The 144,179-nt window shown below is 38.9% G+C and overlaps 1 protein-coding gene and 1 long non-coding RNA gene across 13 annotated transcripts in view; both read right to left on the reverse strand.

Moving 5' to 3' along the window:
• Positions 1-27,657: 27,657 nt before the first annotated feature.
• SNX13 (sorting nexin 13) lies at positions 27,658-97,678 on the reverse strand. Of its 5 annotated transcripts, none has more exons than XM_074574801.1 (27): positions 97,423-97,678; positions 74,508-74,620; positions 68,444-68,546; positions 63,534-63,623; positions 63,120-63,241; positions 60,596-60,717; positions 60,333-60,434; positions 59,634-59,722; positions 59,119-59,202; positions 56,531-56,669; positions 55,930-56,018; positions 54,984-55,083; positions 53,811-54,004; positions 49,770-49,874; positions 48,094-48,226; positions 47,340-47,377; positions 42,717-42,786; positions 39,866-40,005; positions 37,793-37,900; positions 36,746-36,856; positions 35,261-35,422; positions 33,975-34,046; positions 31,747-31,892; positions 29,923-29,991; positions 28,711-28,823; positions 27,951-28,194; positions 27,658-27,847 (listed from the first exon to the last, which is right to left on the reverse strand). In XM_074574801.1, the coding sequence occupies exons 1-27, from the start codon at positions 97,432-97,434 to the stop codon at positions 27,808-27,810; spliced, it is 2,910 nt and encodes a 969-aa protein (XP_074430902.1). In that variant the 5' UTR covers positions 97,435-97,678; the 3' UTR covers positions 27,658-27,807. The 5 variants fall into 5 exon arrangements, with proteins under 5 accessions (XP_074430902.1, XP_074430901.1, XP_074430905.1 ...); XM_074574800.1 differs by having other exon boundaries at positions 39,866-40,038; XM_074574804.1 differs by lacking the exon at positions 35,261-35,422.
• A 25,636-nt stretch (positions 97,679-123,314) lies between these two features.
• The window catches only part of LOC141738815 (uncharacterized), a 30,125-nt gene continuing 9,260 nt past the window's right edge, over positions 123,315-144,179 (reverse strand). For 2 of the 8 annotated variants that reach the window (XR_012585480.1, XR_012585477.1), the window contains exons 4-8: positions 139,946-140,131; positions 134,576-139,477; positions 133,850-133,962; positions 128,931-129,036; positions 123,315-127,488 (exon numbers count right to left, since the gene is read on the reverse strand). This is a non-coding gene — a long non-coding RNA (uncharacterized LOC141738815). Of the gene's footprint in view, positions 127,489-128,930; positions 129,037-133,849; positions 133,963-134,575; positions 139,478-139,928; positions 140,132-144,179 lie in introns of all 8 variants that reach the window. The other 6 variants (XR_012585481.1, XR_012585475.1, XR_012585482.1 and 3 more) reach the window with 5 other exon arrangements.

Raw genomic sequence — 144,179 nt, forward strand, 5'->3', positions numbered from 1 at the left:
CCTCTTAAGCTGCCAATAGCACCAAAAATAGCAAAACTGGCAAAACACACTAGCGTATTTCAAACGTATTAACTGCTAACTTTATTTATTACTTATTTATTTCGGTATGAAGTGGTTTTTTGCAGAGGCGGTGTTAAAAGCCAACCTGGAACAAGTCCTGGTGAGTGAACTTGCTCCTTCAGGATGGACCCAGGCCACCAAGCAGGGAAGAAGAGCCACTGCTCTGGGTGGAGGAATCACGGAGAGGCTGGTAGTGTCCAAATGAGGTCTTCTCTATGCAGCCACGCATAGAGAAGGCATACGCAGCTGCTCAAATCTGCGTTTCTTGACTGTTGGTAGGTTGGGAATGTATAAGACACAAGAATGGGAGCACAGGAGGGGTGTTTAAGACAGGGATGTGACACAAAAGATTGCCTCCGCAGCCCCAGAAAACTATCATTAACTCGACAACACCTGGAAAGTCAGTGGTTTGCCTCACAAATGGGCAAGTAAACGTCTTTTATCTGACCATGCAACCAAACAAATAGAGCCTTTCTGAGTCTCTGAGTTGTGTGATCCCATGCCAAGACCTGTGCTGGCTCTCAGGAAGAACAGTTTTGAAAGGGATCTATCTCCATCCCCTTGGAGCTGCCTGTTCTCTGCTGTGCTTGTAAATGGTGGGTGCCAAAACCTTACCCCAGCCCCGGTTCCTCACCATTTTCTACTTTGCTTTTTGCTGGCATTGTCTGGGGAGAATAATAATTCACTAAAGCATTGTTAAAATATTAAAGGAAAATGCTACATTCATTTTGAAACTCTGAATAAATCTTAAGACTTTCTAGCCCATTGTCTTCCCATTACACCCTAAACACACGTGTTGAAGGGGAAAAATTGTATGAGAAGCATACCTGCAAAATATATTAGTAGGTCAGACTAGGCAGTGTTAACACGATCGTGTCATGAAAGATCCTGCTATCAAAACAAATGCACATTATTCACAAGGAAGTATGATTAAGGTAACAACAAGCCACCTGAACTTATTTCTATCTGAAATTTAACCTAATAGCGGTACGATTTAGTGCATTAAACAGAACAGCCTCTTGGAAAAAAATGTCTGCCAGCGTATTTGCTGTTGCACTGACACAAAATCTCTCTCCCTATTCTTGGCACGTCCAGAGTGCACATGCTCTTTCACCCGCAGCCCAGTATGGATAAAGATAAAAGATCCGAGACACTTTTTAAGGCTTTAGAATTTGTTTCTACTTTGAATGGGTTAGTTATCAGGGCTACAATATAATTCAGAGGCAGTTTTCTGATGAGGCTGAAATGGCCACTCTCCTGGGCTGGGAAAGGATGTTACTTAAAGGGTTCCATTAGTCACCAAAGCGTTTTTCTCTTATATGTGCAAGTTTTTGACCTTGGAGGTCAGCAATGGACTGTGCATCTGTTGTTGGTTGGTTTTCCTGAAGACTCTTGTCTAAGCACTTGGGCTGATGTTTCCCTAATTGCACTTCCTTTCTACAACAATTTGCCATGGCCCCGTTCAAGAAGGGGTTCATCCAGCCTGGAAGTGCTTTTTGAGGCACTGGAGACAAAGTCTGCTCCATTATTTCTGGCTGAGAAAGACCTGCCAAGCAGAGCAATAACAGACCTTCATGCCTCAGTAAAACTAACCAAAGGGATCCATTCAGAGCAGGGGTGGTACAAAAAAGAACTATGATAATATACAACTAAATCAGAGCCACCCCACAACAGGGTCCAGTCAGCATCTACCGGGCCACAAGGGAGCGTTTATTTGCACTCAACTACAGGCAGGGTCCTCCTAGCATATGAACAACGGTATAAGAAGCGAATAACAGCAATGACTACCAAAATCAACAAAAAATGCAAGAAAGAAATGAAGAAAGTTATTTCCTAAATCATTCAAACAGAGTACAACTACAAAGAAAAAATTCTTCTTTAAGAATCTCTCTCTCCTTGCAAAAGACAAATACATCAAAGCAGGAAGCAAGCAGTGTGACGCATCAAGGTTATTGATGGTAAGTGTTCTTGTTTCCAGTAACTATTTTGATCTCAAATGTGTGTTTCAGATGGCTTAAACAGAAGAAAGAAAAAAACAAAAATACAAGAAACACTTCATCTAAATACAGAGAGGCAATCTTTTTTTTTTTTCCCTTGTTTTTCCTCCATGTTACTTGATTCACTCTCTTTTTTTTTGCCTCCATATTTTAAAGCAAATACCTTCAGAAACCTGTTTCCATTCACCCGGGTTGTGATATACAAGAAAGGCAAAACACTGAGTATCCTCTATGTATCTTCTGCAGGGGTGTAAGACCTAAAGCTTTACAGTGCACATCTCTGTGCAAAGTCATATTATCAGGGTACAGCGGAGAAACTCAGTTTCTGCTTACCCCACCAGCTGAGCATGTCACTAGTAGTCAAGATAGTGCCTGAAATCACTCAGGATTTCATCATCTTAACAACAGTCCCTCAAGGAAGATAAAGCAGTCCCCCAGATCACCTTGGAGATGATAGATACAACATAGGGATTAATACTTCCAATCAAAATCTGAGTTTTCAAAGTTCCTTTTCCTTAACAAAAAGAGAAAAAAAAAATCCAGCTGCACTTCATTTCCTGTTGTCATATCCTTAAACCCTGCCAGTGAAAATGTCATTCAGGAACAGCATTAAATGCACATGCTAACCCTGTGTGCATGCTTGAGCATAAAACAAGTTTATACAGAGACACAGGATGGGAAACTTTTCAAAGAGGTCACAAAAAATAACTCACACTGGCTGTATGAGAAATTGCGTATCTGAAAAAAAACAAGGTCCGTGATGTAATATCTATCACCTTGTGGCAATACTTTGCCAAGTAGCCAAGCCTTTCACGGTAGCATAAATACAGTCTGCTATTTAAAGTCCAAGAATTTCAGACTTGAAATCCAAGGAAAATATATTTACTTCTTAAAGCTACTCTTTTACACTTTATGATATAATTGTAGGTGCTGTAAATTCATCTAGTAGAGGATTGTACAAACTGGCTAATTCTTCCTTGTTCACAAGGTGGCACTATTAGTCCATCAGTACCACGCTAATAAATTTAGAGCTCATCGGCACTTTCTCCTATGGTTGTTGTAGCTGTTTGTCTGAAAAGCAAAGTTATGTTTTTAAGCTTTAAGAGCTCTTCTGGGTTTTAACTTGGCATGTTTTGTCATCTTAAGCAGGAGAGCAATTTTTGAAAAACGGCTGCAGAAATTAAAGCCACAAAATGCAGCTCATACATACATCGCTTTATATTTGCCATGCTCTGAACGGTGATATGACCACATAAAATGAAAGATCCAGCATGGTGGGGGTAGAGGAACAACTAACGTGTGTCTGAAGCTTCACTTGAAGTGTTTATACTTTGCACAAGTTTCCTGTGAAGAAAATACTGAAGGGGGGGGGAGATTTCAGAGGCAGCAGAAAATTTTATCCACTTCTAAACATTCAGTTGTGGAGCTTGAGCTGTAATAATAACACAAGATACTTACTTTGTTTGTAAGCATTTTGTTATTGACTACTAAAACTTAAAGCAATAGCCCACATAGTAGAAGTTTGCGCATCTTTATTGAGAAAACGGTGTGAAAATGGGGGGAACTGAAGGTAGACCCTGACTTTTCTTAATCTGAAGAGCTAATAACGTGGGACGCAATGCCTAGAGCTTTCCACCAAGGACCATACGCTAACAGGGAGGGCAGATGTGCCAGCTCAAGGGTTTCTCACTAAAGAGTGCAGTAAGATGCTCTGAAACCCAGTTGGAGCTCTAACATTGGTTTGGTCGGTAAGTCAACAATTCACAAGGCTGATTAGAAAGAGAAAGACAGAAAGGAAAAGCTGGCTTTGCTGTGATGGCAAAGGAAAGCACAGCCCCTGCTGTATGCCTGTGCTCCAGACCACTTGGTGGATTACTCTTCCTGGAGACTCCTGCAGCTTGTCCACAGGCTGCGGACACGGTGGATGCAGCCAGGAGCCGGCACGGTTGGTCCCCAGAATCAACCCACAGAGAAGAAAGAGGCAAAGGAAAGGCAAAATAAGAAATAGCTGGGGCATTGCTCAGTCCAAGTGAAGACTCAACGGTTGCCCGTGAAAGACCGGTGCCTGCTCCCCATGGGAGTCTTCTTGATGTAAACATCACAGGTTCTGCTATAAAGCTTCTTTCCACTTCCACAGGAGAAAGGGCCTGTATGTGCAAGGAACAGTTTTTTAGAGGTCTGTGGTCTAGCTACGAAATAGAGCTAATGCCAGAGGCTGCTGTAGGGGAGATCTGACGAGGAGAGCCCATAGTGCCAGGGCAGGTCTGACAGCCACCCAGCATCTAGGGAGGAGGTGCACGAGCTCTTGCAAGTGCTTATGAAGGTCATGATTCATGTCTAATCGGTGCATCACAGAAAAGAAAGGTCCATTCACGCATGTGTCCCAGACTTCCCACAGGACAAACTCCAGCCTTGCTTAGAGACTAAATCATGCACCAGGTTTCCGAATGACCAAGAGGCCTTCAGGATTACGTTTTCAAAGGCACTTATTGGTCTGGCTACTTCTGAAAATCTGGATCTTAGGTGATGAAATAGGAGATGGGATAAATCTGACTCTTAGAAGGTGTCAGAATCATAAATATTAGAGATGAAAATCCCTGTTAAATCATCCCTTCTGTATTAAACATAGTTCCAGTGTTTCCATGCAGGGCCTTTTTTTAAAAGCACGTATTAATATTCAGGGGAATGGGCGCTTCTGAGTAGTTCCTGAGGTCCTTTAAAAGTATTTATTTGAATGTTTTTCTTCCTCCAGTTTGTCACTTGCTCACATATCAGAAGTTTAGAAAAAGGCACAGAGCACCACTGTGCTCACAAGCAGCTCCCTGAATAGTCCCTCTGCAGCTGTAACTCAGCAGGAGGGCTAAGCTGCTTGCATGTGTTAATTAGTTGGCAGCTCTCCGCAAATTTTCAGCAGTAACTCTTAGTGCCATAGGTCTGTCTCCAGGCGTACACTTTCATTTTGCTGTTTCACCCAGCAAATCCTGTAAAAGGAAGAAGGAGCGCTGGGTTTAATAGGAGTTAATGCATTACTTTACAAGCTCTTCATGGTTGGGAGTCTGAAGTCTTCCTTTCAGTGACGTAACTGAGACAGCTGCAAAACGCTAGTAATGACCTCCCCTAAACGAGTCAGTCGGTTCAGTCCAACTCCCAGCAGACAAATATCAGCAGATATATCTACCCGTCAGCTATTTGACTCAGCTTTGGGAAGGAAGCGCCGTATGTGAGCCTTGTCCTGATGTAGCTCCACACAACCAGCTGTACCCGAGTGAGCAAGCGCGAGGTTAACCCCACGACTGCGACCTTGCAGCCGCAGCATGACTCGATGTCCCTGTCACACTAACCACCGGAGAGCCTTAACAGCCTCCGACATGGCATCAGTTCATTAAACGTGGAACCTGGGCAACTTTCTGTTCTGTTTCGTGCTGCGTCAGCAGCTCATTGCATCGCCTCAGCCAAACACATGATCACCCAAAAGTGTAAGAAAGATGGGGGTTTTTATTATTTAAATTCAAAGCAGTATCTGCAATGAACAGTTAGCTCAACTGGTTCTTTTTCAAAGCAAGATTTTTAAAAGTGCTTATTTTATACATTACTGCGTTAGTTTAAACACATTTTAGAGTATCATGCTCGATCTCCTCAACCCTGAGCGAGCACTTTCAGACAGGGCATTATCCAGCACCTTCCACATGTTATGTGCACTGCAGGAGGCTATCTCAGTTTTCAAAAACAACGTTAGGCAAAACCAGTCACCTCTGAGCACTGGACAGGTCCAGTTTCCAAAATCTTGGGAATTTTCTTTTTCTCTGTTTCATCAATAAGCAGCAAGTAATTAGCGCTCTCAAGATTACTTTTACCTCCCTTTCTTGGATGTCCTTACCAAAGCACACGCTGAAAAGGTTTCTTTCATGAGTAAGTTTTCTTCTGCAGCTTTTCCTTATTGCAAGATAACATCATAAGAGGACTTCAGTCAGTTGTATGTACTAGATGTGAGTTCAGTTCACTTGAAGTGACATATTGTAACCATCAATCATATCTAATTATTTGTACCGGTGCAAAATAAATACATGGGGTAAAAATAAAATACAACACACTAACATATTCAGAGGTCAGTTAAAGTAAATGGAGTTTTCCTAGGTTTTTTGGATGATACAGCATTTAGCCACTTCCCACACCTGTTGGATAAGCATGTTTATCCTTAGTTTGGATGTGTGGCTAGACAACTCCCATGCAGTCTGTCTGCTCTTCCCTTACAGTTGAAAAAAAATCAATGAAGCAACTTCAGCCGTCATCAACAATTCTGCATTATGATGGTATAGCAAAAGCGCCATTTCAAGTGGCATTTGAACAGCAGAAAAAAGCTGCCAATAAGCTTGGCCCTTCCAGATAACAGGTCAGGAAGATTAATTTATGTGTTTACTCAAACTGTGCAAAAAGTGCAAAGAGCCAAACACGTTGCTTATCTCTGTTATTAGCGTCCCAGGGGAGACATCAGTCACAGCGAGAACCAGTAGCCAAGAAACAGCACAAATGTAATTCAGCAAGCAGGGAGAGGACCAGCCAGTGTCACCCGTACACGTGGCCAAGGCAAAGGCACCCACCAAGGCAGAGGACCCACAGCGGGGCTCTCCATGCATAGCAGAGCCAGGCAGCATTGAAAAATACTCCCTTTAAAAGTATTAGGGCTATACTTTGTTTATGAAATACTGTGTCACAAGGTCTGTAGCCTCACTTGCCTCAAACTGACTCATGCCAACAATTAAATACATGGCTTTAAAAAGAGTATCTGCCGTAGGAGAGCAAATGTGGCTTTGCTTGCTCCACTGGAAAAATACTGGACTCCCTGATCAGTGAAGTGATTCAGTTCTGATATTGCAGTTTCTGCTTTTTAAGGAAGTGTCCTTTGGTTTGGAGCGGAATAGGACTGCAAGTGTTTACCCATACAGCTATACATGGGGCATTGAGATATTATCACAATACTAAAAGCAATATTTGCTAGAGTCATTTCCAGGTATTAACCTGGGGAATTAAAAAGAAATTCTGAAAACAAAGCCTTACTGATAGACAGCCACATTGCTCACCATTGGATTTTCCAAGAGATAGATAGTTTAAAGAGATCAAACATGAAATATCTGTCCTTTCTTATCCCCACAGGAATATTCGAGGCACTACAATTATTTTTCAATTTTTAAAACAGCAAAGACAGCTTTAACTGGTTGCACTTCCCACACCTATAATTACTTAATATCTTTAAATTGTTTATTACGTATGCCCCCACATATTCTACGGCTTTCTAGGGAGCTTAGATCTGGCTAAAGGTGATGAACGCCCTCCCTGTGATTGCAGCACCTTCCCTGCACGTCTCTCCCTGGGGTATCATGGACTCATCACAGTGGGGGAACTCAGGCTTTGACCAGCCATACAGTTAGCCCATAGCTGGAAAAGAAGGTATTAATATTTACTGTCATCATAGGTCCGTTTAAAAGAAAAATAATATCCCGAATTGCAACGCATTCCATTCAGCTCAGTTTCCAGGGTCCTTCCAGGAGGTGGCAATCTTGTTCCATATTTGTGCCACTGCCAGCCAGCCTCCTGCAGCAGGACTGTGACCTGTGTGCCTGCAGAATAAAGAAAAAACAACTCAATTTCAAACTGGCAGCTACAGGCTTATCATAGGCACAAAACCAAAAGAAAAGGAAAAAAAAAAAACCCTCATCCCTAGAGATAAAGATATTATAAAGTTGAGCGTTTTGACTGAAAACAGTATAATTTTAAAAAGTTTTTCTTGGTAGGCAGAATTATTTCGGAACTGTCCTCTTATTTATAATTACTTTTCAGGACTGAGAAACTGATCATAGGCCTATTTTTATAGGCAGAACTTTTTAAGTGGAAGTACGTGGAAAGGAAAGCTTTTGTGCCTTTACTGCAGGTGCAATTTGTCTCCCCCAGAAAACGAGCACAGAGGAGCTCTGCACAGGGAAGATGGTTTTGCTTCCTGGAAGAACCTGGAATAATACAAAAGTAATACATGTCTGAACACACAAAAAAGTTATTTGCATAGTTATTTTGAAAAAAAATGAACACACCAAATCAGTTCAGCCCTGGTTTGCAGAGAAAATGAGAATAATTTCCCATGAATAAAGGGGAAGGAGTTACTTCTTGCGCAGGGCCCAATCCGACCTGCAACACGTTACTCAGTGAAGGAAATGGGAGATTTACCACAGCAAAGTCTGCAATCCCCGGTGAACTGGAGGAAACACGAGTCCAGGATGATTTTTCACTCCTCAGGTCTACTCCTGTCCCACAGCTTTTCTGTGTGTGTTGGGATAATTTGGCCATTCTGCCCTTCTGAGGTCCTGGATGCAGACAGAGACACTAAAGTGTATCACAGAAAAGAATTTTACTGGGAACTTTTACAGGCATCACAGCCACTGGCCTGGTTATAACTTTTGCCAGTGTGTGCACTCTCTGGAGGGATTACTGTAACACAGGCAATACTTCACATAATTTGGTATTTTGCACCCCGGAAATGTTCTCCAGACTGAGGACCTCTTGAAAAAGAGCTCCCTCTTGCAAGCTGTGTGTAAAACCCAGAGACTGGTCTCTACAGAGGTCTAATCATTAGTAATAAACCATTTCTGATGTTAAAGATTTCAAACTGTTTAATGTTTAACGTTAAAGCTTGTCCACAAACAGCACCAGACACTGAGGTTTCTCAGGAGCATCCCATTATGTGCCCAGTGTCAGGATTTCCCATCGCTGTACTTTGGACATGCGCCAAATTGGGCTTTTGGTGCCTTGATGCACTTCTGCAACTGTAGAGGTGGCAGCTGAAGTGGGTTGTGTTTTCTCCGAGACTCAGCTGCGCCTTGCAGAAATGCTTTTTCATCGTCATGTAAATTTTTTCAAAGATTCTCCCTCATACTTTAAGCAGTCACATTTTAAAGGAAATAAGAGCACACAAAAGTAAAAGAAAAGTATTTCTGGTTCTTTGAGGCATCATCCATTCAAGCCATGCTGGGGCTGCTGAACCGCAGGGGTCCTCATCTCCTGGCTCAGAGAATACTGCGTTAATGGTTGACACGCAGAGGACGTGTTTGTGCTAGTGTCTGTAAGAGCATCAATCTCTCGACCCTCGGCAAGTGGCTGTTGTTCTGGGCAGCAGTAAAGCACAGTAACTGTAAAGGACAGAAACAAGAATTGGGGCAATAAATTATATGTTCCAAAGCACAAAAATCATTATGCTGTGCACAGACATTTGCATTTAGTGTAATGAAGTGAGAGTGAAGGCCCCAAGACCAAAGGTTGTGGAAACCTTCAATCCGCAGCCATGTTATTGCAGCAACCACCCAACTCAGCATAAGGCCGAAATAAATCACTAAGATAAGAGAAGATTTCTCCAGGAGACTGAAAAACACTGGAACATCTGGAAAGGAAAAAAAAAAAAAAAAAGATTTAGTTGAATGTGTGTTTTGGATGCTTTGTAGGAAAAATATCTGCAAGAGACTGTCTTGTCTTTAAGCACTGAACATTGAGACCCAGGACATTTCCTGGGGATTAATAACTACCTAGAAGAGTTAATGACGCAGAGAAAAGCTAAGGGTCATTAAAACCAGTCAGTCATCAGCTCATCGGGAAATGCCCTCTGCTGAAGTTTGTTACGGTTGCTGCTATCACCCCTCCTTCTCAGTAAATAGAAGAAAAGAAAAAAAAGTAGCAGCAGACTTCTGTCTGCACAGCCAGAAAGCCCTGCAGCCATGCTTCTGCAAGGGGAAATATTGGGGGGGCACCACCATCGCGCTAGGCTTTCCAAAAAAGACGATAAATATTCTCCCCTTGAATTTAGACTACACCATATAGGCACTTAAATAAAATAGCACTTTTAAAAAGCATTCAGCTAACAAGGTACCGATGAGGTATCGAGAGGAGAATGTCAGTAACTGGGCAGCACGTTAACGTGTGACAGAAGTGGTCTCTCTCCTCGCTGTTAGAAGAGCCCCAGGGGCTACAGGAAAAGGATGGAGAAAAACCTCTGCCACTTCTCTATGTGTCCCCAAAAGTGAAGACAGCACAATTTAAATTACAGAGGAGTTGGAACTGGACCACAAAAACATTTCTAGGCCTGAGAACATTTTCTCCTTCCCTTACTTTTGCCCAGCAGGCCCCTGCCCCTCTCCCGCTGCAAAGCCCTCCCTGCGCTGAGCTCTGCTGGCCATCAGCCCACACATGGGGGATCAAAGGGACACCCCAGAATCCGGGACAGCCCAGAGTCCAGGTCAGCCCCGGTGGCTCCGTCTCACCCTGGGATTACGGCACCTGTGTGAAACAGAGACCTGCCATGGCACAGCGGGCACAGCTCGGGCTGGGGCAGCGCCAGTAACGCACCCAGCCCCCAGCCGAGCCTTACGAAAAACAGTGAGAAGGAAGAGTAAAAGCATGACCTAGAATATACAGTGGCAGTGTACATTTCTTGCAAAATTTTGTGTAACCATCGCTTTCTTCTCAGTTCCCTTAAACTCCAGAGTGTGGAGATGCACGAGATGTTACATTCTGAAAGAGATTGGATACACCAAGTCAGGCAACCATGCAAATCTTTGCAAATCAAGTATTTCTTCCATGAAATGAGGTGTGTACGATTTTTAAGGAATTTTACTACTTTTTAGTTTGCGATACATACAGTATCTGCACATTTCAAACACGAAAAGTGGTATTGTTCAGTGCCCTTAGATTAGGTATAGTCACACCTGGAAAGTCTTGGATGTCTTTCAGTAAATGCTAAATATCCATTAGTTTAAGTATTACTTATTTAAGAGGTTCTTTACATAAAATATTAACTTTATTAATAAGTGCACTTAGAGTTATTAATAGCACTTTTAGCTGTACAAGGACAGAACAGACTTCTGTCTTAAGGCACCCAAATATTATCAGTTATTTGTACTCTCCGATTTGGCAATGAACATTAGGAGAAATGTGCTTATCTGAACATTTCATTTATCTGAGAGTTTGCCAGTAACAAGGGCAAGTACAAGATAGGCAACAGCTATGGTCACATATTTCCTACCTTAGTTATATTCCATGATATTGTTGCAGGAGCCAGCAGCCAAAAGCAAAGTCACAATTGCTCTAGAAAAGACATTCTTCCAGGGAAATCTGTGTGTGTGTTTAAGTTAAGGTAGTCAGACATAAAAACTTGAGGCAGAAAAGTTTCCTTTAATGAGTAGATATCTAATCTAAAAATGCATTTTTACAAAATCTGAACTGTAAGAGGCGAGGGGGGGTGCGTTTAACAAAGATAGCTTGAACAAATAGCGGGTATCAGTTACGGCCATCAAAAGAACTTAAACATCAATTTTAATTCTCAGCCATGCAGAAAGATCCAAGCAGGCATAGATGGTTGAGGCAGTGAAAAAACCACAGGCACTACATGACCGGGGTCCTCCATATTGTCCTTAAGGCAAGAACAACCAAGGACTGCCCAAGCCATCTCCTTCAGCAGCAGAGGCTTCAGATAATTTTCATAGAATCATTTAGGTTGGAAAAGACCTTTAAGACCATCAAGTCCAATCATTAACCTATTACTCCTTAGTCCACCACTAAACAATGTCCCTAAGCACCACGTCTACCTATCTTTTAAATACTTGCAGGGATGGTGACTCAACCACTTCAGTGGGCAGCCTGTTCCAAGGCTTGACAACCCCTCCAGTGAAGAAATTTTTCCTAATATCCAATCTAAGCCTCCCCTGACGCAACTTTCCTCTCATCCTATCACTTGTTACTTGGGAGAAGAGACTGATCCCCACCTTGGCACAACCTCCTTTCAGGTAGCTGTAGAGAGCGATAAGGTCTCCCCTCAGACTCCTTTTCTCCAGGCTGAACAACCCCTGTTCCCTCAGCTGCTCCTCGTTAGACTTGTGCTCTAGACCCTTCACCAGCTTTGTTGCTCTTCTTTTGCTGCATGGTAAAAGGTCTACTGGGTTCTTCCCCCTCCATGCTGGGGTGGGCAGTGGAGCTCTGTATGAGCAATTTAAGAAACACAGGGCAGGAGTTGTTCATCTCAGACAGAAACATTCATTATAGACACTGCAGTATCTATGCAGTAGTGACGTTCTGTAACAGAGAGGCAATTCATTTGGAAGTCTCATTTTATTGATTTATTTGGGTAAATTATTCAGAGCCGATAAAATAAATCTCTGTATTTTCTTCTGTACAAAATCTTGCTGCACTTTCAACTGGGAAGCTTCCTTGCCTCAACTTTTGGCTCCTCTCAAGAAAAGTGTTCCACCAAATTTCTCTTCCTCTCCATCCCTCACAGGAAAAGGATGCACCACTTCTCCTTACAGACTTTGTTTAGATGTTTCTCCTCATCACTTTTCAAGATGTGCTGGGGCTGAAATACTCAGGATAGCAACTTCTCTCTTACTGCAGGAAAGGGAGAATACTTATTTTTAAATGGTCCTACTTTTGAGCCAAGCACCTTAATCTTTGTTTTTAACTACAGAATTTCTCTGCACTTAGAAAAATAAAAGCTCGTCAGGAGACAGAATGATCTTAGGAAGTTCAATCCAGCCCACTCTCACCAGTACTAATTAGGCAAATGTATTTCCCCAGTGCTTACTTCCCTTCCAAGCTTCACTTTTATTTTCGCTCTCTCAGTGTGACAGTCTTCAGCAGATGCAGCAGCATCCTTCCTCAGAGAGAGTGGAAGAGAAAGTCAGCAGCCTTCACAGATTAACCCACTCATGATGGAGTTTTACCAGTCATTTCTGTCATCAGCAATAGGCACACAAGTAAAACTATTTGCAGTCTCAGTCCTGTGATACCTTTTGAAGGGGTAGGGTTCAATTTAATGCTTGAAATAAACATGGAAAATTGAGGCGAGAGGGAAGACTGCCAACAAGTCAGAAATCTCTTCCAACATTTTATACAAACCTTTCGCTTTCCGAGTTTAGCTGGAAATCTGTCAAAATAGGGCCTTACGATCTGCACATTTTTGACTCAAAAACAAAAGTAAATACAGGTAAACAAACCAAAAAAAAATAGTTCATCTAATAGTTCTATTATGGCAAACCTGCAAGACTTGGAGAGAGGAAAAAGACTATATGGAAATTCGAAACATAGATGCAAAACATAGAGAAGCCTCCAATGTCACTGGCATAATATTCTCAAATATCATGGAGGGTGAATGTCAGCCAAATGAATCTTTGTCGCTCGGAAGATGGATCTCACGCCTCACAGAGGGGCGATCAGGAAGGCAATGTCATGGGCAGACCCAGGTCTCCTTCCAGCTGCAGCAGCAGCCGCCGGGCTTCACCTGGGCACCAGACTCTTTGCACCGTGTTTGCTTGAAGAAACGTTTGCCGTACACAGAAAGTAGGTCTAAGAGGAGTATAAAGCAGTACAGCTGGTACAATTTCTTGGGGGGAAGAAAAAAAGAAAGTCTACTGCAAATCAAAAGGGAGAGGGGTAACATCACATTGCCGAAACCGGCAAAGAGGAATTTGCAGACTTTGTTATGGGATCTCTCTGCAGCTCAATTTTTTCCTGTTGCAGTTACTGCTTCTACAGGTTCTGGGGGACTAAAAAGACTCTGAAAGCAGCTACAGCAGGAAAGCAGAAAATGATAATAGCCTCAGTTAAAAATATGGTCTTCGTGACAGCACTCTGGAGAAGTAAGATTGCACTTGCCAAGGCCAGGGAAAAACGCAAGCTACAATAACCTGTGTGATGATAGCCTTGACACGCGTTAAGTTTCAAGCTTCAAGCAGTCACCGGCTGTGACAAGAGTGACTTTTCTAAAAATTCCTCTTTAGTCATCATGTGCAAGCAGAGACTAACTAAAAATCAAAACCTTGAAGACTAAAGATTGTTTCTTCTCAAATATCAGCCCTCCATCCATGAAACACGCGCAGAATGAGGGTAACGTTTTAATAGATACCAGTTCTCTTGCCCCCCCAGGAGTTTTTACAGCCACATGGAGGCAAGAAAACGATAGAGAAGGGCAAGAGAGAACAACCTGCTGAAACGAAGTAGGATATTGGGCCGTCCTTAATACAAACAAGGCAATTGTTTTGGGGTTGGGAAAAACAAGAAAGGGTTCCTCAAGCTTGCTTACAGAGTCCCTGCGAGCTGACAGGGCTGACAGCGCAGCCACAGCTTCCATCCAGGTCTTTGCCCTTTCCACCTACAAGATCATGTGCGTGATGCCTGCTCTGCCAACACCATCTGCATCCACAGACTGCACTGACCAAAAGTGCTTCGAAATTAAATGCTTTTCAAGTTTTTCCCATGAAGCCACACACACACAGAAAAAAAAAAAAAAAAAAAACAACTTCATGCAGCTTCTCAGTTTAGGACCCATTTTCAGAAATATGTTTTCAATCTGACTTATTATTCAAAGACAACTGTTACCATGTTCACTCTGAAATAACTTACGGAGAGGAAAAGGAGCAGTGTCATTCAGCACAGGGAATGTACTACTATACAGGGCTTTTCCCAAATTAAAATGGCAAAACTTGGTAACAGCAGCCATATTGTTGCAACAATAATAACAAACTAGTAATGGTGATGATGAGTTTTGTAAGACAATGAATTTATCGGGATGTAAATATGCCGAGCTAACAGGTTTCAGTGGTAGTCAGAGCTGGTGACTTAGATTGGCTTCCGTAGAGCAAATTAACAGCCTGTTTAAGAATATGCGCCACCACACGCAAACACCGTAATTTTCAGAAATTCACGGAGCTGACTGAAGACAAGAAACATTTGCTCAGGGATAACAGGGCTGGGCAATTTTTTTTCTTTCTTGACCTGGAACACTGAGATCCTCTACAAAGGGAAGCTCCGGAGATAACACTGGCTTCTGTATCTTGCAAATTCATCATCTTTCAGTCTGTCTGTTAATTTTGCCAGACAGCCGTGCATCTTATTTTTGAAGATAGCTGTTCTAGAGAGGAAGGATTAAGCTATCATAGCCTGAGGTCCAAGAAATTAAATTTGCTACTTCTCTGAACGTCACTTGGGGACTGCCTTAAACTTTTCTGGGGCACGGGGGTGAGATGTTGGATTTCTCCAGCCCTGCTGCTTTTTGTGTGCTTGCACATGGGAGGGAAGGAGAATGCAGCCCTTACACGTGACACGCAGCACAACAGCCAGGCAGCCTACCCTTCTGCAAATACCATTAGGAACTTTTCTGTTCAAAAAAACAAACTTAAATCAACATTAGCACCGTAATCATTGCAAAGCTGCTGAATGGGCCACTCTGTTACCTAAAGTCCGTTTTAATCCCAAAACAACATAGTTAGGATGGGAAAGACTTTTTAAAGCTATTCGAAATATGCATACTCCGTTTCAGGCCCAGGGAATCGAATTACCAGCCTGTAAGTGAGATAAGGCAGCGAGAGAGCGCGGAGACCCCGGGCGGCCGCGGGACTCGGGTAATTTGCTCAGCTCAGTCCTTGGTCCCAGCAAAGCCCCCAGTAACACCAGCTGGAACGTGTGCGCTGCAGTCCCGGACAGCTGGGAGGAGAAAAGGCCAGTCACAAATTAAATTAAGAGGTGTAATATGGTGTGAGAAGAAAAACAAATTGAGATCGTGAAAACAGGTGCCAACTGACATTTACTCAATACTCAGTCACACTTTCCTTTCTCTCTATGTGATTAGCAGCTAAGCCGAATTAGGATAGATTTCATGCTTCGGTGACCTTCGAGAACCCCCCTACGGAAAAAGAAAAACACCTGTAGCTAGAAGGGTTTTTTTCCAAAAGGGTAAAAGTGCCCAACTACTGTGGAGCTGGGTTGGCCAGACTCATACACTAAGACAAAAAAATATGTGTATATTACACAACTGCAATCAGATGAATTTATTTTTTTTTTTAATTAGTCCAGTAAGTAGCACTAAACACAGGGCTTTAAAGTAGCACCAGGTTGGCAAACTAATGGATTTAGTTATCTGCATCATTCAAAGCTGTCTTAATAGTTGTTTGGAGAACAGAGACTGGTGCTGTTTCTGTGCCTCTGCAAGCAAGACTGTGATTTTGTATCACCCGATTTGGGCCTCCGTGAAAGAGAGGGTTTAGCTGGGAGGGTGCAGGAGATCACCCTGATACCACTGCAGCTGAACACCACTCCTCCACCGGAGCTATAGCTGGTCACACCGCACGGTGGGAAACCAAACTCTTCTCCCACTGCCTGGGCAGCTTTTCCACTTAACCATGGAGGCTCCCATGGGCTCCGCACTGAGCCCGGCTGCTCTCGGATGGAGGGCTCACTGGAGGTCTCTCAAGGCTTCTCCTGCTCAATGCAAGCTCCACACAACCAGGTCCTACTCTGAGCTTCTCTCCTAGCAGGGAAGCTACTGCAGATTTTCGGCAAATCGAGCTGCAAACACACCAGTCATTTCTCTTGAGCCAATTCCGATGACAAGGAGGTCCCTGCCACAAACGAAACCTGCTGGTAGGGTAACATTAAGTAAAAGATGTGCCAGGTCTAACTGCTAAATCCAGGACAACCTCCTCGGACACTCCCAGCCTCGGTAATTTCAGAAAAGTCTCCTTTGAAACAAAAGGATTTACAGATCTGGTAAGCAGGGTCTGTAGCCACAGAGCAACTTTCAAAGCGGACATTTCCCTCTTTCCCAAAAATGCCAGAGTTATCAGAACAAATTATTTTGGTGGAGCTTACCAACTGGCTACATAAGGATATACCCATCCTGATCATGCTTGGAACAAATATTCAGCCCCGTCCTGTGGGGCTCAAACTCTCTCACTCCTGCGCCCCCAAACCTAACTGTGAAACACGAACCACCCCCAAACAAGCTACGATGCACAGACCCCAAGTGCTTTGGGGGAAAATAATTCAAGCGACACCTTCCGCTCATTTTTAAGCTGACTGAATTTATGTGATAACGTGAAGTTTTGGGGCTCTGTTAAACACAGCAGCGTTGAATTAACATTTTTTTTCCCCCAACTCTCCACAGCTGAACAGATGATGGCAAGCGCGTACCGTAAGACCACTTGACGAAAATGTCAGGGGCTTTAGAAATAGCTCACATTCTCTGGCCTTCAGTTTCATGATCATTATCATAATAAAATGTTTTTGCTTATTCCTTGCACACCTGCTGTGTGTCAGTTTTCCCCCATCGCGGGTCCCTTACCGCACGCGCTGCTCATACCGACGTGTACAGGCATTTTCTTTATGCCAAGCAGGTCTTAGGCGCTATTGGCCCATCACACACTGATAAAAAGGACAGCACATAAAACGCTTTGTAAAGAGAGAGGAATGCAGACTGGGAACACGGTTCAGGGTTAGACTAAATGAGAACAGAGGTCTGGAACTTGCTGTCATGAAGTTTTGGATCAAAATTCGTAAATACTTCTGAAGTATTTGTTTTCATCTCATATGACCAACTATTCTTGTGAAACGTCAGCATCAAATCAAGCCAAGAGACAGACTCCTTGAATTTTGAAGCCATAAACCATAACCAAAACACTCTGCAGGGAGCGGGAAGGATGGATGGAAGGGGTCTAGATCCAAGAACTCCACCGCCTGACTTCTTTTTAACCTCTACAATTCAAGGGGGGGTTACATTTGGAGTTTCAGCTCCTTTAACCCACTTCTTCCTAATTGCTCTCAGTAACTTCATTGCCTGTCCGTGAGTAGCTTATCACACGCGTCATTCAATGTGCACTTGCAGTACGCAATCTCCTCCAAAATAAATTTACTTTTAGAAGCACAATATCCTGGTTGCAACTAAACCAAACCAATCCGAGGCATTAAAAAATGGTTAAATATTGACTATATCATTGAAACAGAACACGCTTTAAATAGTGTTTTATCTGGTTTAAATGTATTTGGAACTGTTTTAAATTTTTGTAAGCTTAGTTAGTTTAACAAAAACCAGTCTCTCATACATATTCCTACACTAAGTAAATAGCTGCTGCAGCAAAACCTACTAAGCTCAAACAAGACTAGAAATGTCTGGTTTGCTTCAAACATGATTTAAAAAAAAAAGAAAATCAATAGAAGATTTTTTTTTTTTTTTTTTAACTTCACATGTTACACTAAGCAAATGCCAAAAATCTCAGGTAATTATCCTTGCAAGATTTTCCTCTTAGGTCCCATGAATTGAAATTGCCTAAAAGATGCAGTAGGCTATTAGCATTCAGCAATGGAATTTATCTCATGTGTGGGACTGTTAAAGAGAATATTCACTGAAACGAAGTTCTTCCAGGCCCATAAGAGATAGGCCCAGAAACAGAAGTCTAAATGTGATTTCTTTCTCAATTAACTTAAGGAACTGCTGCCACATAAAAGGCAAAAGCATACATGGTTGAATCAGGCCCAACGACAGCAACTCATGAACGCAGGATTTGCATTACTATTTTGTAATCAGCTTCTGTTAGCCAAGATTTCCCTTGGTGTCCTTCCCTGCATTTACACTGAAAAAGCATTTTTTAACAACTCGGGTATTCCCATGCTCTGAACATCTGTGATTCCCACAAAATGCCATTCTTTGCCCACATGTTCCTTACAGACACAACCCCTCTACCTTTAGGCCAGTCCAGTGCTGTTTGAGCAACGCAGGGATCCATGGCACCACCCACTGTAAAGGTGTTTACTCTGTCCATATTCCAAAACCAACTTCTTGGAAAACATTCTAAGTATCAGAAAACACTCAATATAACTGAAAAAGATATGCAAACGTATGCCAGTCTTTTTTAGCCACTTCTAATATAAGCGTTAGTTGCAAATATAGAAGTACTATGATGAGACTTAAAAAACTCAGGAAAAACAGTCAACCCAAAAGAAGTCTTCAAAGCAGACGCTAACGTTGTCATGTTTTTTATTTTTAAACAAAAAAAACCCCAAAAGCATAATTCTTTGTTTCCCCATGTTCAATTTAAAAATTGTGAAGTTCCTCAAAAGATTGACAGAAGGATCCATTTGTACTTAATACTTTGCATTGCAACATATACATAAAAAAATTTTATATGAAGTATAAAAACCCTAATGTTATAAAACATAGTAAGGGTGTATATTTTAGAACTCCTTGTTTTGCTTTTCCTTGGAAAAAAGGAACATGGGATTTGCTGAGTGGAAAAAAAAATAATCAGAGAAAAACTGTACATTACCTCTGGCAATTCCCAGTGGTGCTACTTAACCGTCTTCATCTTGTAACAAAAGGACGAACATTTTCTAGCTAAACTGACTAGCCAGCAGAGATTTAACTCATTTTTTGTGGTCAACAAAAGCAGTTTACAAAGACTACACAGTTTCTTTGGAGAGTAACTCTCAATCTACAGTAAAACCTACACGTAGTTTATGGGAAAGGAAACAGGAGCATTTCTTGTGAAATAGTATTTCTCTCATGTGGAATCTTAATGCAAAATGTTTGTCTCAGAACCACACGTGCACACAATATTAGAGATGCACAAAAAAATTAATAGACCAGTAAAGAAACTGCCATTCACAACCTGCAAAGTTCAATTATTTACAGTGTAAATTGGCATAAGCGATATGAAAGCTTAAAAGTGTTAGGGTGGGAAGGGAGGTTGGTGGGGTTTTTTTATTTCATTTACGCTTCCAAAATAATTCTGAAGTTGAAGGATATTTCTGACCCATCTCAATTTTTCTTCTGCAGTGCTTTCTTTTCAATTTATTCAACTCCCTAAATTAATGGAAGCAGTGAGAATATTGTACTTTACATGCTGCCTCTAGATGGGTACAAAGTTTTACTGTTTGTTTTCTGAAGAAACTGGTTAACAGACCTCTTACAAGAGCACATCTCTGTCAGTTCAGTAAACCATCATTTGACTCAGCATAAATCATCAGTACAATAGTTTTCAGTTAAAATAATTTTTAAAATTAAAATGTAGCTGCTTATGGATTCTTATTAATTCTAGTCCACAATACTAAAAGAAAAATGTTATGGTAGACATAAAAGTGCACAATTTCACAACTGAAAATCAGGTTAAGGATTTTTCTTTTCAACTTGGATAGCTGTAGTTGTGACTATCATTTTATTTACATATGAATAGCAATCCAGTTTTCTTAACTATGGAGTTAGTAGATGGTCTTGCATATAGGATATCACCCCATCACATTTTCTTACGCCATTTACAGTGAAGGGTGTAACTATCGTCTTCTCTTTTTGCATAGAAGACATCCCCAGAAAGGATGGAGAATGCCTGGGCAGAGCAAGGTGTGGTAAGAGGAGGACTGTGTGTTCACTAACACCACTTCATCTTCTCTCACACAAGTTTGCAAGAGCTACTCCGGTTCTTCTGTCTCCCCTCAAACAGGTCACTGTGCAGAGAGCGGTACTCTAGCTCTGGATTAGAAGCTAAAAACCAATGCTGATATGATTCTGGGGTGCATCAAGAAAGTGATGCGGCAAGATGGTGTGGCCAGCAGATCGAGGGAGATTATCCTCCCCCTCTACTCTGCCTTGGTGAGGCCACACCTGGAGTCCTGTGTCCAGTTCTGGGCTCCCCAGTTCAAGAAGGACAGGGAACTGCTGGAGAGGTTGCAGCAAAGGGCTACAAAGATGATTAGGGGACTGGAGCACCTCTCTTATGAAGAAAGGCTGAGGGATTTGGGTCTCTTCAGCCTGGAAGAAAGATGGCTGAGGGGGGACCTTATCAACACTTATACTTAAAGGGTGGGTGTCAGGAGGATGGGGCCAGGCTCTTTTCAGGGGCGCCCAGTGACAGGACAAGAGGTAATGGGCACAAGCTTGAACATAGGAAGTTCCATCTAAACATGAGGAGGAACTTCTTTACTTTGAGGGTGGCAGAGCACTGGAACAGGCTGCCCAAGGAGGTGGTGGAGTCTCCATCTCTGGAGACATTCAAACCCACCTGGACGCGTTCCTGTGCAGCCTGCTCTCGGTGACCCTGCTCTGGCAGGGGGGTTGGACTAGGTGATCTCCAGAGGTCCCTTCCAACCCCTACCATTCTGTAATTCTGTGACTTAGCCAGCTGAATTCAGCCATGTTTCTATTTTATTTCCTCTCCAGAAATATTGTAGTGAATTAGAAATGTGTCCCCCTAGTATTATCAAGAAGTGACAGAAATGACACTACTTAAGTCAAATGGACATGCATGCAGTACAACTGATACTGATGTCGTTGTTGAGAACTGTTCAAGATCAATCCTACTGTTTTAAAGATTAGAGTAGGCAAAATCAAAATAAAGCAATCCCTCCTCCCTCACCTTTTGAGACTGCAGTAACCCCCCTACAATTTACACAGGCTCTATTTGTGTTACAACATCCCTCATTATCCAGTGTTCTCAATTCAATATGCTTCGTAGAGTGGAGAGAAAATGACATGGCCCATCCCAGAGACTTCAGATTACACAAATCCCAGAGACACAAGGAATCAGTCAAACTAGTCATATGTATAAGACCTCACTTTGGTATCTGCTCATATTGATTCCTTCAAATTCTTCCCTTATCTTGATTAGAAGAAACTCAATTATAAAGAAAATTGCTGAGAGGAGTTTTATGTATGAATTCTACAAATTGTAGTGAATTCCATTTTAAACATTAAATAGTTTGCTATTAATCTTCTACCCAGCAAGTAAATAACGAATCATTTCAACCAGTGCTCAATCAATAGTGGCAGCAATAGCACAGAGAAAAAAAAACCCACAACTTTTAATACAAGTTTAAAGAGTCAGATGCTTGAGAGTGGCATCTCTTTACATAATACTTTAATCAGGTTTTCTTTTGGTTTCTTTTGGGTTTTTTTATTTATTTTTGGTGGGCTGGATAAAAATGCTGAAGTTTCCCTCTCCCATCACACACACAAAAAATTTGACAAATGCTTTCCTGTCTGGTACCCACCTGCACTCTAGTCCATACCACCTAGTGATAATCTGTTACGATAACCAGCTGTGATTACCATGCGATTGATTCTAGTGCTTGAATTGCAGTACAGCCTTTGCCACAATAAAAATCTTGCCACAATACCAAAAGTTTAAATGAAGAAATCAAATGACTGCTCCAGTAATTCTGTTTATGTATTCTTACTTCAATAAATTATTCCGTATTTGGAACGAATACTATTTGATATCCTCTTATAGCATCATCCATGTATTTTACGGCTGTCCCCAATACTGTCAAGCCAAAAGAGTCCACCTACACAAAGAGCTGCCTAGTGAGTTACTACTACACTTATGGCTGAAGACTACACACTCTCTAGAGACTATATTCTTGGTAATATCAGTACTATTGAAAAAAAATAAAATAGGATGGATTCTATAGCAAGTGAAACAGCACAAATGTTTATCTGTGGAATCACTTGGAATCGCTCAGGTACTGCAAGGAAGTTCTTTCACTGGTGAGAGCCCATGCCTTGGTTCTAAAGAACCCTCATCAATAAAACCCACGCTCCTGCAGGCTGCATTTACCTTATTAGCAGAATGGTTGTGCCATCACACGTTCCAAGACATTTTGCACAACTGTTAACTGGAAGCCTCAGCACCACTTAAAACCTATTGGTTTTAATTGGTATATTGGTTTATTGGACATATTGGACATATAAGAAAAATAGTTTTCTTTTCATACATATGATATACATGAGAACCTTGGGCCGATGTTCCCTTTACACAGCACTGCAGAGTCAGCAAAACTGGTGAATTCCAAACGGCAGGACATTTCAGTTCCACTTTGCATGGATACAATTACCCACCACAGCAGAATATTGAATGAAACTCCTATCCTGTTCTGTCCAAAATACCTCTTGTGTTTTTACATTAGGTATAAGCACGCCTTGTCTGTTTTACAAGAACGATGTTAAGGATTACTGGCAAGCCACTGATTTAAATTAAATTAACCTAGATAATAGAAAACTGAGCGGGTAAGATGTGAAAGCAATTTTTTAAACATAAAGGAATGTTTTGTATGAAGTCGTGAAAACAAAAAGGAAAACACTGTCTTTGATAATCAAATTCGAACTTCACTTTCAAACTGAAAAATATGAAACCCATAGTTTGAGGTGACTTTGCAAAGAAAGTTTTGTACCTACCCCAGTACTGACTGGCTATTTTAAGAAAGAGAACAAAAAAAGTTGCTTTCAAATTCTGACTATTCTGTTCATGGATAACCAGGTAACTTGCACAGTCATCTTGCACATGTTCTAAACAAACAAGAGTTTTACCAATTCTCATAATTTTATCAGAATCTCTTAGCTAGTAAGTTGGTAACAGAAAATTCCATCGCTATCTCTCGACTGAATTCAGAATTAGCACATTTTTAGACCCAACCTGAGAGAATTCAGAACACAAAGATTCAAAAGACTAACTACTTGGTACTCGCTTTTAACACTCTTATGGTAAGAAAGAGCAAGTCCGTTTTTGAAAGCTACATTCCTTACTCCCAACAAATACCTCTTGATTGCCAGCAAATTCAATAGTCTAGTTCTCTACTCAACCCCAACCTCAGAATTAATTTATGTACTATTCCAATTCTAAAATGTCAAAGGAGAATTCCAGTTAGCCCTTGCTGAACTAGATATCAAATAATTTAACTGACCCGTGCAGATTATCTCAACCCCAACATGTCATAGTAATTCAAAGGGACACGGCATGGGAAACAATTATTGGACATATTTGAATACGAAAGTATTCAAACATATTTCGGGGGGGGGGGGAGGGGAGTGCAGTGGCATAGATGTTTCCAGTGTTTCATGAAAATAAAGCTTGATTTCTTTTGAAATACATAAAAGCGAACACGTTGTTTTCATTATATGATTTCCTTTCTTCCAAGAGATAAGTCATGAAATTTGTAGTTAAAACAATGCAGAGTGATGCTAATTACTAACTTTACAAAAACTTCAGTAAATTTCACACAATCACTAGACATCAAAACAAATATAAACCAGATAATGGGATAGACTGGACAGTTAAGTAAGCCAGAAGCATATTACCCTCACTTAGCAAACTGCAGGTATTTTTAGGACTCTTAAAGGAAGTTTACAATGGAGTGAATTTCTTGCCATTAAGTTTTCCTAGGATAATGGCTTCAACAAATAAGACTTTGCAATCAGCTAGTGAAATTCCTGAGACGTGTCTATATCCTGTGGCAGAAGTGCCTAAGTTAGTGAAAATGGTAAACACTTTACCCTAGGGTCAAAGCACTAACATCTCTGTAGCTCAGGACATCTTTTTGATGAATGTGAGACAGCTGGAATAAATATATCAAGGGTAACAATTGTGCTCCCATGGTAGATCCAGCTGCTGCAAAAATAAACCCAGGGGGAAAAAGCCAAAGAGTAAGAAAACCCAACAGTATAAAAAAACCTCCTACACCATACAACCCCACTGTTTTTGTATATGTCCTTTTAAAATACAAGACACTCTAAAAACAGTGGTTGAAAATGAATGTAGAGATTAATTTCTTAAATGCAAAACCAGTTTATAAACTTTTTAAAAAAGTAATCAAGGAATGACTGTTTTATTTAAACAGCACTTAACAGCAGTATTTTTTTACCTTTAGTGATTTTTTTTTTCCAGACTTGAGGAGCATTCGTACCTGCTAGAAAGAAAGTTATTTTAAAAATAAGCAGAGACTCATAATAATCCTGTTAATACTTTATTAGTGTAATTTTTTAGCTTTCTATTGGACAAAACATAAATGCAAACTCCAAAAAAAAATTCAGAGTCCTCTGCCATTGAGTAGAATTGACCATGGCAGCCTGTTTCATGTTCATTCTTTGTTACGGAAACGAGAGGAGGGGGAAGGGAGGGAAAAAGCATCAATAGAACAATTAGGCACACAGCTGACACTTACTGTACAATGATATGCACAAGTAATTTATAACAGCTATATTCATGAGATGTGCTCTTCAGATTTTTCCCTTGTAATATATGAGCTTTGCTCAAATGAGCAAAGATCATTGAGAACAAGGGAATTAACAAAGGAGTAACAAATAAGACTTTTAAAACAAGTCCTTAAATAAACTAACGCAACAACAGAATGCAAAATTGTTCAGCTGAGAAGACATTTTTAACCTAGACTTCAAAATATTAAAAATTCATTTATTTTACAGTTATTCAAATACACATGCATTAAATGAAAATATTGCACAAAATTAAAATTTAGATTGTGGAATTCATATATTTTTATTTTGGTACATGTTCTGGTAGCACTTAAAATTTACTGTTTAATTCTAGCAAACACCAGCAGCACAAGCTTGAGGATGAACCAAATGAAAAATTCAATTGCTCCTTTTCTCTTAAAAATAATTAAGGCTAAAACAAGTGCATTTGTTGACAATGGCACAATTTTCAGCGGCCAGTCGCAGCACCCAAAGGCCAGAAGATACACCCAGACACTTAAGTGCTGCATATTAAACATTCAGTTTTGGACATTTTCTAGGATAATAGGCTGCATGGGTTGACAGGGCAGGGATTTTAAATCATCAACATGAAAACCATTTAAATAAAGATACGTACAAACTCTTTTTAACAAAAACTATTCATTTCTGATGATTCTTGCCAGCCAACAGGTACCACTGAATTAGGAAGCCACATTCTGTACTTAAATACAGAAGACAAAACTTCAATACATATATACATATGCACACACACGTATATAAATGTGTGTATAGGTATATATATGTAATAAATTCATTAAGTAAAATGACTAATAAACATGGCATATTATGTTCATTCACATTCCTAGAGATATTATTTTATTTTTGTACAGAAATGTACCAGATAATTAAAAAAAAGATCCCAAATTTGTACATGATCACTGTTCCCTTGAAATTTTTCATTGGTACCTACAGATAGATAAGAGGTTCCACAGATTTGACGGAACAGCATTTGAACTTCCCACTTTCATACTGCATAACAAATTCAGTGATTTAGAAAGACATAAATTAGATTTGGTAGGATCAATGATATATTTACTATATCGCCAAGAACAATTGATGAACGATCTTTCATCAGTCAGATGTCAGGTAGGCCTGAGCACCCTGACAACGGAGGAAGATACAGGCATGTAAACAATAGGAGCTGGCTATGTTGATTACTTCACACAGAACTCAATAATTTTGTTAAATTCAACAGCACTTAATCAACACGCTTCTACAGAACCTGCAGAGAGGAAGGGGGAAGGGTTCTTACATATTTACCAACTTGTCTTCCTAGAGATTATAAAAGAAAGGGATTTCATTTACAGTATTTAGTTCTGCAATAAAGAAAAAGAAAAACCAAGTGCACTTGAGCCCATGCATACTGTATGAGAATGTTAACAGTACAATATGATCATCATTAAGTAGTATGATAAAAGGCTACATTGCATTAATAGAGTCCATGAGAAAAAATGATCTATATAGAGGCTTCAGTCAAATTAACTAGGTCCTTTGAGAGCCTTCTATCTTCTCTTAGAACGCTTTCATAAAAGGTCTGTGTTCCTCCCTCACATAAAAGAATCATTTGTTCCCATAAAGACACAAATTACTGTAAGAATCCTTGATCAATAGCTGTATCTTACCCTGCGTTTAGCGTTCAGGAAAAAAAACGGACTCTATAGGATTACTTTCTATTCACCCGGATAGTGGTGCTCAAACAGTAGGGGACTACGAAAAAGAAAACACAAACTGAGATATGCTGTGGCCAAACAGGATTAATCAGTTGTTACTTTATTTTTAATTAGTCAGAAATTCTTCAATGAAACTAAAACAGATGGATGTGGGGGCCTTGATGTCAAATTTTTATTAAAATTTTACACTATGCAAAAAATAAAAAAATTATTTAAAAAAATATTGTAGTTTTATCTCCTTTTTATTTTCATATATACACTGAGATGCATTCAGGAATTTCCAAGTGTTTGTATATGACTAATGAAATCCTTTACCTGTGAGGAACCAACTAATTCTATTATTTTTCCATATGAAGCTTACACACTAAAAGGTAAGGAATCTTTCAATTAAGTAGGACATGGTCTTTTACACCCAAAAAAAGTTTCAAATTTTAATGGGGAGTTGTGTGTAAACTGTGTCTTAGTGCAATTTCCTCATCTTCTAACACGATGTCTATCCTCTTTGAAATATGCACCCCCTTCCTTCTACAACCATCAACTTGATATATGTTCAAATACAGCAATTGAACATAAATATGATGCCCCTCCTCCACTGAAGTTACATGCAAAAATGTATGTCAGGTGCTATAAGAGCAAAATATGGCCCTTAATGCTACAGAATAACCAGAATAAAGGGTTTATTTCTACTGCACCTCTGCCTTTACTAAACCCCGCATTAGATCTAACGTTAGTTTATTTTTCAAAACATGAAAGGTGAAGTAAATGTAGCATAAAAGCTACATTATCTCAACTTTTCTTCAATAAATGTACTTTTATGATGGGGCTATAACTGCTTCTCCCCTCTCCTATGAACCTGCTATTCCAGAGACTGCTTTTCCTTTTAGCTTGGCCTTTACAGGAATGTTAAGAGAGCCTCAACAGCCACAACATTGAACAATTCCACCTGATTCTCACACATTGCACTATCTCCCAGTGCCAAAACACCCTTTTCTTCCATTGTATCACCATGGTTGTGCTTTACTTGGAACAGTCTGGCACTTTTCATTGCTGGCAAAACATCGACTCAGGAACGGAAGGAATCAGCGTTCTTATATATTGGGCCAGTATTCTTCTCAATGTTGCATGAAGACGCACCAAATCATTTAAGACACACAAACCCTTCTGGTAGTGGTTGAATTACAAGTGAAGATGAGAAGATCCACAGGTCTTACAGATGCATTAATAATCTAATATGTGACACTAGAAGACTGGTGCAGAAATAACAGCATGTGAGTTTGAAGCCCCAGAGAATCTGCCCAAGAAATTAGTCCTGGACAAACATACACCAGCTTAATAGGTTTGAAGTGTCACCTTTTCTGCAAGGAAGGCGCTTGAGTAGAATGTAGTCTCTGCTTATACCTCTGCATCTGCTTTGACCGTGAATGCAGTTTGTTGAAGAGCTCATGGAACTTATTTTGCGGAAATAAGGTTTCTAAGAATCTCTCCAGAAACACGTACACCATTCTCTTGTTCAGTTGAGCATGCTGGAACATTTCAAAGACCCGAAGAATGCCTTTCCGTGTTGTCTCAGCACCTATGATGTGCTTCAGTTCATCTACAAAAATGAAAGTTACACAGAAGTTTAAGCTAAATTCTGTTTCTGTGTTAAAAATAAACTTAAACTGAATATTGTCTTTCAAATTATGTAGCTTGAAATTTTAGGTAACAGTGCCTCTATTATACGTAACACAATTAACCTAGGAGTTCTCTTACACCAGAAAGGATTTCTGAAAATTACTTCACTTTTACACTATATATGTGGAATTGTGTTATTTTACATGAAATCATGCTGTATTGGAATATAGGTATTTCATGCACTGAACTTAAATCCTCAAGTGAAACAAAATACCGGTTTGGCTCTAAGAGAATTAGTTACGTTTGTGAATTCCAAGAGAATTCACAATACGTGTGAAAATGTTCAGCGCGTAATAATTAAAAACCTTTTTATTTAAATACACTTCATACGCCAACATTTCTTTTCAACATTTCAACAATCAACAAGAATACTGACATTAATTCCAGTAACAATATATGGTAAGAACTATTAGGCGTCACTCCCAGACTCACTTACCTGGCATTACCTCCAGTAGTTTGGTTTTCCCTGCCACTCTTGTTCTCATTCTAATAGCTTTGTCCCTCCGTGGAACAGTCTCTGCTAGAATGCCGTTGGGCCAAAAAGCATCTCTGCAACAAAAGCAAGTCTGTCAAAATACATTAAAATTTTATCAAGTGAAAGGCTCTTTTTAATCCCTCAAAGCTTTCTCATAAAATAAACTCAAGAAAGTAATTTGCACACAATTTAACACACACTTCAAATATTAGGAAAGGGGGGGGGAAAAAGGGCAAAAAGAGAAATCAAAAGCAAGAAGCACAATACACTCAATCTACTAGTAGTTACCATATACATTTTTGGCACAAGAATCAGATGAAAGAAAATTTTAAGAAAATATTACACACCAAAAACATTCAAATACCACACCGTTATTACGTAAAATATACCTAAGATTTGCTTTTACCTATCAGTCTCTATTGCCAGTGAGAGACTCTAGGTTTAGGTCTTTTAATTGCTTCATTAGATCTCTGACAGTCGTTAAACTATCAACAAGCTAAAGCTGAGATGAAGTAGTTTCAGTGTAGTATAAAGCCCAATGCAAAAGACTAAAAAAGTATTTTGCCTCAGTGAATGACATTCTTTTTCGGAGTAAGAAGCACACATTCTTACTCAGTTTTATTAAAGAATAACACAATATCCGTAGCGTATGACCCTGTGGCTCTTGTATGACCGGGGGTGGCTCTTGCCCAACAATACTGCAGAATCCATTAACAGTTTTAGGCAATGGAATGGACAGAACCTTCAATACTTTCAAACTCGGACTTCATTTCTGTTGTATCTGCCTACATGCAAAACATGTTAGTTTAGACCTAGGGGTTTTTTTAGTAAAAACTGTTTGCCTTTTAAGGCAAGGCATGCACATACCTTCAAGGTAAATAAGACACTTCACGCAGTAAAATGATTAAATTCATAAGTATACCCGTACTCTAGCTCTTCTAGACTGGTTAACAAAAGAACTGTTTAAGGAAGAGGTGAAAATTCAAAAATATGCCTCTTGATGTGACAATTACTTTTTCCTCACTTTACCCATGTAAAAAACAGCATATGGTCCCTCTGGAATTCTGTACAGTAGTAATAATTTCCTCACATAAAAACAATAGGAAGGATACAAAGATTTTCGACATCAACTGGCAAGTACTTCGTATTTAACATCTATGATAAAAGACATACCTGAAGCGTTTCACTGCATCGGCTACTTGCTCAGGAGATGTCATCCAATCAACATGATCAACTATTTTTCTAAAAAAATCAAAGCAACAAATCTATCTCATTTAATTTTTAAAACAGAAAACAAATAAGTATAGCATTTTAAAGAGCACTCTAGGGCAAACAAAGTATAACTTCAGCTTTCTCCAACTCCACAAGTGGATTCTATAAAACTGCACACTAGGAAGGCAAACGCCGATTCTCAAGATAAAAATCTAAGCTCACTGATCACTCCTTTTTATTTTTGAGTAAATGTATGATGACTAAGCAGGCTGGAAAACTGATGTTGCATCTCCCGTCAGCGTTAGATAAATGTTCTGCTTATAGAGTGCTCCTCTTCATGGAGCACTCTTCAAGTTCTGTTTCTGTAAGCAAAGAATCTACTTAAAATCTCAAATTACCATACTTATGTAAGCAATTACTCCATAATCTTTAACAGGGGATACAGACTAATCACAAACTTTGACCTTCATTCATCAACACATACACACAGATCAATATCCAAATCTAGGATGTTTACAGAAATGATACAGACGTATGTGTATCACCATAATGCCCAGGATTCTTTCCTTAAATATAATTTGAATTTAGTTTTCTAAGAAACAGGAAAGCACAGTTTTGATGCAGAATGCCATTAAACCCCAAGAATCTGCTAGGACAAGGTATGATTGCTGAACTAGAGGAAGCTGTGAGTATCTGCAAAAGCCCTAAATGCAGAAGCAAAATACTTCTGCACACATCTCTGCAGTAAGAAAGCAGCAGCCTGTGTGCAAACTCATCTAGTTATACTACAATCTGAAAACAGAGTTGTTGAAGAGGGCAGCATGTTTCTGGAAGCACAGGTTCTCAAGATAACTGTCACCCGGCCACAAGGAGTTATTTCAAAAACAACTAGTGCTATTATTAATACATGGCTGCACCACTTGTGCAACAAGTCTTGTACAACAAGACCTGCCTATAAGTTTAACAGTGCTGATGAAAACATCAAAAATACACTTGTGAAGGGTAAAAAAAAGTAATGATACAGTGAGGAATGTCCTGAAAAAATAATAGGAAATTACTTCCCACCTGCCAGAAATTAAGTTTTTGATTCATTGGAATTTAGTGCCCATCCTCTTTCTAGAAATTTTTTTGGTTTATATTTCTCTTTTCATTTCAGGAACAAATTATTAGAAGGGAAAGCCTGGAATCAGTAGATTTCTAAGCTGAGGACAAGAAACATTACTTATTTAGCACTACAAATTGGCTTTGCATTTGCATGAAAAACGGTGTATGTGAATTACAGAGAACATGGGGGGCAGAACAGACCCCATAACAGTCCTTCCCCCCCGCCCCAATCTTTTAAAGTGTGAGAGCAAAAACCTAACATGGCAACTCAGTACAGTTCACGTAATTTGACAGTGCCAGTGTAATGTTTGTGGCATCAGAGAGATGTGAACAGAAATAGCACAGGAAGTAATAAACAGTATTAACAACAAAAAGTACAATGTAAAACAGGGCAAAAAGCATAGACACCACCAACACTAAGTTACATTCACAGAAATGTGAACTTTTGTTGCTATATGAAAACTCCTTTGGAAGTTCTCTGGCATGTAAGAGTTACTAAAATTTGTCTTTCAGCAATGTTTTGTTGTTTGTGTCCGTTTTACACCACATTTGTACTTGGTTCTCTTCAAAGGGGAATGCATGCAGATCTATACCACAACAATTTAGTAAAACCAAAAAGGATTTATAGACACAGTCTACATAGTATCACTCACACAATCGCTCCACATAAAAAAGCAGTACCTATTAATTGTGTCACCATATGTTGCTCTAATAAGTTGCTGAAGCAGATTTTTTATATTTCTTCTTAACCACTGATTTCTTTCCTTTAAATCAAAGACTTCATCCATAAGGAGGAGCATTACTCTCAGTGGAATATTGTCGTCCACCTGATCAAGTGAGTAAAAGTATAATCAGTAAACTTTTATTTTGGTTCAAGAAAGCTACAGGTTTAGTAGCTACTTCACAGGTCAAATGTTTCAGTACAAGCAGAACAATGTCAGGAACACTTTGCTCTGTATTTTACTGTAAGGTGAAATCTTCCCTAAATCCTCTATGACACCACAAATAGCAAAGAAAGACTGAAAATTAAACTAGGTTTAAATCCACTGAACTTTTAAAATAAGACAAAAAGAAAACAGTTATTTCAACACAGCTGAACACAGTCAATACAACTAAATATGTCCTAAAGAGAGATCATGTCCCTGACTCTTACTTGGGTGGCTGTGCTTCCAACTGCCTAACGTGAATGCTCTGGAAGGCACTGTTCTTTGGCATCTTTTCCTTACGGATGCACTGCACCAAATTCAGAACCTCCTAAGAACAATGACACTTCACTGCAGTGAACTACCTTTTATTTAGATATCGTTCCAATCTGCATGGCTATTAAGTGCTTTTATGCTTGTAGGTTAAGAAAAGCATCATTTTACTATTTAATAGAAGATGTTACACAGATTAGCTTACAAAAAACAACTTTTACGGAAATCCTAAACCAGAGCATTCAGTAACTATGTAAAAGTTTTTAAAGATGGATCGCGTAGGCTTGCAGTAACTGTCCACATCTTTTCAAATATGAAAATTTGAGGGAGAGTTTACTAAATTCTGTAGAATGAAGGTATTAGATTTTCATCTTAGTTTTTATTAATGTTTCCCTTACAGAAATAACAGCAGCTTCGCATGGCCTGCTTATATGCCAGAATATGAGCCAACATATTGTTATGTTGTGGCATAAAAAGACAGCATTTGGAGTCACAGCTGTATTGCACAAGAGACCACAAATATTTATCTCAAATACAACAAATTAATTTGATTTTTTGACTATTTTTTGTCTGATTGAATGACTGTAGTTTGTGAATAATGCATCTTAAAAAAAGCAATTGAGAGCTGAAAGGTTTTAAAATATTTGAAATCTGCCTTTCAGAAACACTTGGTATGTTAACTTAGAAGCTATCAAGAATGGTAGCTCCTATTCATTTTACAGAAGATTAGTGAAATATTTGCAGAGACGCTGCTCATATACTTGAATGATATTATTTTGTTTTGCCTGTGCAAAACAGAAGCCTCAGAAGTATCAAAGATATACATTTGTAATTACAAATTTACAGATGCAGTCTGATATAGTGAAAAATAATGAGGAAAAAGAAAACCCAGAAGAACTCAAGGCTATGATATTTGAGCAAAAATACATCTACCAAGCCATCACAGCAGTTATGTACAGGAAGACAAACTGGAATGCTTTGATGTGACCAAAAAACCTGAAACGTGAAGGGCAGAACAGGTGCAGATTTATGACCATAGCAAATTGCATTTAATCACTGCTAATCTTATGGCCTTTCTGTCCTACTTAGAGATAAAAGTTTTCTTCCAATTGTTTCCACATATATGATCAACGTTTCAATCACAACAATAGCAAAATACCATAGCTTATGACAACATCAAGAGCTTGAATTTCACTTTCACGTTTCTAATATTACTACTTTAGACATTTTAGGTATCCACACACTAAAAGGTTATTATTTAGGAAAACATTCTGAAGGGTTTTTTCCATAAAAACATAGCAAACACTACTTCTGATCCATTAAAACAAATTCCCGCTGAAAGGTCACATCAGAAATCAGAATCCATAAAATGCCAACGGAAATGATGCTAACAGTCTGGTATCATACTATCTTTGAAGAGACAGAAATTGGAGAGAGGAGGGAAAAAACCCCCAACCAAAAACCCCCACCCACAAAACACATAAGTAGCACGTGCACTCTAAGTTACTCCACTGTTGTGCAAAACATTTTAGTACTAACAAAGATGTTAATTTTAGAAGGAAGCATATGAATTTTTTTTAAAAGTTAAAAACTGGTTTTAAGTATAATGGCATAATACCAGAAAACAATAAATACGTAGTTTAACATAAAATTAGTAGCTCATTAATTTGGTTGTAGAGGAGCCCAATTTGAAAGGGCAAATGTCAGACTCACATTGTCATCAATTGGTGCTGCAACACGGCAATGGTCAGGATCTGAATAGGTTTTCTGGATCAAAGGAGGCACCTACAATGAAAAAATGTAATGTTTATGAAGTAAAACTTACTTTAGAACAACAATAAATCAGATCAGTTTTCATAATCACTTTGGTTATGAAAATTAAAACCAAACGTTTGGTCAAAAGACAGTTGCATACTACCGCAGATAAATATACAGTAATCCTTTCATCTTCCAACAAATCAAGCCTGTAGGGACTCTCCTATAGCTATCAAAGTTATCAACATCTTTAAGACAATCCACATATACTTCCTCAAGTGCCTAACGCTTCAACTGAAAAACACCTAGAAATTCATATGGGACTGATATTTCTTCTGGTATTTCCTTAAGTCATGCCTAGTTACAGACTTCCCAGTCAGTATAACTGCAGATATATTTTTTGTCATACATCAGGGAAGTTACCAGCAATGAGAAAGTCCAGAGCCAATCATTTTATCTCCTAAGTAATGAGAAAAACCAAACAAACAAAACCACCCACCACAAAAAACCCCATACACCATAGGTTTATTATTCCCTTTCATGGCTTAAAGCTTAGTTGACCTTGGTTGCTGTTCTACATCTGCCACATGTAACTGTTTTGGTAACAGAAAATGGAACAATCCCTGATGACAGACCTTACAGCTACACACAGAAAGAGGAGGGCAAGGGAAAGGAAGGTAAGATGGACATGTTAGGAAGATTACTACTTTCATAGGACTTCTAGATAGCAGGCCATGCTACCATTCCCTACCTCTAAGGTATTACATTTTAGGAGTATAGGATGAGGAAAGATGGCAGAAGAGACAGCAAGAAAATTTAATTAAAAACAGAATTCAGCAAGGAATAAGCAGAAAAGAAGTTATCTCCTTATTCTAAGTTTCATAATATATGGGTTTTTTTCTAATGAAACCAGCAGATGCAGCAAACTAGCTTTATGAGAATGGGTGGTAAAAAACTAAGAAAATCAGTGACTCTCATTCTTGCCAAGTGGCTGCATTGAATTAAGTGAAGAAGGATTGCTGTAACAGTCTGTAGATGCCAACTTAAAATGCATTACTTAATAGAAAAGAGAACTCCATGTTTGTAATATAATGACTGCTGAACCTTATTAAAAGGGTATAGGTATAAAACAAGATTGCTTTCCTGTCTAACGACTTGACTCTTCATTACAGTATACAATGTGAGTCGATAGCTAATCTCCTATTAATTCACTAGTATGTATTAACTACCAAATATTTTCTTACCTTGAAAAATGATTGCTTTATGTCTTGTCCCAATCTCTCTGACATTTTACCCATGTTGTCTGACATTTTAGTCATTCCCTCTGCCAGGCTGTCAGGGAGAGACTTGACTGCATTTGATACATTTCTCATAGAGTTACGCAGTGGGTTTACAAATGTGTCCATCTGAAGGGGAAGATGTTTAACCAGAACTGTATAATCTATGAGGACACCAGTATATCAATACACTATGAGTGTATTAATACACACTGTTCCAGAGAACAATAATATAAAGCACAACTCAAATTGCTTAACTTCATCACAGAATGCAGAATAAAGTTTTAGCTTCACTTTCATTTATTTTCTCGTTCCTTACAGCCCTACTATAACTATTCACATCTTTCAGCAGATCTTTTTCCTGAGTCATTTCCATTTCTCATCCCTCAGCTTTTTTTAGCTTGAATTTATTTTCCTTTTCTTCTTCATTCAATGCCATTTCTCCCTTCCAAGCTTCCTACTTCCATATGTTTCACTTCTGCTTTCAACTCTTCATCTTTGAAACATGCCTCTTAAACAGCACTGGAGTAATATCCTTTAATATCATGACAAGTATAATTAAAAACATAAAGTAGTTCCATAGAAACTGTTACAATTTCTCTTTCAGTATATAATCTAAATCCAGTCTAGAGGCACAAATACTACTGTGATGCCCTTACAAATTAAGTTTATGAAGAACCTGATAAACTGGAAAGCAAGTCTCACTCAGTCATTACATAAACCTTGATAAATATTTAACTGTTTCACTGTTCAATATTTAAGGAATATAGGCAGAACAACAACTTGAAGTGACAATACAGTTGCAAATGCTTTTTATACCAAAATCACTAGAAGTTTAGAAATAGCTATATTTGCAAAGCAGATGCCCACACAAACTGGTCAACTGAACAAAAAAAAAAAAAAAAATCACTTGTCTGAAGAGAGTTCTGGTGGCTTAACAGAAAGGATGCACAGCTCAGAGCTCCGAATTTGACCAATGACTCTGCATGGTTACAACAGCTAAATACGTAACAGCTGCTTTTGAAGGGAAATGCATTTCATCTTTTGGGCTGAAGAGTGGAGAGCACGGTAACAGTAGCAAATACAGAGTAAAGAACTGAAAAAAGAAATTAGAAGGAACGAGACTACGAAAAAAAATAAATCACAGATGTCTGACAGAAAGTAACTTGCAATGAACACGCTTTTAGAGTAGTCTTGGTGCAATACACTGTCTGATTTGAAAATTTTATTTCCTTGTCATACAAATAAATTTACCTGTTATAAAACCAGTAAATTTTTCGTTCCGTATGTTCTCAGATACTTTGCCACTCATATAGTATTAAAGCAACTCACTTGCAAGTTGTTTTGAAAGTGCTTTATAGCTGTTTACTATCAGTTCAACATCTTCATTTAATGCAATCATTGCACTAATGAATGCTCTGAAGTTCCCCTGACAGTGCAAAACATTCTTACCTTCCGTGCAAAATCCCCCTTCCCTTTGCTGTAGGCTTTATTCTCCAGGAAGTCATACACATAATGGGCTAAAGCTGGAGAAGCCTTCATCATTTCAGGATTTAACAAGAGCTGAGTGAAATAATTTTTAAAAGGTGTTTTTTAATAAATAATGAAAAAGGCCATACCATCCAGTTTAGTAAAAGTTTATCACGCACAAAGACATTGCATCTTGCAATGTATTTTCTCATTCATTCTCTAAATTTTATTGCAATATTACACTATTCTCAAGATGGAAACAACATGCCATAATTTTAACTAGTATGTTAATTATAGCATCTCATAGAAAACCACACACCTTTATGACCACTCATACTACTTCTAAAACTCCATGAAAAAAAAAAAAAGTAACATCTGTGATGGAAAAAAATAATGCTATTAAAAATGGGACATATATCTCAAAGGAAAAAATATTAGCACTCTAAACAGAACAATCAGATTTCACAATGTTTTATTCACTTTCATTATTTATTGTTAGCATGTCCCTTGAGTTGGTCAACATATTTTAGTGCTAAATGACCAGAAAGTCCCTATGAAGTAGGACAACTGAATTTCTTTAGTTGGGCCGATACAGGCCTTATCTGAATGGAGAAACTGTGTGGTTGCACTACACCACCGCAGCGGGTGCCATGCCAATCCTTACGCAACAGCACAAGAGAAAGTAACCACAAACATGAGTGTAATGGAAAAAAGCGAAGTGGGATAGAGTGCAAAACCAGCACAGCTGGAACCTTACCAGCTCAGAAGAGCTGGGACAGAACTGGTTGAGAATAAACCAAAACAGCAAAAAAAAAAAAGCAAACTTATTAGAATATACAAAGTTCTTATGGTATACTATTTAGGATTGCATACAGCCTACAACACAGTTTTGGTTTTGTTTTTTTGGTGTTTTTTTTGGTGTGTTTTTTTTTTTTTTTTTTAAAAAAAAGCATGCTAACAAATTTTCTACCTCAGAAAAAAAAAATTCCAACCTAAAACACAATCAAAAAAAACCCCATAACAGCTTACCTGCAAATATGCATTTAAATCTTTTTTCCTCTTCTCCAAAAATTCTCTGTCCATATTGTTAAATGTCTTTTTGCCAGGAAGTTTCAGTATATTTGCAAGGTTTTCAAACTATAAAAAAGAGAAGATTTTTTTGTTCTGTTCTCAAAAGAGTTTCAAATCATCATATAAGCTCAGAAATGACAGGGGTCATTACATTCACCTATTCTTACCTACCATATAACATCTACCATATCACACCTGACAAATAATTTACGAATCAAGCCCAGAATTCAGATTCCTTGGAGAAGTAAAAATGAAAGATAGGCCATCAAGAACAATTGCACAAAAATTTTCAGGAGACTGTCAAGGGTAAAATTTAATTTCTGAACACAGATGCGATACTCACTTTTGAAATACAGACTAGCAAAATGTGCAAATTATTCCTGTCATCACACCTGCTCAAAAAGATTTAGGCTGAATATTTATCATTATTATTTGTGCAAAAGTCAGTACGGTTATGAGACTACATCAAGAGAACGTGCACATCTTTCTAAAACATCTTCCCCTTCCTCTCTTCATCAAACCTACTAAGGAAATAATTAACTTGTCGTCCCTGGCGTGGATAGTAGCACCCAGTTTACACACAGGTTATCATACCAGGCCATCACCTCTGCCTTTTCTCCAGGTAATGGCACAGTTTTGACATGTCTTCCACTGTTCCAGTTTTACAGAAAGAACTAGTGTTCCAAGGAAGCAACAGGGAAAGAAGAGTCCCTAACACTTAAGAAGGCTGAACATATCTGCTACAATGCACAAAAATAAGAAAGCGACAAGAATAAAACTCGAAGAATCAGGATTATCCACATATAGAATCCAGACTTTCTGTAAATAATGAATAATATTCTAAATGGGGTAAAGAAAGAAAGGTGTAGTATCTAGGCTTTAAGAAACAACCTGGAAATATTTAATATTTTGAAAAGTTTTTACGTATTTTTTTTTTCCTAGTCATTTACCAGTAAGTCAGTTTTAATGACTGCCGCATATCAGCACAACATTAACTCACTATAAGGTCAGTGACCACACACCTGTTTCAACAGGTTATAGATTCTTCAAAACAGTGAATTAATTTTAAAAATAAAATAAAAAATCAATTTGAAGAGAGTACAAAAATTGGTATTTCAAATTTATTGACAGCACACTAAGATAATCAGAAATTCAAAGGGAAGTCAGACTTTGTTTATGATTAATACAAATATTCAACACAATGTTTGCTTTTTTAATAAAGCCTTTTCCATTTTTCCTCCTGCTGGGACTTTACAATGCTAACCTACCTGCACAGAATTTGTTCTCTGTGCCTCGCTATTAATAACAGAGTTAAGGGATGTAATCCAAGACTTCTGACTAGTTCAAAGGTTATGCAGTCAAATCTGACTTCTCCAAGGGCTTGGTTTAAAAGCGTTTCACCCTCCTCTTTTAAAAGCACTGCATTTTCAACACTTTTTCATGTCAGCAGGTTCTACTGTGTACCAGCTGGTGAATTACAAGTCTCTATTTTTTCTTCTTTCATTTTAGGAAGGTTAAGAGTCTGAGAATACAAGTACAGCAATAAAAGGCAGATTGTATAGCAGTACACTGACCTGCCAACAGCTGTCCCTTTTGAGACCCCACCGATCCTTAACATTTCACTTAAAACTTGAATATCTATTTCCCAAACTCAGTTTTTATTTCTTAATCTCTGTGACAAATATAACAAATGAAATATGCCACTGTTTGAGACCAATAGCACTTCTATACAAACATTCTGAAGTAAAATTAAGCAAACGTGGGGTAAAAGCTTTCTAAGTTCCATTTCCTTTTGTTAGTGCAATTATATAGCCATCAGGTATTAAACTATATAAACGTGCACCTGTAAACTGCTCAGTGCCAATAATGTATAATATAAATGGTAAAAAAGTACACTTTAATGGAAAGAAACCTAAATGCTGTAACTCCACATCTTAAGTCACTTTGAGAAAGCCAATACTCATGCCATACCATCACACAGAAAAAGCACCTTTCAAAGAAACCTTAGAAGATTTCTATGAGATTAATTACCTGCTCAGTGATCCTCATGTGAAAGTCATGGAAGTCACTGTAGCGTCGGTATGTCTTCCATGTCTCTTCGCTGTTTGGATTTCGCCGATGGACTGTGATAGCATACAGTGCATATGTCTTGCCGTGATCATTACACACTCCTGCCACAGCATATGGGTCATAGTCAGCATAGACTAGTAGTTTAAAAACAAAAATAAAAAAGGAACAAACAGAAAGAAGGAAGACGAAAGGACACAAACATGAAGTGAAGAAATGTCTGGAATGACAGACTTGAGAGACAAAAATGGACATGCAAGCAGAAGAGTAAGCCATCCCTTTATCCAAAACACCGTATAAGTGATGCCCTCCAGAAACTTATTACGCAAACTGAAATATAGAGATTAAGCAGCCTTAGAGTTAGACAAGTTTCACTGACATGCAAAATATAAAAAAGAATAGAAAAGATTTCTACTGTTAAGAATAGCGAATAGATCTTTTAAAAAAATAATTTTAGCCTAAAGAACTCAAGAATGAAAGACAACTGTGAAACCAGAAGAAATTCCAGTCTGCAAAGTACTCTAATCATATTGCAAAAGTTTATCCATCAAAGAAACCGTAAATACAAAAGACAGTGCCAGAAAGCTTTAAGCATGTGGTTTTGTTATTAACATCAGCAGTTTATTATTAATACAAAAAATACTACCCACACTATTTAAGCCAACAGAAACACTACATACACACACATATATGTATGTATCCTGTACGTGTGTGTACATATGATATATTCTGTGTGTGTACACACACACACATTTTATGGAGAAGTCAATCTACAAGTGGAAAGAACACCACAGATAGTCATCTTAAATAGAAGCAAACAACTTTTTGTTTTACACTGAATATTTAAGTTCTCCTGGACATTCCTCCACCACAGAATTCCTCCCAGTACCAAGTTTATTTCAAAAACTTCAATTTAATCTACAGAATAAGCTAGGACCAATATTGTTTACACTGCACACTGTTTAAATCGGTAACATGTTGGATCTCTATGTATTGAGCCAATACCCAGTAACCACAATTTTCCAGTGGCTAGATGAAAATACTTTTTAATCAAATTCTGTTAATTTCTCAATATACCCAGATTGCATAAAATACACTTTTCCTGACAAATCATCAGCTGCAACTTCTGTTGCGCTTCCAGCCTTGACTTCTCTCAAGTATAATGCTGAGGTCTAAGCAGCCAGGGAGCACCTCTAAGATAGGGGCAGCTGCTGACAATGTAAGAGTTACACACTAGCAAGGTGCACCATGGGCATGGAGCATCTTTTCTTTGCCATCTACCTCCTAGAAGAACAATGTTAAATGCTGAACCCCGAGATAAAAGAGCAAGCTGCCAAAATACTGTCCAGAGAATGGAGCTGGGAAACCCCACCCCAAAGATGCTCAGCAAGGCCTATTCTCTAAACTCACGTTGATCTACCATGCAGCCACCAGACCACATCTCAGGGGGCTGCTAAGTTGCACCTTTAGGAGTACCACTTAAGGACGGGAGCAGCAGCAGAAGAAAGAAGTTGTCTCTGCCACCTCTTATGTCACAGCTTCTTAATCAGCATTTATTTTGCAACAAGGCAAGGTGAATCCTCAAAGACTATAGAGGAGATCTTGTATACATCCCACAAGCACAGTAAAGGGTAGTAATCGGCAGGGGAAAGGAGCCTGTACACAGATGTAAGATGCACCTACTGCCTGTAGCATCCAGAAAGCAGAGACTTCTTTTTTTCTAGTTCAAACATGAGGTGAAGAGAAGAATGTCCAGTTTAATCCTTTCTTACAATATGAACGCGTACATATCCCCTGGTTCAACCGGAGTATTATGGATTCACAGGGTCAAGCTGATAGTTATCAATAAACACTGCCATTAAGATTATTAATTTAACATAATTTGTGTGGTTCGAAGTTTACCTTTTTCTTAGATTAAAACAATGAAACTTCTAAGTTTAATTCAGAAAAAAGAATCAAGTGGCATTTTAATTAAAAAGCAAAATCGTGATTCTTAACTTTTAAATGATTTTTTCCCCTCTCTGAAGAGTGACTACACTAGACTTGGGATTGCACCATGCTCTCACACTGTGTTGGAGTAACAGAAATTAATTAAAATATCAAGTAGTTGAATTCTTGCCCACAGCTCATATGTCTGCTATATAAAGGCATAGACTTCAGAGTCTATTACACAGTAAAGTCTACCCCAAAAAAGTATCTGAGGATTCATTCACAATTTAATTACCTAATGCAATCTCATCTAACTGGACTATCTGTCAATACTATTTGAGAAGTTTTTGTTATTTACTCTCAGGTGACATTTTTTTATTACTAGGCAAATTATTTCAAAAGATAACCAAAAACGCCACCACTGTAAAGACTGAAGCCATTACTTTAAATTAAGCTAAGTCAGTAAGGAAGCAGAAAAAAAATAGGGGAGAATATTATAGTAAGAGAAGTAATCAGTCAGGAATTAGAACTGTGTTACTCGAAAAAAAAAAAAGAAATGGCTTTTAGAATTTGTTCTTTAAATACTTTTAAAGATAAATGCTACTCAATATTAAGTTTAGTGAATGATTCTCCTGAGACAGGAAAAATAGTAATACCAAAACCAACAAAAATTAAATCACATTTTAAGTACAGATATATAGCCTACAACCTACGGCACCAATTCTGTAAGGATTTCCATTATAAGGACTTCATGGGAAATATGAATTCAAATGTTTTATGAGGTTAAAAGAGTGAAAGGATTAGGATTTCAAGGGCCTGTAACATCAAAAAACTCAAACTAAATGGTGTAAAACAAGTAAGCAGCCATCATAACAGATTCACTTACCAGTATCTGAGATGTATGCATGGAGTTGAACTGTCTCATCAGAAGGGACATTTGAAAGGTCATCTAAGGACTGCGGGGCAGGGGAGAGAGGGGAGAAAGAAGAAATGGGCGAGAGAGAATAAGATCATAGATACACTTTATTTGAGAGATGCTTTTGGATTAATCTATTTCATTTTCAAACTTTCAATTCTCTACACTAATAGAATAGCTTAATGCACTGTAACGGTGCAAGTGTTGGTATTACCTGATTACTAAAGCCTTGCTTTTACAGAGTGTAGGGTCCTTCATTTCCCCTACCAGTTTCCCATAGCTCTGTGATCACTTTAACTTATTTGCCACTTTCATTTGATATCTCAGTTCTAACAGAAGTACAGCTACAAATAGTCTTTTACTGAGTATAAAAGAAAAAAAAAAAATCCAAGAAATTCCTAACTGTGGAGATACAGATGTTGTGTAACAGATCTTTTGGTTTTACCTTCATACCACTCTGTTTTCTTTCAACTGACTTAAAGCACTATGCACAAGTTACAGCGCAGTAAAAGTTGAATAATTTCTCTGCTGTATGTAAAAAACTGCAAACACTTTTCTCAGAAATGTTTTCCCTCGTAAAAAAACAAGGGGGTACATCCTCAGCTGGCTAGTGGCCTGTCTCCCCATTTAGTAATTATTGCGATCAAACGAAGCCTCATGGGTCTTTTAGAGAAGCTTTGCTGTTACTTAAAATTAATACATCTGACTACTAAGATTTAACATAATAAAGGTCTGCAAGACTGTGGAGTGAAAAACTTGGATACACAACTGAAAAATGGAGGATGGGCCACTACACGCGTGATCCTAATCTTAAATTATCAGGTTTAAAAAAAAAAAGATAACAGCTATTTAAGTAGAATTCACAGGCACTGGGATCCTAGCTACTTTATATATTTTACCCCAAAATTCTGAAGTTCTTCAAAGATACACATTCAGAATAAATATGCACCGATCAGCTACCTTTTATAATTTAACCAAGCCGGTTTCATAGTGAGTTGCCACAAATAGTTACCAAGAAGGGGATCTACTGGGTAGCAGTGCCATACCTGTGTCAAAATAAAATCTCAATACGTGTCAATCAAGTTTCTGAACTCCTCCGTTTCCTTAAATATAAACCAATCTTATGTGATTACAATCAAAACACAGGTTGGACTTGAAAACTTAAATTATTTAAAGACTGCTCTTGCCCCTTCTTCATCTGAATCTTTATTATCTCCATGATATTTCAACATAATACTCCACTCCTGCCTTCCCAAGCTCTCTAGAAAGAACAGCTTTCCTCTGCCTCAACCATCCCTATCACTGCCTCGCTCCAACCAACCCACTGCCTAAATATCCACCATGGAAGGTGAAGGAATGTCTAGATACTGAATAAATGGCATCGTTAAAAAGGTCTGAACACACTAACTATGCTTAAACATGTATTTAACACGTATTAACATTTAGGAGTCTCCTAAATATCTTACAACACAGCTTGTAGACTTAGAGTACAGAAGTCCCAGCTTGAAAAGAGGCAGAAGAAAGAGAAGCCCATTTGGGAAATCTGTTTTGCCACAGCATGCTATAGTGCTAAAAGTTTATGTTTGTTCAGTGGTAGAACAGATGAATTAATGCAAAAATATTTTGAGAGCAGACATCATCTTTACCTCAAGAATTCCCAAATCTGCAAGTTACTGAATGCTGGAGAGAATTCTGGTAAAGTATCACCGGAAGTGGACTATTCCTATAACCTTCATTAGACACTTGCTTTTGGTCATTGTTGGATATAGGGCTAGACTTTCGCTGACCTAGTCCATTCTTAAGCAAGTCACCCTTGGAGAGCAATAAGCCTGAAAGGTGTTTATACTGCAGTGTCCAAATTTAAGAGTAGAATATCACCCGAGACAGATGAACTGCAGGAATTTATGGGAACCTGGAAAAGCATTTGATACTCTGAGAGCTCTAGAATTTGGTTATCCGTAAGATGGAAGGGATGTTATTAAAGGAGACAAGTAACAAGTCAACTGCTCTAGTATTTTGCTTGCTATGAAACACTTTAAGCTACCGCCACATTTTTTAAAAGGCACCAATATTTCTCATTTTCCTGCCTCCCTTCATTGCCACCCTGAGAGTTCAGCTTTCTTCTTGATAACTGAATGGGGTTCAAGCTGACATATACTAATGACTTCCAGAAGTTCAACCCAGCCATTTCTGCTGCCATTCAAGGTCATAGATAAGTAAAACCTGTGTAACTCCTACTTACTCAACGCAAAAGCAATATGTAAAGCTCACATTATGGATCCATTTTGATGAAATCTGCAAGAGTCTATAAATATTCTAAAATTGTTTTATAACCCCAAAATATGCCCGACTGGTTTAATATAGACGATTAATGTGTCAAATTAAAAGGCAGAAATTAAGAAGATATTTTTGTAAAGTAATTTTTCCTCAAAATAGTTTTGAGTCTCTCTTCCAAATAATCTTAAAATACATTCTTACAGTGAAAGTATAAACCGCAGGAGATGTATTTTATAATGGAAACTTTAGGAAGCACTCAACTGCTGTGGCAAGGCACTACACAGCAACAATTAATACAAGTAAATTAAATGGTTAAAACTTGAATAGATAACCAACAGACAGTTTGTATTTAATATGATCTAATATCTTTGACATTAGGTGTATTCACAGGAAGACAAGTTAATTAAAAAGCAAAAATATCACACCACAACCCGATCTTATTTAATGCATTGTCATTAGCTGAAAGTACAGAAATTCCCTGACCTTCAAAGTAACCTTTCCAAGGTCTATTTTTCTTCATGTAACTGACTAACACAAGGGAGCTAAACCATGTGTACTCTTGACATGGAATTCAGCCAGGAAAAACTAATCTACCAATATTCAAACACCTGTAAAAGCACTGACAACCCTGAATAATATGGACTACAGAAAGCGAAAGTTCTTCTGCATAAACAGAGCTTTATTACACGTTCCTGCAAGAATGTTCTTCATTCTGTGAAGATATTAAATGTACTATTCTGCAAATATACTTTTCACAACAACAAAAAAATCAAGACTTTGAAGTATCCCATGCAAATAACTGTTTGTATTGCAGCGGTGCTTGATAAAGGCTGTACGACTTTCTACCTCAGTTTAAAAAGGCCACATGAAACTAAGCAGCAGATAACTGCTAGCCAGATGAGCCACTGCAATGACAAATCCCCATCTGTAAAATATGACTTTGATATGTGAAAACATTCTTAGAAAAAGTACTTGAGACACTTGAAAAATCTTTTTAAGAGATTAGTCAATTAAAAGAATCTCTTGTGAAGTGTTACCAGAATTGTATGTAAGTTTATAAAAATATGGCTAAATTAAGTTTTCCTTCTGCATCTAACAGGAGCTTGTGTAAATTGTATCAGCTGACCACCTCCTTTTTTCTTCCTATTTTAAAATGTAAACAAGAGGAAAACAATAGGGGAAAAAAATTCCCACCTTCAAAAAAAAAAAATAAACCAACCCCACAAACAAACAAACAACCCCCACATGGAAACACATTTATATTTATTTTAAATGTGTTCCTTTACAAAATAAACCCTCTTCCTCTGCATGCAAGCATGATCTAACCAATGAGCTGGAACTCCTAAGGAGCTACAGCATCTTCCAAAAATGAATTAGAAGGGCCTATGAATCCCATAAGCCAGGAAATTGCATGCAGATTGCAAACATTTCTAAAACTAAAAGATTTGGAAAAAATATTCTCATATGCACAATTGAACCTTGCATATCTTTTGCTTCGCTACATATAGTCTGAAGAAACAAGTTAAGAGGGAGGGGAGGAAATACATCAGAATTTTTTATGATTTTTCCTTTTTAAATACCTCTGATTTGATTTTCAGTTTAAAACATTTTAAACCTAATAAGATCTATACAGAACAGATTATTTGGAAAGAGTCTGGTAGAAGTATACAGTTCTCTTCCTATGTATGCAGAAACACATTTCAAATATCTAGGTACATTCATGTAACAAAGAAAAGGTCCTGATAAACTGACGCAGTCAAGATCTGCTTAAAGAAAAATACCAAAAATCGCTTGAAATTGGTCAGACAAGAAAACAAAGATTCATATTTTGTATAGATAAACTCAAGATACTTTTATCTTTCCAAATCAAGTCCTAACTAAAAAAAATAAAAAAAATCAACCTATAAAAATCTAATTAAATGTTTCATTTTACCCTCTACTTGAATTTTATCCTTTGTGATTTCAAAGGATTTGCTTTCACCTATCATTACCTAACTCTAAATTTATTCCTATTTAAAAAAACATGCAGGGATAAGAAAGTATGCTTTGCATAAATTAACTATAGATTATTACTTTTCTGTGAGAAACAATGCAAAATTCCATTAAACATAGCGGAAAGTACAAAAGGGACAGTTTTATCTTACAGACTGATTGATACCGTCTGTGTGTTTCAATTTGATTATAGAACTTTTTTCAGAAATTAAGCTGCAGTGAGGTAAAACCTCTAGTTTACATTATTTAAACTATTTTATAAAACTCTCCCTATGGCTGAAGGAAAAAATTAATAATAATTAAAAAAAAAATACAAGCACTTACCAGATTAATGCTGCCAGTAGGAGACCCATTAAAAGATTCTGGGAGCAGTGAGGAAGGGAAAAGGAAAAAACAGGTCAGAAGATTTTCTTGAACACAGGGCCACACACAAGAAATTAAAAATGCAGAGACAAACCGCTATGGAAAATAACGCACAACTGTGGCATTGGGCAAAATGTTGCACCCAACATGTAAGTACTCCAAGTTTCCAATAAAGACACCTGAAGGAAAACATTTGTAAGTTTATACACCTATAGATATGAATTAAATACACCTGAGATCATTCCTTTTTAAGCTTCATGAAATCACTTCAATAAGGAATCAGTTTAATATTTAAATAATTTGTACTTCAGCTAATAAGAATGCTTTAGTTGCTTTGAAAAGCCGTTATCTCCAATGTACTTTCTCTTTCCAGATGAAGAATAGTTATGTACTAGAACAACCCAACAGGTTGAAGAACCACAAATATTTTTGAATAAAAAATGAGAATGAAAGTGTTACATGCTTATTTTAGCGACACATTTGTTACCAAGACTTGACAAAAAATTTACTTGAGATTAATCAAGTTACTACAGAAAAAAATGACTCCCAACACAATTTACAAAAAAAGCACAAGGAGGAAACATTAACTTAGAAACTGGAGGTACTACAGGAACTTTTTGATTTCTCAAAACCAGTGTGAATAATTTTCTTATTTTTATTTTAAAGCAGAAAAAGAATGGTCCCAGGAAATCACCCTTACAGATAAAGAGCTCACCTCCTTCACCATCATCTGATCCTCTGAAACTAGGATCCTTCAGCATATCCAGCTCAGCTAACATACGCACATACAACACATTCTGCTTGAATGAAGGGTAGAATCGTTCATCTCGTAGCATCAATTCATACACCTTATTGAAATATAAACGGCAAATTTAGAAGTACTTACTACATTTTTTTAATTAATCAGACAAGCTTTCATAAATTCTACTTGACCAACATGTAGCTGTGCATTCAATTATGTAGCTCTGGGTTTCCTTTAAAATCCTAACGCAAGTTCATGAAATTTCAATTCAGGCTTACTCTTAACAGAAAGGTTATGAGAACTAATTGTGCTAGAAATATAACACGGTCTCAGAAAACACCTTTCTAACTAGTGAGACATGGACGTATAGGAAGGAAAGTAGCATGTTCGCTGAAAATGTTTCCTTCCTCTCCTCATAACCCTTCCAATTGCTCTATAAACATATTTGGTCTTCACCTATTTCACAACAGATTCTCTCTGAGAGTCCTTGTTTGCTGATAAACTATAAATGCAGACCTGCAAACACTTAGAGGGAGAGGCGAGAAGAAGGAAAGGAAGGGAGGGAAGACACTGCATACTACTTTCCTGAAAATTTCCACTTCAGCCAATACAGTATAAGCCTACGTCATAAAGATTCAACCGCACCACCTCAAAAAGTTATCTATATAGCCTATGCAGTGGCAGTATATATACATATACACACGTGCATCTACATGTAGTGGGAATTAATTCGTAATATGTTTGGATATTCATGTCAACTCTAGAATATTTTAACTATTTTTTTTTCATGGAACGCTTTGTACAAGTGCTATCACCTGGTATGAATAGAAAAAAAATCATGCAGGTCTGAGGAAACCAATTTATTTATAACACATGAGAAATTTATGCTCTTCAGCAGAAATCACATGCAAGACCCCTGTAACCTACTTCAAGCAATACAGACTTCACAAGGTGTTTTCATTAGTCTTACATGTGGGCCTCAAGTACAACGGAGTGATTTTAAGTTCATATCACTAATTTTTAGCAAGAATAAGAACATTAAGTTAATGACCTAAAATAAAACCTCTCAGACTGGGTATATAATTTAGTGCCAGAGTATTAATCATTCACTTTTTTTTTTTTTAACATATATATTAGACTTCACTGATAAAGTCTATGTATGCAGGTAGTAAAAAGTCTGTTTTATTTTCAGTACTTGCTGCTTCTGAGTACCACACTGTGCAGACTTGAAGAAACAGAACAGTCAAATTAACTTCCAGAAAGAGACACAGAATTTAACATGGGAACATGCTTACATCCACCTTTGAAAAAAAAAAAAAAAAAAAGAGCTAAAACCGGACCAAAACTGCACCACTTAGTTATTTCCACACAGGCACATTTTCTTAAATTGGTGCATAAACACAAATAAGAATCCCATAATTCTAAATTTTGCTTCATAATTAATTTCATACAGGACACCTACTCTTCCTGTCTTTGGCTAAACAGAAGTTGGCAATTTAGAGTATGATTTTTGTAGAATAGAAAAATGGTAAAACCGGTTTTAGGTTTCAGATATTTGAGTTCCTTCCTCCTTTATCAATGGCTGTAGTGAAGTTTAGTACTCCATAGCATTAACAGTTCTTATGAAATACAGGATGAATAGAGTATACCTTTCTCTGAATGTCATCAAAGATTTCAGGTGTTGGATCCTCATGGTTCAGTGTTTCTGCCAGTTTTGCTACTAAGTTGTCATCAATATTAACTCTGGGAGATGCCTGTCATAGAGATCTAAGTCAACTTTTGCAGTATAAAAGAAAGCTTCTATTTTCACAAATAAAATCCAATACAATTCTAAGTAAACTAAATTCCTTCTTAATTAGTGTCTCTAAAACTGTCTAGAGCACAACAAAGTCAGACCCTCTCCCCACCAAATTAAGTTCAGAGTTCATATTAAAACTCAGAAGTTTCAGGATTAAATACCAAAAATCACCTCAAAAACAATTTATGCACAATATTTTGAAGCAATATCTAAGGCAGATTCACTCAGACTTAAAAATAGATTTTATTTATTTATGAATAGAAAGACCTAGATTTGGTAATGAAGATTAAGTAAAAAGACTAAATGGATGAAGTCCTGAAGCATCTGAGGAAAGGCTAACAGTCGGCAAACTCTGCCAGTTTCTAGACCGATTACCAGTAGCTGTAATCGTGGTAGCTTTTTATGCAGACTCTATTACAGCTACCAGCATACTAACTATATCAGCCATCAGATTCCCAGTCATCCTATTACAGCTACCAGCATACTAACTATATCAGCCATCAGATTCCCAGTCATCCCTTGGTATGACATATTGCAAACCACAGCTTATTAAGCATTCCTGTAGATAGGCCCAAGTTCACACACTTTCCCCTTTTTCAGTAACAGAGAGCCAGCGCTGCACCAGATCCAACATAGCTCACAATCTATTAAGTACAGTTGAGGCTGAATTTATCAGCTTTGGAATAGCTCTGGTGTTAGATGGCTTCCGACTTCAAACTGGTGAGCATTTTGTCAGCCCAAGAACCCATCAGAGCAAGCCTTGCACAGTTTAAAGACGACTATGTCGATAGATTATTGAGGTGAAAAACCAAAGTGAAAGAAAAGATGCAAAAAGAGAAGCATCCTGTAGGCAATCTAGGAGACTTCTGGAATGCACTGAGGATAACTTCTTAAGCCAGGTAATAGACAGCCCTACCACAGGGGATGCAATTCTGGACCTGTTGGTCACAAATGCAAGTAAGCTGTCAGTGAGGTCAAGGCTGGAGGCAGCTTGGGCTGCAGTGATCATACACTGGTGGAGTTCACAGTCCTAAGGGTCACGTGAAGAGTAAAGTCAGGACTCTCAATTTTAGGAAAGCAAAATTCCATCTGTTCAAGGAGTTAGTCAATAGGAACCCCAGAAAACCGTCCTCATGGACAAGGAAGCAGAAAAGAACTGGCAGGTCTTTAAGGGCACTTTCCACACAGTGCAAGAGCTCTCGATCCCCAGGCAAGAAAGGATCGCAAGAGACCTGCACAGCTGAGTCAAGGCCTGCTAGCCAAACTAAAAGGTAAGAAGGAAATGCACAGGCAGTGGAAGCAGGGACAGGTATCCTGGGAAGAGTATAAGGACACTGTCTGGTTGCGTAGGGATGAGGTCAGGAAGGCCAAGGTGCAGCTGGAGCTGAACTTGGCAAAAGATGCAAAGAATAAAAAGAAGGGCTTCTACAGGTACATCAGCCAGAAAAGGAAGGTCAAGAAAGAAAGCAAGCGTATCCCCCTGCTAAAAAAGAACGGCAAACTGGTAGCAACAGACAAGGAGAAGGCTGAGGTACTCAACAACACTTTTGCTTCAGTCTTCGCTAGCAAGCTCTCTTTCCACACCTCTCAAGTGGATGGACCACAACACAGGGACTGGGGGAGCAAAATCCCTTCCACTGTAAGAGAAGATCAAGTTCATGACCGCCTGAGGAACCTGAACATACATAAGTCTACGGGACTTGACGAGATGCATCCCAGAGACCTGAGGGAATTGGCTAATGCAGTTGCCAACCCACTCTCTGTGATATTTGAAAAGTCATGGCAATCAGGTGAATGACTGGAAAAAGGGAAACATTGCACCCATTTTTAAAGAGGGTAGAAAGGAGAACCTTGGTAACTACTGACCTGTCAGCCCCACCTCTGTGCTTGGGAAGATCGTGGAACAGATCCTCTTAGAAGCTATGCTAGGTCACATGGTGATTCAAGACAGCCAGCATTGCTTCACCAAAAGAAGGCCTGCCTGACCAACCTACTTGCCTCCTATCATGGAGTGACTACATCAGTGGAAGAGGGAAGAGCTACAGATGTCATCTGGGCTTCTGTAAGGCCTTTGACAGTCCCCCACAATATCCTCTTCCCTAAATTGGGGAGATATGGATTTGATGGGTGGACTGTTTGGTGGATGAGGAATTAATTGGTCACATCCAGCGGGTAGTGGTGAATGGCTCAATGTCCAGAAGGAGATCAGTGATGAATGGCGTCCCTCAGGGGTTCAGTATTGGGACCAGTACTGTTCAATGTCTTCATCAATGACATAGACAGTGGGATGGAGTGCATCCTCAGCAAGTTTGCAGACAACACCAAGCTGAGTGGTGCAGCTGACACACCTGAGGGACAGGATACCATCCAGAGGGACCTGGGCAGGCTCATGAAGTGAGTCCGTGTGAACCTCATAAGGTTCAACAACGTCAAGTGCAGGGCCCTGCACATGGGTCGTGGCAATCCCTGGTATCAGTACAGGCTGGGGGACAAAGGGATTGAGAGCAGCCCTGCTGAGAAGGACTTGGGGGTACTGGTGGATGAAAAGTCAGACATGAGCTGGCAATCTGTGCGCACAGCCCAGAAAGCCAACCATATCCTGGGCTGCATCAAAAGAATTGTGGCCACCAGGCCAAGGGAGGTGATTCTGCCCCTCTACTCCACTCTGGTGAGACCGCACCTGGAGTACTACACCCAGCTCTGGAGTCCTCAGTGTAGGAAAGACATGTGCCTGCTGGAGCAGGTCCAGAGGAGGGCCACAAAGACGAGCAGAGGGCTGGAGCACCTCTGCTATGAGGACAGGCTGAGAGAGTTGGGGTTGTTCAGCCTGAAGTGAAACCTTATTGTGGTCTTTCAGTACTTAAAGGGGGCCTACAGGAAAGAGGGGAACAAACTTTTTAGCAGGGCCTGTTGTGATAGGACAAGGCATAATGGCTTTAAACTAAAAGAGGGAAGATTTAGACTTGATATAAGGAAGACGTTTTTTACAATGAGGGTGGTGAAACACTGGCACAGGTTGCCCAGAGAGGTAGCAGATGTGCCATCCCTGGAAACATTCAAGGTCAGGTTGGACACGGCTCTGTACAACCTGATCTAGTTGAAGATGTCCCTGCCCATTGCCAGGGGTTGGACTAGATGACCTTTAAAGGTCCCTTCCAACCCAAACTATTGTATGATTACAAGAGATTTGAGGGATAAGTTGTTAAGGGAAGCTTTTCAGTGACGTCAAAAGGGGATTTTTATGCATACACAAATTCAGAACAAAGATGTTAACACAAATTGACAAGTGTTTTCTGCCACAGAAGACACTGTTATTACAAGACCATTGGAAGCATTCAAGCTTAGCCTATTGAAAGATACCCAATGGTGATATTTGAGCAATTTATACAGACAATTGTAGAGAGGCACGGGAGGTTATTTCATTTGAAAACCCAGTCTTGGTTCCAAGTTTGTACAAATATTGCATTGCATCTTTTTGAAAACATTTCTTTCAGGGAACAGGTGGAAGGCAGGGTGAGAGGAAAAGAAAGGGGAAAGGACAGCATATTGAGGGACCAAATTTCTTATTCTGTCTTCATATTTTCTCTAGTTTTTCTCTATTCTAGAAAGTCAGCTTCTGAGGGACACATGAAGTGCATTTGACAGGATAGTTAGTGCCAGTATGAGCCATTTTAAACGGAGAGAAAAAAAACAAAAAAAAAAACACAGAGGAAAACATTTTCTTACTGCTTCACATAAGGAGAGAGAAGATACACAAGTAATAGGTTAAGTGTCAACTTATAGACCACTTGTGCTACATCACATCCATTTCATATTAATGTAGCCATAACTACCAAAGAAACATCTGTACAAAGAATAAATTCCAAACAATGCAGAAATAAGTTATGTCTACCTTTTCTGATAAATATTGCTCATAAACTCCAAATGCAGCTGCTCTTAATAGACCCTTGGTTTGATTAGTCTGATGTTTTCCATCTTTCTGCCGGCTTTGAAGTACCTCCAGCTGTTGCTGTGCCGTAACCCTGTATCCTTCTACTGTCATCCAGAAAAACAGATGTGCTTGGCCACCAGTCTGCTGCATGTAATCTACAGAAAACAGCCACCACACAACCACAGTTATTGTTGTGCATCTCAGAGTAAGAATTCTCTATGATGTTAACCACATGGAACTCCAGGATCTGGTTATACATCTGGAATACTTGTCATCTAAACTCAAAAAATAAGAAGTACTGTATACATATCAGTGATAATCGGTAAACAGAATTGGAAGCAAAGTCTAGGAACTAAGCACCAAATCCTAAAACGCACATGTAAAAAGTGAATCCATCATTACTGTCTGGATGTAACGGGTTTGTACAGCATGATAAAAGTTGAGAGGAAGTTCAAATTGGAATTCTAACAAATCATGTGCATCTACAGCATCAAAAGGACTATCATCACCACCAAGACTGATCAATATTCTTAATAATGACCATCAGCAGCCCAATTAATTCACAGAATACAATCAAGCATTAGAAAGTATTAAAAATCAGTTATACAACTGTAATCCATCTCTCAATGTCTTGATTATATGATAAGCCTAAAATAGTACACGAATTACTGCTGTATTTTAGCTTCTCAAATAGACAACCTTCAGTACCCTTGTAATTCCCTAAACTTCAATCTAACATCTATAGTCATTAGTTCCACAAGCTTCAGTGAGACCGGCAAAAGACTAACAATTGCAAGAAGTTTCAGAGTCATTCCAATTATAAACCTCTAAGCAATTCTTGCAATGTTTCTGTTCTAAACAGAACAAACCTGTTACGTGACAGACCAAGACACATTGCAAGGAGAGTCTTAGAGTATTGAAACAAGCTTAATACAAGTTTTTGGAAGTACTGAGTATGGTGTTCTGAACAGTTAATTATGGACTGATTTGCAAAAAAGTTTTGGTTCCCTCTGGGAAGGGGCCTATACACACTTAGCTCTCAATAGACACCTATATTCAGTGTTTTCAAGTGTACAATCCTGTGAGTTAGCATATTCTTTATAAATAAAAAAGATCAGATAAATTAACACTTACCCATAAAAAATTGTAGTGCAACATTGTCTACCAGAATATGGTCCAGAGGGACTGTGCAAAGTTTTCCAAAGTTTGCTGCCAGTTTCACAGTATCTATTTCCTGTAAGACACAGTGCAGTGTGTTCACAGGTGTTATTTTTTTAAATCACCTTTTAAAACTTCTGCTTACCACAAAGCAGACGTAATAAAAAAATATTTTACATTCTAGATAATAAAGAAGCCTCTCAATGGTTAGTTATTTTCACAATCACTAATAAGTGAAGATCTAGATCATAAGGTCATGGTCGCATAACTGTTTGTCTTCAACATAGATGATTTCTGCTGCATGGGAAGCTGGCTTTTAACACTGCTGTTCATGTAATACTATACAGGTCAAATTAATCCCAAATGCCTCACCAACTGTGATAGTAGCATGAAAATGAATTATAAGGATGAATGAATTTCAGAATTTGATGGGGTGCAGATCACCACAACTTAAATTCATCTCTGCCCAACTTTCTTCTGTTAATATGACATTTCTTGGTACCTTTATCAACAAGAAAAGAGATCTCTGACAAAGAATAAGCTTGAGGCACACCAGGTATGCAGCGGAGCAGCAAAACAGAACTGAATCTAGGTGTATAAATACAAAGATGCTTTGCATTTGTGTAACATTTTGGTTTAACTTGTGTATTGAGAAGGTAATAATAGTTTTAAGATGTACTGACATATCTGAAGTGCTAAAGACAGAATTGAAAAAACTCCAAACATCTGAACCTTTAGAAATTCTTTCCACACTTAAACCAACAAATATAAGACTGACTTCACTTGTATATGTATTCCTCTAACTGCATACTTCAAGTTGTGTTTCAAAATGCAAGAATTAAAAAGCTAGACCAAACTAGTTAGCCGTTTGCAACTTCACTCTTTTGGAACTTAAAAAAAAAAATAATTCTAAAACACTTACTTTTCCTGACTGCAACCTCTGAATTCTTGAATCACATACTTTAATAACATATAATAAACTGTTTATTTGATTTTTAATAGTGTTGATATCTGAAAGCAAAAACAAAGAGGATTAAGCAATGCAGATAAGCAAATAAACTCTTCTTCTGAAATGTTCTAAAAGTATCATTCAAAAAGGGACATACCACATACAAAACACATCAGCTTTGTACAGGAGGGTTTTTTTCCCCCCCATTTAAATACCTTACTGACAGAAGTGAACAGGAAAAAAAATATTTTTCTCTTTCCTTTTTCAGATTAACTGTTAATTGACCACCCATTAATACCTAAAGTATTACTGAAATTCAGAACCACCAGCCAGGCAAGTTTCAATTCAGTAGAAGTATACATACCTAACCAATTAGTCTATATTTTTTTTTAAAAAAACACACATATGAAGACTACAGTTTTAACACATCACTTATAAATTATTTATTTTTAAAATAACAAAAGACTTCATACCATGCTGCATCAGAATTTTTATTTTCTAAAGTTTTGGAATATTCTTTGGAGATCACGCTGGTAAATGCATTTCATATTTTGTAAAACAACACAGCACTAACCATCTCCCGCTGTATCTAGAGATCGAAGATACTGCAGTTCTTCACTTGCTTTATCTTTCACTGCTTCCAACTCTCCAATATTATCACTTAATTTAATAATATTCATAAAGGCCTCATAGTTACAGTTGGAATCACGAATCTGAAACAGAAAGTTTTACAGTGTGACTAATGCAAAACAGGTAAAAGCACATGACCTGATTTTTCACAAATGAATTATTTGTGCAACATTTTGGAAACACTTTGATGTTTCTAAACCTTCCTTTCAATACCAAAATTTTACATGGACCAAGAAAGAGGATCCATGAACACCGTCAAAACCTATTTCAGACTGACATTTTCTGTTTTCAAGAAGTATAAAGACACATGGGAAGTGTGTCAACCTCCTTAATGAAGACCTTATCCAAAAGCCAATCAAACTCCTGCTATTACCCATCTCCTTAGCTAAGTAGGCAGAAACTGGTGAGACCACTGAACTGGTTTCAGCTTTGCCAAGGTCTCCTGCAAGCATACATTCTTCCAATGTAATGGCTTCTCAAGATACAGAATCACTAAAAGAATTAAAGCATTCTCCAATGTAACCATAACCTACTGGGCGAAAAAAAAAAAATAGGAAGTGACTGAATTAATTTCCTCTCTGAAAACCTAATTCAGATACCCTTGTAAATACAATTAAGCTATTTCAATATATACTCTTTTCCCAGTATTGGCACAGGGTGAACCTGCTCTAGAGACTCAAAGGAATTTGTGAAAGTGACAAAAGCCTGCTGTGCTGCTGAGATCACTGGAAACTGTGTTGTGAACCCAGCACAGAGATCAGGGGAAGGTTGGCAGCTTTACAGCATGTGCACGCAGGTGAAGTGGGTTGAGTTCTAGCGATGGCCGTCTTTACCATCTCAAACCAAAAAAGTCACTTCACCCACATCCTTCATAAACGCTCGCTTTCAGATGGAAATGTAATACTTGGTCTGTACCGCAGAAGTGCACTGACATGAGCTGCATGAGCAAAGACAACGAGAAAAGTGTAAACCTCTGACCAAAGTTAATAGAAAATCTTCCTACAAATCTGCTTTTAAAAAAGTAATAGTAGCAGCAACACTTGAACTTCAAACATTTTGTAAATATGTGAATTTCACAGTGAGGAGACAAGTTTGAAATAACTTATAATTTTATATTGAAGCTTTACATTTTATTGCAAGAGAATTACTATCAAACTAAGGCGTGCCTAGGAACATGGAATTAAGCTTCTCATTTTCAGAAATCAAGCTTTTTTCTTCAAATCTGATTTTATGTCAAAGGTTCCAAAAGGAACCAGAATTTGAGTCATCTCTACTTCTGTCTCTAATTTCTGCAACAATTCTCATTTCATAAGACTTGTATTAAGTTTTTGAAAGCGTTTGTTCTTCCTTATCTTTCCCCCAGCACATTTACTTCCTCATCTCAGAAAGCAATTACGAAGATTAATATTTGGGACATCACCATCATAACAGAAAGCTTTATAAAAACCACAGAATGCTATCTTTGGATGCAGCCGGGGGCAGTGCTCAGTAAATAAAGAATGAGGCCAAGTTACAAATAAAGAACATGCGTAGGAGGAAAGGGGAAACAAAAATTGAAACGCTTGGTCCATATGAGCAGCAGTATTTTTCATGTTAAAGTTAGGTCCTGTAAGAAAAGCAGCGTGCAAACTTTTACAGAAGTGGAAATGGCTGGAGTAAAGGAAATACTGTACATGTACACTCGAATTTATTCCGTATGTAAGAATTTTTACTGTGAACTCTGAGGGTGTTTTCAACGTAGTACTTGAATGCACACTCTAAGACTAAAATATATGGATAAATGTAGAGAGAACATGGGGAAAGAAAAATTAAAACTTGACTCATGACCTACAAACAATAATAAACCATAAGTTTCAACTTGCATTGCAAAAAAAATACAAGTAAAATTAATTAAAGTGTGAATATTCTATTTATTTTAGTTTTACTATACGTATTTGTTTAAAGGTTTGTTGGGGTTTTTTGCAGGTGCATTAGAGAGATATGGAAGTAAAGATTCTGTTTCTTCCCATTCAGTTAAATTATTAAGGGTTACAGCAAATATCCCTAAAAACCCCCACCCTGAAATTCCTTAGCAGAGGCAAAAAAAAAAAAAAAAAAAAAAAAAAAAAAAAAAGTCTTATTACTTGTCATTCTGGAGGCCTCTTAAGCTTTAAAGGACACACTGAAAAAAGAGAGTCAATGAAAAGTCTTCCAAGGTTACTGCCATACTTCCTGAACAGCTAAGTAAAACAGTCAGAGGACTCAACTTTACACTTTGCCATACATCTGTCAGTCAGCCTACTTTTGCCAAACCGCAACGCAGAGCACATATAATACAGATAGAATATGTGTGTGTGTGTGTTTATGTATGTGTGTGTGTGTATATACATAAAAAATTTAGTATAGCAGCCGTAAGTTTACTATCTCTGGCAATATGTCCACCGGTAACTTTTCTACCAGGTATCTGTCTGCTATGATTACAGGAAACACAAGTAAAGCTTTATATGAACATATTCAGGAATTATCTCTCATTTTAAACATTATAAATCTTACCATCCATATGACATACTGATTAATATAATCAGGATCACTGAGCTGGTTTATTAATGGAAGAAGAATTCCTCGGGAGAGGATTTCCTGCAAAAAAATATAATAAATCATTTTTATATGTTTATTCATAAAGCTAATATAATTGCAACAATTTAGAAATCATTGTTTAGAGGCTAAACAAAAAAATGTTTAACTACAGGAGGGAAGAAAAAAAAAAAAAATCAACAGGCACTAGCACATTCCCTTCCCAATTAACGTTAGAAGATGTTAATATCTCAAGAAAAACAACACCCATTTTATCAGGCTTTTCTCATGTTGCTAGAGCAAAAAGAAACTTCAAAAATGTTTCACACAAACTGTTCTCTGCTATTAAATACTTTTCAAGATTGTAGTGCATTTAAAATAACCTAATATTAAATTAGATCAATTTCACAAAATAAAATAAGAGCAGCTCAGATCTGAAATTTATGATGGCATTAAAACAAAGAATTGGGATGGCCTTTAGAGTCTGTACTTACCCTGACGAAGTATCGCATGATCTTGTTCTGGAAGTCTCCAGGAGGTAGCAATATATACAGTAAAACCTCACATAGATCCCTTAGGAATCCTAGGGAGGAGAAAAAACAAAAACAAAAAAAACGCTTAGCACAATTTTATATTACTTCCCATTTTACCTGATGTCATAAAAACTAACAGATAAATCCAAAAAATGAAATTCAAATATATATTCTTATAGTCCAAACATCACTGTAACACCTTTCAGACCAAAAATACGCAGCACTGACGTAAACCTGAGACAGATCTAGAGTCTCAAAACCAAGAAAAAAGAAAGCCAAATTCCAAGAACCAAAAAAACTAATTCCAACGTATTTTCCTTATTTAACACATACAGGGCTTTCTTCCCCTCCTTCACACTTTGTCCAAAAAGATAAAACTGATTTTTTTTAATGAAGGCTATGGAGTAGTGGTAAGAAAGGCAGATCTAACAAAAGAATCAGTAAAAATTTGCAAAGCCATCCCCTGGCTCCCAGAAAACATATTTCTACTTTAAAATTCTTGCAATGAAAAGAGGAATAACTAAATACGTACATAGTTATAGTATAGCTTTGAAAATCACGTGCTAAGATTTCAGTATATTTCATATTGTTAACACAATTGTTAGTATTTTAATTTAGACTGCTATACTAAAATCACTTCAGAAGATAATACTGACAGACCTTCTTCATCTTTGGGAGAAGTGCAGACTAGATCACGACAGACTTCTTTTTCCATTTCAACTTCAACCTCAAAGAATGTATCTACAAGGTCCTCAGCTTGGTCTATACAAAAGAAAATAAAAAGAAACATACTTTTTTTGTAAAGATCAGAACCTTGAGAGTAAATTTGAATTATAAAATAAAGATAACTATATTTCACATATCTAGATACCTGCCCACTCAAATCCAAAAAAACCCCAACCTTATTTAAATCATTATGTTACCTTTCATCTGATCACCTTTCTCTGCTATTCTTTGCTGAGCTTTTCTGAAAACTCGAAGATGAGTGCCAAAGTCATCAACAAGTCGTGTAGTGAAATAAGGCTGCCAGTCTGTTTCCTTTGACCTACCAGAAAAGAACCGCCATGAAAAGTAATTATTTTATCCTAAATACAAAGAGCAATAATAAATTTCTACTTCTTCATCCCTGCCAATAGCCATACTGATAGTAAACATTGAAAAGCAAAGAAATAAGTCTCCTAATCACCTATTCACTGAAAACAAATAAAATGTTGAAAAAACACCACTGTAACAACACATTAATATTTATGCTTTATAGACTTTAAGGTCAACACTAATATCTGGAAATAGTGTTCCGATTCATGATATTGACAAATATCTGTGAAAAACACTGATATAAACAGCCTATGAACACCTACAACCTAAAACTAAAATACACTCCAGATCTTTTCCAGCCATACTTTCTATCATTTCAGAAGGCTCCAAACCAAAACAATTTTCTTCTGAATTTGTAGTATAAGCATGAATGAGAAAACGCACATTTCATTTGAAACTACAGCAACATAATATCATCAACAACTGATTTCACAGCTTGTATGAGAAGTAGATAGTGCGACTCTCCAGTAGCGTACGTAGATTTGCATCAGAAAACTGTCACTGTTAGATTTGCATAAAACCATTTCATTAGTGGCATGAAACAGATGCAGAGAGATTCTTGTGATGGCCTTACTAGCAAAACTGAAAAGGCACTTCTGAGTTATAGGTTTAACAAGCTAGATGTTAGTGATGGCTTTTACTCTGCATTAAGTACTCCACTACCTGAATTCTGTCAGATATCTACTTTGTTATAGCAGAATCCTTCTACAACACTTCCTTTTCTGTGTTTATTCTCTCACCTGCTCTTTCTTCCCTCAAAATGGGAGAAAGAGATAAGGAACTCTGGAAGAGGGGGAAGCCTACTGCAAGATCTAGATGTGGAAATAAGAAGTAGAGCTGTCTCAAAAGGCAGTCAACCAAAACCATCAACCAAAACTATCAATAATCCAGATCCACCATCGGCACAGTCAGCAAATCATACAAAAAACACTAGGTGGCAGCCCTACATCAGTCTTCCAAACGTGCAGCTCTCAAGGAAAAAAAAAATAGCTCACTGTACTCATTCTCTCCAGAAGCTCACAGGATATATGAAATTAGAGATCACGGTACTAATCTAAGACTTCTACAGCTATATCCAGCTACATTCATGATAAATACACTAGATCATTTAATAATAACAAACAACCGCAGCTCCCTGTGAAACTGATTTGATTTGTACAGAAGAACACAACTGCACAAGAGTGGTAGCTATTTTTGAAGAGCCGGAGTACTGTAGGAAAAAAATAAATTTGCTATAACTTGGCTTGCTTTGACACAAACTCAGTGCTTGATATTGTTTAATGAAGTAATTTTGCCAAATAGACAAAAACACTGAAGTTGGGTAGCCAGGTCCATTTCACATAAGCACAGGATTGCTTGCTGTAACATACAGCTATATTTAGCCTAGTGTTCACTATTTCCAACGCCGTTTCCTAGGATTTCCATTATTTCACACTCAATAAGATTTTATTGTAATGAATTTTTCCTAGCATTAAACCTAGCCCTCCATCTTTGGTGTTTCTTGCCAGCAAAGCACGCTGGCCTACATTTTCAAGTCAACAGAGGGAGGAGATAACACCACCTCAAAATTGCTAAGTTTTGTATTGTATTTAGGTGACCCACAACCCCTTCTGAAGAGAAAACAGGTAACAGTCAGCACAGTGGGATGAATACCTGAAATCATTACTTAACAAAGAAGCAGATGGATATAAAGGCGTGCGGTAGCTGGGATGAGAAATAAGATGATCCCTAATTTCCCAAATTCCCTGACTTACTCCTACTTGATTAGCCAACAGCAGAAAAGACATAGGACAATCAGCAAACTAGCCATTTGTTCTGAATCAAACCTATTTTTAAAAAAGATTTACACATGTGTCACATTATTTCATTCCCCAGATAACCATTCCTTAAAAAAAAAAAAACCCTCACTGTTCTTACATATTGAAGAGCAATACCACTTTTAAAAATTATCTGAGCTGATACAGATATTTGAATTAAAAGCTTTCAAATTGACTCACCTTGGAAACAGCCCTACTGCTTATATGAAAACAAACCTGCATATAAAAAGGTGATGATTTATGCAACTCAATGCTTAAGTTGCAGAAAAAAAAATATAAAATCTATTCGGCAACATTAGACGTTAATCTGAATTTTGAAGAGGCCATTTTGCAAAAGACCATGACTACAAACGTTAACTCCACTCATTCCTTAAGAGATCAGCAAAGGCTGTAGTTCTTAGATTATTCTTTCTGTAAACATGCACTGAACTATGCCAACAGATAAACTTAATCATTTATCTACTACCACACAACCCACAAAGGTATTTGTCCACTTGCTTAGGCAGTGTATTGATGTAAATACAAATAATCTTACCTGGCAGAAAACTGAACAAGTGCATACTGAAGAGCCTGCCTGATTTCCAGAAGAAATGATTCATCATCACTTAGCGTGTAATACCAATACTGCACATAGTCTCTCAGGGAAAACTGGATTACCTGAAATTGGAAAGTAAAAAATAAAGATAAACTAATGAATGAAACACAGCAAAATATAAAATAGCTTTTTGTGGATGATAATGCAACAGCAGTTATCTTAAAAGGTTAACATAATGAACCATACTCCCCTACCATTATGCAATATCCTGGCCCACCCTCGGTGTTTTTTCACTTACCACTCTCAAATACGATAAAATTTCTCAACCTCTATTTGTCTCTTAAGTCCTTAGATATTACATAGTCAACACATGCAAAAATAAAAGTAGGTTAAATAGTCCTGGTTAGAACTTACCTGTTGCAAAGGCTCATCAATTATATTCGCACCTGTCAGTCTTCTGTCAATCTTAATAGGTCTGGCTTCACGTTTCATTTCTTCTATGCACTTGAAAGAGATTAGGAAATGTAACTTTGTAGGTTTTAACTATAATTAAAAATCAGCTCCACTGTTTATAATATATGTATCCTTCCAGTAACAACTTTATACAACATTTCCCCTATTATTATGATTTATAGAGTAGATAAGATATAATCATAGAATCACAGAATGGTTTGGGTTGGAAGGGAGCACTAAAGGTCATCTAGTCCAACCCACTCTACAATGGGCTGGGTATCTTCAACTACATCAGGTTGCTCAGAGCCCTGTCCAGCCTGAACTTGAACGTTTCCAGGGATGGGACATACAGAACCTCTCTGGGCAACAATAATATCTGTATTTTTCATTATATAGTAAATAGTGGTGAGGAATTAATCTGAAAACCTACTTCTTGCTTACTGTAAAGGAGCAGGTTTGCTAAAATACTTGATCAGAAGGAAGTAAACAGTTATAAAAGGAGGGAGGGGGGACACACGACAGCAGCACAAGATAGTTTGCGGGTAAGACCCCAGTTCCACACTTGATTATGAATTTCCTATGCGACCTCAGGCAGGTAACTATTGTGGTTTTTTTTTCCTCTACGCTTCTTTATCCATCTTAGTTTATTCTATATGTCAGAAGAGAAATTACTTTTTGTACCATCACTACTTGACAGATGAATCTTTAAAAAGTAATTGATAAGGGGGTAAAAAAATATTTTATAGAAGGACTCGCAGCTCAGAGCAGTTAACTCCAACGATGACTTCATCAGAGCTGACTTTTGGCCAATGACATACTGAAAAAGAACACCCGTTACCAGTGCTTCTCCGAGTGAACTAATACAGTGTCTTTGTACAAACTTAACTTGAAATCTGCAATAAACCTCTTTATTTTCACATAAATAACAATCCAACAACCTACACCACTGTTCAAAAAAATCAGGTTATTTTATTCTTCGATCAAGAAAGTGATGACTGTATTGTAAAGATAGAAGAACTAACAAAAACCATGAATGAAAACAATTATAACCGCGTGGTCCAGTGTTTCTATTCTACGTGGCTCTCCCTAAGTATCTCTCATTCAAACCAGTTAACAGTGAATGGCAGGGAAATACCCGATGCCAGAAAACAATTCTCCTCCTACTTAAACAACTCTGTAACACAACAAAAAGGTATTTTGTTGCAAAATTCTGTATACTTTTTAACTTTCAAGACAAGGGAACAGTTCAATGCTACTTGAATACGAATAAAATTGATTTACATTCAAACAATACTACAGCTACATAGGAATGAATTTGCAAAATATTTTTTGTCTCGACGGTGTCAAAAATACAAAAAAAAATACAGAATGGAATGATTAAATATTTTTACTAAGCACAGCACAATTCAAATTGCCAAACAAAATTGTTAAAAGAGAGTTTTGAAGTTTGAGGACTACATGCATAAAACCACATTTGGAAAACAGAGAAGAAAAAGCAGCAGCAAAAAAAGCAGCAGACAGAAGAAGCAGAAAGGGATACAGAGAGAATATGCAAGGTTATGTGGTAAAAATCTGAATGTTCATCGGCTCATAGGTTTCAGGTTTGGGTCTGGACTTCAGGAAGTCATCCTGTCCAACCTCCTGCTCAAAGCAGAGCCAACTATGGGGTTAGACCATTCTTTCATATTTTTTTCCCTAGTGAAATATTTATGTACATGCAGTGACTGAGTAGACTTCATACTTTTTCTTCGCTGCACTAACAGATGTTTTTGAAGTCCTTTTTTGAAACTACGCTAGTTAACTTAAAGATGAAAAACGCCTTATTTGGACTGTGCTGCTATTTCCCAAATCACATATTTGCGGTCACAGGCTTTCATGAATGGACAAGACACGGGATTTACAAATCTGCATCTAATCCATAACATAGTATATGACGAACTGACTCAAAATAAAGACTCAGGGACAAGTCAGGGATCAAATATGCAACTAGCACTTAGAACAGTGATAACAACTTACAGTAATTTGACAATATTGTATCCAGCCTACAGAAACTCCCTGTCTTTTGCATGAAGCATGAGACGTCAATCATGATAACAACTGGACATTCCACATTTCTGGTAAAATTGGACAGAATCTATAATTTTTATGGAAAGTGGCATTCCAGTTCACAGTTCAGAAGGCTCTAAACTTGCCTTTTACTCAACATTATTTTAATACAAACCTGCAGGCAATTGTGTATCTTACAGAGACAGTACATTATGACATCAAGTACATTCCTGAGTTATATAGAAGGCTTGCAAAATAATAATCTTTATGTATGTAAACAAAAAAATATAGCAGAAAGGTAAATAATTTTCCAAACTTACATATATTTCTCCCTAATATTGAAGCATTCATCATATATTTGCTAATAAGTATAGTAAGTGACAACTAAGGAAACTGATCTGCACTAAATCCTTTGTTGGAGCTGGTACATTCTACACATTATTTCCACCCACAATCTTGGTGCCCTGAATTATAACTTATTTTTTTAAAATCAAGCATTTGAATATTCATCTTTAGCCTAAAAAAAAAATAATCCACAAACAAACAAAAAGCCCTCAAAACAATCAATAACACTCTGACTGCCCTTGGGGAAAAGAGTTTCTTAAACAGAACATATTCTCAAAATACAGTATCACAAATTCAATTTATACTTGGTTCACAAAAGAAGCATAACCCATGCACTTGCCACTTGAACGAATACTAATTGTTCAAGACCACTTAGGGCCACAATGGTTTTAAACATGAAAACAATTTCGAGTTAAAAACATTACTTTCCAATAAGGATAAGTCAGCAGAAATTTAATACAGAAATTGCAAATAGGAATCCCAAGCAAACCACACATTTGGTTTTGGTTAGGACTCGTCTCTTCTTGCACTGCTACTGAAAAGCTCAGCTAAACTAGCTAATGCTCTTTTAATACAGTGGCAAAAAAGAAATACAAAACACTATTGTAGAAGGCAAACAGATTTTAGTTGATGAACAACTTCAAACAACATTTGGTAAGCCAGCTAAAAATAAACACTTTCATACTCAAAACTTAAATCCAGAGGTTAGTCTAAGACAGGTCAGTTGAGAAAAGTAATGTGTCAATAATCCACACTCAAACCAGAAGTCAAACTATGGAATTTTTAAGGGTTACACAATAAAAACCCCCAACACTTTATTCTTTTATAAGGCAACCAGAGCATACATATGCACTGAGCTCAAAGAAGTAACATGAATGTAGAAGTTTCAGCAATGTAGAGGAAATTTAAAAGACAGAAAAACTTCTTGTAAATATGCTCTCAAAACATGAGACATAAGCAACACTCCACAATCCATATCATACAGAATCACAGAACGGTAGGGGTTGGAAGGGACCTCTGGAGATCACATAGTCCAACCCCCCTGCCAGAGCAGGGTCACCGAGAGCAGGCTGCACAGGAACGCGTCCAGGTGGGTTTGAATGTCTCCAGAGACAGAGACTCCACCACCTCCTTGGGCGGCCTGTTCCAGTGCTCTGCCACCCTCAAAGTAAAGAAGTTCATATAAGCACTAAAGTCTGCATAGCACTAAGAACTTTAGTCTCCTAAAATGAGGTTTCATTAACAGAACAGAATCATTAGTTCATTGCTGATTTGCCCTTTTTCAACCTTAAACTTTGTATTTTTCATTTGGTCCAATGACGTTACTTTATGGTTTACAATATACTGAAGTTCCTGCTTTATCTCAACAGATTCAAAGACTTAAGGGAAAAGGTCACTTACGAGTCACAAAAAAAAGTTTTGTGATTAGAAAACATACCGCTGAATCACGAAATATGTTTATTTCTATATGCTGCTGATAAGAAAGTTGAACCACTCTCCCTGCTTTCACAGATAACATGAAGTGTGACCTTACAGCTAAGAAAGGACAGGATGTTTCAGTCAAAACAGCTGTAAGATTAAATATAACATAACTAGTAATCTTTGGGTTAAAGTGTTTTCTCTATTCTGATGAGTGCAAACTGATTAGGCCAAGATATTTCTAAACTTCTGAGCTGCCAAAATGTATCAGTTCATAAACCAGAAATTCCTATAAATTCTACCTCTTGGCTATTAAGAATTTATTCTGTACTAAACAGATGCAGACTTATCCAATTAGGAATCCTGAATTTAGGTCCATCAACCAAAATGATGTGTCTGTTAACAATTAAGAAAAAAAAAAAAAAAAAAAAGAAGAGCACTGAAAAGGGGATCCCACTGCTGCTCCATATTTCTATATACATTTCCAAGATTTTCACTTGGTCTTAAAGACAATCAAAGACAGCAACTTCTACATCCCTGAAGTACTGTAAATCTAGACTTCATAACAGCTCAATCTTAATTAGGCAAGCAACTTTCTGACCACAATCAAAAGAATCACAACTGGAGAGACCAGTGAAGGAGACTGGAGATCCAGTGAAGGAAGAATCCTAAATAGTTGTGACAATTGTGCAAGAAAAAGCATGAAGGAGCTACCATTCCCCCCCAAAAAAAACCCCAATACACATAAGCAGTGTAGAAAGGAACGGTTTAGTAAGTCCCTCACAGACAGTATTAGCCAGTTATATCCTACTCATTTCTTATAATGAAGCCAGAAACAATACTTGAAACAAACTTTCCATAAATGCTTAAAAAGCTTGTATTTCAAAAAGGAAGTGTCTTGCACTTCACTTGCACATTGCAGCTGACTAAAAATATAAAAGCGGGCTTTTTTACTTTGGGAAAAGGGACAATTCTTAGATTAAAAGTGATTATTAGTGTTACTCTAATTTTCAAAGTTATAAAATATGATCTAGAAGTTGAGACCAGTAAACTCTCCTTACCTTAGGGATCCCAACTGATGTACAAGGAAGAAACGAATGATCACACTGCTCAAGGTATTTTTCTGAGTTGCTTTTTCCAAATAAAAGAGTAACCACAAACCCCCTAAAATAGAAAAAGAAAGACCAGCTAGAACAAGTCATCTTTTTCCCCCCCGCTCTAGAAAATATTTTACAAGTTATAAAAATGACAATATATGAAAGTTCTCACTGTTTACTCTTGTGGTGCTCTTTCAGAGTGTAGCACGCTGCTCAAGATAACTGACACAGTAGTAAGTATAAAATTTCACAGTCTTGTATTATAAGTCTTGATACACTCTTATCACATAGCAGACCTATATAGCAGAGTCTATACTACACAGCCCTGCTGCATGAGGTGAACCTGTGTCAGTATGTTATCTATGACCACAAATATCAGTACATGGAAAGAGGGGACATAAGCTGCTCTGGTTGTATTTATATAAACATTCTTTTACTTCAACACTATGAAGAAATAGATACATTTAGACCATTGCATTGTGGCATAAGACACAAAAACACAGACCAAGAAGAAACTGATGTGTATTAAGTGTAGTAAGCAACTACTGACTATACATTTAAACAAGCAGTAAGAAAATTTTCAACTGGGACCTTATTTTAAGCTGTAAAAGAAAAAAAAATAAATAAATAAACCAACAAAAAAAGAAACCCCAAACAAAACCCCAAAACCAAAAAAACCCAAAAAAAAACCCACAAAAAACCAAACCAGCAGTCCTGCCAGGCTGCATAAGAACAGAGTCGAGAAAAAAAACTCAACACTAGGTGTTTGGTTTTGGGGTGCTGTGAGGTTTTTGGGTTTTTTTTTTTGCTTTGTGTTTTGTTTTTAATTAATTCATCATGTAAAATCTAAATAAATGCACTCCTGGACCATTTAGAATGTTAGATCACAAATTCATTACCTTCTTCCCTCACAATTCTACAATGACACTTAAATTATGACTTATAGTTAAGCAGGACAGGAGTTAATTTTATTATTGTTTTCTTTATGATATAATGAAGGCATAAGGGGAAAAAGCAACCATTACAAAAACTTCAACCTTGCTACAACAGCAGTAATTTATTTACAGCTTATGACACTAGGGCACAAAAACACATAAACATAAAGCTGGTTTTACTAAGAAAAAAATGAAAACCTAGAGGCTGTGCCAATTATAGCATAACCAAAGTATGTAGTCTTTGAAAAGTCAAGCATAAAAAAAATAAATGAGCATATGAAGTTACTGCTGTTCAGACTAGCCTTGGAATGGCTAAACACGCATAGTTTCTAACCCAAATTTCAAACCGTTCAGTTTAAAGGCCAGGTGACCAACATTTGTGACCAGAGGAACTCACAAAGTTATTGCAGGCTTGAAACGTGCTGAAATAATACATTCTATTAATATAGATTGCTGTTGACATGTGATATTCTTACTTATAGGATCAGAATAAAATTCCTAACCAAGGTAAAATACGCCATTTGAAGGTTTTAATTCCCGAACTGTGAACCTTTCTTTTTAAGTACTCTAGAGGCTCAGTAACTCAAAAGCAGGGAGGTGGTTATTATCAGTAGCGTGATAATGCATAAGAAAGTTTCACTTGATACTCTGATTCTCTTACAGTTATCTGTCTGCCAAACACGTGTACTTTCTACATCTGAGGACAAAAAATAAAAGCAGGTCTAATTGCTCTTCTGCTCCAGATATTTCCAGACAGCTTTAAAATCATAATACCAATGGTGCTAGTATCATTATAATTCAGTTCAAGGACAAAAACTTGCTTAGAAAAATCTCAATATTAGTTTAATATGCTTAAAATAATATGCTTAAAAGTTAACTGATGTTTTGGTTTGGGGAAGGGGGGGGTATTTTGTTGGGGGTGTTTATTTATTATAAGGTTCGGATTTTCTTTTTATTATCTACCACTTTTCTATTAGAAACCCCAGTCATCTTTTAAAGAAAGCAGCATACTCAAAATGCCTTTTTATTGGACAAAAATCAGTTTTAACTTCAAGCATGTATGAGCAACCTGGGGGGAGATGGGGTAAGGAGGACAGAGATCCTTCTTTTTTTTATTCAAAAGGATTGAAGCCTTGGAAATAACTACCTATGTATTATATATCTGTTGTCTCTCAAATGTTACGACATTTCTAAAGTTAATGATTTATTAAAAAAAATAATAATCATAGATTCATAGAATGGTTCGGGTTGGAAGGGACCTTAAAGATCATCTAGTTCCAACCCCCTGCCCTGGGCAGGGACACCTCCCACTAGACCAGGCTGCTCAGAGCCCCATCCAGCCTGGCCTTGAACACTTCCAGGGATGGGGCATCCACAACTTCCCTGGGCAACCTGTTCCAGTGTCTCACTGCCCACAGAGTAAAGAATTTTTTTCTAATATCTTATCTGAATCTACCCTCTTTCAGTTTAAAACTGTTACCTCTCGTCCTATCGCTCCACTCCCTCTTAAAGAGTCCCTCCCCATCCTTCCTGTGGGCCCCCTTTAGGTACTGGAAGGCTGCTATAAGGTCTCCCCAGAGCCTTCTCTGCTCCAGGCTGAGCAACCCCAGCTCTCTCAGCCTGTCTTCATAGGACAGGTGCTCCAGCCCTCTGATCATCTTCATGGCCCTCCTCTGGACTTGCTCCAATAGATCCATGTTTTTCTTACAGTAAGGGGCCCAGAGCTAGACGCAAGACTACTATGCTACCAAAATAGTTTAAGTATATGCTCATTTTCTTAGATACCTCTAAGTACTTTCATTTTGAAGCTAGAAATGTTAGGAGCTTCTGCCTCTATAGCAGAAATTAACATATTTTATTCCCTAATTTAAAATCTTGTGTGCATTAGAGAGGTATACGTAGCCTGACCATTCAGCACAAATGCTCCTCTAATTCAGAATATTTAATGCAGTAAATGAGAAATCATTTTAGTCTTTTGTCTATATGAATAGAACAGAAAAAGGAAAAGATTGTATTTTGCTTAAATTTTTGTTGCTAAATTTTCCCAAAGATTATTGGGAGACCAGTTTTTCACAGGGAGAGATTAACAACAGAACAAAGGTGACAGAAGGAAAAATAAAGTCCACAGATTTATCTTTTTCCCCAATCAAGTCTGAAAAACAACAGCCTCAACTGAATGCTTTGTGAAAGTCAAAAAGCAGCTTCAGAACCATTCCTGATTTGGTTAGCAGTTAGAATCATCGGTGTAGGCAGCCAGTCACATATATATGGATGTGACTAAGTATCAATGATTATGTTTTTTGACGACAGAGCAAATTCCTTTAAATGGCAAAGCAATTGAAGGTCCAAGAAATTTCAATTCTCATAACATCAGAACTATAATGATGTTGGCAGAGCCACAATTGACATTATTTTTATTTTACTTCCTTAGGATTGAAAGGGGGAAGGTGAGAAAGTAAGGTAAGAAATGTACATGGTACAAAGGAAAGGCAGACAGTAAGACAGGCGCAGCACTCAGGTTAAAGGTTTTGCACCGATACTTGAAGCAAAAAATATTTCATGAAAATTAACACTTTCTCTTGGCTACACAGGTTAAAGAAACAACATCTATCTTTTGCCTCCTGCTTTTGCTGGAAAGAGCTCAGTTCCCTAACTGATGAGTTACCAGATCCTGAATTGAAGAGGGATGTACTACAAAACAAAAAAAAGCTAACATTTTATAAATCAGTCTTGAAACAAAACAAAATTAAACAGAGACAACTTTTGATTTAAAGTTTTATTAATACACACAAATGGTTTCAGTATCCTTCCATGAACACAACAATACACTTACTACAAGCTATCTGTGTAAGAGGAAACTCACAGTTAAGAGCAAATCAAAAAGAAATAATTAGATAGCACATAACAGAAGTGAAATTGTACAAACAGATTAATTATGTTGATACAGCTATGGCATCAACATTGTTTTCCTTCACAACTCACTGGCCTATACTTTACTAGGGGTGCAACCAGCTATGAGTCAACATTTTATTTTGTAGAACTGCAAAAGGCGACAGAAGTGAACTCTCAGCTACTGGAAGTCAGAAACTATTGATACAGGCCACTGGTTTTTGAGCAAGTATAAAAAGTTAGAAAACTGCATGCCAAACTTGATAAGAACTCCAAGTTTCAACATGAAGTTCTACCACAAAAATCCATGTCCAAAATTGTTATTTTGCTCCAGATAAGGGTACAGTAAGTATTAAGGAAACTACTATAATCATGAACCAAAATAATTTTTTTTCTTAATTTATATAAATGATGTTAGGATATATAATTGCTAATCTAAAGTGAAGCAGCTACTTCATAACATTAATTTCTGTTGGTTTCCAAGAGAAAAGGACCAAGTATTTTGCGTAACTTCACAGGAATAAATTCAAAAAGAAAAAGCAGGCAAGAATAATTTACACATAAATCTATTTGACCTAGTTAGCACTCACAGATCTGTATGCTGAATGTTAAAATTAAAGTAGGTGTGTCACTGAAAAAGATTAACAGTGTAAAAAAGGGCCAGATCACAGCCTTAGCCAAGAAGACGTGTATATTAAAGTAATGAAATAATGACATTCTACTGGAAGGGCTGAGACTTCGTATCTATCTCCATAAGTAAACACATAATAGGAAGATGGGATACAAATTCTGCTTTAACAGATACACCACCACAAGATTAATTTATTCTTAAGATCAACGTTCACTGACTACCTATGAAAATGAAACAAAGCAGCAAAAGAATCACAGCAAAGAGATATCAGAGCTGACTTGAGCGTGAGTGAGCGTGGCAAACCGTGGCTGACTTCAGACGTGCCCCATGAGAGACTGCTTTGACTGACAGCTTTGAAAAGCCAAACAACTGAAACTGAGCAAGAAGAAAGGATAAGCTTCTAAGAAATTATTATACCTCACATTATTTTTCATACTGCAAATACTAAGGAAGTGTTAATACAAAACAGTAAGTGGATGAACTCTTGCCCTTTGGACGACCTTTTCGCCTTCTGCCCTGAACAAACAGACAGCAAAATATGCCATTTAAACATGTATCGAGACTCAGCACGACAAAAGCACTTACTTAAAAGTTAGTTTTACTTCAACTAAATCCTTGCTCTAATAGACTGACTGATTCCTCAGAGATGGAATTCCAAGTTTAATACAGCTGAAGCCCGAGCACATCAGCTCTAATTCTAGCCACTAAACTCTTGTTACTTTTTTTTTTTTTTTTGAGACTTACAGGAATATACATACTGTACTGTATCCAATAAGAAGGTTAAAAGTGTGTTTCAAAAGAAGGGAAAAAATTAAATAATATTAAAGATAGCCGAACCACCCCATTATAAGTCAAGCACATCTTGGAGAGTTTAGAAATGTTACTGTCCTGCAGGTTAGTCTTATGAGTGAGAGGAAGGAGGAATATCCCACTAATAAATTTACACTTGGCATTAAAAATAAAAGTTGTAATGGCTACAAGGCAGACATCATAATATACAATGTAATAATGGTGCTAAAGACTACAAAAACCATCATCTGTTTGCTCCCTTCCTGTCTATAGATAAAATATGAAATGCATGCAACTGCCGAACTGATCTACTCGTTCAAGATGTAGCATCATTTCCACACACCTCATGAATGAAGTACCTTAGGCAGGGAAATGAGACAGTGATAAAGAAAGGGGACATAATTACTTATAAAGAAGTACCTGGGAAAAGAACTTACATTGTAATAGGAAGTATGAACTGCAGTTAACATTGGTTTTGTGTGAGTATTCATCCTCCAAAACCTGTTATAAATAGCTACTTTTTTTTTTTTTTTAGTATCAGAAATCTTTTTCTTTTGCCTGGGCAAAAGTAGTATAAGGACCATTCAACACCCAAAAAAAAATTACTTTTGATAAAACTAAGATTTCAAGAAAAAAAAACTGGGCTTATAAAGAGCTGCTCAAATGTGGAAATATGCACTACACAGAAGTCACTTCAGATTTTCAGAGCAAACTATTTGCTAATATACACATTAAAATTTTACTTGCATAGTAAATTATACAAAACACAAAGTAGTATACTTACCCACCCACAAAGCAGAGGATATAAAATGCAAAGTAAAATATAGCGAAGGGTCCAAAAGTTACTAGAAAAAGCACAACGCCAAGACTTCCCCATCCCCATATGGAAAGACTGGTCTGTAAACAAGAACACATGGAAGAGGGATAATTAATATGACATCCGTACAACTTTAAGTCTCTAAAGCAATATTTGTAGTTTCTACAAAGCTTGGTATATTTTAACTAGATAAGAAATAAGCTTTGCTTGATGAAATAAAAGTTATCTTTATTTTTTAAAAGCCTATTGCTATCAAGTTATATTGCGGGCTGGTAGTCCAGTTTAACTAATATTAGAGCACTTTTCTTTCAAATATTGTTAGTCATCTCCCACTTCAGATACAACTATAACCCTCTGAAGTATCATTTCTTTTTCTTCTCTATTCTCATTTTGTTGTTTCTTGAGATCCCCTTTTCCCCCCCGGCCGTGAAATTCTCCACTACTTCCAAGAAAAATGCAGGCTTTGTAACAGAAGAGGGAGAGGTGAATACAAGCTCATTTTACACAACTGAACATATAATTCTCCACAGCCAACCACCACTATGTGTCCTTTTCTCCAGGCAAGTCACACATGGGTCAGCAAGTACACCAAATATTTGGTACAAGTTTACCATTACTCTTTCCTTAAAATAAAAGAAAGGGAAACTTAAGGAACCAGTTACTGTATCTAACAATTTTTATCACAGAAATCAAGAGCATTCAAACAGTTGTCCAATATACCTAAATACAATTCTGTTTTAAAAATCAGGAAATTTAATATATATTTAATAAAAAAAAAAAAGAGGGAGAGATCACAGATGAGCATTTTGTCCACGCAGGCATTATCGCATTCCTAGAAGAGACCTGGCTTAGCAGGCAGGACGGACACTTCGGCAGTGGGGGGAGACAAAGATTGTTTGGGAAGCCCACAGTGCAGCTGAAGTCAGCCACAAGAGCATCATCAGTGGGGCTGGTGGGATTTTGGGGCCGATTGCTCACCTAACACAGCAGGCAGAACTAACTGCACCTGCGCTAGCAGATTCACCAGGAGTACAAAAAGAGCAGCTAGATTCAGGTTATTATGTCAATGTAAGTTACAGTATAAATGCATTCATATACACATACACACTTGACCTAGCTCTCTAGATAGATGTGTGTATGTACGTATATATACATATATGCGGGATGATCTAAAAAGCAAGGCAGTGAAAACCTATCTGAACTGAGCTACAATAGTTTTGGACCTTCACAATACTGCAATGCGGTCAACGAAGACGATACAAACTTAATTCAATCTAGTCTCTAGTTCAATATGGAAAATATGTTTCAGTCAAGTCCCAAGAGTGTGAAACCGATGATGACAAGTATTTATAGGCCACCAAAACTGTTCCAGCTCTAAGGTTATCAACTTTGCTTTTTTTGTTGTCTAATTTACACCTTTCCTGCCAGTGATCAAATGACACCCTGATGGGAACTCAGACAACTGCTATGTCAACAAGTAACACTAAGAAAGTATTTAAATAAACCCGTCTTGCAGTTTGACATTTAGAAAACAAGCAGAGATTGAACACCATATTTGCAAAGAGCCCTTTTTTAGCTTTTAATATGGAGGACAGGAGAAGCTTGCTTACAGCTCCTATTTCTCTACAAGGACTATTTAGATTTGATCTTTCCACCTTAGGCATGGGATTCATAAAAATCAACTTCTTGGCAAAGAAGCTTTTAAAATCCTATAAAACATGAAAAATAATATAAAACAAGGCTCCTACATAAAGCAGCTTCATTTCTTTTCTGAGAGCAAGACATCAGACTGCCCAAAAGCAAAATCATAGCTCTAAGGAGAGACTGTTTCATAGACGTAAATTGTAATCATCAGAATAATTTAATTCTTCCTAATTTATTATAAGTTTAATGGAACATTGAAATGAAATTCTATTTTCTTCCTCGTTAAAGTTTCATAGCAAGAGACGGAGAAGCTATACTGGCTTTTTTCATGGTGTTTGAGGCTGGAAAAAATTACACTCTTCTGCATATTTATATGTTCAATTAAAGTGCTGCAATTCAAAAACTGGATTGCAAGTGATTCAATTCTCTTTAAGCTGAAAGAGTGCTTTATTAGATGATATGAACCATACGATCCACACATCTAAAATGCTGAAGATCAGTGCCACAATAAATAAATAAAAATTTGTCCACAGCTGAGTGTGATTTTGTTGACTCATAATAAGTAAATACAGTAGATAAACTGTCTGGGGGGGTGGGGATGAGAGAGAAGGACAGGGACACCAATCTTAAAAAAACTGGCAAATATAACAATTAACTAAAAAAGACATGAGCTCTCATTATACGTTTACATTTCAATACACAAAGAAGATTCCTCGTACTCACCCTCAGAAATACATTTTATCACTTCTGCAGGGCACTACAAGCAACAGGAAGATATGTATGCAGAAGATAACATTTAATCGTGGGGGGTTTTTGTCAGAAAAATCAGTACGCTTAATGGCATTATTCAAAAAAGTTTAAGTTCTAAATATGGGATAAGCAGTCCAAATGACTTAACAAAACTTAATTAAACTAGATAGCAGGATGCGTATTCAGAGTTGGATGAATGCATAATTAACAAAGAAAGTTCTATAACTCCAATAGATAGAACAGCGACCTTTTGTCCTATGCTCTAGTTTTGCAATTTAGCATATGGCTAGAGAGATTCAAATCTCATTTGGTATTTTAATAGGATTTCTTAAAACTCGCACAACTTGGTACACTGCAGTAAGTACAACAGATACTGGCCCAATTCTTGTACACTTTAGATGGGTGGTTTATAGTCTTATGGATTTTGAGACATTCAAAGGGATCTAATCATCAGCATGGTTCCATTTAGGCTGACTGCAAATAAAATTTCCCGGAACTTCACACTTCTTAAAAGGACTTCAGCAGTATGACTCCCAGACAAAACCATAAACTTTGTTTATAAAGTTCCTTTACCGTGTCAAAAATCAATTATTAAAAGGAAAAAAAAAAAGTCCAACTGTTACATAAGTTTAAGGCTATGCAGCTGGTCAGTACTGTGGAACTAGCTTAAGTACTTAAATCTGAACCTCACTACTTACAAGTTAGTTTTACTTTATTTTTAGAATAGTCACAGATTTACTCAAGCTCTTCCTAGCCTTACTAAAGTTAACTGGCAGGAGTGAATGCTCTTGACAGAAAGAACAAGCCAGTCTTCTGCAGAGATGGTATAATGCTGGCATTTAAGTAGCAACTACCCAGACCCTTTAAAAGAAGCTGACATGCCCTATGCTGGGAGGGCAAACTTCCAAACTGAACTGCCATAGTACTATTACCGAATTTCAAGTAACTAGGGACAGTAACCTAAATGCTAAAGGAGGAATATAGGCCTTAATCCTGTGGTGGGCATGTATGGGTACATACTGTATGCATACACACACATATGAAAGATCTTTACTCCAGATCAACCACCATTCTACCTCATCATTTTGTCCACTTTTGCTTACCATCACTACAGACACCATACGTTAGTCCCACCATCACCACTTCTTATCTTTCACGTCTGAAGTCTTACAAGGAAACAGTTGTGCAGTGTACTACTAAGGTCACATACACAAGGGGATAACATAGCATCATATTCACACACAGTTATTTTCTTCCCATAGTATGGAACTGCTTTAGCAAAATGAACTACAACTGCAGTAAAGGGCAGCCTGTAAGCCCAAACAGTGCACTGAAGGGACACACCAAGGTGAATATTCACATGAGCTTGATTCAGCTCTTACAGATAACGAGGCTATGACCTCTCAATGACACTTGCTTTTTTTTTTTGACTAGGCTTTGTCCATTTTTCCCACAGTATACAGCCAACTACTAGAAGTACTACATAAAGAACTTGCTTTCTTATATACATCTTCTTTTCCTTTCTTTGGCTTCTGCCTTATAATTAACGCAACATTTTGATGATCCTTGTTGCACACTGTTACGGCTAACAGTACTGAGGGAAGACTGACTACGCAACTTAACGCGACCATTCACCCGGAAGCTTATGTAAATCCACAAGATTCACTGCCTAGAAACTGTGTACTAAGGCCACACAGTCTGAAAACAAAAGTTTAAGAGAAGAAAAATCCCACTGTAATTTAGTATGCATGCAGTTACGCATAATATAATTTACTAGTTATGAATTAGCTAGGGTATTTTGCAGACGAATCACAGAATCACAGAATCACAGAATCACAGAATCACAGAATCACAGAATCACAGAATCACAGAATCACAGAATCACAGAATCACAGGGTTGGAAGGGACTTCTGGAGATCATCTAGTCCAACCCTCCTGCCAGAGCAGGGTCACCGAGAGCAGGCTGCACAGGAATGCGTCCAGGCGGGTTTTGAATGTCTCCAGAGACGGAGACCCCACCACCTCCCTGGGCAGCCTGTGCCAGGGCTCTGCCACCCTCAAAGTAAAGAAGTTCCTCCTCATGTTTAGATGGAACTTCCTATGTTCAAGCTTGTGCCCATTACCTCTTGTCCTGTCACTGGGCACCACTGAAAAGAGCCTGGCCCCATCCTCCTGACACCCACCCTTTAAGTATTTATAAGTGTTGATAAGGTCCCCCCTCAGCCATCTTTCTTCCAGACTGAAGAGACTTAAATCCCTCAGCCTTTCTTCATAAGAGAGGTGTTCCAGTCCCCTAATCATCTTTGTAGCCTTTGCTGCATCCTCTCCAGCAGTTCCCTATCCCTCTTGAACTGGGGAGCTCAGAACTGGACACAGTACTCCAGGTGTGGCCTCACCAAGGCAGAGTAGAGGGGGAGGATGATCTCCCTCGATCTGCTGGCCACACTCTTCTTGATGCACCCCAGGATGCCATTGGCCTTCTTGGCCAATCAATGGGAACGTGGTAAAGATTTAATGTACCAACCACAACAGCAACGATCTACTCCAGTAACAAAAACAACTATGTCTTACTATAGAGTAGCTTCAATAGATTTCTTTTTTGCTTAATCCAGCTGACCTGCTTTCAGAGCTTTCTCCGAGATCTCATCTTTAAGCAAAATCCTCAGCCTTGATGACTCACCAAGGTAAGTATAGGTTTGTTGCTTGGATTTCAACCAATGCTGTCAATTTTAGCTTGCAACTGGCAGTAAGGTATGTGTGTTTTTCCCGTTCAGTGCAAAACCACTGCTACTCCAGAAGCCCGGCCGACAGGTAGCCCTTTTCTTCCTATTGTCCCCTTTGCCACCAAACAGCAGACACATGCATACCCTCTCACAAGGCTCTGTGTGCCACCATCCTCCTACTGCAGGCAGTAGCTCCTGTTCCAGGGACTCTGCTCTCTCCACCATTCCCCCACAGGCTCAGAGTAATTGTGGTGTCAAGTCTGGAGAAGACAGGGCCAGAGGGGAAACAAGGAACATTCCTAAGGGAAGGCTGGGCTCTGGAACATCCACTCGTCAGTCTTCAGCAGCATACTACTTAAACCTTACAGCTCTAGCATTCAAAGGGCCCATACCGCTTCTGATAGTTGCCATTTGTGATTATTTTCAAATTTAATAGTTACAAAAGAATAATTTGAGCTTTGAAAGAACAGCATCATTTAGAAAACAAAACCATGCTTGTTTGCCCACAATTCTTCTACTGTGTATATCTGGTTACATTTGTCCATTAATATTTTAAAAGTGACAGCAGCTGACCTGTCTCTAACTAGAGAGTGATAAGCAAACTGTTCTTTGCCATTTGGGTAGTTTAAACTAATTTCTTTTTTAAATATGATGTTTTGCCAAATGTATTTAATGCCACCTCAGGGCTCACATCGAAAAAAGTCGTCAAGGATTGCATATACGGTAGATGTCAAGTTTAATTTTGTTAATTCTACACATGTGCCTTTTAATTTGACTTCCATTTTGAGCGTAAATGGGACATGTTAATGTAGAAACCTTTCTATAATTAAGGTGAGTGTCATTTTTGTCAAGTGATTAAAAACATTATTTTAGGATTCAAATTACTGTCTCTTCACTAGCATGACAAGTAAAATTGGAAAGCTGTATCAACTGGAGTGCCAATTTCATCTGCAGTGAAATTGTTATGTTATAGTACTACGAGAAATATTTAACAATTGTGAAATAAACCATTAACATCTTTGTAGTCACATTCTCCTATCTGCCAAAGTTATCGCAATCAAGTGAAAGACATGTCAAGCGGGGTTTTGAAAAGAGTTCTATATGTCCTTGTTTCCTAACATCATCTAAGGTCTCTTTTTAACCTCTTCCTTCTTATCTTTTTGCTGCTTTTCTTTCCTTAGCCCAAACAGGCAATGCAAAGGAACACCCTAAGCTCCATTCCTACTTCAGACTACATAAAAATAATTGTAGTGAATCTACACAAATTACTTCAGTACTTACAAGAAAACTTTGTTTTGTTTTTTTTTAAAGGAATTTTATACAGTCTATTTTGGTTTTATTGTTCTAAGTTTAGATATTTTTTTCCCCAAAGCAAGCCTAAAATATTGAAGTGTATAAATACATACTAATCAACCTTAAAATAAATAAAAAAAATTTACACAATTAATGTCAAGTTTTAAGAAGTCAGGCCAACAAAGTTTCTTCTGGATAAATGCAGTATTTCTGCTGATCCCTCCTGGTTACAGAGGCTGGAAACCCTCCTCTCCTCTGCGAAGCAAGAGTCTGGCTGTCCCCTCTGTCTCACCTCCTCCTTCTCAGCTCGATGCACACCTTGTACGTCACATGGCTTAACTGGTTAACGGTTGGATTAATTCAAGCGCAGTCATGTCTAACTGTATTTAATTTAGATTTTTCTGCTGCTTCTCACACCGCAAGAGACAGAAAAGCTTTGGGGATCATTTTCCCCTACGCTCCCCCACAGTTACACAAGGTGGTATAACAAAGCTATAATGGACAGGCAATAACTTTTCATTTATATTCTAAAACCACAATTACTGCACTGTGTCAACAATTCATGAATCAAATAATGAATTCATTTTTAAGAGTGCAAAGCTTTAAATGAAAATATATGCTAACATTTTCTTAAAGTACATAACATTAAAGTACTCTATGTAACCAAAGAGTTTAAAAGCTATTGTGTTCATGCTACTTCAAATCCAGTATTTATCCAGAGAGCAAAAAATTCCACTACCAAAATAAAACCTGCCTGCTTGCTATAGTCAGAATATTACTATTAAAATAAAAACAGAAAAAATATGTTCCATATTTTGATACAATTGGTTTGTGGAATAAAACTGATGAAGAAAAATAACAGTCTTCTGATTAACACTGATAATTGTTCTATTAGAAGCAGTAAATATTTTCAACAAACTTTCTTTTCAAGCAAAAAAACAGAGTAAAATTCAGCCTGGATTCAAGAGTCAAGGTATTTCCCCCCCCCCCCTCACACCTGCTCTGCCAGCATTGCTGATCACAACACAAAGTCAGGAAGTGGATTTTTTCATTTTAAACCAACCTTCATTTTATTAACATTTATTTTCAGCACTAACAGCTATTTTATTATACAACAGAACTATAAGCAAGGGACAGAACGGGGACTCATTTAACGTAACCTTAATTTGAAAGTGGAATCTTACTATGAAAAACAAGAGGCTACCTTCACAGACACACGCACTCTTTCTGATAACACGCTTGCACTAAAACCCACTCTGAACTGTATTCTAGTTTAAAAGGATATGGAGTTTTGGTCAAGTTTAAAAGAAGCACTTGAGCATCTTGGATAATAATGGGAAATAGAAGACACAAGCCCACTTTCAGCTACTTTCTTAAATACAGAAGTGACATAGTTATAACTCATTTTTGATACAATTTCAAAGGAAGTGATACTTTTCCTTTGTAACAATCCATATTGACTTTTATCTAAGATAGTTTAGCCATGTGGACAGAAAACAGACAAAAAGAATTAAAGCATTTTGGATCACCTTAGGCGATCTAAACAGGGTCAGGATTATTGCTTGACAGGATCACATAAAGCGATCCAAAATGAGAAAATAAAGTAATCCCTCTAACTTTAGCTTGAATTCAAGCCAAGGAGATAATCTAGACTGTTCTATGTTCAGCCTCTGGATAAACAGATTATGTCTATTTCAATTTTTGCTAGTGCAAAAGAGTGACAAAGGGGAAATAGGGGGAAGTCCCCAGAAGCTTTATCAAGTAAAAAAACCCGTCTGTTCTCCTAAATGGCTAAAAATAATGAAATCACATGTTCTTTAGTCAAGAAACTGCTTTTGCATATTTCATTTGTGATTACCACTTAAGAAGCATTTTAAACTTTTTACTTGCTTGCATAAAACTGCAGCAAGGAGTTACTCAGAAGTTCCTTTCATCACTATTTTCTTTCTTTTGCTACTAAAGAAACCTGATCCCACTAAATGAATTTGAAGAATCATCAACTTTGCTTCTAGAACAGTTTCTACCACTTAAGACTCCCAGTACTTACCTTGACAGAAAAACATTCAGTCTCCTTCCATAACAGTCAGGTCTAGTACGCCATCTCTTTATGTTCCATCTAACTAAAACCTTGGAGGCAGAGCTCAGGGCTACTGCAGAAACAGTCACACAAGACATGTTTCTAAAAAGGTTTCTTCATACCTTAACAACTATGCATTTTGAAGGTAGAAAAGGAATTTCTTTAGTTTTAAGCTCATGTTCCATGCTAGTGGTAACTTCAACTGAGCATCCTTTCTGCCAAGCAATAAGCAGATGCCTATTCCTTGAATTCAAGTCTCCACTATACTGCCTAATTTATGCCATTACCTATATCAGCTCATACTTACTAAGAAAACACATATCAAGATTTTATAAATATATAAATGGTTTGGGACACAGCCTTCTGTTCAAAGGCAACCTATCTTGTCCATGATCTTTAGAGGGAGTAGAGAGTGCAAAAAGATGGGTTGTAAGAGGCCTGATGAACAATGATTACTTTTCTTAAAATAAATCCATTATTTCTTCCATGGAGATACCACACTATTTCAAAGCTGTTGCTGTGTGCAAAATAGTTTGCACAATCTGAAACTGATAGAATTAGCTAAAAAAGAAAGGGGGAAAAAAAAAAAGAGACACACAGACACATAATACAGTATTTACTTTAGGAAACCTCAGAAACTTCAAACAGTAAGAGCCTCACAAAAATAGAAAGTGAAATGCTCAGTTCTTGCAAATAAAGAACTGTCAAAGATATGAAAGTATAAAATAAATTCCATAAAATTATGAACATTTTAGAATTGCACACTGCAACAGCAGTTATTGTGCTTTGTTTTTTCCTAAACAACTTAAAACATGTGAAGCAGCAGACAAGAACTTCAAATTTTATCCTGAAAAAGAATAAAATTTGTTTCCACCACTTGAATACTTGCTTAGAAGCATCTATAAGCAAATAAGTACGTTCAAGCCAACTCCTTAAAACCAGTAGTTTCTTCTAAAAAGACTGATAAACCATATATTTCAATGACGTATCTGCAAGATGTGCGTGATTTTTTTACTGAGAACTGAACGTATTATATGTGTTTATATATATTTCATATATACGTAAATACTATATATACACACACACTCCAGTACTTAAGTTTAACATAGAAAGACTTAGTCATTAACTTCTGAATAATCTTTTAGGACCTTGGCTTCCTCAGGCTACAAAATTAGTCACCTGAGAGCTTTGTTTATTTCTGTAATCCACTGGTAATATTATATCTGCTATTTGCTACTTGCAGCACAATTTTCAGAGTCCTCTGAACCACAACATCATCCCACTAGCTTTAAGATTAAACTGCTCTGGTGGCAGTATAGTATTTCACTGTGGCACATACTTTTACATTAATAAAATACCACAATTTAAGAGTTCACAAATAAGAATACCCCTCATGTAGATGAAAAAGTTACTTTAAAAATATTAAGTTTGCAACATAACTTCAGAATATTTTTATCTGAGACTGGACTAAATATAAAGAGACACTCTAATGGCCTTACTAGGTGAGGTTACGAGTGTGAAGGAATACAAGTGGAAGAAGCTAATTCACATTATCTATCATAATTGTCAGAAGAATTGTCATACTCCTCCAGTAACAGACACACTCAACAAGACTAAAAATTAATTTCCACATTGTCCCTAGCGATCAAGGCTGTTGGCTCTAACTACAGTCAGTCACATTACATATCTTTGTGGAGTTATTTTGGTAAATGAAATAATGTGGTTAGAAGATCCCCATCTCTCTCCACCCCTGAGAAAAGTAAATTTTTTTCTTTATTGAAAAGGAGGTGAAAAAACAACAACATAGAGCTCAGTAAGGAAAACCACACTGAGTTTTTCTGCTGTAATGTCAAGTGGCACCTTGACTACAAACAGTACTGCAACCAGTATTATGGAATCTGGAAAGCCAAACCTCAACAGAAAGCCAATATAAATGATTTCTCAAATTATACTGGCAATAGAAGAGAATCTGCAAGAAGGAAGGTCCAGGTCAGGAAGGAAGGAAAATACATGCCAGTCAGCCTTACCTCAGTCCCTATGAAAGTTGTGAGCAACCAAAATAGATTTACCAAGTGCAAATCATGTCTGACCAAACCAATTGCTTTCTATGATGAGGTGACTGATTTTAAGGACACTGAGGAGGGCTTAGATGTTGTGTACCTTGCCTTTAGCAAGGCCTTTGACGCAACATTCCCCAGTCTCCTTATTACAGAATTGGTGAAGTATGGGCTGAATAAGAAAAAAAGATAAGTGAAAAATTGACTGTATTGCTGGACACAGAGACACCATCAGTGGTGCAAAGCTCAGCAGGCAGCCAGTAACTAGGTGGGAACCTTCAAGGATCAATACAGGCACCGATGCTGTTTAATGTCTTCATTAATGACCTGGGTGATGGGACAGAATGCATTCTCAGGAAGTTTGCACAGAATACCGAACCAGGGAGAGGCAGAGCTACTGTTCAGAAGGATGCCAACAGGCTAGAGAAACGGGTTGACAGGAACCTCATGAAGTTCAACAAAGACAAGTACAGGCTTACATCTGGAGTAAAATAACCCTGGGCCACAATACAGTCTGGGAGCCAACACTCTGGGAAGAAGCTCTACAGAAAGGGACCCAGGGGTCCTCATGGGCAGTAAGATGAACACAAGTTGGCAGTGTGCCCTTGTAGTAAAGGCAGCGAACAGCATCCTACCCTGTATCAGCAGTGTCACCAGCAGGTCCAGCAAAGTGATCCTTCTTCTCTGTTTGGACATATAAGACCATCCCTGGAGTCCTGTGCCCGGTTTTGTTGTTCTCATTACAACACAAATCCATCTGGAAACCACTGTACAGTACCCAATTCCACCACAAGGGTTTTTATGCCAAAACAAAATAAATCCATATACTAAAGCCACATACTGGCTACACTGGCCGGCAAAGGAACGGCAGATTTACAACGTTTATTGGTGCTCCCAATTAATATTCTGACACCCTTTACGTGACTGGGAAGTAACACAACTTTTAAAAGTATTACCCCTCTCCTCCATGCCCTGGTGCTCACCTTTATCTTCAAAAATAAGCAAGAGCAATAGTCTCCCACACACCTACCACCAACATAATAAAGGGCAACTACTGCCTAAGCACTGGAATCCAAAGAAACATCTACTGACATTATATACATGGAATTGCCTAGGTTGGAACAGACCTTTCAGATCATCGAGTCCAACCATCAACCTAACACTGATAAAAAACATCACTAAACCATATCTCTAAGCACTATGTCTATCTGTCTTTTACATACTTCCATGGATGATGCCTCAACCACTTCCCTGTTCCAATGCTTAATAACCCTTTCATTTATTTCAATACTTTGAGGGGTTGTTTTGTTCTTTTCATTCCAAGACCTCAACCAGTGCCACTACCATGAATGTAGTTTCAGTGCTTGCAATGATCACCCCTTCACTATATCAGATTTCTCTCCTCAAAAATTTACTGAGAGTTCCTCAACATATTTAAACACATCATAATTAACAAACTACAAAATGAAATGGATGTAAAAGTAGAGGAACCTCAAAGATCAGAGTATGCACCACAAAGCAGCAGTCTTCAGTAGCCAAATAACAAGTAGATCCCAAGTTGCAAATACAGTGCATTTTCAAGAAGAAAGCTACATCCACTGATGGAATAATAGCACCTTCCTCTAAAGGCTGTTTCCTCCTTAAGTTTAAACTTGCTGCAGTTATTTTAAGTGCTGTAAGTCTTCTCCAGTCACAAAATACATGAACTCTGATACAACCACTATTTCACTACAAATTCCCAGTAGTATCTGAGAGTACATCTGAACTCCTAGAAGGCCAAATTTCCTATGAAGCATGCTGACTGGATGAAGACAAAATAACATGAAAACAGATGTTAGACAAAATGACAAAAACCTTTAAAAAGCTAGAGCAAGCCTCAAAACTTCCAGTTCCCTGCAACTATTTTTCTGGACAGAATATCATCCAGCTGCATAAAATAAAGCAGATTAGTTCAGTGTCTCCAAATTATTCAGTAGTCCACAAAGACCATAACTTCTTTCACGAGCAGTTGATGCCTAACTCTTGGCAGAACGGACAGTGACAACAAAAAAAGCAGCACTTTGAAGCTATGGCACAAAATGCCTTTACTTAGGAGGGGAAAAAGTGTTTAAATATTACTGCTTTTTTCCAGTGGGATAAATGTAATGGGAATATTAATAAAACATTCCAAATCTTTCCCCTTCATACGTTTAACATCCCCTTTCCCAGTCCCTCCTTCAGTCCTTATTTCTTGTCTGCTTTTCCCACTCACTTTGAAGAGATCTTTGGTTCACCATTCCTTTTGGGAAAGCATGGTTACTGTGTGCATCTCTTTCATGGTCCTCTGTGCTCGTTTGCCTTTTCCTCAATACTTTTACAGAGGAAACCATTCTGCCTGCTGCCTCCGCAACCCCTAAGAAACTTCAGTTTTATCCAAGTGATCTGCTACACAATGCTGCTGACAGGGGCTGCAGCATGTAGCTCAGAAGCAAACACATTTCTGTAAGTAGAGTGGAGCCTTCTACAATTTCTTCTAAGCCTCTGCTCCATAACCTCTGCCCATCTGCCCTCTCTATGGAAGCCAAGAGCCTGTTGAGTATCCCAGATGAATCTTTTAGCCTCAAGTAGTCTTCCTCTCCTTCCTCACAAAAAATCTGGGCCAAGAGTTACTGTGCCAACTACGTCCTGGATATCCAAGAATGATGATGAGAAGCTCAACATGAGCTGGCAACACGCACCTGCAGCCCAGAATGCCAACCGCATCCTGGACTCCATCAAAAGAAGCATGGCCAGCAGGTCGAGGAAGGTGATTCTGCCCCTCTTTTCCACTCTTGTGAGACCCCATCTAGAGTACTGTGTCCAGTTCTGGGGCCCCCAACATAAGGGGAACACGGAGCTCCTGTTGGAGCGGGTCCAGCAAGCCATGAAGATGATCAAAGGGCTAGAGCACCTTCTATGAAGACAGGCTGAGAGAGCTGGGTTGTTCAGCCTGGAGCAGAGAAGGCTCTGGGAAGACCTTACAGCAGCCTTCCAGTACCTAAAGGGGGCCTACAGGAAAGACAGAGAGGGACTCTTTATCAGGGAGTGTAGCGATAAGACAAAGGGTAATGGTTTTAAACTGAAAGAGGGCAGATTTAGATATTAGGAAGAAATTCTTTGCTGTGAGGGTGGTGAGACACTGGAACAGGTTTCCCAGGGAAGTTGTGGACTTCCCATCCTTTGAAGTGTTCATGGCCAGGTTGGATGGGGCTCTGGGCAACCTGGTCTAGTGGAAGGTGTCCCTGCCCATGGCAGGGGAGTTGGAACTAGATGATCTTTAAAGGCCTTCCAACTCTAACCATTCTATGATCTCACAGATGCATATACGACATCCTGCCCACTGCGACACTGAAGAGGGAAAGCAAGCACGAACACCTGCAAATGAAGTTTACATAGAGGGACAGTTCTATGAACTCGGTGGAACACCGAATTCTCAGACATCAGGGCATGGAATATTTCCAACAAATTTCAATGAATTTGGAGAGGGTAGGAAACCACAGAAACAGTGCATCAATTCTTGCCACTAATACTTCAAGATTACACACTGAAACTAATTATAGATTAAACTAATTAAGTCATTTGAGTATCCAGCTCTCAGGGCAAGTTTACAGAAGATATCTAAAAACCTCAATCATTGCCACTTGCTCAGGAACATCAAGAACAAAAAAAGCTAGCTTTTTTTAGCTTTTACTAGCTTTTACTTTTTCTGGAGGCACAGATGCATTCAGAAGTCACAGAAGGAATGATGACATTCCCTGTTTTCAAAAGGACAGGAATTATTTTGGATATTGATTCACTTTAGATCTAAAGAGAAGGAAATGCAGGAGAGCACTATGCACATCCCTCACATGCAGCTGTTCACTTAGCAACTTCTCCTGAGTTCCCACCCTCATACCTCTCCAGAAGGCTGGTTCACGAAGACTAAACAATTCCTCATGCAGTTGCGGCTTAGCTGCTAGACCTGATACAAGAAGCAGCGTCACACCAGTTGTGTCTGGTGGGAGGGAGAAAACCTCTTTAGTAGCAGCCCAAACTAGATCCAGTTAAGTCAAACGTCCCTTAATTCCTTTATGCATGCAGGAAACCTAAAGAAAAAAATATAGGGCCAACCCAGTGGCAGCAGCAGGAAAGCAAAGATAAAGATATAAGGAAGAAAAGTAAAGAGGAAGGAAACACATAAGAGTAACAAGTAATAAACAAAAGAAGAACCATACAGACAGCAAGGTCTGCATTCATAGACTGACTTATGTACACTATTCCACACAGCAGCAACGCAGTTATTTTCATCACTGGAAAACAGAAAAGTGCCTTGCATAATGCATCAAAATACAGAGAACAGTTATGGGGCAAATCTCGAGAAATCCAGAAAAAAATTAAGAGTGCAAGTATAACATTATATTGAGATTATTAAAACAGAAAAATAATTTCAAATAGAAAACAAAAGAAAAGAGGATATTGGTAAAATAAAGCACAATTAAATAGTAATGGGAAACAGCAGACCACCATTAATTTAAGTATTCAATAAAGGAAAATACCCATAAAGCAATACACGAACTTAGAAACATTCATAGAAACATGAAGTTTGCCTTTGGTCTCGCTATTGCTAACTTGTAATCTTCTCAAGAATTCTTTAAGAAGCTACAGCAGGACAACTGCCAACTGAAAGACACAGGACTAATACTATTTAAAGTCCAGACCTTAAAACCAACAAAGAAATAAATAAGATTTATTTCAAAGTTTTAGTCACACGTGCAAGTTGAATTAATGCAAGCATGAAGCACAAAAGAGAAGGCAGTGTAAGACCATAAGGCAAGGTGTTAGTACTAAATGCTTGTACACGCACCCAGCAAGGGTGAATTATGTTTAACACAACTACTACAGAGTACTCGATTTAGAATAAAATATTGACTGTGAAAAGGAAAACTGTGGTAAGAGTGAAAATTTAAAATACAGCCTTATTCTCCTAGTCTAGCTTTATAAAGAAATACCATCTTATCAAAACAATTAAAATTATATTCATACAAAACAATTTGTTTTCCACAAGAATTTTAAAGTTATATGTAAGTAATAAATAAAACGTAATAACTAATTCCCATTTCATTATATGTGCCATCGGATTAAATCTGTTGAGACATTAAATCACAAGATTTAAAGTTTCCATAGTACATGATTTTACTTTACAAAGTTAATGAAATTTCAATTTGTTAGCATTGTGATCAGAAATATTAATTTGAGTATATAAACTATAAAAAAAAGTGTTTTTCTTCCAGGTACGTTGTAAGAGGTTAGCTACCTCAATCAAACATAGATTTCATTAAATATTAAGGTATCTATCAGTACCAAATATGCCAAGATATAATGGGGAAAAAACCCCAACACTCAGCATAGCATTTTAGGGAAAAAAATTTAAAAAAATTGCACACCAAAATACAGATGCAATTTCAAGCACAAATACTTCGTTCAGTGGATAAGAAATACACATCATTATTACTGATCCTATTATTTTCAAAATATCACAAAAATCATTACCTGTGCTTCAGAAAAGTGGGGCGATACGATTTTATAAAATAATACAACATTTGGGAAAACTGAAAATAAACAGAGTTTTGAGTTATTAAAAAGGACACAGAATGCAAAGGTTTAAGTGAAGAGGTGCCAGGCCTCACTTAGAAGAAAGGACACGAGACTCTGAGACATGTCTCCTCAGTTGTTAGAATAGCAGCACGGCAACGAGCAAGGCTTCATCACGTCAAAGATCATTCTGATGATCAGCAAAACTTTAAAGCAATCACTCTTTCTACAGTTACACAGGTTGGATACTTATTCCCTAAAGCACGTACACCACCAGATTTTTAACTCATCCGTGCAGTCTGAAATGCCAAACGCTGAATACAGGATGACTGGGAACATCAGGCAGATTCTTTCCCATTGCTTTCGGTACTGATTAAGAGCTACAAGAGAAAGTATCCCAAGTCCGAGGCACTGTTTCATCATCACTTGTTTAGCTCTGGCAAGAATTTCATGGTGAATTTCTAGAGAATTTTCTACTTGGCCTTGTCTGACAGGACAGGAAGAGTGGAAACACAGAGCATCCTACAGGATATGTAGCAATTGAAACTTCCTGCTCAAGTTCGTTGCCTTATATCACAAGAGATAGCCTAACCTACACTGCATCAGAGGCACCAGCAGAAGGGCTGAGTACAGTTATTTCTTAGAATTACAGAAATATACTGAAGAACAGGAATATGTGATCTTAAAATAGCGATATTTATGAAATAATAGCATTCTGACACAAATAGATTTGATTAAAATAGAACTGGGATCACCTCGTTCCTCCCAGAAGCATGGGATTAAGGGAAGAAAGGCAGAGGAACAGACATTAAAAATAAAAAAAAATTGCATTGTAACAGAAGCACACCTGCATTTAAGCAGCTAATACTCTTCAAGGTAAGCCCCCAAATTCATGAACACTCTTAGGAAAAAAAAAAAATATGTAAAGCTCATCTTCCTACCCAAAACTCCGTCTGCAACTGGACACTGAATTAAGCATTTTAGACATCAGTGTTACAGAAAACAGGTACCTGTGAACTTTTAATTAGGCCATATTACCCCTCACTTGAATAAACACAGCGCTATTTCTATCTGTGAAATAAAAAGCGGTTCTTGATATTTAATATTTCTGATTGTCAAAAATTCTTCTAGCCAAGTCAAGGCACAGAAAGGACATCATACAGGCCATTTGATGAAGGAAGGGACTTAATGGAAAGTAAGCAAGCAGAGACAGGTTTCCCTCCTTCTCCTGCTGGCAGCTGGTGGATTGACTAACTGGTGAGGTTCAAATCAAATTGGTCTTAATGAATCCCGTACCGACTGTCCAAGAAAACACGTAGAGCAGCAGGACTCAAGAAGGCCCACTGGTGAAATAGATTCAAAATAAACTACTGAACTAACCACTATGGTCCAACTCTGGGAAATCCTGGGATTTTCAGAGAATCCCACTAGAACGAAACTAGTTAAAAATTTGTGCGGCTTTTTAAATGTTTGTAAAATGCCAATGTTAAAATAAAAGAATAAATTTGACTCGTGATGTTTTAACTGCAACACTGAGATCACGCTCCCTTCCATAAAGAAAACAGAAAGCCAATCAACACTGTAACTTCTTCAGGAATACACCTCCCCTCTCTGAGGATTTTACAGCTACTTCTGCTTAAGAGCAAGAATAAAATCTTTAACAGGTATTCCCAAACTCTGACAGGGTAGGAATTGACCTCTCTTCCAAAATAAACAGGAGTTATAATGAGAGTCCCTTAGCTGGACATACCTAGATCTATGCTTACTTATATTAAAAGTGCCTGTTTCACCTCATATATATCCTCACAATTACAGAGTCATCATTTTAAAGTGTAATACTACAGAAATTCTGTAAACAAGGTTAGAGTGCTCTTGTTAAAACATTTCAATCTGTTTACATGATGAGATAATGCCTCATTTTTTCAATTCAGAAATCAGACATTACTTATTGGGGTAGGGGAGGGAGAGAACAAGCAATTAAACCCAAGATCACAATGCCTTCTACTTCTTGAAGTTTCTCTCCCATGTAACTGCAAGTGCCAATTGCAATTGATTTTCTATTATTCCAGCCTTGGTACTCTCAGCCAAGCAATGGTGAAAAGTGCTAATGGGACTTCAAAATATTAATTCTTTAAGCATTGCCATACAACACCAGTGGTTTCTTGTTCTTAATAATAGCAACCCTCCTAATGCTAGTTCAAATGCTTTGTCATCTTCATAAGGGTGGGGAGAAAGGGACAAACATATTTAAAACAGAGATAATTCCCTAGAGTGCAACCAGACAGAGGAAACCAACATTTGGAACTCCTTCAGCTATCTAACCAGGCGACCTATTACTGTTTTTATTGAACCAAGGAACTTCATACTTTTCTTCTTCCACGCTGTTTTGGGGAATGGTCCAGACTGACATTTTAGAGTTGTTGCAGAACTCTGCATTCAGCCTCAGCAGTTTAGGCACAACTGTACACTCTAAGAATAGTCGTGAGCATTTAGACACTAGCTTTTACTAATAGCCAGCAAAATATTTAAAAACAAATACTAGGAACACATGATATCCATTCTTTGTAAAAGGTTAATCTTCCTAATTTTTCCATTCCTCACATAATTTTAACTGATACTCCACAGAATATAGAGTCATTAAAAGAGCTGCCATAGCACCAATTACAGACACAAAGCAGACCAGTGACAGTGTAGGCTCCATTTACAGAATATATTGAAGGAGAAAAAGAGGCTTTTTACATCCCAAGGGCTTGCAACTGATCCTCCAGCTAGATCTCATCTGGCAAAACAATGGCACCAAGGCAAAGCCCCAGCATACAAGTTACACAAAAGGACAGAAAACTAATTTCTTTCCACACCCTGACTAATTGTCTACACACTTGAAGCTGTCTCTACCAGCAAAACATAGTTCAGTCACATGAAGCATCAAAGCAACCTTCCACAGCCATGTATCAAGGAACAGAAAAAATTTAACAATGCTATAGTATATGAAGCAGCTAACTGTGCCCTGCATCTTTCAAAGCTGGACTGACATATACATTACAATGTGCTACTGTTTCAGTAAGGCTAATTCATTATTATTCTAAAGCAAGTTAAAACAAGCTGCTGAGTCAACCTTTATTCTTAAAAAACAGGCTAATTGGCTTGGTTTTGCTCAAAACCAATTCTCAATGGTTAGCAATTATCAAAGTTTAACAAAAGAGTTTGTTAAACATCTCTCATTAAATAAATTTAAAAAAAAAAAGTAGGCTGTTTAACAGAAAGGAAATACAACATGTAGTTAGTGAGTTATCTTGACCAGTTGCAATAACGATAAATACCAACATGTCAGAGCTCATTTTGTATGGCGCATTTTAATTGTGGACAAGGGGAAAAAAAGTCTTCCTACTTCGTCAAATTTTAAAAGCCTTCTCAACTGTCACCTGTCACTAGTACTGCAACAAAGTGCTCTTGCTAAGCTGAGAATTAAGTTGTCGAAAATTTAGCTGCTGATAAATTCAGAATGAAGGCCTCACTAAGCATCTCAAAGCAATTTAATAAGCAACTGAGGGGGGGAAAATGGAAAAAGAAGTCTACTCCTCACTTTAGAAAAAGTGCCTTCTTTAGAAGCAACGCAGGCTGCAAATGCAGACGGAGCCCAGGCCATCAATTTGAAAGACATTCTAAAACCTCTTGTAAACTATGTCCCATCAAAATCCTGTTTACTGTTTGTTCCCATTAGAATTTAAGACGCTACTGAGCAGCGAGACACAGCTGTAAAACACCAGCTGCCTCGCCGTGGTCAGGGCAGTACAGTTGCTCCCACACAAGAGTCAAGAATGGTAAAGACAGCTGCCTGAAAACACAAGAGGTGGACGTTGCAATTTGTGTCCGTCGTGGCCTCACCAGACGAGAAAGTGCTGAAACAGTAAGTTGCATGGAAACAGGCCGCACTGAGTCTTGAAAAGCAAAGGAGACATCTGATGAACAAGAAAAGGGGAACAAGTGAAAAGATACAGAAAGGCCAACCCAGCAGACTAGGGAAATGATCACTGCAGCAGGACTCTGAACACACGCAGACAGAATGTATTCAGCATGGCTGCAGAAATAAGTTCCCACAATCAAGATGATGAAAAATTGGGGAATGGTGTTTGCTAAGTAGGTAAATAAGTATATGTGCTTGGCACCCAGCGGCATGATTTCTGATGCAACTAAAATAAGACAACCCGCAGTAAGGGCCAAATAAAAACCACACGGTATTTTTTCCTGACGGGAAGTGCGATCTTCCCCTGAAATTACTGATTACAAGGTCCTAATCCTAACTGCAACCACACAATACTGGACTGAATCTGATGGGTTCTGCATATATGGATACAGTCAAAGGGTGTAGGAAACTGAGAAACTATGTTATGTTTTAACTGCATGATAACGATACATGTAGAACCAGATTCTGCCTTTCCCTTAAGAATAATATTGTCAATATTGTTAAATTATAAAACTAACAGTTATAGTGGAGGGAATGTTTCTACATTTTTAATGGCTAAAATAACCAAAGTGACAGTGATCGTGGCCGTTCTAGACAGTAGCAAACTACACAAGTCCACAAATATGTAGCACTTTTTTTAATCTCATTTTACTGTATGTTCTTAAATAAAATAGTTACTTTGAGAGAGGGAAAGAAGACAACAGACTTACTGGTTGTCTAGTGTTTTCCCTACTCAAAGTTATAAAGATAAATTCAGGCAGCCTACAGACACACGCATTTTTCACCATTGCCCTACTTTAGTGTCAGTCTGCCATACATTGCAATTCAATTTTCACATACAAATAAAAAAAAAAAAGAGAGAGATTTAGGTGTTTATAGAATACTATACATATATCACCAGGCTTGGAGCAAACTGCATCTTCCTGCAAAGTGTGGAAAGGGTTCATGGGTGCAACTGCACGTGGTTTTCACAACGTGTTTCAGCCAGCAAGTCACCATTGGAACACCCAAAAAGCATGCTGGAAAGGACTCCTCCTAGTTCCCATGCCAGGTGGGTCCTCTGACAGCCAAGAGCTGTCTGGCTGTTTGGAGAACTCCCCACAACTGCCTTTCAGGCACACAAGCAAAGACTGCAACTTTGCTAGACCCCTCCAAAACTTAAAGCGATCTCCTTGGCAGAGACCAAGCCTGGAATACTTCACCCTGAAGCATCTTATCTACAAATATTTTTATACACAGGAACTAGAAGTAAAGCACATCAGAACCCAGTCCTCCAGACACCAAGGCTAAGTACCATAACTGTTCACTCGCATAAGCGCCAGGTTTTACCTCAAAAAGCCAACAGAGCAAGTGTCATCCACACTGCTACACCAGTGCTACTAGAAAAAAAAAAATTAATTCCAAGACAATAAAGTGTCTTGGATAGGCACACACAGCCATCATCAAACAGAACAAACAGTCCAGTATGAGGCACCGACCCGGAATGTTCCATGCCACCCTTAAAATAATCTAAATTACTACGGTTAATGCTTACCCATCACACTCACCAACCCTATTTAATGGAGATTATCAACCCTGATCACCCACCAAATACCCTTCATGCAAAAATAGGTCATGTATTTTTACAGGTTTAACTCACTCTGCAAATTTTACCCTCCACGGGAAATCTGAGAGCTCACAGCACCACAGAACCCCTTTCCCTATGCCAACTTCGAACTGATGCAAAATGAAAGCTTCAGGATGCTTTTTTAGCTACCATTCAGGAAAGCAAAGCTTAAATTTTTCATGTGTCAGTAAGCAAGCCTTCACCTTTCAAGATTTAAGGCAATTCAGTTTTGGACAAATAACCTTCAGCACAGGATGAAATGACAAATTATAAAACACAGGTAACGCAATCATCATGTTGGAGAAGCATCCGTATGCCAGACACCTTGCTGCATAGTAAAAATAGAAAATCAATCGGTCTTTGTAGAGAAAACTGAGTACGGGAGAAACTCTCATCTCCAGCAACTAGAACAGACCTCCAGTTTCCCCCCTTGAGAGCACCTTTGGCCACCGTAGCCATTTCTCGCCCACACTCACCCTCAAATACCTGCTTGCCTCACGGCTTAGCTCTCCAGCTGCTTTGGGACAGAGACACCCTCCCAGGGAGAGGCAAACGCAGGCAGACAACTTCTACCAGCTACCTACAACCACAAACTCCTGCAACAGCAAAACTGTTCGGTTTAAGCCCGTTTAAGAAGAAAGCAAACACGGAGCCCTGACGGAGCTACCGCAGATGAGGAGGCCGGAGGGGCTGAGGTCGGAGCGGGCGTTCAGGGCCCGGGCGCGGACATCTCTCCACCGAGGCCTAGGGCGGCGGCGGGCCCCTTCCTCACCAGGTGTGCTCCGCCGGGGCCGGGGCCGGACGCGGAGGAGCGGCCCCAGCGGCCCCTGGCCGGGCAGACGGCGGGCCCGCCCCGGCCGGCTGTAACACGGAGCAGGCACGGCCGGGCCGGGCTCCGCCGCGGCCGCTGGAGCGTCCCCTCCCGTCCTGCCCTGCCCCGCCGGGGAGACAGCGCCGGGCCCAGGGAGGAGGGAGGGGTGATAAGAGGGGCCCGGCGCTGGCCTCCCCGCCAAGGGGGGAGGCTGCCCGCTGCCTCGGCAGGTCGGAGGCCCCGGCGGAGGGCAGAGCCTCCTCCCCGCCGCGGGCCGCGGCGCGCAGCCGCCCGCCGGTGAGGACGGAGAGCCGCTCCCTCCCCTGCGCTCCCCTCCCGCACCCCGCCGGCCGCGGCGGGGCTCTTACCTCTGCTAACATTATTACCCCGCTGCGCTGCGGCGCCTCGGTGGCTTTAGCCCCGCAGCATGGTGAAGCCTCGGCGGCCGCGCGGAAAGCTTCCCGCCCCTACTCTGCGGGGAGGCGAGGCGAGCGCCGCCAGCCCCCTGCCGCCTCCCTCAGCGGCCGCCCGCTGCCCCCAGCCCCGCAGCCGCTCTGGCAGCTGGCTCGGGAGAGGCCGCCATCTTGGGGAAGCTACGTGCCGCCGCCGCTCCCCGCCCGGCGCGGCCGCCCATTGGGGTTGCGGGACGCGGAGCCGCCCCTGCCGGGGCCGGCTCCCTCCTCTCCCCGCCCCGCCGCGGCCCGGCCCGCGCCGCCGCCGCCTACCTGGGCCGGGGGGACCATGGGCAGCACCCTCTGCCAGGGTCCGGCGCCGGGGCTGCGGTGGGGCGGGCGGGAAGGCGCCGGGGTCCCACGGTGGGGTCTGGTTTGGGGGGTGGGGGCCGGAGCCGGAGCCCGTCCCGCCCTGCAGCGGCCCGAAGGGAGAAGTTGAGGGCAGCAGAACTTGAAACGTTGTTGTCAAAGCCGCTCGGCTGTGGGGTTTTTGGTTGGGTTTGCTGGTGTGTCTTCTCTCTGAGCTCTTCAGTGCCAGGCAACTGTTCTGAGGACGCTAAACGAAGTATTTTTAAAAAAATTCTGACCAAGCAGCATGCCTCTCATCCACCAAGAAATGTATGCAGTGCTGCGTGTCTTTCCCTCTTCTAGGTGTGAAGAAAGACATAACCTATGAGTCTGTTACCTACAGTGTTGTTAAGTAGTGGCGTAAATTGTGGAACTGAAACACATCTCCTCAGGAAACCGGAGCCGCGTCCGCACCAGCCCTTCTCACCAGGCCACGTACCCCCACAGCTCGGTATTTGGGTACACAGAAAGGATTCCTGCCTTTTCCCTCTGTTTCCCTTTAAACACTGTTCTGTGGGGGTTGGTTTGCTTGCTTGCCTTTTTAACTAGACTTTAAAGTTACAAAGTTAACCTTAAATGCATTAGGAGAGTAGAAACAAGATGGGATTTTTTTCTGCGTTGCCAATACCAGAAAACACATACCAACGAAGTAGTAATGTTTAGAAGTGACGATAGAGGAAAAGGAACACTATTATAAGGCTAAGAAACCTAACCTTCTTTAATTACAGTGTTTTTTCTCCCTGAGTAAAAGCAAAGCCCCTTTTCTCGCAGAGGTGCAAAGGGTGTTAGGCAGACCTTAAGGCTGGTGGGTTTTGTAGAAGTTCTCTAATTTTCCCAGGGATTGTTAAATACTTAGCACTTCAAGGTTGCCCACTTCTTAGTTTTATTTGTGAGTATTACCGAGTTTCAGTTTTACTCATACAACTGTTTTTCCCCTATCAGAGACCCAGCTGTTAGTCATGTGTATTGCCCTTTCAGAAAAGCAGACCCTCAATATTCATAACCGTTTATTCGCCTTTTCTAAATAATCAAAAAATATTAACTTTTTAAAGTATCTAGTAAGCTTTGTACTTCTGAGTCTGTGTTTTTCAATGTTTCATGCTAGCATTACTCTTTCCGCCAAGCTGATCCGTCAGAGAAAATCCAAATCTCACAGCGCACAACTCTATTTTAAACAACAGGTTTAACAATAACAGAACCATGCAGTGTTCTTGCACATGGTATTTCAGCATCTTGATAGATTAAAAATTGTTTAAAAACATTGAGCAATGGGAGTTGTGAAACACCAATTCCATTGTATTGCTTTGGTCCCCTAATATTTATTTACAGAATTCTGTAGGGGCTTATTTGGGAGACTGTCATACGTGTATACACAGCTGTGGTTCTCCGTTCATAGCTTTCATCACACTTAATTTAGCCACATAGTGCCCTGTGCTCAGGTCTGTGGTAGAGGAAACCCTGAAGGGACCCATAATATAACAAAGTGCTCAGTAAATCATCAGTTGTGCAATTACGCAAAAACAACAACACATACTTGGCTAGGTAGAAAATGGAATCAAAATACTTAAAACATCTCCTTTTTGCCACTTCACTTAGTCATAAATACATTCTCTGGGCAAGGCACAGTATCATGCACTGATAAGCTAAATTACTTAGCTTATAAAATATAAGGGGTGAACAGGAGGTAAAAGTCTCATGATGTTTATGAACATATATAAACTACAGTAGTTGAAGCAAGATGATGGCCTAGCAAAAGAAACTGTCTCTTGGAAGCATATTTCTTTACTTTGTATGTTTAGGCACATCAGGAAAGGTTTTCAAAAGAAGTAATCACCTTTGAAAACTTGCTGCAAAACTGTGTATATCCTAAGTGTTTTAGATGTAAAAGAAGAGCAAATCTTAGGCAAATCTCATAGCAAGATGAAGTCACAATTAGTACTTTCTACTTGAATTTGAATTTGCTTCTACTTCTGCTTAGGATTTGGCAGCCCAACCAGCGTACTAGTCAGGGAAGCACCTTCCGTTCTTGTACTGCTCGAATAAACAAACGTACCAATACTTTTGCTAAAAACTGTTCTCTGATTTTACACCTGTCAACATAGCCTTAATATTGTTGCAAAACAGTTATTCATATTATAGTCCATTGTTCTAGTTTTTGGTTAGTACCATCTCAACGTCAAAAGGGGAAGTTAGTATAAACGTAACAGCAGGAATGAGGCTGTGAGGAAGAACTGAACCACACAAAAGTAGACTCAAGGCAGAAGAGGAGGCAGCATTGTAAAGTAGAGGTGAGAAGAGGCAGCAGCTTGGAAGGAGGATGATATGAGGGACTTCTTGAAAAACTAGTCTGCTGGTAGTAGCACAAAGGAGGAAGAGAAAAGAAAGCTGCCCATCACTGAGGAATTAAAGAGTTATGTTGCCCGTTCCCGTTCTTGGAATAAACTGAAAAAATGCAGGTACAAATTCTTTTTGTTTCTCTGTGGAGAAGCGTGTTTCTAAATGAGTATGAGCAGGTCTGGAAACAAGGCTTCAACTGTGATTGAAAGGTTTATTAATGGTAGGCCAGAACCACTTGAACACTTACTTGTTTCCCTGAGGCTGTCTTCAAGTGACAATAACGCTATTATATTTGGTGAGTCATCCATAAGAGAGTCATATTCCTTACGTTTTATCCTTGTGCATGCATTACACGTACAGCTTGGGACAAGCGGTGCAAAGAGCATCCGTACTCAACGGAAGCGGTGCAGCCACCTCAGCACCATGCTCACCCAGGCAGAGCAGCAGGCTCGTTATTTTCTTGTCGCTTCCACAAACCCACAAACACTCTGCGAAGAACTGTGTTAGGGTCAGGTATATATATCTGTAGTCAAATGCAAACCTGGCATTTTTGCACCCAGTCCTTAAAATACTCTGAGAATTTTCTTTCTCATAGGCCTAGACAAATGCTTAATTCAACTAGGAGTTCCTTAACACTGATGGCTGTAAATACCTTCATATTTCTAAGACATTTCCTGCCTGTTGCCATGTTTTAGTGTTCTTTGCATTTATTACAGTTTTCACTGACTATAAGCAAAGAAAGTTGTCTGGTGGTCTAGAACCACATTTTGAAATCCCACTGCACTGGAAGTGTGGCGGGGGTATCTACTGAAATTTTGGATGAATGCAGCATTAAAATCTGAAATAGAGCAGGAGGAGGTAGGGATAGCACGGGCAGGCTCTCCATCTAGAAGTTTATAAAAATTTTTGTAAAGTGAAGCATAGTGAGTGCACTAAGTTAAGAGGCAGAGACAAAAATATAGTTGTGAGGGGGCGGATGCAGCACACACAGAAGAAGGGGGACAGGCAAGATTTAGCAATAAAAGAACAACTGTGCCAACTTTCAGTGAAGCACGAAAGAGAGCAAATTATTTTCCAGCCCTGAAAGGAGGGCTGTCCCACAACCTAAATAACTGTTAGCTCACAAGTTTATGAAAAATTAAATTGGTGACCCTAATTGCCATCAAGATAACCTCCAAAACAGCAGTAACTTGCATTTGCAGAGCAAAAGTATACGTTCTCTTGATGTGTACAAGAAGACAAGTGAAGACTAAGGAAAAGGGAAACAACAGACCGAGTTGGGGGAGGGACAGACTGAATGAACAACAGATTAATTTTGCTTTACTAAGCAGTTTCACTGGAATGGCTTTGAGAGTGTTTCTAACTTCATCAGCAAGCCTTAACTTTTGTGCCTTTCTTTACAGTCTAGAAAAGATCTTTTACAGAATTATTTCTGTGTACTATAAGTTAGCTCTGATTGTCCATAACCAACCGACAAAAACCAAAATTTGGTTTCTGTTCTCTTGTTTAAGTTGTTCGTAGCTTACGCTGGCAGTATGGTTGGAGTTCGCTTAAGGTTGTTTAGTTTGGGATTCGTTTGGGGGGGCGGGAAGAAGATGAGGTGAAGGAGGTCTGAAGAATTTGTAGTCATTAAATGTTTCAAGTGTTAAGCCTTATTGTTAAAAAAACAATTCTCTATGATTGCATTCCATTACATTTCAAGTAAGATCAGATGACCCAAAAAGTCTACATAGCAACATGATTGAAAGGGGAACTCAGAGCATCTTTTATGCGTGAAATTTGAATATTCTGTTATTTCAGGATGTTGCCTGTTCTAAAGTCTTTGGTCCGAGCTGCCCGATCAGAAGTATCACGACTCTATAATTTACAATTAAAGATCTCATTCACTTTCTGCTTTCACAGCATTCACCTGAGATGCAGCAGAGACAGAAAATGCAAGGGTGTCGGTAAAGGGGCCACTGTAGACAATATGATGTGAATGTTGGGCTTCAGATAAATGATTACTGAAGAAGCATCAGGTGTAATTCCTGCTTCATCCTTTGCAATAAGGATTCAATATCTGCCCGGTGTTCATGGTCTCAGAATCATTTATTGGAGGCTGAAATTTCTTTTAAAGCTGTTGCTGGCTCACATGTCTTCACTGTAGTGAACTTTCGGCTATTCAAACACCTGTCTCCGGCTACGACAGAGTTTGCTTTAGCAGCTGAATCCTAGTTGTCTAAGCAAGTACTAGAATAAAGATAAACTATATTTCTTAATACAAAGGAAAGTCTCTCAAAATTATACTGATGTCTCTTCCAGAAGTCTATAATGACATGACTAGAGTCATCTCAGAATTGTAACATAGATGTTAGTCATCAGCTGCTTAACTTCTGGCCATGGAATTTCTGTGACAATAACGCACAAAACCAGGAGGCTTCCTATATTATTTGCACACTGCTGCTACAGAGGGGAGCAAGGTAGGATACAAAACTGTTTAAAAAAGTCACCATAATTCTTAAAATTCCTTTTGAAGCAACGAATGCAATTCTTTATCTGAATGATACACTAATTTGGAGATAAAACTGTTAAACGGAATTTTTATTCTGCATGGTATGTTTTTATTCTGTATGGTACATGATCCCTTTCCCTCCTTTCAAGTGGGTCAGGAGTCATGAGAACGTATCTGTGGTTTGAAGACATTTCTGTTGCTCTTTAGCAACATTACCCATGCTTGACCTGATGACAGCAACTACCTGTTGCAAAAGGGTTTGGATGGTTTCTCTTTGGAGATTTGAACTCCTGAATGTGTCTGGCAGGTAGATCAGCCTATGTGACGGGGCTACAGGTCTGAAAAGCACCTCCTTTTCCTGTCTTCTTGAGCATACATGTGGCCATTTTTGGAACATATTGTAAACAATTTGTGTACGTTGGTTTGAGTTTTGTTTGGGGACAGAGACCCAGTGGACTCAGTTTACTTTTCTGGTAAGAAGAATTTGTTTGCATCATTATATCGTGGTTATCCTTCCAGACATTAGGTGTATGTGACATGCAGATGAAGTTTGGGCCTGAATTTTCAGGTTACATACTGCTTTAATAGTGATTACGGTGATACTGATACTGTGATAAAGTGTTACGGTGATACTGAACTTTGCCAGTGACTTAAGACCAAAATGAAGATATTCAATGGCATGGAGAACGCAAAATGGGTTATATCGAAAACATTTTGGTAGAAAATACCCATTTAGTAAGGCTAACAGGTAGCAAAAGAAGGACGACTAGGAAGCAAAGCTTTTCGCTATGCATTAAAAAATTTAGCTTTATTTACCATATTGGTATTCTGCAAAGTTGGTGTCTTTACATAAACCCAGATGAAGATATCATCCTGAGAAGTCTGAGAAATCTGACTGACTGTACTGCAGTTAACACATGATAAGGGAGGTTCTTTAGTTAGGAAATACATTTAAAAACCAAAAGCTGAGCAGAGGGGAATTAGAAGTGATTCTAAAACTTTTTCCTTTTTTTTTTCTTGTTTTTAAGTGATGTTTTCCACTGATTCCAAAATGCCTAATCCATCATCAACAAATTTTCTAAGACAGTTAATCTGTTTATGGGGGGTGAATGGTAGAGAGGGGAGAAGATGAGAAGAATGGAATAGCACTGAGTTAAATAACTATTCTGTCTGCAGTATCAGCAATCCCAGGTGTTCAGAACCATTAGCCAAGCTCTAAAAATCATGACATTGGAAATGAAAGTTGTTTACATTTTCCCTGTTTCCTGAACCTCTAAGAAGCAGTCAAGTCGTATTTTCAGGCTTTGCTTTGCAATCAAAAAGGCTGCAAACTCTTTTTAAAGCTTATTTTTTCCTGCATTGAATGTCATGGCTCCGCAAACTTTAAGAAAGAAGCCAAATATTGTAAGTTATAATAAATTTGTAGGACTTGGCAAAAATTGTGTGGATACTGGAGGGCTTATTATACTTTTATTCCATTGTGCATCACTGATGTTTGTGTCTTCTCTCAGGGTGAAGGAGTTTATTAGTATTGTATATGCTGTCAAAGCTGAAGCTCTCACTGCTTAGACCTTTGAGGTCACTTTGCAAATTGGCTTCATTCTTCTGGTCGTTTGTTTTGCTTCCCACTTACAGCAGTTTGTTCATAACAAAGACTGATGCAAAAAACCTCTACAAAATGTAGAGACTTAGTTTAATCATTGAGAAGAGACCCAGGAAATCCAAACTCCTGAAATGAAATGCTGCTTGTAGTGCATTAGGAAGAGGACAATACAGAGGAGTACAACAATCATTGCTTATTTGAATGACAACGTTTTCCCTGGATTTGTTAAAAACAGACCCAGAATACACTCCCCTATGTACTTTTCAACACAAGTCAGTTGCTGTTCCCCTGAAGGAGGATTAAAAACTGGTCCTATGTCAACCTCAAATTGCTTTTCATGTATTATGAGGACTACCAGGTCCCTCCTTCACCAGAAAAACCTGTTCCTCAGGCACTCCTCTTCCTCATAGTTAGACGCATAGTCAGAGAGGCCATTATGAAGACTCTTTAACCAAGTGGGTTTTATATACAAAATATGTCCTTGACTAAAGATTTGGTACCTCTGACTGTTCCTATGGTTTGTTTGGTTTGTCTTTGAGATTCTGTTTTTCTTCTAAAGTTTTTCACAAGATTTTTTTTTAGTGTTACTTTCTGAAAGAATTATTATTTCTGATTGTAACAATCCCTCTACAAAGTAGGGGACCTTCTGCAAGACCACTGCAAGCAATTTAGGATTAAATTAAGGATGATTACATTCTTAAATTCAACTCCTACTCACATGTTTCCGGTACGCCCCTTTGCCTTAACACACAAGAATGTCTCATCTGTCAACCTGAGACACCTAGACAGGGAGTTGTGAGGTGGAGCCCCACTTTCCTGTGTGGGTTCTTCCTTCACTTATCTGGGAGGACTAATTGCCACTTGTCCGTTCTCATAATTTGCATCCAGTTCCCAGAAAGACAGACAGGTTTCTCCACAGTTTATTGTGAAAGAATTGTGACAACATATGCCACTGCTGCAGACATGAGGACATCAGCAACACATCTAAGGTCATGAAGGATCAGTAAAGGTATAATCTTAGATAGGCCTTTGCGGAGTGACTCACACAACTGAGTATTAATCTCTGCAGCAAAGGCATATTCTAAAGTAGGACAGTGAAATTCTCCATATTAAATCCCATAATTTCTTGATAATTCCCATTCTCTCTTGAAACAGTTCCTCTAGAAATGCCAACTTGAAAAAGGATTTGTAAGCCTAAAATGCGTGTTTCGTCTTTCCCTTCCTCCTTGATGTCAGTGAATTTAACAAAGGATAACACTTTTTGTTCAGGCTGAGCATGCAGTGCTTCAGGCTTATTTATGCCTCATATTACAAGCAGTACAGGTGCTGCAGTCAAATTATATCCTCCCATTAAACCAACAACACAATCACATAGATCTTATTTAGAAACACTGAATATAAATATCACTTGACCCAGACTACTCTGGAGTCAAAGTTGAGATTGCGAAGTTACAGACTAAGCTAAATTCTCTCAAACAGCTATGCACAGGAGTCTGCAATGCAGTTTTGAGTTAAAATTCAGATCTGCTTAGTCATCATACTGATGAGAGATTTTGGATTTATGCAGATTGATTAACAGCCTTTTATAAACCTGTTCTTGCTAGATTCCCACAAGGATCACCATTTCGCTTTTGAGGTATGAAATAACTGCCAGAAAAAGTCTGATTTACTCCAAACTCACCAGTGCTTTGGAGGTAAAAAAACAAAAGGAGAAGTGAAAAGAAAAGATGTATTCTGTCCAACTCTCATACATGACTGCTTTTAACATTCTTATGTTGAATTTTTATTCATCTATTCAATTAAAAACTTGCCAGTCAAGAACAGTATTAGCTACATCAAGTTCTTCCTCAATACAAGATGCAATTAAAAACTTATTTAATATCTGCAAGTGTTTTCAGAGTTAAAACCCAAACAGCAGATAATTCTTTAATTTAAGCTCAAAATTATCTGATGACAGTGACAAAGAGCAAGGCTGGAACAGAGATTTTCCAGTTATGAAACATGTATCAACTGCACTAGATCTTTTCTTGCACCTTTCTGGAGCCATCCAATAAATACACAGTTAGAAAATGTATCGGGGAAAGAATCAAAACCAAGTTAGAATAATATATTTATTGTGCAATTTTAAGGTTTTTTTTTTTAAAAAAGAAGATCACAGTCCCGTCTACAGCCAGCTGTGGAAAATAAACATCTGCCCTACAAAGTTTCCTAGTATTCACCTTCATCCATCTGTATTCTCTCTGCTCATCCAGTGCCATTTTTTCTGTTGTTCCTTACCCTACGATATCTGGGCTTAATACTTCTTTACTTCTATTCCTCCATTTTTATACTGGGAATATGCTTCTCTCCTCCTTTCTGCTCCTAGCCCCCTAGTGTGGCAACATCTCCACATTCCTTACAGAAATACGTCTCTTTCTCATGGCTGAGCATGAATATGGGCTGATGTCTCCTGCTTTGCACCTGGGGAGGGTATGGTCCCAGGGAAGTGAGCAAGCTGCCAGGCTTCATCCATCTTCTCTTCTCCCTCAAGCCAAAGAGGGAGTCTGTCTCCAAGAGGAAAGGCACTGTGGGATAAGGCTGATGGTACCTACCAAAAGTACTTCTGGATCTTATATACAGTTATTCTCACTAGTGGGGAAAGGAAATGTCTGCTCTGTAACTTTAAACTGTAGAGCTTTTCAGTAAAGGTGAAATAGCTTTAAATAGACATATAGAATATATGTTGCAGTTCATTATTCTAGCAGGTCCTGTGGTTGGTTTTGTTGTTTCACCAAAAGCTGAGATCTGTGGAGTCATGTGTCTGAGCCACATGATGATGAAAGATTCTGCTCTAGGCGAGCAAGTTTTCAACCTTCCTCTTGACAAAGAATTGCTTACGTATGTGAATCCTAAAGCCTTAGAAAACCAGGGAAGTACAGAAGATACATTTCTGATCCGTGATACAGACGCCCCTTGATTCAAAACCCTCCATCTTTGCTGCTCCTAAAGCTTTAAGCCTTTGAAAATTTATGTATCTCTTAACTCTCTTACTAGAGTAACTTTTCTAATCACTCTACACACAGAACTCAAGCAAAAGTGTTTAAGTCTCCCTAGGATTGTGACCAAAACACATTTAGACATCTTCTGACACCTGCCTACTGATTGGGATTGGGTAGCTTTATTCCAAACAGCGCTCCACAAGCAGATTAATATTTCAAAAGACAAGTCATCAGTATTCTGCTCCGAAATCTGGAGATTTCCAGAACTCAGAAGACCTCTTTATCACTTTAGCATTCTGTACCCAAAAATAACTATAAAGAGACAGAGCTTTGTTCCCCAAGGACATTTATTTCTGGGATAAGGAAAAATACTTTTCTTCTCTTTCCTTAGGTAAGAGCTGTGAGTAGAATTGAATTAATTCATTGGGATGCACATAGCTAGGACTGGGCTAGTTACACAGAAGCTGTCACAGCTTTGTAAACTCCTTCTTAAATCTTTATATTAAATGTCCAGAGAAGGTTCAATTGTGGAATGAATTACAATGAATTGGAATGAATCTAGAACAAATTGGTTTGCTGCACTGGAGCTAGAGAAAGCAAAATTACATCTATTTCCACAGAACATTTTTCTTTTTTTCTCCTTTGTACTTAACATTCTCATCATGAATGTAAAGTACATAGCTGCTGATTAAAAGATTGCAAAAGGGATGTGGAAAAAAATCTTTTAAACATACAGAATGAAATAGTTTGAGTGGCACTTTGTGATTTGTTTTCCAATTAGGAATGACATTTAATTTTAAGAGTTGAGCTGTCTTTAAGGTAACATTTTGTTGGTTCAGGTGCATATGGCTGCTACTGTGATTACTAACTATAATTTTCAGGATTTTAGGCACAGAGTAGGCTGCATGCTCCCTTGTATCTTTTTACAGTAGTCTCAGTTTTAATGTACAAGACTACACTTACTGTTGTGAGTGACACAACCCCAAATTTCTTTTTGGTTCCAGTTCTTATGTATTTCTAGATTATTAAGAAAGCTGTAAGTTTTAGCTCTTCACTGATTTCACAGGTGTTTGGGGTATAACAAGAGAAAACACAGTTCCTTATGCATATTAAAAATTGTCCTAAGGTAGGTTTTGAGGTGTATAGGTTTTTAGCATTGTTTTGACAGTTTTCGCCTTAAAATCCAATGGTCAAACTTTCTTCATAATGAATATTTGTAAGTTGTTTAGTTAAAAATGACAACAGTTACACGGAAAATACACTTTTTTAAAGTTCCCCAGCTGGATGAAATGCTTCATATAAACAAGTAAAACTACATCTCTACTGCTAACTTGCAAACAAGAGGCCTGCAGTGATGGCTACATGCTCACATTGACCTGACACAAATTGACTCTGTCTTCCCAGTTGCTCACTCCCACCGTCTTCCTGATGCTGGTACAAGCACTGAGGCTTTCAAGAGGGCGCAGTCAGGCAAGTTCAGGAGCACATGCCGCACATTTGGCAGCAGCATTTAATCAGCAGGACTTAATCACGTTAAACTGACTGTATAATCATGACCTGATTCTGCAAAACCGTAAGTTCGAGTTTTGCATCTTAAAAGGCTGCACATTTTAATCATGTTATAACTTACATGGGTACTTATATGGGTAAGCACATAGCAGGAGACTTATGGAAAAGAAATCTATTTCCACTTCAATATGATAAAGCTGACAGTAGTACTGAAGGAAAACTGTGATGAGTGAATTAGTAGGCTGGATATGTGCTTTTTATACAATATCAAAAATAGGTGTGCCGTGAAGTAAAAAGAGGAAGGACAGGGAACCTGATTATTTCCTGTTTTGCTTTCAGAAAATTGTTTACTTTGAAATGCTTTGTGTCTTTAAAAAATGCTTTAAACAAACTGCCTGGGTTAAATCAAAACAGTAATTATGATTTCGTGAGTTATTCTGTGTCTTTTAGGACTGAGGCTTTGATCTCTGACATGCCTTATCATATTAGTTAGTACAGGCCACCATGATGTTGCTTGACAAACAGGGAATCTTTCATTATGCTAGGACGTGCACATCGTTAAAGTATCTTGCTGAGAGTATAAAAATAATCGTTTTTCCTATATAAGCTTAATGCTGTATTTAAATTTTGTTTTTCATGAGCAATAGGGAAATTTTCTGAACCAAATAAATAGTGAGCTGTTCTTTATGTATCTGCTGTTGTATAACATGCAGATTAGCCATGAAGGGTTTGTTTTAAATTGTATTTTCGGACTGATTTTTCTAAGATAACAAAGTTGCGTGTGTGGGCGCATATGTATGTGTGTGAGCACGCATGCATGCACGCATGCATGTTTATTTCTCTGTTTTCCATTAGTACCTTTGAGCCCTTTGGCTAATTCCAACCAAACGAACTTAGGACCAGAGTTCTAAAAATAAATATGTTCCTACAAGGCTTGGAAAACGGCCAAGTAAAATAAGGAAATCTTATCAGTGTCCTGATTAAAGGAAAGGTTGTAGTGTAGGTGCGTAGGTTATTAGACACTAGAGAATCTACCTTGAGGACACCTGTATTAATATCTCAGATGTGGAAAAAAGGGACTTTCTTGGCTTACGCCTAAACTGGATGGTGCACGTTGTGGTATGTTCAACATTTATAGCTGCCTGGTTTTATGTCTTCTTTCTTTACCAACCTTGGGAGTATTTCCAACTCCTCCATTCAGCTGCAGCCTTTGATGTTACAGACCTAAGTCCCTAGAATACCCGGCTTCATGAAACTACTCGTTGAAGAGTTTTAAGGGATACCCGATGCCGCCATCCAGCCGGTGTAGATGTTTGTTGCCTGCAGACAGCAGTGCCAAGCAGACAGAGCCTGGTACAGGAACGTACATCCAGCCCTGCTACCCTGTCTTCCACCCTCTGGGATCCCCCTGTGCTTCATGGAAATACTCTGCAATCAGATAGCTAACTGAAACGTCTAAAGATAGGTTTGCAAAAGCTTCTCACCTCGTTTTCACCCGTGAAGTCGTAGGCCAGTCTCCATGGACTAGCAGAGACTTAGTGCTGCCTGCCACTTTCAAGTCTCCAGAGCACTAGATCACGTAGTTTACAGGAACTGAAAGTGCATGAAACTTTGCAAGATGTGCCCCACTTGGTATTTTACAATGTTTGGGGTTTTTTTTTCCCATTTGTGAGATACTTCCAAGCAAAATACTATATGGCAATATAAGAGTTTATGCTTTCTCATGAGTCTCATATGTGTCTCAGGTACTTTTGTCAAAGCTCTTAAACTTACTAATTCATATATGATCTTGATTTTCTTTAAAACAAACAAACAAACAAACCACAAAACTTAAGTTTCTTAATTTTGTGGTTGAAAACTTTAAGAAGTGATGTAATGACAAAAAAGCAAATCAAAAGAAATAAAAAAAAATCCCACAACCCCACATTTAGAAAAATAATCTCAGATTGTTTGTAGACTGGTCTCATGATTTTGACTCATGATTTTGAATGTCCTTGTATATTAATAGTGTATCTTAACTGGACAAAGAAGGCAAAGGGGACAAAGGGGACATGCAGAACGCTCATAGCAACAGCAGTACTATAGTTACATACTACTTTTAGATTTTTTTGTTTGCTGTAGCCTAGAAAAGGCGCTCTCCGTTTGGCATAGGATAGAACTCTTCTATAAAAATGTGTTGTAAGTTGTAATTTGGTCTTTTCTGGTTATTCTATATGCAAATATATTCAAAATGTTTGATGAAGAACTAAAGTTTTCTTCTCTGTGAAACCGCATGTAGTATAAAAACTGGGAGGAGAAGAGACGCGTTTATTGTTACTCTTATTTTAATAGACGAGCATTTGATTTGGCAATGGATTTTCCAGGTTCTAAAAGGCTAAGAAAATATAAGGACAAATATTTACCTCTTTTAAATTAATTATGGAGGAAATTTTGGGAAATAATCATCATCCCTGCATGAAACTATTGCTGTAAAGGCAAACAGCAGTCAAAAATAAGTGGGTTATGTAGCTTGTTTGTGTAGTGTGGTTACATATATGGTAAGAATTTAGACACTTTTATGGAGTTTATGATCTTCTATGGAGCTTTTTGGGAATGCTGCTATTTCTAAAATATTTTGCTATAGAAACTCACGTGGAAGACCACTGATGATATATAAAACAAACTCTAATTAAAAACTTTAAGTATCTGTGAATGTATTCCATAGTTTAATAATAAAACATATTTATAACCAAGGTGTTTTATAACTAAATATGTATTTAGTTAAATCCAAAGGCTAAAAAGCACAATGGAGAAAAGTTATCTTATTAAAGATATAGCTTCTTGCTATTTCAGGTAAGGTATGAGATCTCAAAATAAAAGGGTCGAGGCTCCTGTAATGTCTTTCCACCAGACCTAGAATTACAAAACTTAATATTCTTGATAATGTTAATTTAAAAAAATACTTTCAAACCCTAGTTATGAATGATAAGGAGTAAAATAAGCTGTTTTTAAAACTGGAAATTAATATTAAAGTTTGGTTTCGTGTGGATTTATGACCTAGTCTTTCATACACTCTCGCAATAATTCCAGGTTGCCCCAGGTCCATATAGCACACCCACTGCAGAACTCTGGTCTTCTCCAAGACCTTTGCTGACCTCCTCCCTAGCAATATTTCCAATGTCCACCATGATTTGCAAATATAACCCAAATACCCCAACACCCAGCATATCCTAAATCTATCTTATCTTACCTGCTGGCTGTACATGGTATGGCTAGCTCAGTTACGCATGTGCTGGCCAGCTGGCCAGTGTCTGTAGAGCAGCCAAGCACTTCTGTTAAGTAGGATGTAAAATATCTGCATTCTTCATGTCTTTCTTTTAATGAACATTAGTAGCAGCTCTCTTCTCTCCCTAGGTGTCTTTTTTTTTTCACTTGAGGACGTATGCCAACTGTGAAACCTCAGTGCTTTTGTTGTCACTGATGCTACTAGGTTCCAAGTTACCAAATGGGGAGCTTGCAGAAGCATATATTTACTTACACTTACTTTACTTATATAGCCATTTCATAACCATCATGTTCTGAGGAAAGCACGTGAAAAAGAGCCAAATTCAAGTTTAAAAAGTCACATTACCTTCTGACTCTTGTCCGCATTTTTTCATAGTGGTTTTAATACAAAAAACACGACCAATTATGATATACAAGTAATTCTGAACATGTGCTTTTTGAGGCCTGTGCATTTCAGCATAATGCATTGGCTTCTAACGTGATTTTGGGTTAATTATATGATTCTGAGCTACTACTAGTGGAAGACTAACAAATGCCGAAGAAGAATGAGCCTCTGAATCAGTATGTCTTGTGTGAAGTCCATATTCCCTGGATATATATTCAGGGATGACCCTTTAATGTATGGCTCCACGCATATAATACACTAGGTCTGCCACATTTCCTGCCACAGTAGTTTTGCCATCCCTGGATTTTGAGTACAGGGTGTCACTGGTGAGCATTTCAGTTGTGAGGCTTGTTCTACATTGTCTCTGACAATCCAATTATAATTATGTTTATTCATGAAAATCTGTAGTAGTTTCTGATGCTCTCTCAAGCTTCTAACATTAGTGCAGTTATACCTTAAGATTCTTTATTTTGCCAGCTTTGTAACAACCTGTCTGAATTTCCTGTTAGTCACATTATCTTCTTTCTTTTTCCCATATAAGCCCCAGGAGACATAATTTAGTGTATTTTATCTTCCATGGTGGGGGCTCTACCTTTATGTTTAGCTGAAGAATTGACTAAAAATTAAAAATAAAAACCTCTGCAATCAAATGAGGAAGCTACTACTAGGCGTATAAATTTAAAAAATTATTTATTAGTCAGAAAGGATACCTAATACAGTTGCTGTCTGTCAGACAGACAACAATGCCAAAACCCACACTTATTGTAAAATTTGTGGCAAAATGTTTTCAAGAATTACTGTCTTTTATTCATCACCACAATCGTTTGGTACAAAGTCTCTTGAAGACTAAAAATTGCATTCTCTGCTCATAACTAATGGGAAATCAATGAGTATTTTCTCCACAGTCTTTGTCCTAGCTGGTGTTGCTAATGTTCATAAACGTATACCCATGTTCAATTATTTTTTCAGGATAGTTCTGTTTCTGAGAGGAAGTTGGAGGCTGTCTGGTTGTTTAATTGTATCAGTTGAGCCGTTCAAGGCAATATTTTTCAGTTACTTTTTTCAGCAGGATAACTGTAATTCGCTAACCAGAGGAATTCTCCTGGTGAATGAAGACAGATGGTTCATGTCAAGGCCCCGAGTTCACAAAGTGGCTGCAGCTGCTGTGAGAGGACTTACCTGGGACCTTCACACGCACAGCTGCTGCCACTGGCCCAAGACCTCCATTTAAGCTCTGGCCCAGGCCATCAACCTCTGAGCTCTGCTGTAAGTGTACTTCTTTCTAGCCCTATTTGTTGGGGTGTTGTTTGGTTTACATTTTGTGGGTTAAACTTGGATTTGTTACCTTGCTTTTGCCTGATGATGGCTGGGTAGTTGGTGGGACCTGTGGCGTGACTGTCCCTGCTCTGCTTGCCCTGATGTGGTGTGGTGGGACTGTGCTCTGTTGGTGAGGTCCTGCCTATGCTATGCTCATCCTCAGCTCCTCATTAGGCAGCCTGGCTCTTGTTGCTCTGTTGCAACTTCTGACTTAGTCTGCTGGCCACCTTAACTTCCTGGCGTGGATTTTCTTTCACTTCTTCAAATACAAAGTCCCTCTATAAAAGGAGAGACATGGTGAGTCTTCATCTTAGAATTCATTGTACCAGTTAATAATTGGAAGAGGGATGTGCTCCTAATTTTGGAATAGTATTGGGAAATCTCTGCTCATCTGAAAAGTTGCTGATACATACAGAAATCTTAACAAACTTCTTTCCTGGCTGTAACTATTAGTCATTTATTTACTTAAGTGTCAGCTTAGTATACTGAGTGTTGCTCTTTAAAGCCCATTACCATATATTAAACAAACTGGAAAGTGTTTTGTAGTGCAGGATTGCATATTCCTATATGCCAGAAGCAACAAATGTTCAGTTTGGCCTGCTGAGTTTTATTAAGAGTATAACACCAAAGAAAAACTTGGCATAACCTTGTCTTGTCTCATTTAAAATTTAAGTCCCTTACCATTGACTGTAATTGATGCAGAGCTATGCCAAACCCATCAGTTTTCCCAGCGTGCTACCAGCCTATTTCTTCTGAAGCCCTCTTGCTTGACACCTCAGACTAGAGCAAATAAAACCAGTTCCCCGTCTAGAAGTCTGCAACTAATTTATTGCATGATCTAAGTTTCTACAGTAGCATATGAGAAAATGGAGGAAGGAGGGGTGGGGAAAAGCAGTGTGAGTGAAATAACCAAGAACATGCTTTGCTAGGAGATCCAAAGATGATTCTCCTCGTATTTTAAAAGGTCTGGTAGTTTTTCACTCCTCTGACAGAGGATGTTGGTTTTATAGTGGGGCTGTGAATTGTCATGCTGATCTGTTTACCATGTGTAATTCTGCAAGAAGTGTTGCAAAGCCTGGTGCAGTGTTTTGGTTTGGAACGTGCTAGAACACAAGATGAATTTTCCTCTTCAGTAGAGCAAGTCAGGTTGCGGAACCTAATTACCCATTCCGAGACTAGAGCTCCGCTTCCTGCAGAAGTGCTTTGTGACTGCCAAAGGTATTTTGGGTTAGCAAAACTAACTTCTGTCAATGAGGGATCATTTCAGTATGAAACCTATGGGTTACAAGACAAGCATGGAAGGAATGGTCTCATGGGGAGCAGCTGAGAACTGCAGCTGCATAACCAAGCTTAAAGTATTTTACACATCATTCTCCACTGACAAGTGTAACTCCAGATCAGAGCTTCATTTTTGTTTGCTTAGCGGCAGTTCTATGCAGCAGCTCTAAACCTACGAAATGCCAGACAAGGGCAGGAAAACATGGTTGCTCCGTTTCTAAGACATCTAGTTTGAATTATTGCTAAGCGCTCGTTCCAAAAGCTATTTCCCCTCCTGCCGCACATGCTGGTGCTGTGGTCTCTGCTAGCACCCTGTGGTGATGCTCAGCAGGGCCAGGAGCACCCGAGCGTGGCTGCAGGGCTAGGAAATGGGGCTGTGACTCAGCCTGCTCCTTCCAGTCCTCTTTTACCCCAATTCGGTGCCAGCTCAGGCACTCTTTATTGAGATTGTTTATTAGTTTTAGTTTCTTTTTGTTGCAAGATACAACTTTTACTGAATCAAAACATGAGCTATTAGCTGATAACAGTTTACTGATGGGTGCTTGGAGAAACAGGACTTGACTTGGTTTGTGAAATTTAGACATAAGAACTTCTTTCCTCAAGCAAGGACTTTATCCAAACTAATCCTGCATCTCTCTCAGTATTTGGTGTATGCATTAAAAGTATTAGAATTTCTGAAGAAGGACTGGAAGGAAAGCTTGGTATGCGTTTGGGTATGTGTGTTCTTCATTGTAAACTTACCTTTATCTCTTAGCCTATTCAGTGACAACAGAAATAAGAGCAGGTTATTAACTGCTGCTTTAGCTAAGCTCTGCAATTTGACTTTCAAATTGCAATACAGAGGGTTTCTGCTGCCAGAGGCACATTCAAAGTGAAGCGTCATCTCTCTTCAGTGCAGCACTATCTCCAGTGTCACTTGTGTGATTGCTAACTTCATCTAGGACCACTGAAATGTACGTGACGTGGATAAACTCAACTGCAGCAAAGCAAATAGTGTTTGGCAGGTAGAGACATGGATATTTCACCCCTTCTCTTGTCTTCCAAGATGGGACTGAGTTTCAAAATTCCAGACTGGGGAGGTTATAGGTTGTGTTTGTTTGCATTAGAATTGGGTCATTAGTTTATTTCTATACCTCCTGTTTCTTGTCTTGCAAGTATTTGGGCTGCTTATTGAACAAAGGCTGCCTGGGCTACTAATGGAGTTAGAACCCAGCCTCTGCATAATTTAAAAAAAAAAAAAAAAAGGCAATCAGTTAGAAACTTAAATTTTGAAGAAATTCACTTGTCTGAAGAAAAAAGTATGCTTTTCTATAATACTTTTCAGTACTTTGACAGTTGCCCATCATTGAACTTTAGAGGTGCACAAGTATTTGAAGAAGCTTGTCTGTAAATACTGTAGGTGGAAGCAGTTCTGCAGCTGAGAATTTTATGATGACCTGCTTCTAGGGAAGAATCATGCATTTATGGGTTGTCCAGATAACACTGCTTATTCTAGGTATCTGAAGTCTTCAAGACTGACTGCTATGATAAATATAATTTTTGTAACTAAGCAAGGTATTGACTTGGACCTCATGCTGTGGATCATCTACAAAGATAAATGTACTTTTAATACAAAGTATGTATTTGTGACTCTCTGGAAAGTATCACATACTGCATCCCTTTCAAATAATACCAAATGATGATTCTGAATATCCCAGGTACACTCAGAAGGTAGAACAGATTCCTTTAATTACTGCAGAAAAGAAATATCCCTTATAATATTGCCTCTTTGTCTTCTATATTTAAAGAATGCCAGTGATAATGAAACTAAACAAACCCTTCTAAATGTGTGAAATGGGTTACCTGCCATTACTGTGTGTCCAAATCTTCTTTTCAGCCTGGTCAGGATGATAGACAGGTGTTAAGCAGAGGGGTACGGACAGTCAAACAGTATTTAGCACTTCTCAGAAGAAGCTGGAGGAAAACAGAAAGTTTGATGTATTTGAGAAAGGGATCATACCCTGTCTGTGTATCTTAGTGGCAATTTAGAGTGAGGCTGCTAGGTGCTTCGTCAATACAAACATGAAAGCTTCTAAATGAATATATGTCACTAATTTTTTTTTTTAAAGGAAAAATGTCTTCTATAACTGACACTTTTATGCAAGGAAAAAGTGTTTTCACTGACATTAATGTTTCTTGCATTTCATTTTGGATGGTGAACTAGAAGGCCAAATTTCAAAGACAGTAAGTTTGAATATAAAATTCATTCCAGAGAGGTCCATTCCAGAAGAACTTAAGTATTCTTGCTGAAATTAAGAAGACCTTGAACCCTCATGTGCAGGTCTGCTGGTATGTAGTTTTACCATAATATAACTTGCTCAAATGTGACTTTTTGAGACACAAGCACCGAGAAAATGCAAAAAAAGTAAAACTTACTAGTTACGAGAGAATAATTATTTTGGATCCTCTGTATCTGACTATGAAGTATACTTGACAGGTTTATTAATGGGATTGTTATTAAAATTAATGCAGTAGCTTGCCTTTACCAATAAGATAGACCAAGCCTTCAAAACTAAGATTTCTTTACTATGTTTGCCAACAGCTCTGCCTCTGCACATCCCTAATAACTTAGATGCCATTTAACACCTTAAACACATTTGCCTCTTGATAAAGGTGGAAGTCTAACTAGCATGGTCACTTTCCCCATTATACTATTAAACAGGAGCACATGCTGATAAGATGCCCTTCTTCTCCAGGTTGAACAGTCACAGATCTACGTCTCCCATGTGAGGTGCTCCAGTCCCTTCATTTTTGTGGTCCTTCACTGGACTTGCTCCAGTGTGTCCATGTCTCCTTTACTGGAGAGTCTTGTCCCCAGAACTAGACATTAGGTGTGTGTGCATCACCAGTGCAGAGCAGAGGGTGAGGATCACTGGACACTGTCCAGCTCCCTCAGCACTCCTGGGTGCATCCCATCAGGTCCCATGGACTTCTGTATGTCCAATTTGTTTAAATGTTCCCTAACCTGGATGGATGGTCAATTGTCATTGCTCTAAATTTTCCCACTGTCCTGGGCAGACAGACAGGGATTTCTGTGAACAAGTCTTACCTGTGAAGAAGGCATTTAGTACCTTGGCCTTTTCAACATCTTTTGATATTAGGTCCCCATTCCATTCAGCAAGAAGCCCACACTTTTTCAAGTCTTTCTGTTGTGGCTGCTATCTTGGCAGAAGCTCTTCTGGTTGCCCTCAGATTCAACTCCAGATGGGCTTTGGCTATCTTAATCCCATCTGTGCATGCTTGAATAGTGTTTCTGTATTCCTCCAGGGTCTCCTGTCCCTGCTTTCACCCCTGGTTTACATCCTTTTACATGTTTGAGTTTTGTCAGGAGCTCCCTGGCAAAGGTCATGCAGGCCTTTGCTTGACCTCCTGCCTCTCAGCTGGAGACATCCTTGAAAATCAACCAGCTCTCTTCAATGCCTCTTTCTGCTGGGACTACCTCATGGGATTCTTCCAGGCAACCCCCTGAACAGGCCAAACAGGCCTGTTTGAGAACCAACAGGTTCTCCTTTGTCCAGGTGATTCTGCTTATTTGCCTTGTTCCCTCTTCTCAGGATCCTGAACTCCATAATGTCATGGTCACTGCAGCCAAAGCTACCCACAACCTTCACATTCCCAACCAGTTTCTCCTTGTTCATCCAGCAGAGCACCTGCCTTTGTTCATTCCTCAGTTGCCTGTGTCAGGAAGTGACTACCAGTCCCCTCCGGAAACCTCATGGGTTGCTTGTGCCCTGCTGTGTTGTCTGTTCAGCAGATAATGGGTTGTTAGCCCTTCCTGATGAACATTAGGAACTGCAAATGTGAAGCTGCTTCAGTTGTCTGAAGATGCCTCATCTGCTTCCTGAGCAGATCAGCTTCCCAACACAACATTGCCCATGCTGGCCTGCCCTCCCTCCCTGGGCCATAAGCTTTAAGGTGACTCATTGTCCATCCCAGGGCAGAGCTCTGGGCATCCCGGCTGCTCTCCCGCATGAAGGGCAGTTCCGCCTCCTGGGCCTGTCCTTCCTAAAAAAGCCTGCATCCACCTATGACAGCTCTCCAGTCATGTGAGCTATCTACCATATCTCTGTGGTCCCGATGAGACTTTATTCCTGCAGCTGCACACAGACTTCTGCTTCCTCCTGTTTGTTCCCCATACTGCATGCGTGTTAATGTTTAGGCACTTGGGAAGTGCCCGGTTGAGCTGCTTTCCAAGAAAAGGTGTAAGAGCATTCCTAATCATGCTTCTCCCCATGTTGGTTCTTATTTCCCTCTTCTGCCCCGTTTTGTTGTTTTGAAGGTCTGTCTCATTCATGTCCTCCTGCAACCTTTGCTTGACAAACCTGGTCCACCACTTCCTCACCTGATTGTTGGTTGTCAACTCCCTGGTTTAAATGTCTCCTCACCAGGCTGGGCAGCCTGTTAATGAAGATCCTTTTTTTTTTTTTTTTTTTTCCTTTCTACCCATCCTTGAGAGGCTCCCGTCAGTTATTGACCCACAACATGAGTAAGTGCAATTCAATTTGCATGCCAAACCTGGGGGCGTACCCACCTTTATTTGCCAGAAATGAGGTCTCAGAGGAAGTCTCTAGAGTGTCAACACAGTCTTGGCTGTTTTTTCAGCCTTTGCTTACATGCTTGCTACCAAGAGCGCTTCAGATTCTGTTAGTTGAAATTTATTGCTTTCTGGTACAAAGTTTCTGGATTCTTCTCTGTTGGAGTGAATTTCTTACAGATAACTATTTTTATTGGATGTTTAGTCATTTTAAAAAAAACATTGTGCACACTGGATTTTTTCAAAGTGCATATATTTTCTAATAACTTAGAGATGAGGATTTTCATGATTGGATTTCGTTTTAATAGGTCATCTGAGTGGCCACAATCTCTTAATTTAAAAGGAGGCAAGGATTAGGAAAGAAATACCAAACAAATTTCTGTTGAGGGCAGAAGTAATCATCTCTAGTTTGTTATAGATTTGCCTCTTATTCCTAATGCCTCCCTCCACTGCAACGGCCCCAATTATCTCTGATATTCCTTTGAACCTTACCCTCCATACGGCAAAACAGACAAAATCTAGTATGTGTTTTTTCTAATGTAGAGTTATGCACAAGCTGATCAGTTGGCTGTAAAAGCTGAGGGGTGTGTGTGTGTAAAATGGCGTAATTTTCTCGGCTTTTCCTTCATAGGTGGCTATTAATTTAGGTTTATTCCCTTTACTGAATCATAGATTTCTTCGAAGCTTGTAGGAATTGAAATTTTCTTTCCAGTTTGGTTTGTAGTGCCCAATGCAGTAAAATCTTACTGGGGGGCAGGCTTCCAGACTTGTGAACGTACAGCGTGATTTAGTTAACCTGGGTGTATCAGAAAACCAGCTTTCAGCTAGGATACGTAACAGTCCTGTCCTACGTGAAAGTAGAGACAGGTGTTAGTGTAAGGGAGGGTATCAAAGTGGACTAAGTTCCGCTTTCTTTTCTGCCATAGAGTTGTATGCATCTGTAATGTACTTCTTGTTGTGTATCTCTAATTGGGAGATAATTTTTTTTTTAATATAAAATCTGCGTAAACTGCTATAGGAAGTCAGATTACGGAAATCATCAGTGTCTGCAGAAGCTAGGCATTCACAGGACAGGACACTGGGCAATGACCACCTGTGGGATTCACTGCTGTCCTCAGCTGTCACAAGTACTCTCACGCAGAGACTACTCTTCTACAGCAAAACACAAGACCTCTCAGCATTTTAAAGGTACTTGTTGTACCGTGTCTGGCTGGGATGGAATTAGCTTCCCCGTAGCAGCCCCTACGGCGCTGTGCTTTGTATTTGTAGCCAGCACGGGGTTGATAACACGGCGGTGTTTTGGCTGTTGCTGCGCAGTGCTCGTGCAGCATCAAGGCTGTCTCTCCATCCCCCTGCCAAAAGGCCAGCGGGCTGGGGGTGGGCAAGGGGTTGGGAGGGGACATAGCTGGGACAGCAGTCCCGGACTGACTAAAGAGGTATTCCATACTATATGATGTCATGCTCAGCTATAAAAGTTAAGGGGTGGGAGAGAGGGGGAATGTGGTGATTTGGGCTGGACTGGCCACTGAAATGAACGACAGATGCTCTTTTACTTCTCTCCCCTTTAGAGAAGGGAAAACATCTCCCTTCAGGGAGAGAAGGATGAGAGAGAAAAGAGACTTAGGAGTTTAAAAAAGAAACTAAACTACTTTAATGAAAATATTAATAAAATAATAAAAAGGAGGTAGCAAAATATATACAATATATACAAAACCAGTATTGAGCTCCCATGCTCATGATCACATCACTGGCAGGCACTGGGAAAGTCCCGGATGGGACTCACCAACGGATGGGAACTGGATTCTGGAATGCACAGATCAGGATCAAAGGCAGATGAACAGAGTCCTCCTTGAACACCGGCCATTGAAGAAAGAGGGCTGACCCTTTGATCCCTCAGCTTGTATACTGAGCGTGATGCAGATGGGATGGAATACCCTGTTGGCCAGTTCTGGGTCACCTGTCCTCTCTGCTCCTTCCCGCAGATGCAACCACTCTACACTTTTTTTTTGCTTCTGACCCTGCAATGGGGCAAATAACAAAGTTAGCTGACCTCAGTTGTTATCGCAATAAATATAAGCAAGAGTGTCTCTCCATACCATTCCTTGGTATAAAATATAAATTTATATTTATTTATTTAGGTCTTATCACTGCTAGAAGCCAATGGTGTCTATAAAATATGCTGTTAATTTCAGACAGTTCAGTTAGTTAGAAGAATTTTCAGTAAAATTACTGAGAAGAAAATTGGTTCTGTTTTACCTCAAACCAGGACAGGCAAGTGGACGTGGGGCACTTGTTATGAAGGTATTTGTCTTCTGGAGAAACTGCTACGTATACTGAGGCCCTGCTTCCCTGGGAGTGGCTGGACATTGCCTGCTGATGGGAAGTAGAGAGTAAATCTTCTCTTTTTTTCGCTTTGCTTCCATGTGCAGCCTATGCTTCTTTCATTAAAGCACCTTTATCTTGACCCACAAATTTTTCATCTTCTTTTCTCCCCCGTCCTGTTGAGGAGGGGATGCGAGAGAGCAGCTTGGAGGGCACCTGGCAGCCACCACACTTACTAAATATAATTAATAATAGTTTAAATTGAAATGTGAAAATAAAGTTCAGAATTCTTACAGCAGATATAGAGAACAGAAGATATTTATTGGCTTTATAATGTGTCTATGATGAAATGAATGACCTAATGAATTTGTGCAGACTTGCTAATACGTATGCAGTCCCAATGGACTGAAAGTGACCGTCAAGAAAAAAAAAAAAAGGCACCTTGTTTTCAATAATACTTGCTCAGTCTATTGATCACCATTAATAGCACGAGAATAACATATGCTAGTAATGATCTCTAGTTCCTTAGGGATTTTTAAATAGATTGATACCCGTCAAGACATTAAGCACATCATCACATTCAATTTGTAAGCTATGACAAATCTGTATTCATTTTACCAGTATTCAAAGACTATACTCACTAGTGATACTTGGGTCCTGAATATTGTAATATTAAAGCTGTCTATCTTGCATATAAATATAACCAATATTAACATCAAGGATTTAACTCTAGGTGGCAGTTTTATTCCATCGTTTTTTTAAAAAATGCAGGCTTAGCAGCAGCATATTTATCAGCAAGCTTTTGTAAATGTAACATAAATGCTGAAAGAGGCAGCAAATCAAGCTGTGACAACAGCTATTCTGAATTTTTTAAATATATTTATTTCTTTAGCCAGGTCACAGTGTAAATGGGTTTTAGAGTATATGACTCATATTTACCTTCCTGAAGGTTAGTCTTTTCGATAAATCTGACATGGTTTGGAAGGGCTTGATCCTAACTCCCAAAACCCTCTGCCAGTTCTTCTTTTACCAAATTTGGGGTCTAACCAGTTGGTAGCTACTGAATAAATTGTCTCTATTTTTGCTATTGCTACTTCAAGTATTTGATGTTGGCTGCTGCTGCTGAGCAGCCGGCACTTGTGTCTGTAGCCCCTTTTGTTCTGGCTTTCTGCAAGCCATTTGCACCAACACTGTGGGGTCACAGTGAATGGTTTTGTCTCCTTGCACTTTGTGGTGGGTTGACCCTGCCAGGACGTCAGGTGCCCACCAAAGCCTCTCTTTTCACTCCCCTCCTCAGCTGGGCAGGGGAGAGAAAATATAATGAAAGGCTTGTGGGTTGAGATAAGGACAGGGAGATTGCTCAGCAATTACTGTCACAGGCAAAACAGACTCGACTTGGGCAAAAAATAATTTATTACCAATCAAATCAGAGTAGGGTAATGAGAAATAAAAACTAAATCTTAAAACACCTTCCCCCCACCCCTCCCTTCTTCCCAGGCTCAACTTTATTCCCTATTTATCTACCTCCTCACCCGCAGTGGTGCAGGGGGACGGGGAACGGAGGTTGTGGTCAGTTCATCACACATTGTCTCTGCTGCTCCTTCATCCTTGGAGGGGAGGACTCCTCATGCTCTTCCCCTGCCCCAGCGTGGGGTCCCTCCCACGGGAGATAGTCCTCCATGAACTTCTCCAATGTGAATCCTTCCCACAGGCTGCAGTTCTTCACAAACTGCTGCAGCATGGGTCCCTTCCATGGGACACAGTCCTTCAGAAAGAGACCGCTCCAGCATGAGTCCTCCACGGGGTCACAAGTCCTGCCAGAAAATCTGCTCCAGCATGTGTTTCTCTCTCTCCGTGGGTCCATAGGCCTGCTCCAGCACAGGCTCTCCATGGGCTCACAGCCTCCTTTGGGAATCTACCTGCTCTGGCGTGGGGTCCTCCACGGGCTGTGGGTGGATATCTGCTCCACCATTAACATCCATGGGTTGCAGGAGGACAGCCTGCCACGCCATGGTTTTCACCATGGGCTTCAGGGGATCTCTACTCCAGCGCCTGGACCACCTCCTCCCCCTCTTTCTTCACTGACCTTGGTCCCTGCAGAGTTGTTGCTCTCACATGTTCTTGCTCCTCTCTCTGGCTGCTGTTGTGCAGCAGGTTTTCCCCCTCTTAAATATGTTACCCCAGAGGTGCTACCACCGTCACTGATGGGCTCAGCCTTGGCCAGCCGTGGGTCTGTCTTGGAGCCCGCTGGCACTGGCTCTATCAGACATGGGGGAAGCTTCTAGCAGCTTCTCACAGAAGCCACCCCTGTAGCCCCCTGTGTAGCCACCAAAACCTTGCCACGCACACCCAATATACACTTGCTGAACTCCTTGTGAAACTGCTTCTTTTTTAAGACACAGGAATTATAAACAATTAATTTAGGAGGAATGAAGAATCACTGAGTGATTGTGTAATAACGCTGCCTTGGTCCCAGATCCAGGCAGTGCAATTCTGGAGGGACTCTTATCAGGCCACTGACATTTTAAAGCAAAAATAACCTAAAAAAAAAAGATTGGAGCAGCTAGGAGTGGTCCAATATGTAGGCACTATGACGAAAAGTTACTGGCAGATTTCTCTGCACTAGAATTGCTAAAGATAATGAGCGTTCAGCATCATTTTGGCTCTTTCAATTTTGCTCTTTGCCTTTTGTAGTGGTGAACATTTGTCATGTAACAGGCAGAGTCCTCACGGCCCAGATACACCCACCTCAAGAATGGTATCATGAGATAAGCAATGCTGCTACACTGACATAGATGATGAAAGCCAGACTCCAGTTTCTTCTAGAGGTCAGGTTTACTGCAGATACCACTAAATGCAGTTACATATTTGGGGAGGCGATCTGTCTGAGCTACGTAATTGAAATAAGGCTTGTCCTAAGCAAAGTATATTCCCAACTTATTCCCGACTGAGCTCCACAACCCTGCACAGAGATTGCTCAGCTCATTCTCATAGAGGTTTGCCACCAAAGTGGTTTCAGATGGGCCTGATAAGATGAAAAACATAAGCATCAGTGGATTGATGGATGTAAAAAAGACTTTTTCATGTGAAGAAGAAAATCACAGGCCCATAATATAATTCAGGCTGTAAGAGAAGAACCCTGCAGGGTTCTAGTCCTACCTCCTGCTCAAAGCAGGGTGAGCCAGGAATCAGCCCAGGTTGCGCCACTCTCTGCCGAGAGGTTCATTTCACAGACTGATGAATGGTGTTGGGTTGCACGTGCAAAGGAAGCCAAAGGAGAGGAATGGACATCCTTCATGTTAACAGGAAGTAATTTCTGAGACTGACAGTATAATTTATAATTGAGAGAGTCGGTGGATATTATTAGGTGTTAGTCACAAGGAAAATTTCCCTCTTAACAGATTTTCCCTTTCCTCCTACATACACCTGAACTCCATGAAGAATTTCAATGACAGTCTCAAATGATGTACTGTGATACTGCAGGCATATGCATTTACAATGCAGCAATGAACAAGAATTGTGATTTGCAGTTGGAAAATTAAAATTTTAAACCAAATGACCTGGGAACGTCACTACAGAACTTCTTTGCAAAACCATCTACATTGGGAAACATCAATTAAAAATAAACATAAAGACAGGCAGGTACAGAGGAAGGGCATAGCCTGTCGCAAACAAAACTCCAGCAGTTATTGCTGATGGACCAAACTCTGGTCTATCTGCTAAGCTGGATATTTAATACATGAACTAAAACAAAATTTAGGCCAAGAAACTGCCTGATCACAGAAAGTGTGTTTTGTGACACATGGCTAAAATAAGATTAGGCAATCTAATGTTCCCTTCTAGGTAGAAAAAGATAAATCAGTGAATGCTTCAGATTTCATCTGCTCACTTTGGAGGGAAGTCAGTACAGAGTATGATATATTCTCAAGCACTAAGCATTTGGTAACTGGAAAAGATATAGATCAGCCTGGTCAATTCTTTCTTGTGTGTGAAGCTATAGATGATTAAATGCTACTTTCACAGAAATTACTACATAAATAGTCAAAGTCTTGGTATGATATGGTTCACCAAAGGAAATAATCTAAATAGATGACACCTGAGGAAGAATAAGAAATGCATAGTATGGAGCTTAGAAAGAAGAATGAATAAGAAGGCAAGAAGTAAAATTAAAAGAAAATGTTTGAAGTTAAGTTGTGGGGTATTAACTTGGTATGCTTTGAAAGTAGAAGCTGGAGGAGGAATTAAAAATATCAAGAAGGAAACTGGGTAAACTTTTAAAATTTTGCTTTTAACTGATTCAATAGCAAACAAACCTGTCCTGCTGTAACTGATGCCAGCGACAAAACATTTAGTGACATCAGCAGTGGCCAGATTAGTCTCACTGACTCCAGCACCTTTAACTGAGGTTGGAGCAAATGTGTGTATGCTCCACCTAATCCATATGCAGGGTGTACCATATGCTAGCTGTTTGGTTCAGAGTCGATTGGGAGAAGTCCCCAGCTTAGACTGAAATCTTATTTTCTTGCTTGTCATAAACTCCTTGTGGGACAGTAATTCAGACCTAATATACTTTGGATGGTGTTCAGTATTGCTAAAATTAGCTAAATATTCAAAAGCTAAATATTGCTTTCAAAAGCGACTAAACGTTTAGGGGTTAGCGGAGAGTCTGAAGAACAGTGTCCCTGTCTGCGTTGCAGCTGAGCCAATCCTGTTACACAACATGGGTTTTGCTGATAAGACTGGCAGTTTCTAATTTTTAACTTAAATAGCTTTACAAAGACAATTTAAGTTTTGGGGAAGCTATAGCTATCGTTTCAAAATACGGTGTTGCGTATTCATAGATGTCCAACCCATAACCATTGCCTAATTGAGGTGAGTGTGATGACTAAGGAATATAATAGATTGCTGCAAGAGAATATGGGAAGTAGTCCCAGGAATTTACGTATGTGATTTTCACTTTACGAATCAGAAACACACTGAAATCCTTGTACATAATATAAGTGCTTTAAATAAAGTAAGGAAATTTTCTATTAAACAAGTACTTGTACGGTAATATGTGTTTTCATTTTAAGTATTACTCTACTTGAAGGCATATTAGACTGTACACAATCTAGATGGACTAGAGAGACCTGGGAACCAAACTGACACATTGAGTACCTAAAATCTAACCTAATTTACAGTGTTTCTGTAACTCCTGGTTGGATGCATGCAGTCAGCAAAGTCCAGAGAGTGGAGATTTGGTAACTAAATCCTGATGGATCTGCAAAACATGCTTTATTCTCCCAAACACAGCCTAAGAAACCCAGTTCAGATGTTTACAGAATGTTCCCATTTATTAGCTTCTTTCTCTGAAGGTTCTCACCCACACAGCAGACGGCAGCGTGCTTGGCTGTTCACCGATGTGACGCTGCTGACCACGAGGGCTTCAGCTACATCGATGGGCTTTGTACAGAAGCAACCGAGACCCACACGCATACGCTGCTCCACGACACTTCCACCGTGGGGGAAGAGTGGCAGGACACGAGGTCTAACAGACAGCTGAAGGAGCAGGGATGTCTCTGTTTTCACAGCAATTTGCTAAGCAAAAATGTATCACTGTTTAAATTATAGCTTAAAATCCTAAATTATGCTTAAAGTCTTTCCCTATTCTTTATAAGCACATATCAGTTCTTAAGAATGCATGTAACTGGACTTTGTCTCAAACAAGACAGTTAAGTAAAAGGACATCTTCCAATAGGTGAAGGTCTTCCACCAATTCTGCCCAAAACAAGCTCCAGCAAGTCTAAAACAAGCTTTCCTATCTTTTTTTTTTCTCACTTAAGGTGATTTAAGTCAAGGCAAGATATACAATCTACTTTTATCATTAACTCTTCGTGTGCAATCATTATCTCTCTTTTCAAAATCCCCATTCTCTTCCATTACAACCAACTGAAATACCAGACGTCGAGAACTGTGAGTGTGGCCCTGGAGGGCTGCTCTGGTGCCTCCTGAGCACTGACAGCACCACCGCCTCTTGTAATGGTGTAATTAAAAAAGGTTGGCACTTTGGCTCCAATGCTTTTAAAAGCTTTCCATGTGGTATGGCACCCTCCTGAGGTTCAGTGACTGCTCCTTTTTTGTTGTAATTTTTGTTGTGAAAATATCAAAATGCTGAACTCACAGGCTTCTGCCTCAAAAGGACTTTGTTACCAGAGCTTCTTCCATCTCTTTTTCCAGATGCAGAAATTGAGTTAACTCCCTTAGATGAATGCCTTCTTACATGGGTATATATACTGTCATCTAATTTTTTTCCTCAAAAAGACATGCTCTGAAAAAGACTATGGGACAGTTTAGGCTGCTGAGTGCAGGCTCAAGGTGGTGCTTTTTCAGTTTTGGCAGGTGTGCGTCTACATGGGAACGTGCTAGAAACTTCATCCCCGTAGCAGAAAGCAGCACGGTAAAGCATGATTTGCCATGGACTGGATTTCCCTGCAATTATCTTCATAGAGAAGGGCCCGGAGTTGGTTTAGTTTAATGAATGCACTCTTATTTGAAAGCACTTTAAGTTACAGGTCACAACCACTCTAAACATTAATATTCATTACAATTATTTTATTGTTTTATCACTATTATGACTCCTCAAAGCAATGTGAAATTAATTCTGTTGATTTCAGTGCTGAAGTTGCAGTATTTCTATTGCTAGATGAAGAACAGAGTGATTTTTATTTTTTTTTTTAAAAAAAGAGGCTAGCTAGGAAAGGCACAAAACTCCATGGAAAAATTAATTGTTTTTAAAGTAACTTGGGTAATTATTTGTATACTCGTCTGTATTTTAAACCGCCTTGCTTTTTCCCCTACATCTTACATTCTGTTAACATGGGAACTCCCTGACTTCACACTCCTGTATAAGCACACATTAGGAACTTGTCACTGATACCCAGAAATAAATAGTCAGCAAGGTAAACTCAACTCAAATCAACAAAACAAGTCTCCCTCTTTCTCCCCCGTACTTGACATATTTACTATAGCTACCACTGTACCTTTTCCCAGGCTGCAGAATTCCTCCAGAGGTGCACATCCTCCAAGAGATTTCCAGATGTGCTAATGAGAAACCTCATTCTTTGAGCAGACTCATTTTCCATGGCTCTGAATGAAATTTAGAAAAAAAATTGTCTGTGTTCTACAAGAACAACAAAGTGCATAGCCTGAGACAGCTTTCTCTTCTCTTGTTTAAACTTGAGGACAGAAATGCTACACTACGAAACAGTAGTCTTCTGTCCTGACCACCGCTCTTATCATTAGGCTGTCCGTTGCATGTAATCCCGTGTTCTCTATGATGAACACAAGAAACTGTAATAGACGTAATCTGCCCACTAGATGAAAATATTCTAAGTCAAATAAAACTTGTCATAGTTTTCTAGATTGATTCTCCTTTTTCTTTTTTTTTTTTGTTACTCTTCCAATATAAATTAATAACTTGTATTTCATGATTCTTATGGAATGTGGCTATGTTCCTCACAAGCTTAAGCTCTTACTGGTCTCAGGCCTATCTTGAAGACAGAAAAGCTTCTAAGAATATATTTTTTTAAAAGTTTAATTCCAAACTATTCTTTCTTTGAACAGTAAATAATGACATTCTAAAAATGAGACATCAGCTGTTTTAATAAAGATGGCCTTGGGCATTTCCTAACTCTTGTTACAGATACAGACGATAAGGAGGAAATGTCTCTGAAGCAGTGGAAGTTATTGGAGAAATACAGGCTTTAAGCAAAGAAAAGCTTGATCAAAATGTAGTAGTTGTTATCCTTACAGAAACGCAAAAGTGGATTCCCAAAAGAGAAAAGTCTGGGATGTGAATTGGGCTACAGGAATATATCAGAAATAGTACTAATTAAGAAAAAATACCTGAGATAATTCAAGTGTTAGGTATCAAAACATTTTGACTCGCTTTTAAAAATTACCTCCGCCCCCCGCCCTCCCCCAGGAATTATTCATCCAGTAGTTTCTCAAGCATCCCAGGAACTGCTCAGTAATCATCAGCACCCAAAGCCTTGGGAGTTCTCTAGTACTTGGGTACTTAGGCCTTTCTGAAAATTTCGGCCTTAAATCAACATCTCAAAGATTTAAAGGGAAGTTATTTTGCTGAAATAAAGCAGATACGGTAACAGTGCTCCTGGCAGTGTTATAAAGAGGAATAGGGGCAACCTTGGGAGGCGATTTAATCAATCTCTCTGAGCAGAGAAGGAATATTATGCCAGGTCTCCTGCAGTCTCTATTGCTGTTAATTGATTCCAGTGTGATGTTTGGCTTTTTCATAGCAGCATGAAATTGCTAACTCATGTTCACCTTCTAATAGGATATATCTCGTAGCTCTTGTTTCAAAGTAACTTTGCCTAAGCATCCCATATTTTTGCACTCTTTTTGCCCAAACATAGTATTTTCCCTTTTGTAATTGTATTTTTTTTTATTTATTTTTTCCCCAGGTTTCCCTGATAATTTCTCAATATAATTTTGGGTTATGCTCTTCTCCTCCAGCATACTTATGGTTCCTTGTAGGTCTGTCTTTTCTTCAGGTATAATAACTGCACTCTCTATTCCACCATCCAAACCGGGAAAGACATAGACTAGAGCATGAGACAGGCCACCTTTACATCTGCTACGTCCCTTCATCTTGCCAGTGAATCAGTGAAAATGCATTTTTAGGTATTTTACCACAGTTTGCATCAGCTTCTGGCATTTTCACCAGAGGACTGATGAAAATGTCTCCCCTCGTTCTATAAAAAAGTACGCTGGACAGTGTGATTACATTATTACATCAAGATTTAGGAAACCAGTTTCATATAAGAGCAAGGCCTGTTGTAAAGGAAAACAGGTGGGTTGGTCCAAAAATGTAATTTGCTTGTAAAAATTTCAGTTGTCTGCAATTTGTTTTGTTTTGGTTGTTTTGTTGTTTGTTTTTTTTTAATATACAGTTCTGGGTCATAAATAGCTGCTTCTTTGCTTTATTTTGTAATTATTCTGAACAGTGAAGTTAATTTAACAGCTCTAGAGTTTATCAGCCCTTCTTTCATTTTTTTTTTAAACATAGGCATTGCACATATCTTTTTTTACAGTACTCTAGATATATCTAGTATATCTAGATAGATATATCTATATCTATAGATATGTATACATAGTAGAATATATCATAGATATCACATCTAGATATATCATAGATATATTCTAGTATACTTCATCCTTCATGAATTCCTAAACACACTTAAAAGTTTTGCAATTGTGTTGATTAGATACTTACGTATGTGAGGAAGTTCATCAGCTTGAGAAAATCTGAAAATTTTTATGTTACCTAAGTACTTTCTTACCTGTTCTTTCCCTACGCTAAAGCAGAAAACTTACTCCTCTGTTATTGGTATTAATTTTCTAGGCCTTTGCTATCAGTTGGTCTTCTTAGTAAAGACATTTAATTAAAAAAGACTTAAAGCACGTTGACCTTCTTTGTTCAGGAGCAGACCAATGCTCGGTCATCACCTTATTATTGCTTATAAAATTATTTCTCATGGCCTTTGGTTTCTCTTTTTATTTGCATCTGTGTTGTGTTCCTAATTTTTGCACTACATATTTGTGCTTTTCTATTCTGATAATTACAAATTAGCCTAGTTGTCACTTTCTCCCTTTCTTATATTTGTATTTGATATACATTATCTGAGAAAACACCTGTTCTGTTTAAGTTTGGTTGGTTGGTTGTTTTTTTTTTAAATTGATCTTGGATTGGTCTTTTTTTCCTTAGATTGATTTTTTCCTTACATTTCCTTAGCTCACTGTGATTTTATCAATCCATCTCTGAGTCTACTGAAGTGTACCCTCTTTTGTTGTTAGTTTCCATCCTTCACTTTCCAAGGATTGTGAACTCTCTAATTTCACCATTTTCACCCAACTTGACACAAACAGAAACCTTGATATTCTTATTAGTTACTCTTTACTGCTCTGCATTAAATTTGGAAGCATCAGCCTTTTGGCTGTCTTCTCCATTTTCTGGGAAAAAAAAAATAATAAATGTAGACACACATTCCATTAACTTACTAGGAAACCTGTGTTTTGCTATCCTAAAATAACCTCTAAAACGCATAGTTCTTCCTTGTGAATATGAGTAACAGGTTACCTGTATCACAGCAATAGTTATATTTTGGTAAAGCTACTTTCGTGTTAGATTCCTTCATGGTAAGTGTTATCGTAAAAAAAAAAAAAAGCAAAACAGTTCTGTCCAGTGATTTGAGTTTGTTTCACTCCAGTGTGCAATTTGACTTACTTCTGGGCAAAAGACTCGCAATAATATTTTTTAAAAGATAGCGGTGTTATATTCATGTGGAAAAAGCATCCCCCACCCAACTCATTTAACTACTTATTTAAAAAGCCTTAGCCATAAGAACTGAACTGCTAGCGTACTTCTCACCGCATCACTTATTCATGTGTGTGAAATACAATCTTTAGACAGATCTAATGGCTTGTGGAAAACGAGCATTGAATTACTGGGCAGTGTTGCTACATTACTGTAGTGTTCATTTCAGAACATGTTTTACTTTAGGTAAACTTGCATATCCTGAGCTGTTTTGTTCATGGAGCTGAACGTTACAGAAGAAGCCTTATGAGAAAACAACAATGAACAGCACCATTTAGGCAAATGGTTAATTTTATCTTTGTTTTGCCAAGTCACAATTCATTGTCCTTCTTGATGGTGCAAAACTAATTGGCTCTTATCACAGTTACATTACCTCCAAAGGCAGATAAAATTAATGCAAAGTAAACATCACCATGATCAGCGACTGACTGATTAAAAGGGAAATAGACTTGCATGAAGTTGATGCTGTAACCCACAACAGGCGCTCTCAGAATTATAAATCAAGAAGTTCTCCAGGTTATCAGCCACTGCTCCAGTTCATTATTTTGTATTCTTGGCTTTAACCTTGGGTCACCCTTAATACATCTGCTCTGCAGTCATTAATACGGCTGATGAAAATAAACTATGGAAGAGCAATGCTGTATTGCATGACTAATTACTCTATCAGGTTACTTGTTTACAGCTTGTAAAAAATGTTTTTGTTCATATAAATAAATCAAAGCCTGCTAAGCTCTGTGCTGTATGTGAAACACTATCTATCTGACTGTGGAACTTCCAAGGGGAGTCCTTCACTTTCAAGAAATTATACGTTGAACTGCAAACTCTCCAGCCTTTATTTTCTTCCATTCAATCCCTTTAATATTTGCCACGTTTACAGGAAGGAATATTTGCCATGTTTGCGTCTGGGAATTATGTTGTTTCTTTCCTCAGAGAGTTCACACTTGAACAAATCTAGATACTAAATTCCTTCTCAGAAATCTCAAATAACTTTGGCAACAGGCAATCGCTGTTGAGTTTGAATGGATCAAGGAGCACAGGGCATGACCACTGAGGGGTCAGAACCATCCTTTGCCTTTTTAAGTTTAAAAATGAAAATGCCGGTGACTTTATTTAACCCCAGTCTTCAAAAGAGAGTGCAGAAACATTCTTGGAAAAACAGACATTTCAACCCAAAGAGAACACGTTACATGTAATCAAAAGTTGCAGTTAGTTTATGTGAAGCAAGTAAAATTCTAGAAAAGATGAAGGAAGATTTATATTTACATGGGATTTGTGTTATTCTGTACAAGAGAACTGATTTGGGGGAATACGATTCTTAATTAAACTGAATGGCTTAGAGTCTCTTTTGGGGAAAACTGTCTAAGAGTTGTTAAAACCCACACAGAAGCAGGAAGAGTTCAGAAATTGTGGTCTACAAGCCCATGCACTGACATTTATCAACTGGACAAATATGTAGAAGACTACTGTAAAGAGGAAAGAAATGACTTCCCCATGCACGCTGATGATTATACAAGTCTGGAGCTTAAACTGTGAGAGAGGGTGCTCGTATGAATGTGTACATACCTGGAGGACAGGGGAAAGAGGAGCTTCTCTTCAAATTATTCCTGGACAAGACAAAGCCTGTCTCTTTCTCATAATCTTCATCATAGAGGATCCAAACAAGACATGTTTGTTCTCTAGCAAAGAATACACGGGAGATGACAGGCTTAATTAGATGTATCTATAATTAATATTTTCTGTTATATTTAATATGTGGAATATTAAATACCTCAAAGGGGAAGTATTCAGGCACTGATGTGGGAGCCTGAGTGAATGCAAAACATTAGGCAAAGTGGGAATTGGGAGCCTCCATTCTATATGTGAATATATGGAGCAACAGAGAGAAAGACAGAATCTAGAGTATGAAGTTACTTGAGGAACACAATGAAATATCCGCATGCAGCTTTCCAAAGGAACGGTCTGTAATGACTGCAGGTGACACTGTTTATTTTACAAGCAATTTTTCATTTCCAGTCCTTCAAACCACAATCTGAGTCTCTCAATTTCTTAAAAAAATAAAAGGTATGTAATTTTTTACAATGTTTTACCAAAACATCTTTGTCTATTCTCGTGTAACACGGTGGGTGGGTTATGTTGCCACCAGTAAACTAATTGTGTTGTGTCTCGTCAAAGGCAGAGAATTAGTATATAAATGGGGTGCAGGCAATCTGGAAGCAACTAAACTGTAGGGGTTATGTTTTGTAATCTGAGGGTCTGCACAGTGTTGGGTGATAGTTCCCAGAAGCTCACCGTGGAGGCTATGTTGTCAGATACTGGCTTTGAGATTTTTTTGCTAGGCATAGGGAAATCTCCCTCTTGTAGATGGCACCGAGTCACCGAACTGCCTTGGCCCTTCTGCAAAGCAGCAGAGGAAAGTTTAAATTAGACAAGTTCACTCCGGGGGTAAGGATTACTAAGTACTGGAATAGATGCCATGGGAGGTTGTGTGATCATCGTCTTTAAAGGTTTGAGAGCAACAGTAAGGCAAAACCTCTCTCAGGGGACGACAAGGCACAGCTGATCTATTTTTCTGTGATACATATTGTACTTTCTAAAATCCAGCACCCAACAGCATTTTACAGAAAAGAAATTTCATTCCACTTAACATTGTTGACACGCGGTGTCAGAATATTCACTTCCAGTTTACTGCTTTTCACATAAAAACCTGAGCCTGTGATAACAATGAACCGAACTCTGCTATCCATGAAACTATTTTTCAATTAAACAGTTTCACCTTAGAGAGAATAACTGCAGAACAGAATTCAAAACAAATTCGTTGCCAGTGTATTTGCATAGTCATCTTTTCATAGTCACAGAGCACCATCGTCACTGTGTTTAAGAGCAATAAACAACCACAGCTGCATTCCCAGCACTTGAATGGGTAAACAGAAGGTGAAACTTTTTTTCAAACAGCAGCTAAGTCATCCTGTAATGAGGGGATGAACGTGGGGCAAACATATTTGAGAAACATAGACATTTCAGATAAACTCGTTCTAGTTTAAATGCAATTTCCCACTTGTTAATCCATTATTGGCCCATTCTGAATTTGAAAATCTTATTGGTGTCCTTTTTATGTATTTCCCACTTCCTTTGCTCTTCTGCAGGGGATTAGAGCGCGAGTCTCTTTCTCTCCCTTTCCATCAAGATCAGTTTTTTTATCTCACACGGAGAAGCTCTCTTGCAAGGACGTTTAGCTGCGGCCTCTGACAAGCACCAAACCAGAGCTGCCCACAGAGCTCCTAACAGAGAGCTAACGCCGGGCCCCGTGTGCCGCTCTGATGGCCATTAGCATGCTGGCTCCATTTCACTTAAAGTTAGCATCTTTGTATCATAGCAACACAACAGAATGCTAAGCACGGATAATACAGCGGTGTTTTGTTCCAAAGAACAATTGGAAAATTCCTGAATTGACTTTATGTTTGAATGATCTTTATGTGCAAATTCACGTAGCAGCTTTCCCCCATCAGATACATAAATAACAGTAGTCTAGCATTAAGCCAGTTTCTAGATGAGCAAAATGACCTCCTTCTGTCTTAAAATGTGCGACTGTATCACCCGCTCTTCAATCATGCGAGGAGGAACAAGTTCCACGATGTTATTGTGATGGGGGCAGGTCAGCTGGTTATTTTTAGCTGGAGCTAGCACATTTAGCAAACTCCCACAAGAGGAAACATTCTTTACCTGCAGCTGATTAGCATTCAGGGCTGCACAACTCCATCCATTTAAGCGTCAAAACAGCTATTTTAGTCTTATTTTTACAAGCAAATGCTTGCTGCTCAGTATTAGGAGAAAGGTGCACTCAGAAGAAATGGCATAATATGTTTCTGATTGCAAGAGCTAAATGCAAATACTGATGACTAAAGACTCTAACATTGGAGTAATAAGCACATAAACATTTGCACATCTACCCTCTGTCGTTAATGGCTGTAGCCATTAAAACTCTCCTGCAGTAGGGAATGGAATTTTCACCGTATTTTTTAAGGTTTCTTTTAAATTTTTCTTACTTACATATTTAAAATTTAAGAGAAGCTCCCATTCAAGTTCAAGCCCCTTTATTTAGCCATAGTTAGGATGATATTTTAGGATAGGCAGGTTGTCTTCTAATTGTGCTCCTTGACCTGGCTGCATAGGTTCACACAGCAAAGAGTTCATCTGTCTCCATACTTAGCTAACCAGACACAGGTACCCCAGGGGAGAATCCCAAATTAGCATCTGGAAAAGCACGGAAATATGATCTACAGTTTAATATTAATCACATACCTCAACAGAGTCATGTGGGGGAACGTTCTCAGAAGGAACCTCACAAAAACTCCTTCTGGTCGCTGTCATTTCCTGGATTTATTCCCACTGCAGGGTGAGAGTCTGTCTGAATTAGTAGATACATACAAGGAATCATAAAAACAAAAAGACAGAGGGAAAACCCAATGCTTCATTTAATTGCTATACTGCACAGGTGTTACAGTTGATTGGAAAGGTAACTTTAGGCAAATTTTAAAATTGTTTGTTGTTTACTAATAAAAGATCAGAACTTTCTTTCCTTCCCTTCAAAAGAAAGGCAACCTACTTAGAATTTGTAAAATATCTTTCAATTTCTCCCTGTAGATACTCACTGATAATACTTATGACCATAAATTCTGAGTTTTTGAAACCTGCCATCAAAGGGGTTCTGCCATTCACTTTGCAGTTGTTGAAGGTGCTGAGCATTGCATTGCATTTATTAGAGACTTCCTGAGGTCCCGGCATGCCATTTTCCATTCCCATCCCATTTTAAGATTTCCTGAAATCTCCTGCCTCTTTCTGTTCACTTCCCTGTCATGAACTCGCTTCCCTTTTCCTAGAATCCCAGCCCAGTATCCTTTTATTTTCCCTTGCCAAGGTTTCTGCATGCATTCCAGGTTCTTCTTTCTTACCCTCACTCCCACACAAACTACTTCCATTCCCTCCTCTTGTGCCAGCATTTCTCTATTCCAACTTCCCTCTGCCATAGGGGTTTTTTTAGGTCATTCAGAATGCTAGTGTTTAAAAACCACATAGTGCAGATCAATAGACAATGAAACTATTGTTTCTCTGGAAGGCGTCACTAGCTGGCAAAACCTGAGACATCCATCTGTCTTCAGATAGAAGCCAATGGATATCAGAAGCTAACCACAATGTCAGCATCTAATTTGTCCTATATTTCTAATATTTTCTCCTCCAGCTTCCATTGACCCCAGTAGCCACTTAAGGGTAGAACTCAGAAGTTCTACTGTGTTATATAAAACAGAGGAATAAAAGCATGTAGGCAGGAGACCAGCTTTGCTAAGTAAGCAATATCTCTGAAACATGAGAATGTTGGAAAGTTCTTAACAGATAAAGGATATATAATCTGAGACAGACGCAAAGAAACCCCACCCAACCCCCTCATTATTAGTTGCCCCAACTAACTGACTCCAATTTTGGGGCAGATATTAACTTTAAATGAATCTAAATGGAGCAGTAGTAGTAATTTCATGTGCCCAGATAACTAATTCAGGTCTCTGATCCATTTATTTACTTGCTTCCTGAAATAAGTTTTCCATTGTTTAAGTATACTCCCAACAAAATATACCGGTTGCCAGTATCTCGGTGTAAACGTATAAAAGCTGACAGATATATGAACTGGTTCTATTCCCTCAAGCATCTTCTGATGTCTTATTGAACGCCATGCAACATTCATGGATGTTGAACTGCCCTTTTCAGTTATATTTAAGGAAATGTATTTGACTAATGGCAGTCATTAGTTTGTGAGACTCTTCCTGGTTCCAAACTGGCGATTTGGTGGGGGTCAGATTATTATTTTATGACTTACTCTTTGAGCTGAAACTGAGCTTTGGACTGACTGCAGAGTGTGGCCATCCTATCTGACATCAGGTTTGTAGTGTGGCAGCGCTACAGGCTTGGGGAAGGGTGGCTGAAAAGCTGCCCCACAGAAAAGGACCTGGGCATGTTGATCGACAGCTAGCTGAATATGAGCCAGCAGTGTGCCCAGGTGGCCAAGGTGGCCAAGAGCATCCCGGCCCCTATTGGCAATAGTGTGGCCAGCACAACTAAGGAAGGGATCGTCCCCCTATACTCAGCACCAGTGAGGCTGCACCTGGAGTACTGTGTCCAGTTTTGGGCCCCGCACTGCAAGAAGGACATTGAGGTGCTGGAGCGTGTCCAGAGAAGGGCAACAAAGCTGGTGAGGGGTCTGGAGAACAAGTCTTATGAGGAGTGGCTGAGGTAGCTGGGGTTGTTTTGCCTGGAGAAAAGGAAGCTGAGAGGAGACCTTATCGCTCTCTACGACTACCTGGAAGGAGGCTGTAGAGAGGTGGGGGTCCATCTCTTCTCCCAAGTGACGGGCAATAGGACAAGAGGAAATGGCCTCAAGTTGCGCCAGGGGAGGTTTAGACTGGATATTAGGAAAAATTTCTTTACTGAAAGGCTTATCAAGCATTGGAACAGCCTGCCCAGGGAAGTGGTGGAATGGCCATCCCTAGAGGAATTTAAAAGACGGGTAGATGTGGTGCTTAGGGATATAGTTTAGTGGTGGTTTTGGCAGTGTTATGTTGATGGTTGGACTCGATGATCTTAAAGGTCCCTTCCAACCTAGACGATTCTATGATCACCGTGGGCACCCATTATGGGCAATTGTTTGTGTGAGAAGGAATCAGCAATGATTGTAATTTGAGCCTTAACTGGCAGTTAAATAAAGAATATAGTGTATAGGAGTCTTGCAATTAGGACTCAACAGGTGGAGAAAGTTACTTAATGAAAACTTGTGCTCTCACTTGTACAGCAAATCTTTTTCTTTTGGCTACCTAGGTCATTTCCCAATCAAACTCCAGTCAGGAGGAAAAGTTTAGTACATTTACTGATGCCTCTAGCCAACAGAGGAATAGTTTGCTATGTTCTTCCTCAAAAGCAAGATGTCAGTACAGTACAGATACATCAGGTGGCAAACACTTCTCGCCAATAGTGCAGCTGGCAAGGGCAGGCCAGGCAAGCAGGAGGACATCTGGATCCGGAGTCACCTTCTATTTGCATGCAGTCCTGCTTCCGTGTCCCTGCTGCATCCATCACATATGAAAAAGTACCGGTTCTAGTACCAAAGCTCTCCAAAGCGCAGATTGTTGTTTCGTTTTGTGAACATTCCTGTGAATAAAATTTGATTGCTGGGTTGTTTTTGGTAAATAAACACAGAAGAACCATGAACGCTGCCAGAGTGAATGAAAGCAATGCTGCTGGGGCGTTTGCTCTAGCAGGGGTGACTTTTAGTGCTCAGTACTTCAAGAAAGCAATTAAGACATAAACTCTTAGGCCTGGTGAGAGTTTGTGTACTTCTGAACCATCAGGAGAGTTAGTCGGTTATGCATTAGTTGTAGTCCCAGATACACAGACTGTTATTGCCCAACAGACAGGTCTCATTTCCCTCATCCAAAACATTCTTTCTGCTCTCAAGCCAACAGCTCCCATCCCATGACGACCAACAGCTCCCATCTCCATCCTGCAGCAACATTTATGGTTGCATCGGGATGACCATACGCACCAGCCTAAAACTACATAATATTTATTCAGAGTAACAAAACGGTAAAACCCAGGATACCCTTCACACTTTTTCACCTTGATTCCTGTTGTGATATTCAGCGGAGTGCCCAACAAAACCAGCTCGACATTTAGAAATTTTCAGTGGTGTCAGTATTTTGGTAGACGTCCTTACAGTGTTTCTGTTAAATTGCTATTGGTTTCCTCAAGCTAATCATTCTTCTTTTAATCTGAAAAGTTCCAACTTCTGTCACTGGAAAAATACTGAAAAGAAAAACGGAACAAAAAAAAATCCTTAAATCTGACTCGCAACCCCTAATGAGAAAAGAAAAAAAAAAAAAAATCTGTCATCTCATTCAGAAGAAAGAAAAAATGCTAGGTTTTTTTAAGTGAAATAAATGCTTTCCCTAAACATGATCGCAGTTGACAAAATGCTGAATGTTTAGGTGGCAATTATAGCTCTTTCAGAGACTGTCAAATCTTGTCACAACACATGTTATAAATGAGGACAGATTTAGACATCCTTTCTGACAGTTATGTGTAGGATGTGGATGGTTGGCAGTTAAATTTCAAATGCAGGGAAATTTTCCTTCCAATAGATCTTTGCTTGTTTATTAAGAGGGAGTTACCGTGCGCTGAATCTTGTATCTACCATGTGCAGCTTTTCATCCTTACAGCTTTTGACATTTCACTTTAACTTTCTTTGTGACAGCCATCTGAACATTGTTTTAGGTGAAAAGTAACCTACGGTGCTCTGGAGATGTATGAAATTTTTAAAGCTCTTGGTGTTTTCATACGGAGACTGGAGTAGGAAATGTGTCATATTATACATGGATGGATAAATAGCAAGAAAGCAAATAACAGAGACTGCAACAACACTGACTGAAGGGAGCAGCTTCATGATGCACACAGAAAATGGGATAATGCGCTAGCCCACGTTCATCATGTGAGACGTGCAAAATGTCGATGAAGTATTAGCAATAATAACGTGCATCACAAAGCGCAATTCATGTGATGATAAACTACTTGTGTGTCATTAAAGGCCAAACCTAACATGAATTTCGAACAGAGGTCAAATGGTATGGGGAGAAGAGAAAGAAGAGGAATCGCACCACCATGCACAAGAGTCCTGGCTGGGTCAGACACAACTTTTTTGGAAGCTCCGAGGGCGAGCATGCTGGAGCAGCCTTGATCTCACATTTTATGAGGGCGGCGTAAGCCTTTTCGACTGCACCAGCCTCAATCTGCTACCGAGCACAGGCAGTGACAAGCTTTGCATTCAGCCTTTCTGCAAAGGTCAATAAAGAGGTGGGAAAGGGAGAGGCAGCATCTCCCGGTTAGGTGACATGCTATAGCTCCTTTAGCCCCTGCTCCAAATTCTAATAATCCCTTCAAGCTACTGGAAACATCTCCCGGAAGAAAACTGGTAAGAGGGGAAAAAAAATGTTTACCCATTTTGTAGTCCTTTTACACTTGAACATGGCAGGCTATAGACTAACTTTTATGAATGGTGGTGTATAAAACCCCAGTGAATTAGCTAAGTGTAACGCTAACATTTCAGAGAGATAGTAAAGAAGAGATGTCATCCACGATATCAGGACCTTGTGACTCTTCTATTTAGCTACAGTAGTAGTTTAGCATAACAGTCATTCACGTGCATGCTGTTAAGCAGATATTTGCGTAGTTTGCTGGACTGGGACCAAACTGCTCGTTGCGTTGGAGGACTGAACCCATAAACTGGAACACTGTGGGCAGCTATACCTTTTGCAGAGCTGAAGTTTTTGTGCTTTCTATTTGCGTAAGAGTGACAGTGTTATATAACTAGCAGATAGATGAACTTGTGCTCATTCCTAAAGATCATAAAATATGCAGAAATATTTGTGAAATTCTGTCTTGAGTAATAGAGCTTAAGCCCTTGAATTCTGAATGGGTAGCTCTCCTGTTTCTGTCTGGTTACAGACCATTCACTTAGCCCTAATGACATGCATCCAAATAAATGCTTGCTATTTCACAAATGCGAAAATAAATGTACTGTTTCTATGCTCCAAGACATCAGCATTTATTGCCTCATTTGCGAAAACAACAGACTTATTTGGTTCATTTATACTCTATTCAAATACTGTTTTGAGAACAGGGACCAGCATCTTGCATCTCAGAACTCTTCATGAATAGGGCTATCGATTCCCAGACATCCCCCTTTCTACCCACTTGTATGAAAAATATTAAAGATTACATGATGTCTCAGGTACATACAATTAATTTGACCATAAGCTACTAAAATGCAACATATCCACAATTTTTTTTTATTTATTCAATCCCATTCTGAGCTGAGTTTTTATGTCTCTTCTTGACTTTAGAGGTTGATTATTATGTGTGAATAAATTCTACCTGACAGTGTCTCTCCTTTTCAATCATTTAACCAATGAAATACTGGTAATAAAATATTAAATGTTTGTCTATTTGAGAAGTATTTTTGAGTATTTTTAACTTTAAGGAAGTGTCATATTTGCACGTATGCATTCAGAATAAAAAAAGATTTAGCTACTTCAGAAGTAATCTTCACATTATTGGTTTGTAATGGGAGTACATGATCTAATTTTACAGCTTTAGGCAATACTGATTGTGATGGAGCCTATCAAAAAATTAGGAGTACCAACAATTTCATCCCTTTTTAGTGTCAGAAAACTAATCTTTAGGATTATAATTGTTGAGTATAATTGTTTGAGGTTTTGTCAGACTTGTTCTCCTATTTGTATTCACATATTTCTAATTACAGGAAAAAAAGGAAAGATATCTCCCATAAGAATAAATAAGCAACGTATTGTCAGATAATATTTGTAAGGAAGCCATTGACTGAACTTGAGAAACATTAAAATGCAATAGCAAAACATCCATGTTTAGATAGAGGCACTTTAAGGCTTCTTTCGATAAATGGCTTTCCTTCAGGGCAAATACATGTTGCGATGCCCAGAGATATAGGTATTTCTAAACTCTACCAGTTCAAAATCCTGACATCCAAATTCTTACATTAAAGAGATCCATATGTCCTGGATAATGGCACTGCCTTTGATGGTGGGCAGGGGAAAGGCTATCATGCTGTTATTTCACTATTTCTGGTTTTGGTGTCAGGGCGGTGACAGAGACCATCTGGATAAAAGCAGTATTCTTCAACACGAAGGAGAAATTTAACCCCTGCAGGTACAAGTTCCTTGACTAAAGTGAAGACACAGATAGGCATCTGGAAGCCCTTTTATATTGTCAGGGTGCTGGGGGCCCTGCCAAGCCTTACTGGCCCTGCCTGCTCTCCCTCGGAGCAACCCCCACCCCGACCAGAACCCCATCGCAGCCCCCCCTGGGGCTGGCAGTCCCTGCCCCAGCGAGACGGTAGGATGCAGAGCTGCCACAGCCCTGCCCTGACCCCCCCTGCCGAGTCCCTGCTGTCCCAGCCCCAGGCAGACCCCAGCCCCATATATCTGGAAGGTGTCCTCCATTAGGTAAAGAAGTCTGAAAGGTGAATTAACAGCAGCATGAGGAATCACATCTCCAGCAACTGCATCTGCTCTCTGGAAAGCTCTACGTGAATTACATTGTGAAACCAGAGCAAAAATGACCTGATCTAAAGTTGCTGAATTTCACTGAAGTCAGACAGAAAAACACGTATCTGTAGGTTTGGGTACTTAATTCTACGTACCTGTATTTGAAAGGACTTGGTGTAAACCACCACTCTAGCATTCCATATTGAAGAAATGACTGTGTAACTCTTTACCCACCAGCTGCCCACAGCTGGGATCTGGAGGTTCCTTTGTATTTCAGCTTCTCAGCCTGCCATTAAAAACTATCTGCAGTTGCTGATAATCTGCTTCCGTGTCACTGGCCAAAGCACTGGCCCAAAAATCCACAGGGTGGTTTTAAGATACTCATGCTCACTATGCAACCAAATCCTGACAAGTTGCTTGTTTTCTTCAGGATCTGTGTGAAAATATAACAGCCATTCCTAAACTGAGCAGTGTATTGGGACAGGTTGACAACTTAAACTTAACATGACGCCAGGTGATCTCAGTGAGAAGGAAAAGAGCAATAGACAAAACAGTGGAAAAATGTATTCAGGAAGTTTGGTTTTAGACAGAACAACAGAAAAAAGCAAATTCACCAAACCTAATGATTGCCAAAGATAACCATGTTTGAACTGTTTTGTTCAGTCATTGTCTGAGGAGTCAGAGCAGACCCGACATATTCTGGATGTTTTTACAGGGACTATTATTGATCACTTTCGCATTGAGATAGTCAGAGGTAGCGACCGGTCAATAATGTG

This window comes from Larus michahellis, chromosome 2, assembly GCF_964199755.1.
Source record: "Larus michahellis chromosome 2, bLarMic1.1, whole genome shotgun sequence".
NCBI classification, from domain to species: domain Eukaryota; kingdom Metazoa; phylum Chordata; class Aves; order Charadriiformes; family Laridae; genus Larus; species Larus michahellis.

What these genes read in the sequence shown, in the direction of transcription:
- SNX13 (XM_074574800.1), bottom strand. An exon ending in AGAGGTTGCAGTCAGGAAAA is followed by an intron (nt 55,084 to 55,929) that starts GTAAGTGTTTTA and finishes TGTGTCTTACAG; the next exon opens with GAAATAGATACTGTGAAACT. An exon ending in TTGATGACATTCAGAGAAAG is followed by an intron (nt 48,227 to 49,769) that starts GTATACTCTATT and finishes TATTTCAATAAG; the next exon opens with GTGTATGAATTGATGCTACG.